Source organism: Netta rufina (assembly GCF_964035555.1).
Source record: "Netta rufina genome assembly, chromosome: 1".
Classification (NCBI taxonomy): Eukaryota; Metazoa; Chordata; class Aves; order Anseriformes; family Anatidae; genus Netta; species Netta rufina.
Window position 1 is genome coordinate 63287983 of NC_140123.1, and position 144179 is coordinate 63432161.

General features: G+C 43.3%; 2 protein-coding genes across 2 annotated transcripts; one reads left to right on the plus strand and one right to left on the minus strand.

The window, feature by feature from the left end:
* Positions 1–26886: 26886 nt before the first annotated feature.
* TMEM255B (transmembrane protein 255B) lies at positions 26887–90921 on the plus strand (the record flags this gene model as incomplete). Its single annotated transcript, XM_084293333.1, has 9 exons — positions 26887–26944; positions 33672–33814; positions 37826–37888; positions 52599–52688; positions 74059–74139; positions 77686–77771; positions 80865–81024; positions 85860–86003; positions 90754–90921. 9 exons carry the CDS (start codon positions 26887–26889, stop codon positions 90919–90921), a joined length of 993 nt encoding a protein of 330 aa, XP_084149459.1.
* A 3968-nt stretch (positions 90922–94889) lies between these two features.
* Positions 94890–130643, minus strand: GAS6 (growth arrest specific 6). The gene is made up of 15 exons (XM_084296811.1): positions 130443–130643; positions 130148–130314; positions 117245–117269; positions 116430–116492; positions 112138–112260; positions 110527–110646; positions 108373–108498; positions 107188–107309; positions 106402–106520; positions 105816–106005; positions 101755–101919; positions 100360–100528; positions 99274–99446; positions 98237–98465; positions 94890–95442 (listed from the first exon to the last, which is right to left on the minus strand). Exons 1-15 carry the CDS (start codon positions 130510–130512, stop codon positions 95291–95293), a joined length of 2013 nt encoding a protein of 670 aa, XP_084152937.1. The 5' UTR covers positions 130513–130643; the 3' UTR covers positions 94890–95290.
* Between the last annotated feature and the right edge of the window lie 13536 nt (positions 130644–144179).

Here is a 144179-nt window from a genome sequence, read left to right on the forward strand (position 1 = left end):
TTTTACTTTTTTTTTTTTTTTCTTCCCTTTTTTATTTTTTCAATTGACCTGTAAATAGTGGATGCAATTCTCCCATTACAACCCATAACACTCTGCTCAGAGATACGCGATTGCAGTGGGGTGAACTGGGCCAAAACTGACTGTTTCCCATAGTATTTGCCACATTTCAGAGCTGGGGAATTGAAGATAACACTTTCTATGCGATCTCTGATGATGCTGACTCCAATTCTGATTGCCCTTTAATTCAGCAGGGGCAGGACTTCCTCCCTTTTAAATCAGAGTATTGGCCTGCCTGGAGTAGTGCCCCAGACATTTGTCCAGCTTGTATTTCCCATAGAAATGGGAGGAGGATGAGCAAAAAGGTGCATTTAGTCATCACACCACAAGCTGACCGATATTTAGGACAAATGTTAAAATAAGACAAGGAGATTGGGCAGTGGCCTGAAAAAAAAAAAAAAAAAAAAAAAAGGAAATCAGGCACTTACGCAGAGGTTAAAAGGATTGTCAAGGCTCCTACGAAGCAGTTTTGGAAAGGATAACAAAGACGTGAAGGACCTGGAGGTAAAGCAGGCAGGAAAACATCAGGTCTTCAGCATGACCTCAGCCTTTCTGTGTGGAGCAGTAGCCATCCTGGTGAATCCTACAGAGGGGAGTCACTAGACGTGGAGTTAATTTTAGGAAGAAAAAGAAGGAGAAGTAAATTTTGACGCTGCTTGCAGAAAGGTGATGCTTCAGCAGTGCAACACTCAACGGTATTCAGGGAGGCAGAGCCTTGGGATGCCACAGGCAACCGTGAGCTGCACGGACACACAGTGACCTAAGTGGGTGACTTGGGTTAAAGCTCCTTATTTCAAAGCTGGAGTTAGAAAAGTTCATTGAAAATTGAAAATGAACATGTGCAAAGTTTTAACAGCAGCATCTACAGAATAGGTAAGGATAAGTAGGAAAATTATTACAGGTGGAAATCTGCTCTGACTGGAAGTGCCCAAAATGCAAATTACTTAAATAAATTAACCACATTAATACAACAGCGTAAATAAAATCAGAATCATTGAATTATATCCTTATTTTGTAATGAGCTAGACACCTCATTTAAACTTGTGCATAAATTAAATACATACTCACATTAAAAGCAAGAAATTACAAAGCATGTTTACATTAAAAAACAGAAGGAAAACAAAGGGTGAAAGCCAGATCGCAGTGGGTGGTCACAGAGAGAGGGCTTCTCTCTTCAGTATTTGAAATCATCAGTGGAAATGTCAGATAGCTGTTAGTGAAAATGAAGGATGCCAATATCTGGAGAGGGATGCAGCAGCAGATAAGAGCGGAGAAACTTGCATTTTATTGAAGAAATCGCTGGGAGTTTCTTAATGGAAAGCCTTGCTGGTGCAATCTCGCCTGATCTCTAAGCACAATTAAAGTAAGAAGTGAAGTGGCTAGAAAATAAATATAAAGTCCAGACATCCTCCAGGACACCATTTGTAAGCACGAGGAAGGCAAGGGGGTGACAGGGCCTGACTAAGTGAGATGACCAGCCTGGTGGGCAAAGGCAGAGCCAAGGACACCATCAACGTGATGGCAGCAGAGCTCCCGGTGCGGTGTCCCCACGGGATGGAGAGTGGCCGGGCAGAGATGGTGACAAGGGGAGGCTCAGCCAGGGTCACATCTTCTCGCTTGAGTAGGTTTAGAAATGTGCCAGGGGGAACCTGGGGACTTCCCAGCACTCTGCAGACTTAGAACTTGGGTGTCTCCACTGCAAGGCTGGAGGAAAAGTTTGGAGTGAAAAGATTTCTAGCAACAGATTTTCTTCCAAGGTTTTTTTTTTTTTTTTTCTGAGATATGACTGCTGGGTTTTACCTTAATTAATTGCAAAAATCACCAGATTGCAAAGGAGGCCACAGGAACCTCCCTCTTCTCATCTCCTGCCGTGCTTAGTGGATATAAAACTGGAGAAGGAAGGCTGTGAGCACAGGGCACTGATGCTTGTGGGTGGAGGTAAAAGCAACCCAGGGTAAGCAATTTACTGGAGATCAGGGTCAGAAAACATCAGTGCACACAGAGGTGAAGGCAGAGATCTCGTGATGTGCCACCCGTGTGGCACAGCCGAGCCATGGGCACGGCCAATGTGCAGCTGTGGCATTTTCATGGAAATTTTGTGCATGTGAATGGGAATGAGCACTGCCTGTCAAAAGGGCTATTCCAAAGGCTCTCTGAAGGGCTCACAGCCACTAATTTGGGAGGACCAAACACGCAGAGCTACCCATCAGTGTCCAGTCACTGCCCAGATACCCTCATCTTGCTGCCAGCTCTGCTCTGTTTGCTCTGCCAAAATCCTACAGCCTTTTGTCCTTTGGTTGCAGAGCCGTGGCCAGGGGGTGGGCATGCGCGCTCCATCCAGAGAGCAGCGAGGTGTTTAATGTACTCGGGGCTGCTTGCACGGGGACTGGTGTTTGCTTTCCCCAGCTGGTATTTAATGTCTGCATCTCCGACCTTGGGCTGGCCGCTGGGCTGAAGGACGGCCAAGCGGCAGGGGGAAGGTCGCACAAGAGTGTGGCACAGGACTGGGGGTGAGGCAACGGCCCCAATTCCCCCTCCTGGGTGGGCAGCAGCGCTTGCACTGGTTTTGGGGGTTGCTTCAGGCTCTTCTGCCCAGCCCAGGTGGTGCTGGGGATGCTGAGTGCATTTCTCTTCTCCTGCTTGACCTCAGTGTGAGCAAAGCAGAATCTGGTCTCAGGGAGGCCCAGACTTTCCAAAAGAGTAATGGAGAACATGCTCAGGAGAACAGTGCTGCTGTGATCAGTGATAGCTGAATCTGTATGTACAGAGAGGGTTTGTACAGTCATTAAGCTCGACTGATAAGCTTGAACCTCTCTTTCATGCCTTAAATGTTAGATCCAGCCTGAGATGCTATCCCTCTGGGATGTTCTCCTCAGCAGAAATGGATGATGGCACACCTCATACAGTAGTGGCTGAGCCTGCCGTATGCAGAGCTCACAGCAAGCCATGCCTGCTTGCACTGCTGTAGGTCTGCATGGCACCAAACGGGAGCTCAGTGTCAATGTTAGTAAAACATTAACGTCACTCAGTCCTGATAACAGCATGCCAAAAGGGAAATCTGTCGTGGTGCAGCAGGGCCTGGAGGAAGGCATCCGCTGGGCTCCCTTCCCTCTGCGTGTGGAGGGATGTTTTTTATCTCCAGGGCTGAATTTTATTTCAGAGTCTTTCTTCTCTCTTTTTCTTCTCTCTTTTCCACTGCATTGTGTGTCTCACTAACTACCCCTTCTATTTGCTTCTCTCTTGTGTTTTGCAGCTTGACAAGAGAAAACTTGTTGGCATTTTTAAGATTTCGGGAGAACAGTCGTTCTGCATTTGAGACTAAAGGCATCAAAGTTGCAGCCTGAGGAATTCAGGGGAAGAAACCAGCGAAAATATCTTTGAGCTGTGATGTTCCTACTGTTTCTAGCTTTGGGGCGAGTGATAAGAGCAAGGCAGTTTAGGGGCAAGTGCAATGCGGGTCTTACAATAGCAGCATGACCAAAGCTGTGGAAAAAAAAGGAAAAGAGAGAGGCAAAGCAGCCTCTCTTCAGGGCTAACCCACTGCTCACTGTGGTATTTCAGAAGGATCTTGGCTGGCCTCTGCTTTTCTGCTCTGCTCCTGTTTGTCCAAGGGCTGCTGACCTGACCCATCATTAGCCCAGCCAGCTCCCTCCACTCCCACTCCACCTCCTGCGAAACTGAAGGAAATTACGGCTGTGAAACCTTGCAAAAATAAATCCAGCAAACCCCGGTGATGTTCCTTTCAGACTGACAGTGAACGAGTGCCGATGCCTGGTGTTGTGGAGGCAACATATAACTAACTGCTCGTGGTGTTTTGTGAATGATGGAGGGTAATGAGGTCCTTGGAAACATGAAGCATCTCATGAAACATATCCAGCAGTCCTGGCCTCATCGATTTTTGCCAAAAGGATTTCTCTATCTGCACAATCACAGCCTGTGGCACTTTGCTCCCCTCAGGCCACTGCAGCGTCTCGCTGCATCCCAATTCACTCTGTGTGGCCCCCCCTCTGAGGGGCTGCTGCCGGGCTGGCAGCAGGAGGATGTTTTCGCGAAGGGAACACTGAATTTATTTTATTTTATTTATTTTATTTATTTTTTCTCCACACGAAGCCAGCGCCGGGTGCCCCACAGGGCCCAGTCGCGGCCTGCTCCGGGCCGGCTGCAGGGCCTCGGCCGCACGGGGGGCGGCAGCACCGCGCAGCACACGGAGTCCTCGGCGGCGAAAAGAGACACAAACGTTTATTTTTTCTGCTTGCACTTGTTGAAATAAACCATTTAGTTTATTATTTTTTTCTCTCTCTTCACATTTTATTATTATTATTATTATTATTATTTGTGAGGTGTGAAGCAGTCAAGTGGCCTTGGTGGCCGCCCAGGACGTCACAGCCTGCTTCTTCGTGTGGACACCTCTGTAAAAAAAAAACAAGTTTAAAAGCATGTGGGCTCCCTGTCTCACACATTTTGGGTAGCACTGAGTGATGCTTATTATTAACAGGGATTTTTCATTACTAGTGGTTCGTTACTAGACACGAACAGCTGGTAATCTTTCTCCTTTCACACGTGTATCATAGATCCCCCCATGGCCCGGTCCCTTCCCACCCCAGTCTCTCTGGCCACCACTGCGAGGTGCATGGTTCAAAGCTGGGCACATCTTCCTACATCCACAGGAGATTGGATTTTTGTTGTTGTTGTTGTTCGTTTGTTTTTAATGCTTCTGCTTTTTACCTTCTTGTGTGGTTAGGTCTGAGGAGCAGGTACAAAAAAAAGTTCCGGAGCTATAGGAAAATCATTTTATATTCTGATGGGCTACTGCAAAATAATCCAATTTGGTGCCTCACTTCAGGATTTTTCTATCAAATAGCTTTAAAACCTAAAGACATAAAGTTTCTCTCAACCCCAGGTGCATGTGTGTGCAGCAGGTCCGGAACAGAAACCCTTTGCCCTCTCCCATATGTCCCACTCTCCCACCCTCCCAAATCCTGCTCTCCAGCCCTATCCCCACCCCACTTTAACCATATTTTCTCTTCCTTACATTTCACCCTGCAGTAATGCCAGCCTCAGCTGCCCACAGGCTTCTCCCTCCAGCCAGAATCTGCTCGCCGTGTCCCAGAGCCTTGGTCTCCATGTCGGAGGGGACCTCCTGGCCCCATGTGCACCTCTTCCCACTTCAGCTTCATGCGGACATTGTGGACTGTTTGTCTGAAACAAGTCTCCTACTGGGAACGTCGCTTCCCCTCACTTCTGTCTTCTTCCTTCATCATTCCCTGCTTCAAAGACTGTAGAGATATTGCTCAGCGATGCTATTAATAATTTAATAACTCATCAATCTTGCTTCCGAAACCAAGTCTCCTCTGTTATTGCCATTTTCCTTTGAACTCCTCTCAGCTTGTCAGCATCTTGAGGGCAATCAGGCACCCAAAATTGAATGCTGTTCAAGATGTGGCATCAGCAACCACAAAACCACTAAAATCAATGAAAGTGCCCCCACTGACTTAAATTTGTTTCGGGATCCGGCCCAAAGAGAGGAACAGTGCCTGGTAATGTGATGTCTTAGCACAAGCCACTCAAAATGACTTAGGACATATTTTTTACAGCCCTATCAAATTGAAAATTCATGTGCACTCACTGTTCAGCAAGTTCCCCATACCGCTGCTGCTTCTCAGAGCCCTTCTTCCCACTGAATTTTAGCCATTCAAGTATTTGCCTCATGGCTTAGTACCTCGTACATTGCCACAATGAATTCTGTATTATTTTTTGCTATTTGGTAAATCTATCACTAACATGAGTAGCACATTGCCAGTGATGTTGTGAAGGTAATGAGGTACCTGTTCCTCACTAAATGCACAGTGTATTTTGAGGAGGAGATTCCTTGGATCAAGAATACTCTCCCAGTTTAAACTGATAAACTGATATAATAAATTGATTATGTAATCCTTTTTGTAGCCCCTTCTTCTGCACTGAAGTGGCATTAATGTATTTCCCTAGCTCCTTCCTTTTTGTGTTTTTAAACCAAGGTGGTGTATTCACCTTTCTTTGGGCCCCTGGGAAGGAGGCTGGTCCTCAGCAAGTTTATCAGGGATTTCTTTGGCTCATTGTGACCAAAAGTGATAATAATAAATAAATCAGTGGCTGATTCCTCTTTTGCTGCCGTTCTTTGTAATACTGTATTTGTTAACAGCATAAATCCCCAGAGGCCTTACTTCCCCTACTGGTGCCAATGTTATTATTATAATACTGGTGCCAATATATATTATTATAATTTATACAGAGAGAATGAAACATATAGGCGTGTATATATAGATATATCCATATATTATTTATATATTTACACAATTGTATGTACGTATATCTTTCTTTATATTAAAAAGGCTGGCTTTTTTTTTCTCCTCTATTTTTTTTTTCCTTTTCCTTTTCTTTTTTTTTTTTTTTTTTTTTTTCTTTTCATTTTTTCAGGCTAAAACAGGGAAATGAAACCAGGTAGAAAGACGTGGAATAACCTTCCAGTATAACCAGAGTGTCTGTTCGGTGGCTAATGAGCTCGCTTTAGCATACAGACATCCTTCTCTGCTGCCTGTCCCTCTGGGGCTGCTTGGCTGTCCCCCTGGCCTTGTTACAGCAGACTGACGCTCTTTTAATTGGCGTGGCTCCAGTCAGTCACTGCATAAAGAGATACTTGACTGTGTCAAACGAAGCCTTCTGAGCTATTGAAAAGCATGATGTGCTACGAGGGACCCCAAACTCAGGCCAGGTTGTTTCTGAAGACAGCTCTCACTGCCCCTTGCTGCTGGAGGAATGCTGGAGGGACTGTTTTGCTGCTCTTCACCCATACCCACAGCAGCACCAAGGCACAAGCACTCCCTGCAGCATCCCTGTGGGGCTGACCCAAGAGGATGAAGTGAAGGGGAAATGGCCCCCAGGGGTCCTCTGGGCTTAGCAGCACACAGTGGCATGGCTCTGGAAGGCACCATAGGTCTCCCTCTGCACATCTCCTGCAAAGTGCCTGCTGAGAGGCTAAGGCATTTTAAAATGGTGCCTAAATCAGTGAGGAAATGGCAAAAACAGCACAGTCAGAAAAACAGAGGCAGAAATATTCCTCTTGTTCCAGTAAATGCTGGTAACTGGGAAAAGATGAAGAGGATTTTCCTGATAGCATGACTGTAAGTGCTAAGGAGGGATCCTCAAGAAAAGACGAGGGGAGAGAAATCTGAGGACAAGAGCTGAGGACAAGCAGGTTTTTTCATCAAATGATCTGTGTGCCTCATTGTGGACCTATTAAACCATTGGTCTGAGCTACACTGTCTTCTGGTATGATCTTTTATTTAGCATTAAGAGGTACATGGCTGCAGAGGAAACCATTCTGCTTTGGGCTGCTTGTCTACAAGACAGAAAATGGTGATTTCTGAGACAATAAGCAGTTTTAATGGGGATACCATGAATAAAAACACTGGCTGAATCAACATTTCAAGGGAAGACAGGCAGAAAAAATAATTCGAAAACTGAGTGCTTCATCAAAACGGGCTAGGAGCATTTATGGCACTTTTATGTTTAGCTGACATCCTCCTGTGAGACGGGAACATCTCGGGATATTGCTGTGCTTCAGAATGTGAGCAGCACTGTGTCTTGGTATCGATGCGACTACCTGGGATCAGCAGCAGTAATCAATAATGAAGCTTCAGGTCCCGAGGGACCATTATGAAGTCCCGATGTTCAGAATTGATTACTGCTATCTGCGGAAGCTGTGGAGATGCTTGTGAATACCTGGCCTGGCTCTTGAAACGTATCCCAATTTTGTTTCTTAGTTCTCTCCTCTGTTAATAGACTTGTTCCTTCCTAGAAATACGAGTTAAGATCAGCAGACGTAGCGTGATCAATGGCAAAGATGGTTTTTGTCTGACTCACACAGCGCCACCAGAAAGTCGAATTGTATGCATGGACCATTGAGCAAAGACAGAAAGAAAGCAACAGATCTGACTGAGCCTTCGGGTTACCCCGATGACTTGAAGGACCCCGTGTGAGGCTCGTGGTACAGATCTCGATAAAAATGTTCACCCTGCTGGGTAGGGCTCTTCCTGCAGAGGGTCTTGAACAAAGGGAGCCAGGACAAGCCTGTGGCACGTCCCGCATCTCAGCTGCCAGTCACGTTTCAGTCAGTTTCTCATATCAAAGGAGCAACAAATCAAGACACCCTTTGAATAAGTAGAGTTTACGATGCTATTTTATGTTTTTATGTTATTCGTAAGAAATGTGCAGTAGGTTCAGCAAGTCCCTCCAGAGGCTGGTGTTGTGTGGTTTGGTATTTAGGAGTCTGTGCACTGCCAGATGATTTGGGCAGTATTCAAGAAGGATTCTCACCTCCCCATTAATCACTGAGAGATGCCTGAATAACGATAGTCCTCAGAGCACTGCTGCTATGGGAGGGAAATTATAACAGAAGACAAGACCTGGTTCATCACAGGGTCATGTAACATCTCACTGTGAGCAACAGCTCTCCTCCATACTCACACTGCAACAGAGATCCACTCACACAGGACCCCAAAATATTCCCTACAGGAGGGCCAGACCCTGGTGAGGTGTTTACAGATGGAGACTTGGAGGCAGAGGGCATTCACAAGACTTGCCAAAAACATATTTAGGACTTGACCGTGTCTGATAATTCTAGACAGGCTTTTCCCAGCCCTAAAATGTGTCCAGAAATAGATTTTATCTTGTATTTTTATTTTCTCTCTGAACAGATTTTCAACTGGCTGCAAAAACGAATCATAAATTTATCTATCAGGTTCAGAATGATGGTTTCAGTGCTCTCAGTGAAATCGTAAGAGCTTATTTATTTGCTCAGTGAGTGAGACTGAGCAAACAGTCCTAACATTTTTACAGCCTTTTTCTGTTTACACGGGTAGTTGTGCTTTATATTCCAGGACATACCCAGGATGAACAAAAATATCCTGCAGGTACAAGTCTGTGATGAAGACCTCAGGCTGTAACGTGGTAGTGAATCAGATGTTAAAGACGGGGTGATAACTTCTCACAACCTGTACTGGATGCTATTTCTGTATCAAGGAAAGTGAGTTGGAAAAATCATCCAGGTTACTGATTTCAACAGCACAAGGGGCTTTGTTCTGCTGCTCAAAATCACTTGCATATATGCAGATTGTGCCTTTTTTTTTTTTTTTTTTCCATTTGAGTTTAACAGTTCATATTTCTCCTCCTGCCCTTTGTACATCTCTTTGCAATCCACCACTGTGAGATTATTTCCAGCAAAGTTTGACTTCACACTGGAAATACAGCTTGGTAATAACATGTAATAGTGCTTATCTGCAAAAAGAATTAGCGGGATGATGCACGACAGAACCAGAGGGAAACAAGCACGGTAAGAGAGGATGTAATGACAAATATCTACAACAGGCAACAAGATACTTTCCAATTAGGAAGCCAGAGAATCGTCTGAGGAGTTCCTTTCAATTTAGAAAAGACATTAAGGCTTGTTCTGCCTGTAACCATATATACACAGAAATTCATAGAATTCAATCAATATTTCTCTTTGCTTCAATCACTAAAGCACAGAAAGATCTTAATATGGAATATGGACACTTTTTTTTTTTTTTTTTTTTTTTTTTTAAGCCTACGGTTACTCGTGCTTTCTCTCTTCTTTTCTATCTGCTTCCTTTACTCTGCCCTTTGCTTTTCCAGATGCTGTGAGGTACCTGTGCTTGGCCAGTGTCTTCTCACATCACCGCTGTTTGCCCCTCTCCAGCTTTGCCCACCTTGCTGAGAGCCTGCTGCTGGCTGTGGGATGCTTCTGGAAGGGCACCTGACCTTGTTTCTGGACATGGCAGCTGCCTTCAAGTCACACATTGTGCTGAAATTGCCAGTTTGGGGGTTTCTATCTTAGTCACATCAACTGCTTGAGGGGTTGTCATGGCCTTAATCCCTTCGAGAGTGAGGGGACAGAGGGTCACGACCACCATCTGTGCCAGTGGAGCTGACTCTTTTCAACAGCTCTGCATGCTTTCTGAGCCCAGGTGAACTTTTAGCACATGACAGGTCTCTGGCAAGGCAGCCTACAGACTACCGGCATGTTACGTGCACGGGGATTTGTCTTTCTTTTAAACCTGCTGCCTGCCAGGCTCGTTTGCTACCCCGTTTTCTAGCCTTTGATTAGAAGAGACAGCCATTGATGACTGGCTGAGACACTGCTGTTTTTTCAGACCCCCCTCATGCCACCCCACTCAGCTCTTCTTCAAATCTTTCAAATCTTTAGTGGTTCCTGTTGCAAAGGCCACCTGGTACCTTTGATCATCCTGACTGCTGATGCAGAGATGCATCCTGACACGTCCTGATGCATCTCTGTGTCTCTTCCAGTTCTTTCTGGATATGGGGAGGAGGGCACAGAATTCAACTTAAGAAACCTCTCCTCCCTGTAAAATCAATATATCTGTCCAACACAATCCTATGGGTGCCTGTCAGTCACTTACAGAGTGACTTACAAAGCAGGACGCGTCCAGGAGGGGCAGGCAGCTATACAATTCCATTAGAGCCCAATAAATAAATGATAGATTGTCTGGTAGGCTGATCGGGGCTATCAGATGTCCTTTCATAATAAGGAAGTCTAAAGCCTCGTTTTCTGCTGGGAGAAGCCTCCCCCTGCAAGCAGCACAGTACCTGGAGAGGTATTGCTGGCTGCTGCATTGCCTCTTGGGTGGGTTGTGGCAGAAAACTTGGCTTCTGCCTTCTGTGACTGCAGTCCGTCATAATTTCCTTTAGTGGACTCCACAGTTTCTCCAGGACATTGATGAGATATTGTGAGACAAATCAGCATACACGCTTTGAGGTTAGGAAACTAGCCAGTACGCCATCACTTCTATTTAATGTGACGATGGGACGTGGACTGTGTGGAGGAGAAACGCTGTCCTCCTCTCTATGAGGATATATACAGACTGTTAGAGAAGCAAATCCATGGCAAGAGGGAAAGAAAGCTGACTTACATTTTTCACTCTTTACTAGATATCCTTCTCCTTAAGTGGCTCTCTGTAAGCACTCAGCAATTGATTCTGGAAGGGCAGGGTGCCAGGGACACCTGAGCACTGTCTATTTGCAAAAGAACAAATCCGATCCCATCGATATAACGAAACTGAGCTGGCCCAGCACACCTCATATGTCTGTGAGTTTACTGGGAGGCTGAAAAGCAGGGAGGCAATTCACCCACATGCAGATGCATGCTTGATGTCAGTGCGAACAGCCCACCTGTAGTTTTGAAGCTGCCCCACGACGAGCAGAGTTGGCAGAGGCTGTATCCTGTGTTCCCCTCCCCTGTGTAAATTCCCTGGGTCCCCCCAATGTGGTTGGTCTCTCCTTGAAACCCCTCTGCAGCGAGGGCACCGACTTGCTCCTGCTCCCTTCATTACCTGGTTGCCTCTTTCCTGAGCTGGGTTATCTTTACAAGTCTATCCCTGTGCCAGGTGTGATTAATTTAAGGTGGGTTAAAATGTTATTAGAGGGGATTGGTAGGCAGCACAACTGCACAAATCTCAGCTTGGATAGAACAAGGATAAAAACCCCCTGGAGGGAAAGAAAGGAGGGAAATAACTTGTTTTCAGAGACCTCCATTCATTCATTGACTAAAACATGGGTTAAGCAGGGCTTTTCCAGGCAACATTCTTCCTCACAAACCAGTGGAAGAACATCCCTGCATTGCAGGCACAGTTACCACACGAGGCTGAACCTACAGACATGAGACATGAACCTACATGGACAGATGCATTATCTGCATATTGACTAGCAATAACCTGCGAAAGAAAAGGACCTTACAATTATTCATAACAAAGAGACTGTAGAAACAGGAGTTCGGTGTCTATTTTAGATTGTGAGAGAACGTCAGAAATCTCACTTTAAGGAGCCTCCATTTCAAAGGGGCCAACACTATCTGGATTTTGACAGGCAAGTCAGCTGCTTGGAGGATTTTCTTCTATAGCCGCACAGCAAACGCCTGTACTTAATTCCCTTCGTATCAACCAAGCTCGCTGGTCCTTGAACATTGCACGTATGTTTGGGTGTGCCCAGGTAGAAGTGGATGTCCTGTGTATTCCTACATCAGATATGTACTTTGCTAAGCACTAGCTCCTGTATCAGGACTCGTCAGGATGCATGGATTTGCTTTTTCAGTTTGGTCAATATGGCTCTGGGACCATAGCTCAAAACTTCAGCATTTCCCTACGTAACCGCTTTCAGCCTCTTGGCGACTGACTTTCAGAGATAGTTATCTCTGTTTTCACCTGGGAAAAAGGACACAAGATCTCAGATTCCTCCTGATACAGAATAAGAACTCATTTTTTTTTTCCCATGTGAGCAATTCTGGCTCTCTGGCTGTATTGCCTCTTCCTGCAGTGGCACTGCTTACGGTGTATAACACATTAAACCAGGTCTTTCTAAAGGAATGAGATATCACCCCCGATAGTCTTAGAAATCCTAACTGGCAACCTAAGCACCCAGGCATTATTTATAAATGAAAGCAAAGTAATTGATAGCAACAATACAGGCTCGGTGTTCAATTTCCCTTTCCGAAATTTCCAGTGGTGTTGCTGTATGCAGCACCACAGCTCAGAGCTGGCTGCTACAGGGTATGAACGTGTAACACAGCCAAAATTAATTTTATTTTTATTCAGTATTTGCCATATAACTGGGCAGGATACATGTGGTGCTTCAGGATATGGGGTCTCTTTGCTCTGCCGGAGATGTCCGGCTCCAGCCAAGCTCTGTTCTTTCTTGTTTCCCAACTTGCAGACCAGCCTTTTACATGCCAGGTGCTTGCCAGCTCTTCCCCTTTCATGACCTGTAATATGAATAGATGGATTTATCATCTCTTTCATTTAGTCCTTTCTTCTGCTCCAGCCCCCAGATGATGGCCTAATCATCTTCCTGGCAAGGAGGGCTGGCTGACTCCTCAGATGTTAAACAAGAAATGCATTTACTTCAGGGACTCCGAGGCAGTCCTGTCTGGCTGCTTGCATGGTTGGCGTGAGCATTTTTAGAAAGCAGAGTATGGTATCTTCATGGGATGCCCTGCTGAGCCATGTGAAGAGCATCCTCACATGCAGGCCATGCTGGTTCAAGGCCCTCATCCCTGGAGGCAGTGCTCGGGCCACCAGCACCTAGAGAAACTGCTCCTGTTTTTGGCCAGTGTCACATCTCAGCTAGCCAGGGCTTCAGGAGAGAGAGAAATGGCACTAGGAAAAGCAGAGCTGTCAAAATCCCCCAAGCTCTTGCGCCCAAAGCCGATAGGAAATAGCCTGGGGCCTTGAGGCAGGTCTGTCACGATTACAGAGAGGCGATGCAGAAGATGAAAAGCAGATGAGGGAAGGGATGGAGCATGATCAGAAGCCACGGTCAGTAATCAGATCGGATCACAATTAGGAGCGAGTGCTCTGCGATGCCCAGTGGAGGAGGGGAGGTAATCCGATTGCAGAAACCCCGCCGGAGCACCACAAGGCTGGGCCTGCCATTTATTCAGGCAGCAGGAGAGCACCACCAGATGCACATCATCATTATAGAAAAGAAGCGTCCATTTCTCTCTTGTGCACTGTGCAATTAATTAAAGAATTATCTTTGATTTGCAAAGTCACCACAAGGTTAGGGTCAGTTTATGTCTTGCTGAAAGCACGGTCGCTATCTGAGGAGCTAAAAAGCCGCTTCGTTTGCTGCCGACCTCCCTGCTATCCCTAAATCCTTCCTCTCGCTTTCTCCCTCCTCTGCCTCAGCCTTGCCTCAGCCTCTTGCTCCCGTAGGACCCTTCCCAGGGGCATCCCCCAAAATACTTGTAGGCAGCATGACTGCTTCAGACACATTTCCAGAGCAAGTCAGGAGAAAAGCATAACAAAACTCTCTTGAGGAGGCCGGACATGGCCACCCTCCGACCCCACTGGGGTGTTCGTGTCCCATTTCTTTTCTTTCCACTTGTGTTTCTCCTTTCTTTTAAGACTTAGACCCTCAAAAGCAGGTCCCAGCCCTTCTTTTATCCTCCCTCATATGGAAGCCAGGAGATGCTGGGTGCTGCATGAACAGCACATATACTGCAGACTCACCGTGATGATCTCCTAAAAGTGTCATTCATCAAAATGGAAAGGATAGAGGTCCCCACAAACAACTGCCATGCATAAATACACGAGGAGATAATATTAAGATTAAAGACCTGATGCCTTTTGTTTGGTAGGGAAATATTGGATGTTGTATAGCAGGAAATTTTATACACAGTAAAAAAACAGCAGCTCATAAATCAGCAAGTAGCTTCTCGTTTAAAAAAAAAAATCTAAGTAAGAAGTAAAAAATGGAACAAAGTGCTCTAGGAAGGGAATGCCTAGTGCTTATTTATGGTGCACTGTAGTTAAAAGGGCAAAAGGAATGGTAGGCATTTATGTCCAAAGCAGAACTGAACACCCACCTGCATGCATGGGAATTGTTTGCTGATAATTAAAAGTCTCTAAAAGCTGGGTAAGATTAAGGTTTTTGTCAACAGGTGGCCATAATCTTCCAGACTGATTAAGATGGTTTTGTTGAACTGTGTGGAAGTTCTCTAGATTTATGAGGATTCTGTAGTAATTAAAGTTATTAAATACTTGTGTACAGAAAGAACAACCTACATGCATCAAGAATTAGAATGATGTGCCTTTTTTATTTGACCACTTTCAAAAATTGCTTTCATTATAGCAGGAATGTTGGTCTCAGTTCTTGCTATATTTCCGTGGCTTATATTGCTTTATTATCATTTTTAAAATTTATTATCCTTTTTCCCAGTGGAATGGAAAGTGGCCTTGTGTTCATCATGGACGAACACCATGCACATGAGCCCGGCAGAAAGCTGATAGAGGTAACATTTACACACTAGTTCAACCCATGTTAATAGAGGTGTTTGTCCATAAGCTGATGATCATACAAGTTCTGCCCAAGTTGAATTCAAACCTTGGAAACAGCCCAGGGACTGTTATGCAGTGTGCATGGAGTTTGAGGAAGGATCACAAAGAGTGGTCTGTAGCAATGCCATTCTCCAAGATTTAGGTACATCCTAAATGGCTGCAGGCAAGATGCCTCTGTCAAGGGCCATGAAGGATGTGGATTAATGGTGTACCAACCATTAATGGTGTTGACAGTAGCCCGTGGCACTCAGCTATCTGCCTCTGAAAACATTAGTACAGGATTTGAAGGAAGAATTGCCAGGAATCTGTGAAGAGATTTAACATATAGCTGTGAAACAATGACTGGGAATGGAGCTTGTCCAAACTGAGGTCTTTAAGCATCACACTATTTCTTTTATGTTGATATTAAATAATTCTCATATTCATGTTGTAGATTATGAATGAATTCTGTTGGGGTTCCAGCTTAGCTGGCGTATTCAGGAAACTTGTGTTTAATTTTACTCTGCATACCCTGAATATTTTTTAATTTTTTTTTTCCCCAACTGTGTGAATTTGTGAATTTTCCAAAGACTGTGACTTCAGGCCTAGCTCGTTTGACTTTGCTAACCTCAACTGTGCCAGATTCTGACATCATGCATAAAAGCTTCCTACAGAAGTAAGAAGGGCCAGGCTCAATATCTTAAATTATGCTAAGTGTACTGTCAAGATGGAGAGCCCTTGGGTCTCATGCCATGTCCCTTGAGCATGCCAGGCTGGCATTATGCTCAGCAGGAATTTGGATGCAAAGGAAATGTAAAATCAAGGTCCATACAAGCAGACTTGGTTTAGGATATAAGTGCTCCCAAGCGACTAAAAAGTAACTTTGGAAATGTACATCAGTAATCTCTGCTCAGAAAGCCCTCCAGGGATTATAAAGTGGATCAGTAAACTTAGTTATTACTAAAGGATTTATGTGGAGAGAAAAATGCCTTTACTTGAAAGAACATGAATTAAAACTTAACAGCCAAATGAAAGCCCTTTTGAAAGTATTATTACAGGAGAAAGCAGTAACCACCTATAGCACTTGCAATGAGCCGCTGTGTATTAGTAGGTGTGATCACATCTACTGACTCATTTGGACCTCGGGGTAACTATTATTTAAAATGAAACACATACATAGCACGTGGAGAGCTGTTTAACTCAAATGCAGCAAGCAGCAGCCAGGTCCCCTGTCTCCTCTTTGTCCTGTGCAGCCCAGCAGATACAGGGAGCCATAAAACTTAGTCCCTCCCTAAAAGTCCCTCCGCAAAGCCAGAATTCACTTTTATGAATGCTGATGCAATTCAGATTTAATGCAAAGTTCCCATTTCAAGGTTTGTTGGTTTGATTTTACTAGAATAAGACCAAAAATAATTCAGACTCAGAAATATTTATTCTTTATAACTGAATGTCTAGGCTATGCTAATTATGTTACTTTTATTATAGGTTGTTCATAACCTTTGTGCAGGTGAAATTTTGTTTGCATAAATGTTCAAGAAACAGCTTACCTCTGTATAAACTCAAACATTGATGAGCAAGCATTGTAAGAGCTATGTCAAATTGTTATTCACGTTTATCTTAAAAGGCTTATCTTCCTAGGCAAGGTGCAGGGGCACGTGGGCAGGAGCAGGTATGTTTGTGCAAAGGGGGCTGAAGCCTTGGGTTCAGGAGCCATCAGCTCCCCACCATCATGGCAAGGGACTTCAGTGCCATCCTGGGAAGTCTTTTGTCTCCTTGTCCCTGTGTGGGCATAATACGAGGCTGAGGACATACAACAACACTGAGGCAGTAATCCGAGGGAAAATCCTTCGTTCCTTCATTCTGGGGCAATGATCCCATGCCACAAACATTGGAAACCATCGAAGAGAGGTGCCTGACCACACACCACAAAAATAGATCAGTGAGAATAGATCAAATGAATGGCTTATTTCTTGTATTAAATTACATCTTTAGGATTAACTATGGTAACACACATATGCATAGACCTTAAGATCAATTCACAGGGAAAGGGTCAATGTAAATTCAAAAATTTTCAAATAGCTACAGTAAAATATCCTACTGGTGCTGAGCCCCACTAAGGATGGGGATGTGTGATACAGCTCATGCCTTTATGAATCCAACAGCATGTTCTAATAGGGTGCATGAGCCTGTCTGTATAAATATTTAAATAGAAATAGATACTCCCATAGAGGGGAGTAATACCAGTGTGACAGCTTTAGCTATGTGCAATTGCATTTCATTCACCAGGTATTTTTTTAACATCTCACCTGCACCCTGTTCCACTGATCTGTATTCTTTGGGCTTAGTTTTTGTATTATAAAACCCTGATGCTTTCAGGCTGCTGCTGCCACGGAGGATGAGCAAGTGATGCACTCCTGCCAGCACCAGTTCTCAGGAACCATTCCCTTTCTGAAGATGGATCTTTCTCCTACGCTGTCTCTGCAGTGTTTTTCCTCCCGTCCTTATGCCCTTCATTATCCCTCCCAATGACACTAGAGGTGAGGAAACATCTTAATTCCTGAAACAGTCAGATTTAAGACCTGAAATCTCAACATGCAACAAGGCCAGCGCTGAAGGCTTTATGCAAGTGGAAATGGAGAATAAGAAGAGAACAGAACAGAATATTTCACGAAACAGGAAGGAGAAGAGACCAGCATCTTCTTCTCCATTTCCCCTCCTCAGGAAGTTGTAGGGAGCAGTGAGGTCAGCTCGTAGCCTCCTTTTCTCCAAATAGACAAACCAAGAGTCTCCAGGCTGCTCTTGGAAAGGGAAAGATACATAAATATTAGCCTAAATAAATATTCAATAGTGTTTTCTTGGAGGTTATTTATTAAAATATTAGGTTTCTTACAGCTTCATTTATCTCATCAACATAAACAGAAGTTTGATTTGTAGGTAACTGATCACAGAATTAGAACTTTAAGAACAAGGGCCAGGAATTCAGGAATATCTGTTGCATTTATGCTGCAACCAAGCAGATGCTGTGGCTAAGGGGAACAACCTGAAAAATGACGTCTTGATCAAAATCTGGGAAGGAAATCAGAACTGTAAGAGACCTTGTGTGCAAACCCATCACAGCTACTTAATAAGTTTAAGTTTGTTGAAACATGAGTGGACAAAGTTAATGCAATATCAGATATAAATGGTCTTTCTCAGTCTGTGAGGCAAAAGAAGTGCCTCATTTACCAAGGTATCTGTGTACCATGAACAGCCAGCTCACCTCCACATATAACCTATTTTGTCTCTTTAAAAGTCCATGAAATCAAGAATGATGCACATGTACCTCCCCAAGCGTGTCGGTGCTTACAGCCCATAGAAGCTGATAGATTTTTCTCTCTCAGTCTACTTTTAACCACTTTTGTTGCTGGCACTGAAAAAGTGCATGATGGGGAGGCTGATTTTCTGCTCTCAGACTGTTTTTCTTATCTGTTTTCAAGCATGCATAGGCAAAAAAATACATTAAAAAAAATAATTATTTTTTCCCCTCTATCTAATGCTGTACCTTGTTTGCTGAGGAGAAATAAAGCAGATAATTAAAAAGTGGCTGTCTTCTGAGGGTGCCCTCCCAGAGACTTTGAAAGTCCTCCTGAGCAGCTCTCTAGTCACTTGGTCACCTTTTGAGCTGCCTCACCGGACTGTCACCCTTCAGCTCCCCTGCACTGCTGCCAATATCGGCAGGGCTTTCTTCCAGGGCAGCAGGCAGTTCTGCATGAAAGAGAGTGAGTGAGACAGAAGGGCTTTGATTTTGTCCTCCTCCTGCCACTTAAATTCTGCGGGATGGGCAGGGTCCTTCAGGAACATCCTCTTCATCTCCACCCAGCCCCTTGCATCCAGCGTCCGAAGGGCTCTGTCTGTGGGAATCCACAGAAGGGGAAGATGCAGCTTTGTTAGGGGGAAAAAATCGATGTATGAGAGAAACGTCTATGACTGACAATTGAAGGAGACAAAAATGGGGGACAGAAGTAACCTAAAAGCAATGCGTGCTTCCTAGACCAAGTGTATTACTATCGTTAGCATCAGAAGAGGACACCTTCACAGAATCTCTTTCCCTCTGACAACTCAGATCAGGGGGACAGAGGAAGACGTACCTGTGTGAAGTGTTCCCCTTAACTCCTCTGCATATCATGAAATCATTTAGGTTGGAAAAGACCTCTAAGATATGAGATATGAGAGCCTTAAAGCTGTAAAAAAGAGACGGGGGGAATGAAAACACTTTTTAAATTTTCTAAATGTAGTTTTCTTCTGCACATTTTTTCCCTTTGTGAAATGTTTTGGGCTCTGCATCTTTTGTCCTCTGCCCGGATTGCTAAACCATAGTCCATCTCCTGGATGGTTAAACCTACCCGGCAGCGAGTCATGGTCCACCAGCTCCTTTTAACTCTCTGTTACTGATAATTTACTATTTTACAAAACAAAGTGACTGGAGAACTCTAAAATGCTGCTGAAAGTGTCTTGGCCCTGAAAGTAGAGAATGCATTTTAAAAGCCGTCACCTTTTTTTATTTCAACCCTCCATCTCTCCGTATCTCCACAGGCAGCCCATGTCATCACAAGCACCATTAATTCTGGTACTTTCAAATCAAGCAGAAGAAATAAACCAGGCTGTTGCCCTTCCTTTGTGTTGCCATCATGAACCGAGCTAGGAATTTGGAAGATGAAGTAACAGCATTTTAACGTTTAATTGAATACTTTCTTCCCCACAGAGGTATCAGCAGAGAATGGAGCATCATCTTTCCTTTTAAAATTAAAGGTGAAGCTTGTAAATTACAATTCTTACAGGGGTTCTTGGTGTGGAACTTGCCTCTTGGCTCTCCTCAGTAGCAGGTAAACTGTCAAACAGCCTGTCGAGGTAAGGAGGAGAACCTTGTAACTGAGACTTTAAATCTGAACTGAACAAAGCTGTTGAGCACACACTAGAGGAAACAGCTTTGCACGGGCAGAGAGAGGAGCAAGGAGTTCTTTTCCATCACTGGGACTGCTTTGTGCATTGTCCGTGACTTTAACAGTGTCTGCTCCAGCAGACAAGAAGGGCACCTTGACTAAATGTGGCACCAGATGATAGAGGAGAGGTGCAGGATGCTTCATTTACTTTTGGACTTAAAAAAAATAAAAATAAAAATCAATGGATAGTATAACTCACTGTGCTGCTAAAGGAATTTTTGAAGATGCTTTGAGACAGGCAAAATAATTAATCAAACTTTATGTTTACTACTTAGAAATGTAATTGAAATTATGCCTTTTAAAACAATACCAGTACCACATCTGCATTTCAGGTTGATTTATTCTTTCAACAATGGAATAGATAATTTTGAAATTTAAGCCACATTTTCCAGAGGAGTTCCTGTAACACGCATTCCAAAAACTGATGATCCATTTCTGATTGCACTGATAGAGATACAGCCATATGTATACACTTTTACCCATGCACAAATTCATGTAACAGTTCACAGCACAAATTAAGTGATTTCATTTTTTTGCTTGGTCCCTCTTCTGATGTGCTATCATTGCTGCATTGCAAGCACACTTCTACTAATCATCTTGCAGAGGTAGACATCCAATGGCTTTTGGTATCATGTAGCAAGTGTTTTTCTTTGTAAGGGCAACGTACCTTTCCTCAGGTTCATTCTCCTATGGCTCTAAACACACCTGACATTTAACTTGCCTTTTTTTTTTTTTTTTTTTTTTTTTTTTTCTAGCACTTTTCAGTTTGCTTCTCACCCCCATTGGGACATCCCACTTCTTCACGTGGCATACAGATGTCTGTGGAACCCCTTGTCAGAAAATGCCGTGAATCCTAAAAGCTGATAGAGTTAGCAAACTGACTGCATAAATTGATGGATGAAAACCCTATGGAAGGCAATTAACTCCCCTTATGACACACATGTACCTGTGTGTCATTCATTTATCTTGGATACCTCTAAAAATTGTTATATACAGCTGTACCTTTTTGAGTCCCTTTTTAGGCTGACAGCCTTTTAAATCTCCTGCTAGTGAAAACACAACACACCACAACAAAATACACCTTGGAAACTGGCTGGAGCCAGGAAGCAGGTTTTTTGAAGTGAATTCTTCAGCAATTTTCTTTTAATAGCCAATGACTGTTTACCTCATGGTTACTTATCCTGGACCTTTCTTCGCTTCCTGCATGATTTCCTTAGAATGCCCAGCTGAATTACAGCAATGTATTCATAGAGGGACCGTGCCAGTAACCGTGCCAATAAATACCATTTATAAATTATGAACAAAGGAATTTTTCTTACCTCATGGTCATAATCCCATATCAGTGGGTGAGCTGGCTTATTAAGAGCCCTGAATTTAGCCTCAGCGATGACTGCTTTACTGGTTTTCAATTAGGGGTTCAAATAATGGGAGGTGGGGACGAGCCCTAAACTTTTCAAGGAATACAAAAGCACTCTGACTATTAGGGTGAAGAATTAGGAGCATCAGGATCATTTAAGAAATAAACTCCTGCTGAGAGCAGAAAACATGGAAAAAGCTGGGTTTTGTGCTTTGAACTTTATTAAAAACAAATAAACAACCTTTCCTCAAAGACACTGCCACCACCAACAAAAGCCCACAATGGATTTCCAAAAGGGGCTACTGAGAAAATAACTCTCATGAGAGAAAGAAGCTGACGTAATAGGACTTAGTACCAAACCAGACCTTTCTACAGAGAAATAGTCTAAATTACAAGAGTACAGAAGAGATGAAAAAAGTAGCTGGAGTGTCATGCCCGCAAATAGTCCTGGAAGGTGGAAAGTGCTGAGGTGCTTCCACTGTATGATACCACTCAATTATCACTGATGGCCTTGATGGGATAGAGGGTGTATTAAATTTGTGGAGGACGTAAACCTGGGAGAAACTGTTGAGTATGTTGGAAAAAGTATACTGGTAGACAGGCTGTGGGTTCAAAGTGATCTTGAATATTGCCCAGCCTTCGGGCATCATCCTTTAAGAAAGGAATGGCCTCCAAAGCTTGTGATGACACAGAGACAAGGGGAAAGCAATGGGAAAGTTCGCTAGCCTAGAAAACCTGTGAGGAATAACCAGACAGGCTGTGTTTGCTTAAAATAAAGAGGAGACTTCAGGAACCCACAGGATACAAATTTCACGTGTCACCAACATCATCTCCAAAACATTCACCAGTATAAAGAAGATCTGTAGGATGGGAAACAAAAACCTTCAAAGCTACAGTGTGCCACAGGAAAGAAGTAAGAGAAATCAAGGTCATTGTGGAGGCCTTCAGGCCCTCTACTGACAGGGAACATTTTAGGTGAGAATGCAAACATTATCCTGACAATTATCTATGCTTCATGAGACACAGTCTCTGGAAAAACTCTTAACACTCTCTCCAGCCTGCCCTTGAAGCATGGGGACTTCTGGGCACAGATCTAGCAAATTATTTAATTTTGACATGTAAGCAAGTACATAAGCCAGACATCTAAGAAACAGAGATCTGAAAAAAAAATATTAATTAAGAAAATTCAGGTCCAAGTTACACACAAAATTAGGGAGAAAAAACAAAACACAACACCCACACACAAAAAAAAAAAAACCCACACGACAACAACAAAAAACCCTTTTGGCTTTAAAGACAACCAGAAGTATAAAAAAAAATGAAGTTCGACCAGACTTACAGTGCATTGAACTAATTAGCAATTATTAAATAACATCACAGAACACATCTGTTTAGCAGTCCTTGAACTGGAGTCTTGCAAGTACTGCAAGTACTGTCAGTGGTTCACAGATCCCTTCTTGGTTTCACTGAACTGGTGAGACTCCAAAGTTGCAATAAAAGTTAGTTTCTAAGTGTGTAAACTCCACTTCATCATATTTTTAATATGCTAATATGCTCCCATGTCCATAGTCCTCAGTAATCATAGAATCACAGAATGGCTTGGGTTGGCATGGACCTTAAAGCCCACCCAGTTCCAACCTCCTACCGTGGGCAGGGACACCTCCCACCAGCCCAGGCTGCCCAAAACCCCATCCAGCCTGGCCTTGAACACCTCCAGGGATGGGGCAGCCACAGCTTCTTGAGGACATCTGTTCGAGTGCCTCACCACTCTCATCGTGAAATATTTTTTATTTTTCTCCTGTGAAGTTTGGGTTGTTCAGCTTGGAGAAGAGAAGGCTGTAGAAAGACCTTATAGCGACCTTCCAATACCTAAAGGGGGCCTACAAGAAAGATAGGAAGAGACTCTTTGTCAGAGAGTGTAGTGATCGGTGTGTTGGTTTTACTCCGCTGGGCAGCTGAGCTCCACCACAGCTGTGCTCTCCCACTCCGCATCCTAAAAGGGAAAGAAGAAGAAAATACAATAAAAACGGCTCAAGGGTTGAGATAAGGACAGGGAGATAACTCAACAATTATCGTCACAGGCAAAACAGACTCAGCATACGGAGATTAATGAAATTTGTTACCTATTGCTAACAAGCTAGAGCAGTGAGAAACAAACAAACAAACAAACAAAAACAAACTTTAAAACACCTTCCTCCCACCTATTCTCTCCCACCTCCTTCCCCCATATGGCACAGGGGAACAGGGAATGGGGGCTGTGGTCAGTCCATGACATTTCATCTCCACTACTCCTTTATGGTCACTTTCTGCCCCTGCTCCACTGTGGAGTCCCTTTTGCCACATAGACCCAATACAATAGGACTAGGAGTAATAGTTTTAACTGAAAGAGGTTAGATTTAGATTAAACATTAGAAAGAAATTATTCACTATGAGGGTGGCGAGGCACCTGAACAGGTTGCCCAGAGAAGCTTCAGGTGCCCCATCCCTAGAATTGCTCAAGGCCAGGTTGGATGGGGCTTTGAGCAATTTGATTTAGTGGGAGGTGTTGCTGTCCCTATCAGGGGGGTGTGAACCAGATGATCTTTACAGGTTCCTTCGAACCCAAAGCATTTTATGATGCTCTTATTCTGTGACGATAAACACATATATACCTTAAACCCAGTACCAGAGATCTTCCCTTCAGATTGGTCCCTGAGGTGTACCCCAGGCAGCCTGCCTCTTTCACTATCCTGGCTCCCCTTTAGCAATCTCCACACCTGATGGGTGAACTGTACTTGTACTTGGCTGCTCCAAGTTAAGCCATTTTCTCTGAAGGACTCTACCAAATGCTTCACGTAATCCAGACAGATTTGCTTCACTGCTTTCCTTTTGCCTCAGGAATTATTTACTTTATCAAAGATTTTGTCAGTTTGACATAGTCTAGCTTTGATGAAAGACACTGGATTTGAACACATTTTTCACTTGCCTGTAAGACTTTTCCTAGTCAAATCAATGGGGCATGGAGTTGCTGTTCTCACCTCCTCTGCCTTCTTGTGGGAGAGGTTTCCTGCTCTCCAGTGATACAGCTTCATTTCCAGCTTACCTGATTCGCTTTGCTAAGGGCTTGAGAAGATAGCTACCAATTCTTGCAACTTTTGGGGTGCAATTTTCCTGGGCCTGCCACAGGAAACAACCTAAGTTATGCTTCTACTTCACTTCTGCTAATGTCATTTACATTATTCCTGCTTGCTTTGGGTTCTCTACCATTACCCTCATAGAGATAATTTTTTGATTGAAAACTGAGTCAATGTGTTCATCCAAGATTTGAAGCAGCCTCATTCTTCATCCTATCCTCAGCATCTAGTAGTCATACATCTCCCTTATTTGAATCACGGTTATTTATATAATTGAAGAATTCTTGGTTATCTGTTATATTTTTCTTTGCAACATCAGGCTCAGCTAGATTTATATCCATTCTTTCTCCCTGGTTCTGCAGTTCCTGCCCTGCAGGATGTAGCTCACCTGTTTTCTTTCCTATAGGTTCATTCACTACTTCAGTATCCTCTTTCAGGTAGTTACATATCCAGTACGTCTATAGCTGTTCTGAAGCTGTTCTACTTTTTTTTAAGGGGATGAGAGTGCTACATGTTATTTTTTACATTGGATTTAAAATAATTCCATGATTCTTCCACATTCAAATGCTTGAGTACTTAGGTCCAGGCAGTCTCACCAATCATTTTCCCATAGTTTCCTAATGTTTGCCCTCTGATATCCAGGACTTTAGGACCAGATCTATTTTTGACTCTCCTGAAATTTACAGTGAAACATATGAGTCATCAATCAAAGGTTATTTTCCATAATCAACTTATTTTTAAAACGTTTTATAAGATCATTTCTGTTTACTGAAAAGAAGTCGAAAACAACTTCCCATTGGGCTGTTGTGTCTGTTTGGTGGCTGCTGGTAGAAAAAGCTATTGCCCATCACACCCAAGAATACATTCTGCATTCAGATATATTTTTTCCAAACTATGGCTGGGGAATGGACATTTTCCACAGTCCTTCCTGTTAATGTTAATGGAAATCTCTGTCCAAAACCACCCCTGAAGCTGAGGGGCTATACTAGCTTTTGAGGCTTTGTTATCACTCTTCTGCATCTCACTTTCACTAGGAGAAATGTTTCATTTGTACCATCACCTCTTCTGTCTTCATGCCTTCATTAATTTCTGTTAATAATTAGTAATCAATACGTAGAACAAATAATACATTTATCCTCATTTTTCTCTTTTCTACACAGACTACAGCCTTCAAGCCCTCCAGGTTAGAGGACACAAAGAGAAAAATGTGGCTTTGACTCAGAGTGGACATAGTTTATGCTTGGCCTGAGCTCCTGGCTTACTTGACTTCATAGACTAGGAGCGGTATCTGAGAAAGTTGTCTCCTTTTATGTAAACATTTCCTGGGGAAATATGGGAAAGACTGAGAAAGTAGGGAGAAGTCCTGCAAAAGGAACAGCAGACAATGCAGTGGCTGGTGGCTGTTTCTTCTCGGCTGTTCCTAGACTCTTTCTGAAAGACCTCACACCTCCCTGCAGTCGGTAACACCAAGAGCAGCATCCAGCAGCTCCTGTGTAGCAGCAGGACAAGCAGCAGGATCAATTGCAGGAATGAAAAATAAGATGTAAGGAGAGAGATGGTGAGGCTGAGAAATTGATAAATACTCTTTAAGAAAAGGAACAGCCTTGCGATATGTCTTCACTATTGGCATTGCCTGTCTTAGCCTATGCCTACCTTAACCTATATCTCAAAGATTCCTACTTTTTTAAATTCATTTTATTAATATTTATGGTTGCTGTGATATTTTATTTCTGTTTGGTATTGATTTTTTTTTTTTTTAAAGGGAAGAGGAAAGCTGAAAGGAAAGCTTTATAACTCTAATCTCCACCAGGTGACAAATTGGTCCCCTGCCATAGGCCAAGAACAAATGAAGAAGTGAAGCCAAGCCTGAGACATGGTTAGAAGATGTAATGAATGAAGCTATTGACTACTGCACAAACAAAAATCTAGTACCTGCCCCTCCGTCCCCCCAAAACGCTCAAAGGCCAGCCTGAAAATGAACTGCTCAGAGTGTGCACAGGTAGTTTTGGGGGAAAAAGGTGGCAGAAAGACAAGAAGAGCTGCATCTATTAGGGATGCAGGCGGAGAGGAGGTGGACCTGCATTTGGAGCAGACCTGAAAAAGTTTGTTTGAGGTCCCAGCTTCTGGCTAGGACATTTTACAGAGCAGGGAGATGGGCTGAGGGAATTTAGGTTGGATGTTAGGAAGAACTTCCTTTATGAAAGGGTTGTGAGGCATTGGAACGGGCTGCCAAGGGAAGTGCTGAAGTCCCCATCCCTGGAGCTCTTGACAAGACCAGAGACCCCAAGAAGCTCCGGGGACATCCCTACGGGAAAGAAGCTCCGGGGAAGTCCCCCCCTCGGGTCCCCCCCTCGGCGAAGCGCCCGCTCGCCCCGCCTCGCCCCCCGCCGGGCTCCCCCCCGGGGCGGTCCCGGGGCCGGGGCCGGTGCCGGTGCCGGTGCCTCCCGCACCCCTCCGCGGGCAGCGGCGGAGCGGAGGCTCCGGTGCGGGGCTGGGGGATGGCTCCTCCGGGCGCCCCGGCCGTGCCGGGCCCGCTGGCCCTGCTGGACCCCACAGGTGAGGCGGCTGCGGGACCCCCGGGGGGGGCGGCGGGCAGCCCGGGAGCCTCCCGGAGCAGAGAAGGGACCGAGGGGTTTTAGGGTCTGTGAGGGGTGGGGGTGGGGGGGGGCGCAGCACAGCGTAGATTTTTTTTTTTTCTCTTCATAATGCAATCGTGAAAGAGCACAGCAGCGTTTCTCAAGGAATATATAAGGCGCTGATGGGTTCTTCCTCGCAAATTCGTCATCAAGGTAAGAGACAGACCCGGCGCGGAGCCGCCGTCTCGTGGCTCGCCGTGGATGCTGTTGCATGGGGTTTCATGAGTTCAGCACTCTGGACAAGTCAAGCATTTCATCAGGAAAGGGAAAAAGCGATTGGCAATAGCGGCTGCGGGTAGCCCCCCGAAGCATCTCAGCCCATCGCGTTTAGTTTTGGGAGGCAGCAGCGTAGGATTAGCTCGCTGGCACAAGCCGCTTTTGGAAACGCACAGTGCAAAGCATAGCCAGGGGAGAGACGGTGCTGAAATGAAGACTGCGGTAATTAAAAATGATTAATTTAGCTCCAAAGACCTTCCCTGAAATGTTTGCTTGACAGCATCAAAGTAGCACAGGCAGAATTGGCATTACTGCTTTGATACTGTGCTCCTCTGTCTGTGGTGACTTTCTGCTTAATTATCTGGTTACGTATGGTTAGTGCCACTCTGTCTGAAGCAGGCTATCACAGTTCTTTCATTAAGTAATGAAAATACACTTTCTTTCTTTTTTAATCCTGCTGCAAAACTTTCCTCCCTCATCTTTTCTTGTATTAGGATGCTCATACACATTTGGCTGGAGCATTATTTCAGATCGGTGTTTCCATTCGGATCACCTTAATGGGCTCAAAGAGGAAGGTATGAAATTGGGTGGCACTAATGTCCAGCAAATGTGATTGTGGTCCCAGCAAATTGCGACATCCTGCAGCGTTTCCTTCCTTGCCAAAAATCGTTCCACACATTTTTATAGGTTTTATGATGTCTGGAGCCGGATTTTTAAAAGGAGTTGTGAAGTTAGCAAAATATAGTTGCCTTAGTTTTAATTAAGCCTTTTTACAGTTAAATTCTGGACCATATGCAAGTTTTCCAGAGTTGAGAGATACCGTTTCACTCTATTTTTCTGTCCTTTGACCATTGCCCACATTCCATGCTATGGACACATTTCATTGTAAATTCATTTGTTCTCCTTTTAAACTCATCCTTTTCTTCATTCAGATCCAGAGCCTACTGTTTATCAAAGGATCTACCTCTTTGCATTCTCCCAGAAATCTGATCTATGCCCTCCCCACAAAATCATCCGTTTTCCACGGTCTTCCTGCAAATTGAATTTACCTCTCTGGCCATTGTGAGCAGGGTATTGTAAATACAATTTTATTTTCTGCACAATAAATTCTGATGAACGGAGAAGTTCTGCTGAGTCTTTTGCTGCTGTGTGGCCTGCGGAGCTTGATCTTCAGCAGGCACTTTTTCTTTTTGCTCTGGAGGAAGAGGTAATAATAACACGTTCACGCCCTCTGTTGACCCTGGCCACAAGCTAATGTTAATGTGGATATGATGAGAAGATTTCTTTCCACACGCTTGATTTTTGGTAAGCTGAATTGTAAATTTGAAGCTTTAATAAATTGGAATGAGGTTCAGACTAAGAGTATGTGCTCACACTGAATCATTGTTAAAGAAGTTAGAGGGGATGAATGTCAAAATTATTTTGAGAGTCACTTAATTATTAAAAACTTGGAAGGTCAGTAGCCTTCAGTAACTGTTTCCTGCACTACAGAAACATCAGCACTGGAGGAAAAATCAACCAAGAATTACTGATAGCAACACTTCCTCCACTCCTAAATGACTTTCCTTTTATATGGTTGGCCTTTGTTCCAACACCTGGCACAGAGATTGTTGGGGAAGAGGGCTGAATCAGACCCTCTGTCTGTGCTACGGACGGTGTTCCTGGGGAAACAGTCTGGCATTGCTTTTTGGCTGCACAGACCCATGGGTAGGTACAGTAAAAGCGGATCCAAAAAACTGCTTGGCAACTGCTACAAACAGCAGTAAACAAAGATTCGAAAAATCTCGGGAGCCAACATGACCGAAATAGCAGAAGGGTGGTAATAGTAGCAACCATTTGCAGCTGTAGCCCTTTTCGTCTGAAGATACCGTGCTGCTTTACGAAAATTACTTTGGCCTCACAATAAGCTTGTGACTTATATACATATAATTGTACACATTTTGATAAGGACAGCAACGATTTCTGTTGATGTGACTAAGGAAACCCCGACGGTCAGAGCAGAAACCAATTGAGAACCCAGTTTCTACCCATCTACCCTTAGCATGTGGCAGTCCTTGAAAACAGGGGCTTGCATGTGCCAATCTCTGCTCCAGAAGGGGCCTTCCTCTTCCCCAGTAAGTCACCTTTGCTAAGCGTGGAGTTTGTGGCTACCTGCAGGTAGTTATGAGGGCTCCCAAAGTGGGATATAAAATAGAAAGTATGATTGGATATTTGCATCCAGCGTGAGGTGCAGCTGGTAAAAGATCAAAGCACGTGAGCATTGAGGGGTATCACATACATAAATCGATAGTGCTTTCTAGGAGCTGTACATTTCAAAGTTAAAATGTAGTTCAGTCCAAAAAAATGACCTTATAAATAAGGGCATCCTTTTCTGTTTTATCTCAGTAAGTCCGTATCCGATTCACTCCAATTACAAATGAATGCATGCCTTTTCCTAAGACATTTTTGAGAAAACCCAATCTGGAGAATCAAACTCACATTTCTTTTTTGTGTATCATTGATAATCAAAACTTTGGAAGGCATCTTGGACGTATGCTTTATGTCCTTTCAATCTGATCGGCCTTTGCCAGTACAGGTGTTGCTGTGAAAATGCAGTAGCTTTGCTCCTCAGGCACTTCTCATAAAAGCCAACACTCAGTGCTTTCAAAAACACCTGCCTGAGGAGCATCTGTCCCATTGACTTACAGAAGGTTTGTATTACTACATTCCTTTAGTGTATGTCTGCATTACAGCTGTGGTTTTGTAGCGGTGTGGGTGTTTAAATGAGTTGTCTTGACCACTGTAAAATCAAAGAAGGATACAATAACTCAGGTGGGAAGCTACCTCAGGAGGCTGCTAGTCCAACCTCCTGCTGACAGCAGGGTCAGCTGTGAGGTCAGGCCAGGTTGCTCAGGGCCTGTGGTACTCCACTTGTCACCAGCTCCAGGTAGAACCCAATACATTAACCACTCCCTCTGAACCCAACCATCCAGCCAATTTTAAAAACATTTGCATGCCTACCCATCCAGGTCATGACATCCTAACTTGGTTTTGAGAATAGTGTAGGATGCAGTGTTAAAATCTGTGCCAAATGTGGTGTAGATGATATCCACTGCTCCACAAATACAGACATTTTGTCATAGGAGGCAGTTGGCTTGGTCAGGCATGATTACTTTTGGTAAATCCATGTTGACCGTTGCCAATCTTCTTTTGCTTACGTGCCCAGAAATGTCTTCCAAGAGGATCTGCTCTGTAATTTTTCATTCCAGTCTCCAGGAAGCCAAGTGAGACTGATTGGCCTGTAATTCTCTGCATCATTGTTTTGACTCTCTCTGGAGATAGACAGAGTGTTTGCCTTTCTTTACTTATTGGGGATTCCCTGATCTTCATGTTTTTTCAAAGGTGGTAGGGAGCAGCAAGGACATCAGCCAGTTCTGGTGGCATCCCCGGATGCAGTCAGTCAGGTGGACTTGAATGCACTGAGATTTCTCAAGGAATCCCTAATTCAATCCTTACCCACTGCTGGTCATTCTCCTCCTTGAATCATCTCTCAGAGGGGGACCTTGCTGGTGAGCATAGGCAAAGAAGGTGCTGAGTACCTCAGCTTGATATGTGTCTGCTGCCACTAGTTTATCTGCTCAGGGTTGGCCCACATTTGTTTTCTTTCAGTCTCTGTAAGGACATGGCAACTGGGAATAACAGAGTGGCTCACCACTTGAATAAAGGTTTGGGTTTCTAATAATATTTTATAGCTCTAGTTTTTCTAGGTTGGACTGTATGGATTAAAGCTGGCTCAGGTCTGTGCTGCTCTCTACTGCAGCACTTCATGTTGGTGACCCTGGTCCTGGCCACTTCTCCCATTTTTCCTTTGCCTTTCAAGCACTTGTTCACAGAAATGCTCTATTTATAGGACGGGGTTCATTCTCCTCCCTGTTGCATCAGTGTTGATAGGTCTGAGCTGTAAAGTGGAGTAATTCAGTTATTAGGGCTTAAAATAGCCCCTTACAAATCAGTTGTCAGGCTCAGTACTGCTAGGAGACAAGATGGGTGGGTGACCAAAGATGGGCACTTAAGGTGACCTAAACTGTGAAGCCAATATCTTGGAGAGCCAGTATCTTGGTAGCTTCTGGGGATACTGCACTAGTAAAACCACTGGGGATACTGCAAAGTATCCCCTTTGGCTGAGTGTTGATGTTTTCATGCCCTGTCACAAAGCAACCTGTACTTCATAGCCATCAAAGCACTGGGAAAGTGGAGAACGACTTAGGTTCTGTGAAGCACTGAGCAAACTTAAATTTCTGCTGTCTCTGAGACCTGAGGACACCTGGCGCTTGTTTTAGTATGACTATGCAATGGGGGCTCCTTTTGGCGAGACTTAAATTTCTGAGTGCAATTCTTACAAATGCAACCACAGGTAAATGAGTTTCTTGTGTTGAAACTACATGTGGGCCTTACACTTTTTTACTGTCAGGCCCTCCTTTCATTTCCATCCACTTGCATAGTTTTGAGCTGGCATATGGTCTGTGAGCAGCACTGGCTATAAACAGCACACAAAGGTACATAGGTACATTTTGAACATCCACTTTTCCATAGCAGCTTTTTCAGGTATCCAGTAGTTCTGAAAAGGCTGCATGGTTATGAAGCTTCACCATTTCTCCCAGCCTGATTTTCATGGCTGTGGAAGGTTGGGCTGGGATAAAGATTCCCAATAGTGAATTTAGGTCTCGCCCGCAGTCATGCTCCTTTTGATTTTGCACTGAAAAACATTTCTGCAATGTAAATGGAGTGGTCAACAGAAATTTCCCTGCTATGGGAGGCTTGGCTGGTTCATGCAGCAGCTGCTGCTACTAAAGCAGTAGCTGCCCTGGATCGTATGGCTCCATCATGTAAAATCAGTGCATGCTTGCACAAGGCTTCACGCAGACACAGCAACCTCCAGACATATTCAGAATAAAGATACTTCGTTGTTTACTTCTCCCTCTTCCTTTTTTCAACACCAGTGACTTTTCCTGTGTTCCGTAAAGGTTGTGAGCATAGCCAAGCATCAGTTTCCTAAATCTGTGGGGCCACACTAGATTTCATGTGTCTCTTAGTGTAAGCTGTAAGGTTATGGAGTAGGCTGGAAAAATGACTACAGCAGCAGTGTAACTATGAGATACAACAAGCAACTAGTTTGGGTATTGTCTGGGAATCTGAAATGAAGTAGCTTAATCCATATGCTGATTGAAGCATTCCACTTCTTTTTTATGTTATTTTTTTCCTGAGACCTGGGGTGTTAGTGGTGTTCTTCTGTTTGGTGTGCATTGTGCTGCATTCCCACGCATTTCCTAACACCTAGCTCCTGGAGCTGCATGCCTGAGAGCTGCATCTTTGAGGTGGAACAGAGAGCAGTTTGCTGTCTCAGTAATGTCAGAAAATCTTAAAAGCCTGAGCTGTAAGAACACGATCACTTCAAATATTTCCAAAAAATCCAATCTTTGTGGGAAAGGTAACTGACTTGTGGAGTTGTAAGTGTAAAGTCTGCTTTCCTCTTCTGAGCTGGCTGCAGTGAAATGGAACTGGCTTCATTTAACCCCATGCACTTGGTAAAGAGCTGATTGATAATGAAGAGCCTCTCTGTTTCCATGTCCTCTCTGACCCCGCATGGATTAATGGGGAATCACCAGAGGCAAGCAGCTGGGGTACAGACTGGAGGGGAGAGTGCAGAGAGCTATTGGAGAGTCCTGTGAATTATTTACAGGAAGACTTCATACATGCAGTGAAAGAGATGTACATAAGGGCAATAGATGATACTTATCTTCAGTAAAGTTGCTTGCTTCTCATACTAAAAGGCTGGATTCATTTTGTCTGTTAGCGCCAGTGGAAAGAAGCCAGCAAACATACAGATTTTGATTATGAATTCATTCAAATTATTTGACTTGGTTTGAGAGCATCTGTAATCTAGCCTGGCTTTTGAACTATCACCATTTAACTGAGTTACCTGCCTTGAAATGATATAGGTTGGTGTGGATATGTTCATACGAACAGCAGATTCATTTTCATGATAGCGTGTAGAGCTTATGCTCATCTCGTTTAAAATATAAGTTTATACGTTCTGTCCACATAGAGTTAAACTGGAACTTCACAAAGGTAAGCATTGTTCAAGGCCTGCAGGGTTTGACTTAGGGATGTGAGCAACAACTTAATTATAAATGTTACTGCAGATAAGGCATAATTATCATTGTCACTGACATTCAGTTCGGCTTGATAAAAACTCATCTTGTACATGTACCTGGTGCGTGTGCATTAAGCTGTGTAGAGCTCCAGCTAACTCCATACGTTTCTTCGGTCTGTCTGTTGCCTGCCAGCAGTTTTCCTTAGTGGGAGAACAACAGAAGAGGTCAACAAATGGTCCATTATTTGCTCTGTCATGTTTGCAATTAAAAACTCTTTCCCTCCTCCACTTTCTACAGGGCAGTTTGCAAAAAGGAAGAAGACCTCGCTTTGGTTCACAGTCGCCCTGCTGGTTGTGTCTACTTTCATCCTGACCATAGGGCTGGCAGCGACAACGAGAACAGAAAATGTTACTGTGGGAGGCTACTACCCAGGCATCATTGTGAGTAAAGAAGCCTACTTTAGGATATTGGGTACAACTAAATAAATTATTATCATCTGGATGCAGGATGATTGAAAAGAAAAACAATGAAAATTCAGTTGTTTTGAATTTCACAGGAGGGAGATGCTCATTTGTTTTGATCTGGTTCTAGAGTGTGATTAAATAGGGAGGTAAACTCAGGTTTTCTGACTTGCCCTGAGGGGGAGGTTTTAGGTGGCACAGGAGGGTCAAGTTTACACTGCACATCTGTATGCTGATCTCACGGTACTGTGGTGGAGCCTGTGCTTGACAAGTGAGTGGACAACAGGCATGGGATGGATTTAAATGGCCTTTCAGAGATTCACTGCTTTGATGGCTGAAAAAGTCACTTTGCTCTTGTGTCCATGTGCCAGGAATTCTGCTGGATCCAGTGCAGGGAAAATGCTGGTGATGGGCATATGGAAGCTTCTCCCTAGAGTCTGCCCAACTTCTACATCCTCTCATACAGTCTTGGTGTCTGTCCTGCTGTACAAGTTCCCCTTCCAAAATCCTTAGTCTTGTTTTTACCTTGGGAACATGTACCCCAGAACATGTACCTGCACTGGGCACAAGGCTTATATTGCATCTCTTTAACCCTCTAGTGCCTTGGTGGCTTCTGGGGAAGCGTAGCCCTTCCAGGCCTTGCATCCATGGCCCTTTCCAATCTCAGAAGTGATCAGTCATACCCCAAAAGAGTGGAAACCTCTGGAGGAAAAAGTTTTTTGAGATGAATGGGTTGAATTTTAGAAAGAGTAAGGGCAGCAAATAGTCTCTCTGCCTTATTTAGTGTCCCCAGGCCAAGGGTACAAGGTGAAGAAAGAAAAAAGGTAGGCAACTGCTTAGGTATGTGGCTCCACCAGTGCCAACATGTGCTGCAAGGTACCCTTAGTTCTTGTTCTCTGCAGAATGAAATGCCCAGAGGAGAGGGATCTGTATCTTCTAATACAGTGCATACATTTTGCATTGCCATTAATAATTGAACTATTCTTCCTAAGCAAGTCCTCTTACATCTTGGTGTCACGCTGAGAACAGGTCTTTCAGAAAGATAATTTTGGGATAATGATCTATAAGGAGCAGTGTTCTAAAAATAGAACAAAAAGTAGTTACAGGAATAAAACCTTAAAAGGATGGGTTTTCCTTTCATTAAGCTGAAATAGATAGATTAATCCTGATAAAAAGTCTTCTTTGGTAATTTTGAATTAAAGTATTTTAGAAGGCCACATTATCTGCATTCATTCCCTTGAAAGGAGTTTCATTTTTAAAGTAGATTCGGTATGATAAGTAATAAGCCCATGTGCACAAACCAGTTTATTTCAGCATTTAGGTTCTTTTAGGAAGAAAACAATGTCTATTCACTCAGAAAAAAATAATAAAATGTTTTTTGAAATATTAATCATTAGTAATCAGTTAGAATAACTAGACTATATCAGAACACTTTGAAAGCAAAACCTTTAGTAATAATTTTCCCTGTAAAAAGATTGTTGGAGCTAAATAGTTTTCATGAAATTCAGAATTCTTTTCATGCACACATAGTGTATTATTGAAGCAACAGAAAAACGATGGTTATTTATCAATGTAAATGTTTAGGAAGAGCTAAAGGTGCTGCACAAACCCTGTGTGATAACTTACCAAAAGCCTAGTTAGAGGAGCACAGCAGTGTTCCTGCCCTGCTGCTGGAGGTTGCTGGCTCATGAGTAGCACTGACAGACAGATGGACTAAGGGAAGGCCTTGCAAAGCTGAATAACCCTCCAAAGGTGCTCCTCTTCTCCACTGGCAGTAGAGGGAGCTTAGAAAGCTGTCATAGCACTGGTCTTGAACTTGTAGATAGCTAGAGCTCGGTAAGTGAATCTGACATTACATATTTAACTCTTGGGCTGGAAGAAATTTATCTTAAAGTTAATTACAATTAAAAATAAGTTATAGTTTGCACAGAATTTAACAATAAAATAATAACCTTGAGGATGGTTGATGTGACCTAAATCTCCATTGGTCTTAGGTAAGGGACTTTGGTCTTAAAACACATGTAGAATTAGACCCTTACCATGCAAACACCTACAAATGTGAATAGGACTGTTCACTTCCATTGACTTGCCTCTAGAAGCATTTGCAGATCAGGGCTTTAGGGTCAGATTCACAATAAAAGTTGGACATCTGCTTAGTTCCCATTGCTTTCAAGAAGAGTTAGGTGCCTTAATTTCTCTTTCTGTTTGGTGATTTGTCATTTGTTTTGGGAAAAGCTTTTTTTATAAATGCATCTTTTTAGCAGCAGGTATTAACGACATTTACACATCCGAAGTAATTTAACGTACAATATTGCTGTGTGTAGGTGAGTTAGTATAATGTTCCACTTCGGAAGGTGTCTGCATTTAGTAGATTACTGCTTGATCATCTGTTTGGGTTTAGGGCTCTCTTTGTGGAACAGGTTGCAAAGCTGGGTTGGAGCTTCAACCTTATTTCCTTATAAATACTGTTTATACTTAAGTATTTCATATCACTTCTCTGTGACTACTGCTTGTATTATTTTAATTAGCTATTTTTAAAATCTTTCAGCCAGGAGACCACAGAGTCCAGATATCCCAGTCATCATACAAGAAAAGCAGCACATATAACCCTAAACCAATCTCAGCAATGTCGTGGCTTACAACATGATCTCTATCTGGTTCTTTTTTTAAAAAAAATAATATATATATTTTTTTTTCCTGTATGTGGATAATAATGCTCTGCTCTCTGCCCTCATTTGTAAGCCTTAAATGGGACTGCATGGATTGCTCCTTTTAGGATGAAAAATTGGGGCTGGAACCAGCTGTCATTTTGATGTAGCTGTGTTAATTTACAAAGTTGCTGTCCCCTGAACAATGTGTCCTTGCTCACGGTTCCAAGTCTCTCCCCTACTCAGCAGTCAGCACAGACGTGCTTGTGCACTCTTTCTTTTTCAAAATCTCTTCAGTACTTTTGCCTTTCTTTCACATAAATCTTCCCAGAGCACTCAGTAGCTAATCCCCTTTCCCTACATTTGTCTTCTTGAGGGGGAATCACGGATTCCTGTTGTTACGTTGAGCGATTGAAGTGCTTACAGGAGATTTGCTTTCTGCCGCGAGTGGTTGTGCGTAACAGCAAGGAATTCATGGGCCTTGCTCAAGCCCTTGGCTGGGACACTTCGTCCGTAAAAACCTAACTGGGCTTGGAAAAGAGGCTTTGAACCAGATTTGGAGAGCTAGTGCCAGCCTTACTGAGTGCCTGCAGAGAAGCATACATCCAGTAAGGCAGGGAGGGAATGCAGTGGAAACAGACCTGCTGGTGACACTGACACTCCTACTGTGGCTCTTTCTGTGTCTGTGGCCAGCTAAGTCTTAGGTGTGTGGCACTGAGGAACAGCCTTTTCTCCAAGCCCACATCAGCCTGCTGAGAATGCTGGTGCCAGGAAGGCCTGATGAGGGCCTCTCCTCTGAAGTAAGGCTGAGGGAGCTGGGGATGTTCGACCTGAAGAAGAGAAAGCTTTGGGGTGACCTCATTGCAGCTTTTCAGTACTTAAAGGGAGCTTATAAAAAAGATGGAGAACAAATTATTGCTCAGGCAGACAATGAGAGGACAAGGGGGAATGGTTTTAAACTAAAAGAGGGGTGATTTAAGTTAGAGGTTAGGAGGAAATTCTTCCCCCAGAGGGTGGTGAGGCCCTGGCACAGGTTGCCCAGAGAAGCTGTGGCTGCCCCATCCCTGGAGGTGCTCAAGGCCAGGCTGGATGGGGCTTTGGGCAACCTGGGCTGGTGGGAGGTGTCCCTGCCCATAGCAGGGGATTGGAATTAAATGATCTTTAAGGTCCCTTCCAACCCAGGCTGTTCTATAATTCTGTGATAACATTCCCCCTTTCCCCTGCCACACCCCAATTACCCCATCTGTATGATGCACCTGCTCAGATATCACTGTGATGGTTTGGTATGTTGACCAAATAAGCTGACCTCATGTGTTTCTGTTGGTTTTGTTCTTTGCCTTAGCTTGGCTTTGGATCTTTCCTAGGGATTGTTGGCATCCACCTGGTAGAGAACAGAAGACAAATGGTAAGCAACTGCCCTTTTTGTATTATTTTTTTTTTGTACCTTAGTGTCTTAAGAACATGAAAAGCAGAGATTTCCAGCTGACTTAAAACTGCTGCATCTGCTCCAAAACATTTTTTATTATTTTTTTTTTTTTACCTTTTCTGAGAAGTTTCTGAGAAGTATGAAGTGGCCAGTGATTCTCTCTGTATGGGGCAAGGGATGATTTAAGGGGTTATCACTTCTGGATCACTTTTTTTTTTTTTCTTAAGCAAATTAATTCCCTGATAGTTTGGTGAGTTCAACTGACTCAGGGCAGGGTCAGATGAGTGCCAGAATTTGGCCAGGAGTGTGTAGCAGAGAAAAGGATGAGGAGAGAGGTAAAATACATGGGATGTGCCAGTCTGAGCAGCAGTGAGCCATGTTCTCAGCTCTACCATAACAGACGATCTCATCCTGCATGAGAAGTTTAAGTCTGCAACACTTTCCTGAAAATATACATGTTAAAAGAAAACAAACCTCAGAGCGCTTGCTATCAAGGCTAGATCAGACAGGATCTGATGATACTTTGTGGTTTGCTTTTAGATTTAGCTTGGCTTTGCAAACTGCTTGCTTTTATTTATGTGAGGAAGTCAAATAAAGTCCTTGGGTCCCTCTGGGCAAAGGAAAGTATATGGGACTTGTGCAGTCTTATACTTTCCTTGCTCTCAGCAAAAAATTGCAGTGTCTTGGTTGATCAAAAGCATGTCCAACGTGCACTGTACAGTAGACTGATTATAGCTAAGCATTATGAAATACAATTCGTTTCATAATGCAGAACCTTCACAGGTATAAATCAAAAGAGTGCCGTTGAGCTCAGAGGAGGAAATGATTGATTTACCTTGCATTTTGCTAACAATTTAGAAGTAGTCTGCTGTGATTTCCTGTTTTCTTCTTAGTAATTCCAGTCCTGATTTGATTATTTATAGTCAAACTTCTTTTGTAATAACTGTTGTTTGTTTGTTTTTGTTTTTGTTTTTGTTTTTTTTTTTCATTGTCTGAAAGTTTCAGTGGTGTATTTCAAGTATTCTCCTACTTTCAGCTTTTGTTTTTAGCTGTGTTTCCCAGAGTTGAGACTGATAAAGCCATGATGTTTGTCTGTGTCTTTTTCTCTTCCCTATTCCATTTTTTAAATGTGTTGACCAATCTCAGGCAAATTTGGCAGGAAGGTAGAGAAGTCAGGGATGTGCAGTGCCTTCAGGTTTCGTGGAAATTCATGTGTGGGTTCAGAAAAGAAGTGTAAATCCCCCATGGTGGTAAAGGCTGCAGTGTCAGCTCATCACCCTGAACAACTAAGGAGTCCAAATGGAACATGACCCATGAGATACAAAACTGCAGCAAGCCAGGCCTGATTAATATTGCTGGTAACAAAACAAATTATTTGTTTTTAAGAATTATTGTCCCTCATTTCTACACATAGGTATATGGTCTTAGTTTTTGTTTGCATTTACCAGACTGGAACAATGAAAACTAGTTTCTAACAGTTATGATCTGGCTGTTGAAAGATTATTGTGTTGGGGAACAGACCAAGAAGGTAACTAGAAAGTTTAATTATAAGTCTTGTCTTGAGCATCATCCACAGTGTGCTAAAAGCCTGGAACACTGTCTAAGGCTGAGCTGCTTGTTTTCAGACGCTTTGGAAATGAGTTGGAAAGGGTTTACATCATACCACAACTGAGGACAGTAATTATTCCCTGGAGTGTAACTGAGTGTATTCAATTGAAAAGGTTTAGGGCAGCTTAAACAAATTTGCAGTCACCAATAAGACTTCAAAGACTTAGATAAGCATAGAAATGTAACAGAGATATCATTTTCTGGTAACTAAAAATTCTGTTCATTGCATCATAACAAAAGTGTGTGGGGAAGAAAAGGAATTATTTACTCAGTTACTTCTATTTTAACTGGACTTCCTTTGAACAGTTACATCTATATAATTTGAGTTTAACCCAGTGTAGCTCTGGCAATTTTTTGGCCCTTGTAATGACTCAATGCTTCATTTTCAGTTTTTAAAATTGAAAATGAATGCAGGTTCAATTACACTAGAGAAAAATCCATGTTAATCGACCTTTTCTGCATAAATCTATTTCTCTCTTTGTCTTGAAGTTGTATTTATTTGTGACCTATCCTCTCTAAGTCTGGATTTATCCATGGTTTATGAAACACTAAGTGCAATATGAAGTATGTAATGGTTAGCAGAGCTAATCCAGCAAAAACCCAGCACTCAGTAAATGCAAACACAGGGTTTGAGAAGGAATGAAAGCACAGTTAGGCCAAATGGACAATAGTTTGTTCTTAAAACAGAACATTAATAACATTGCACTTCTTTGACCTTCTTCTTGGCATGCCAGGGTCCACAGTGGGAGTTCAATGTGCTGACCAAGGTATAACCCTTAATTCAAAGGAACTGCTGCTTGCAGAATCAAGCTCTGCCTCATTGACTAGCATGATTTCAGCTGAGCTCTCAGCATTCATGCTTGCCTCTGTTATGCAGAGCTTGGCACCAGCAGAACAAAATCTCCCTTTGACTGAGGATAAGGTGCTTTTGCACTGATTTGGGATGTTTATAACTAGCAAACAGCAGAAATGAAAGCATAATGTTTTGCTGTCCCTTTTTTCCTCCCTTTTACCCCGCAAAGCAGGTCACAGATCGAAGAAGAGCATAGCTGTAAGTCATTCCATTACACAGGCACACTTAGTCCAGCCGGATGTGTGGAAGATAATGTACTGCTCAAATCAAATGGATTTGCTTGCAAGACACAAAGTCTCCTCTCTTGTTTGCTTGCTTGCCATCTCCTCGTGTTACAGTACAACATATTTCCCATTAGAAAATGAGATGCTGAAATTACATACAGAGGTAGGGAAGGCTGGAGCGTGCTGGGTGTCTGTGGCTGTAGGGCTGAGCTGAGAGCTCTAGGCAGTGCTGAGCAGGGAGGTAGACACCTCTTTCAGCAGAGTCCCTGGTGTTTCCAAAAGGATGGTTTTAAGCACTGCAAAAGGTTTCTCCACAGATAAGTGTGGAGGTAGCATGAACTAGCACCAAAAGACTCATCACTCTTTAAATGTGCAGTGTTAGTAAGACACAATGCATATGGTTTTGGCTAACCCTGTGGAAAAAACAAGCACTGTCTCACACTTTCCACTCATACATATCTCCAACTCATCAAGCCATTCTTTCACAAGGCTGAAAATGAATGTGCTGAAACAGTAGTGCCTCCAAGAGTGACCAAGAGATACCAGGGCACCATGATAACTGTTGGGTTTTGGAACATCTGCAGTATTACGGTGCTGCCTGGAATGTATGTGAGGTAATATTTCATTACTACTTCAGATTGTTTTCTTGCCACCAGACTTTGTGTCTGTTGCAGAAGAAAAGCTTTTTCAAAGAGGTTATGTGTGTGGGCCAGTTTTCAGAAGTATATGAGCCAAACCTCTTTTGCTACTCAAAACCAATTATATTTTAAAAATAGATTTTGTCCATCAGAAAATCCCCCCTGGGAATTTTGTGTAAAGGTTGTGGTTAGCAATACGTATACAAAGAAAAGAAACTGACGCAGATACCTACTGTGCTCTGTTCAAACAAATTGTGCTTTTTTTTCCTTTTCATGACAATTGAACATCCTGACAGCAACTGGCTTTCGTACCGATTTTCATCAAAGATGCTAATTGCTGATAGATTCCATATCACACATTAAGCTAATTAAAGCAGCTTGTTTACCTTAAGAGAAATACAGTTACAATTCTGTAGACCTCCTGAGACTGTTTTTGTTGTTCCTGCACAAATAAATGGAAAAAAAGTCTTTACTGTAGTACCGGGGGACATGCAGATCATGTAAAGGTAGTCATCATTACGGAGGTATTATTTCTCACTGGAACTCAAGCTGCTGAGAAAGTCAATAGTACTTAACTTTTTAGTGATTACTTTTCTGTGTGCTTATATTTCACAGCATCCAGGGTAAAACAATTAATGTTGATGTAAAAATGATAACAGTGGAATAAATTAGCAATCATCCTTGTCTTGTTTAGCACCTTTAAAATGATTACAACTGAAAAGACCTATTACCATCTTTTCAGCTGTAAATGTGCACTAGATTTTGTGGTGTGATTTAGCTGCATGTTTTAGAAGCAGGCACAGAGACTTGTATACAGCTAAACAGTTCATGTTGACACTGAGGCTTGTGTGAGCTCAAGCATGTCTCTTCTTTACATAGCTGTGTTTCTTTCAAAATATAACAGCATCTTATTAGCTGATAAAAGTCAAGCAGTTTATTCTTTGAGAACTTCTTCTTGGTCTCTTATGTCTAGTTCCTAGACTGCTGCAATGAGGTACCATTTAGAGACATCTCTTTTTCCCCTTAGATTCTAGAAGGAGCCTTAAACAGTGATTTGGGCTGGACTATTGAGTTTTACATAGCTGAAGAGTGGTAAGAACAATCCAATATTAAGTGACGGTTATATTTGTCTTGTATAATGCTGAGGAGATCACAAAAGATATTGTACCATAACTCTGCCCAGTTTTAGAGTGGGGCAGCCTGTGTCTAGACTGTCCAGTCTCCTTTTAGACTATAAACATGGAGCCCTTCTGGATATTAGCTGCTTTATTTGGCAGGAAGCTGCTCTGTAACCCCTTTCTAATCCTTCTAGGGAAGGATTTTGCATGTGGTCTATCAACAGTGGGTCTGGGAAGTCTATGTCATTCCTTGTCATGAAAGAGAATATTCAGTAAAGTCATATGCAGAAGCAAAGCAAAAAGATGGAGGTGTTCTGAAGTTCAGTTATTTCAGCTGAAGAGAAAGAGGACAGGTGTGTGTCTGTGGGTATGAAAGCACCTTCCAAAACGAAGGCAAATGAAATTAAAAAATACAAAATTACATAGGCAATACAAATGTAAATAGTTAAAAAGTTGTTTATATTTTATTTCAGTTAGTATGTTGAGAGACTTTGTTTATTAGTATTAAGTATTTCATGAATGAAGGACCAAGTAAAATATTTTATGTTTTCTAATGCAGATCTTTGACCTTGTGTGTTAAAAGTGAGGATTTCCGCTACATAATAAATATGCAACAAGTATAGACATCAAAGTCATACTTTATGGCACCTCTTGTCTTCTGTAAGGTTTGAATGACTCAGTATTATCAATGACTCAGTATTATGACATGTTCATTCCAAATGTTGAATATGGGGTGGTATTTTCTGTTATTTCCCCCCCTGTTTTCAGTGTTTTGGCAGAATCAGAGAAAGGTTTAAGTTGGGAAGGGCCTTTGGTTCAACTAGTTGCTTAAAGCAGGGGCAAATTCGAAGTTAGATCAGGTTGTGCAGGGTTACATGTAGACTCTAAATGTCTGTAAGGATGTGGTTGACTGCTGCCTCATGCCATGGTGTCTTCAGTGAACCTGCTGAGGGTGCAGAGTCAGAGTCAGAGACTCAAATCACCAATTCCCTTTAAATCCTCCATCTTATTAAATGTAAGTCTTTGGGGACGTAATTCCTTTAAGATCTGTGCTTGGAAACATCACACAGAGTTAAGTGCACAACAGAACTTTTTTTTTTTTTTTCTGCCAGTTTGTTTTCTCATGGTGTTTATGTAATGAAAGCATTACTGTCACACAGCTGAGAACAAAAGTAAACTTTATGACCCATGAAATGTGTTTGTGGAACAATAGAGAAATAAATTATTCTCCATTGCAAGCAGGAGGCAGGGGATAAAAAGTGTTGGTAAGGAATCCTGAACAAATTCTCATGTGTGCACGGGTGAGAAGGTGAGGCAGGATGTGCCCAGAGAAGACAGGCAGTTTCTGATCCTGTTTGAAGAACGAGATCAAATTAAAGAGATGAGTATCCCAGTTGGCCAGATAAAATCTTCCAGACTCAGCAGGCAGAATTTCAGTACATGAAAGCTTGTAATTTGATTGTAATGCATTTTGGATAAAGAGCATACACATATCAGAAAACAGCGCAGTCACTGTAATGTGGAAGAGCGTTTGTAAAGACACTAACAGACTTCGGTGTTGAAAAAGTACCTGCTGCTGAACAGTGTCAGCTGTAAGTAGCCTTGGTCTATGTCAGTTCCACCATTTTTCACCAGGAAGCACAAACTTCTGTGACACACAACATGCTATTTATTTCTGTTTTATTGTTCTCATACTGCTCTGAACAGCTGCCTCTGGTTAAGTGATGAAATGAGCTTGCTCCACTTGCATCAATAAAAGAGCATCCATGAAAGGAAAAATGTGCTGGATTCCTATAATGTCAGCACTGCTGAGCAGTGAATCTAAATTTATGTTTCACTTTTGTGTCCATTCCACTTAATACTGCATTTATTTTTCTCTTCTTGTCTGTATATTTGATACCCCTAAATCTGCAACTGTCTTAACCCATTGTTAAATAAGCTCTTTTGCTGATGTTTGCAATGGGAGTTCTTACCACTTTGATGTTTCTGGTGGACTAAGGCTTGCTTAGGCTTGTTCCAAAACCATTAGCATTTCTCCAGCTGTGAAATTCAGCTATTTTTGATTATTTTTATTTTATTTTTTCCCTTCTGATTTATATGAGGACTTTTTATTTTTTCCCTTCTGTTTTATATGAGGACTCTGTTCTCATCAAATCCAAGGCATCCTCTTCTCCTTCCACATTACTCCTCTTGCTCCCCTGCAAGTCCCAGGCAAAATGACTGAGGCGAAGTAAAAAGAGAAGAGAAAGCACAGAAAGAAGTATTGACTGCAGGTTGATTTCGCAGCACAGGTACTTCCATATCTAGAGTCCCTCTACAGCCAGTGGAAAAAAGAGAGTTTCAGAAAGTAATTAATCCCATCCCGTAATAGGTGTAGAAGGTATCTGGAAGTGCCTAGCTCTCCATTGACTACAGAAGAACGGAGATGACCAGCTGAAATACTCAACTGTAGAGATGCAAAAAAAATACAAGACCATTGCCAAATGACAGCTCTTGAAACAAAGTAGTAATTTGCAGTTGTGCTTCTGTTTAGAAATGTTAGATTAGGAAGGCAAGGACTTGGAAAAGCAGAATAAGATGACTGGAGAGCACGGTCTCCTGTAAAAGCACACTACATCTAGAACTGCTCCAGGAAGCCTCAGCGCTCCTCTACCTAGCAGTAAGAAGCTGAAAGAGGGGGAAAGGATTTTGATCATATAATTGATGCCCATTCTGTTTGGGCTGAAAGAAAAACAGAACAGCTATTTAAACAAATCTCTTTAAAAACAGCTAGAGCATGGGAGGAGCAGAGCATTTGTATTGCACCTGCTGGAAGGAGAGAGGATCGGTCATTAGGGTTGCTGTATCAGACCGGGGAGAAAATACATCTGTTTGTATCAGTAACTGTGTGGTAAAGTTACTGGGATGTGAACAGGGGTCCTCAGATGCTATGGGGGCTTAAAATAGCACAGATAATAAAACCATCCCCATGCCAGGAGATTAAAAAAACTTTAGGTTGCCTTCTGTTTCTTGTCTTGGATAACATGAGACAAGTACAGCTCAGTCTTTTGTCTAACACCAGTTTAATAACATCTGCTGGCCTCCAGTAGCTGGTACTCTCCCAAGAATTAGAGTGTTTCAGCAGAGATGAGAGACAGCACAGCAGTAGTGGTGATAATTTTAATTGATTCAAGACAAGCATTTACTCATCAGTGAATGAATTATCTTGAATTTGATATGTTCTCTTTATTTACACATACATCAAATTCATTCTCTGGCTGCAGTGTAACAGTGGATCCAGTTTTAAAGTTTAAGAGCTTGTACTTGATACAGGTTGATTTCATTCAGTTGGTTGGTCATTCCAGTAAGTACTTGCTCATAAAAAAATTTGAAATAATTTTCTCGCTGTTTTAGATCTAGATTTGTAGCTGATAATAGATTAGGAGAGAAGGAAGAATATATTAATCAAGGAGCTCTTCTCAATAACTTTGGCTCATGTTTCATAGGAGCTAGTGATTGAATTCCCGTTGTTCTTTCCTTGCTTGAAGATGAAAATACGGGAAAAATCACCTTTATTTCATACAGCATCTTCCACAGAAACCAGATCTTCAAATGTTTTAAGCAGGTTAGAAGAAAAGACAAGATACGTTACAGAAAATTAATGGAAAGTGGATTGGTGTAAATCATGGATTAGTTCAAGTTCATTTCTAGACGGTGAAACCATCTGAGAGATAGAGACTAGGGAACTGAGTTAACATACAAGGTTTTTATTTGGACAGTGCAATGTTAATGCAAAATGCTTCCATTACACTTCTGTAGGTGACTGGAGTTGCAGAAGAGTTAAGTTGCTGTTCTCAAAAGCAGTGAGAGTGGCTCAGTGCTGCTGACTGACAGGGAGGGAGGAGGGAGAATGGGAGAGGTGCTGTGTGCGTGGTTGGCTGTGAAAGCCCGGTGAGGAAACTTAACAACAAGAGTATTAAGGGGCAGTTTTGAACTATGGGCTCTTACGTCCTGAAGAAGAATGGCAAGAGGGCTGCTTGGGAATGGTTGATACATTTATAATGATGTCATTTTATTCCTGTTCAACAGGGCAGTAGTGAAGATGTTGTAAAGGAGGGCTCCCTGATTTTGAAATAAAAACAAGAATTTAAGACTAATAGAGGTGGGGAGATGGTAATGAATGTGCTGATGGATGTAGAAGTAATAATAGGTGGGTGCTCCTGAAACAGGGTGCCCCCATGCTAGACTGTGAAAACCATTAAGAAAGCCAAAAGCAATGGGAGAAGAGGTTGAGGTGGGTTTGCCTGTGCATCTCTTAAGTAAAATATTTGTTTTGAAAACATGAAGTCCTTCAACTTCCAGCTGAAGGAAACTGAGGCAAAGCCAGCTGAACACCCAGTTAGTCAAAGTGTGCAGGGAAATTTGCTGGGAAGAAATCATTGTGTATGTGCAGAGGTATCCATAACAGAGCATCTGCAGCAGAGAATCCAGTGCTGATAGCAGAAAGAGAGGTAAAGGAGAGCAGTAATGCTGCCTGGTGATTCAGGTAAGTCTTTATTCTTTATAAAGATGTTCAGACAGTTATGTGGCATTATGCACTTAGGGAGATTGCTGTGTGGGCCAATTCCTCCCATCTCCATAACTGTCGCAGCAATTGTCACAGGTAAAGTCCCCAATAACTCAAGAAGTTTGCTTACCTGACCAGTAAGGAAATTGTCCCTTTCCTCCACATCTCTTTGTGTGCCTGGAGGAGCTGGAGTGAGCAGGCTCTGTTGCCTGTGCTCCTTTTTCCTCTGTGTTACTTACGTGTGCAACACAAGCCATCTTGGGCTGGAGGAGGGCTGGGACTGTTAAGTCACCCTGTTGCATGTTTCCTGACCGTGTGCACTTCTGTCGTCCCTTGTCATTGTGAGTTGTGAAATTAATGAATTATCTGCACAAGTCAAACAAAAAGACCACTGGAGGAGAAAAAGAGAAAGCAATATTCATTAACTGTGCCTACATATGATGTGAATTAACCGTGCCAATCTAAAGAATAACAAAAGATGTTATTCTGCCTTTTACCATTCTGTATGTGGGGCAAGAAAAAAAAAAAAAATCTGAATGGAGATGCTGCCTTTATTTTCAAAGTGGATTTTGATCTTATTTTTTTCTCCTTGGCATAATAATTGATACCTCTCATGCGGTTTCTGTATTCTTTACCAACATTTGTTTATCTAATTACTTCTGCCCTTTTATGCATTCAAGTTTGCTTAAATTCCTCATGAGACCTTTCCCCTCCCCACATTCCACCAACTGGCCTTTTCACATTGCTGTTCTTCCTAATTAACCCTGACACCGTGCTGGCAAACAGCAAACTTCTTCACAGGCAGGAAAACAAAAGTCTCCTTGACCACAAGCAGCACAACCAATCCAGCCCTTATCATTTATTCATTACAGCTAAAACCTACCTTTTACTTCAATAAACCCTAGGAGTGCAAATTACATGAAAGAGGTGAGAAAACCTAATAGCTGCTGCCAGCACTTCTCCTTTCTTCCCTTTTATCTTGGTTGCATGGTCCCACCAGCCCATTTGTGCTAGGTCTAGTGCTCGTCTCCCCTTTTAGCAACCTGGTTTTACTTATTTGGGGAAACAAACAAGTTTTCTGCCTCGTGAGTGAATTACACTAGCTGGCTGTGTATTCAGGCAAGCACCGGAGCTGGTTTGCAAGGATGGACCTCTTGGGGACAGGCAGCAGGAGACAGGGCTGGAAAGGCAGGATCCCAGAGGCAGGGGTCCCAGCCCTTCTCTTCATGAGCTGTACCAGCACTGGTGCTCTCAAAACAGACATTTAATGTTTTCTTTTTCTCCCCTCCTTCATCTGGATGTCAGTCTAGGAAGCAGTTCTTCGGCCATTGGTTGGGCAATCACAGAAGTCTGCATCATTAGGAATTCATGTCATTGTAATTAGTGCTATGACTGGGATTGGCATCAATGAATAGCGAATGGGAACCAGTCAAAACCTCCATGGAATTAAACTGTATTTTGGGGAATGTAATGTTAGGGACAGCCTACAACAAACTGCCTGGTCCATTTCTTTTCCAGATACGTTTGCTAGAATCTGCATGGGGATAAAAAGGGCTTTATAAACCTGTGGCATAACATTTACATAGGCTGTTGCAAAGCTTTCACTTCTCAGAGCAAAAGGCACTGGCTGACAGCGTTTCTCAGTTTACATTGATGAGGGTAATTGCAATTCTTCCTCTGTCTGGAAAGAGATCCCAGAGAGACTTGATGAAGAGCACAGTACTCAGAGACACTGAAGGCTGTGCAATGCAAAAAGCCATTTAGGATGAAAAAAGAGAGTCTGTTAGATATAATGTAACTTACATTTGATACCAAGGTGATTTAGAAAACAAAAATCCATAAATTACCTGAAGTTTCAGATCTACTTAGTCTAAATTCAGAGGATGAGGCACCTCAGAAAGCATCTGGTGCTGGAAGTGATGGTCATTATCTGAACAGTTGTGCCTTTTGACTGAAAGTGGGTAGGGGATAATCCAGAGCCATGAAGAAACCAGGCGTCTGCCAGGACTGTGACCTAGTGAGCCTCACAGAGATGCTTCACAGGGGTATCTAAAACAGCTGCTGAGGTACTAGCCTCTAGCTTGTGCTGGGGACTGGTGTGATTTTCTGTGTCTGCTAAACCAACGATGGCTGTGTGTCTTGCACAGGGTAGAGAAGCCTGGCCGCGTAGCAATATAACAGCAAGAGCAAAAGTGTTTCTTGAGTAACTGTTAAAAATGTCTTGTTATGAATAATTAATAGTTTTCCTGACAAAGCACACTGCTATTAAAAATGGAGATGTGATGATGTGATGGATCAGTATTTATTTTTTAAGAGTGCTATTTTATCTATCAGCAAAAATGATCTCCATATAAATGAACTGCACTGCTTTTATTCCTTGATGCAACTGGGCTCAGTAAACTCATAGCTCCAGCAATCATCCACCGCTCAGGAAAGTTATCTTTTGGATTTACAACAGCTCTTCATTTGGCTGTCTTGGCAGCAGTTTTTAGACGTAATTTTTTTTTGTTTGTTTGTTTATATGTTTCTCATATTCTCAAAAAGCAATGGAAGGCTTGAGGGAGAATACAAATCTAATTTTATTTTAAGGAATTATTTGTGTTGTAATTGTATTATTACTTCTTTTATCTTTCTGAAACAAAAGTAAGCCAATTTAAGTCAGAAGGCCTCCCAACATGACCGAGGAGAGCAAAGTCAACTCCATAGCTCCTGTCCATCCTGCAATTTACTGTGTACCTTTGTATGGGTCTCTTAGAGCTATATGGTGAAATTTAAAGGCCAGCATGCTCTTATTAGGTGATTTAAACTCTCCCCATGAGTGGAAAATGTTGGTTTAGGGATTGTAAATCATCAATAAATTGCTCATGTGTGAAATGAAAAGCCACCTTGAGGTCAACTTCCAGTAAATTGATCCTGAGCTCACGCAATTTGGAAACACCTGGCTAAGCCCACTAATTATGTGATTGACTGCTATGACTTGAAAAACAAGATAAGGGTATCAGACAATAATGACTTAATCTGGACTTTTAAACACTGCTGCTTTTTCAAATCAAGAGATCAGGTACTGTAACAAATGTACCTGCCACAGGGCAGCACAGCCCACTAGTCTGCATTGGTAATAACTCCCTGCAAGGAGCCCACAGCCTTATTGATCTTAAGAGTTTCATGCCAAGATTTTTAGATAGCCAGGTTCACAAGACATGACCTGTTATGCTGAAGAGACAAGGGACAGTGGGGGTTGAAGGGTGGTGCAACCCACAGTGGTTTCTCAGGGTTTCAGCTTTACTACTGCAGACGGGAGCTGGTTGCAGGGGATGTGCAGCAGGTTCCCAAGATCAGCCAGTACCATCAGCCTCAGCCACTTCTGCTTTCCCATCTCCTCCCCACACAGGGGATTCAGATCACTCATCAATCCCTGTGTCAGTGCTGGCCTACCTGTGATTACAAGTTGCAATCTGAGAGCCACAAGCTAGTGAGAGATTAAGAGTATATCAGAAAGCGTTTGAAAGATGTGATTCTAGTTTGGACTTCTGCTTTTAAGTTGTACTTTTTGCTGATTCACTAAAAGCTCATATTTCCAAATGTTCGATATTGCTTTGACCCGTATGTCCAATGCTATGGGCTTCAAAGGTTGTAATTTAGCCAACAAGGCTAAGTGCTGGGTCCTGCACTTGGGGCACAACAACCCCATGCAGTACTACAAAACTTCTTTACCGAAAGGGTTGTTAGGCATTGGAATGGGCTGCCCAGGGAAATGGTTGAGTCACCATCCCTGGAGGTCTTGAAAAGACATCTAGATGTAGAGCTCAGTGATATGGTTTAGTGGAGGACTGGTTAGTGTTAGGTCAGAGGTTGGACTCGGTGATCTTGGAGGTCTCTTCCAAACTAGATGATTCTGGGATTCTGTGACTTGCTTACAAAGCTATTGTTAACAGCTGAGCAGAACAGACAGTTATGATGTTACTTAAAAGACATATAAAAGTGGTGCTTAGGGATATGGCTTAATGGTAGACTTGGCAGTGCTATGTTAACAGTTGGACTTGATCTTAGAGGTCTTTTCCAACCTAAGTGATTATAGGATTTGATGGTTCTAATTTCTTACTTGCCCAATATGCATTTTCCTGAGCAAGTCATGAGTGCCCTGTCCCCTATTGACGTTGTTGACTTTATAATCTTCTTAGCATTACATTAGCAAAAGAGTCCATTTCTTTTTTTTTTTTTACATCATTTTGTGGTATCTTACATGTTTTAGGCATGTAAAAACAGTACATAGGCAATGCAGATATGGGTTTTGTATATGCAGAGGGGATATGTGGACTATATGGCTGTGATTTTGGTAATCTGTACCTGGGCACTTCTGGAATAAATGTTGTGAAGGAGCAGTTAATGACTGGTAAGTAACAAATTCTAAGCTGAAACCCTCAGTAAGTGTGCTCTTCTATCAATTATCTAAAAATTAAGGTCACTGTTCTGTAAATTTTCAAAGGAATTTTTTAATCTATTGCAATTATTAACTGTAACTTAATACTGTGGTAAATTAGACTTGAGCTATCATATAGGTTGCTTCTGAGGGTTCTTCTTGTGACTTTGCAACAACAATGCCAGGAATATGAGAAAGGAATATTATATTAAAAATATAGCCAGAGAGTGCATGTTAGGTTCCTCATACTTCCTACAGGTGTCAATGGTCCAAAGCCAAGGTGCAGAGTCCTCATAGTCACTAACCCATTAATCGGAGGGAGGAAGGAATGAAGTAATCCTTCTGATCAGATAGCACTGGGGAAATGAGTACCAGGTGAGAGTGCCCTGTCAGGCATTTCTTTTTCAGGACCCACCTCCTCTTACTTCACTCACAGCATTGTATCCTTCAAATATGCCCTCAAAAGGATCCAGTGCCATCAAAAGTGTGTGCTAACAGCACTCTGGTTAGTCTCTGAAGGCACACACGATGAAGCACTGGCAAGCCACAAACCTATTGACTGTTGGTAAGGGCGAGGCCAAGAGTTTTGCCTTCCAAAGTGCTGTTGATATAGAATTAATAATACTTATTGAGCAAAGCTGGATGGTAAGCTAACAGAGACAGTGTGGTGTTTGTGCTGTAGCTGTGACATGAGCTGAGCTCTGCTGGCCTTTGCATTACCCACCCTGCCACCGAGAGGCAGGCTGAGAGCCCCAGCCCTTCCAGGGGTACCACTTCTATGAGTCTCTGCTTTAAGCTACCTTTGCTGCAGCTCAAGGTGTCATAAATTATGTGGGATGAGAAGAGTTTTCTGAGAGTGCCCAGGCTAGGTATTAACTTATTACAGTGCCTTTATCAGTATGCGTGAGTTGCTACCAGTGTAGAGACTGATGTGAGCCAACAGGAACATGGCTTTTTGCCATGCTCCCTGTGGACACCACTTCTGTTTTATTAAATAAGTTGATTTAGAAGAAATCACCATTGAATTTAATAACTCTTACAACTGACCTAATTTTCTTAAGAAAGATTTAAGCTTTTCTAGTAGACTTGATTTTAAGTCAACTCAGTGACAAGAATTTCTGTTTTTTTTTTTAATGCTGTGTATCTGGCAGCCTGCCATGCTGATATGACACGCATTACAGCAAGAGAAAATGTCATTTAAAAATACTGGAAAAAATACTACGATTGTTTTACTTAAAGAATTATATTGAAAACATTACTCACTCTGCTTTTCTCTTCTCAGTTGGTAGCCTCCATTGTATTTATCAGCTTTGGCGTGGTGGCAGCATTCTGTTGTGCAATAGTTGATGGAGTGTTTGCAGCACGACACATAGTAAGTACAGCGATCTTCTGTCATCTTTCATGTTTGATTACTTATGTCATTTCTGGCAGGAAAGCATTTTCTTCTGTTTTATGTCTAGCAGCATATTATTTCTTGATGGTTCTCTTTGTTGGAGAAATGTCTTTTGGCAAAAGATCAACAGGAAAGCCCATCATGCGAGTGCCCAGAGATGGTGCCAACTGCTTATTCATCCCTCAGGGAGCTCCAAAGACTGATGTGATGTAAAATGATGTAATGACAGGTGTGCTAAAATGCATAAAGGGAAGACACTTTGATCACCACCAGCTTTTATTTCCTTTTGCACATAGGATTTGTGAGCATGGTCAGAATTTAGAATGCATCGAGCAGTGATGAGCACCAGAAGTCCCCTTGGGATCTGTAGCAGAGAAGTGGATTGCAACAGTACAAAGGGAACATTTTGTTGGAGCACAGGCAGCAGAGGAAGTGACAGGCTTTGGTTAGAAGTAGCATGAAGGGGTAACCACTGAGTTACGAACAACTCAGACTTCACCATCTGCCCGCCATCAAAGGATGGGTTATTTAATTAGAGCAATGAGTATTTCCAGTGTGTCTTTCTCCAAATCTATTGCCATCTTTGCCTCAGAAGGACATTTATAGACATTTGCAGTACTGCAGTAGCAGTGTTACTAGTAGTTCTTTACCATCTGTGAGTCTAGGAGTCTTTCTCCTGACCTTCTTGTGTAAGCGCTACACAAACTTAGAACAAATATATATATGTATATATATATTTCTGCTCACAGAGTTCAAATTAAAATATTAAGCAAAAAGGGTCAATCTAGGGACAAGACAGACTGGAATGTGGAGTCATTTGTACATGCCAGTTTACACATTAGACTTTTTTTTATTTTATTTTTTGCTCTTCTATCTTTTGCAATAGAACACCTAAAATCAGTCTTAAACCAACCTTTCAGTAGAGCTTTGATTTCAGAAAACCTCAGGAAATAATTAGCTGTATGTTTCAATAGGCACTAGGACTCAGATGCAGTATGCTACTTAGCACAGCAAGTATGGTACATGATCCCCTCACTGCCATAAAATACCATGGTCTTGATCATCTTTCTGCTTATGTTCATGAAGCAGTAGCATAACACCACTGGCATCAGTAGAACTATACATAATTTTCAAATGCATCAGAATATTTAAGCTCTGGATCACTTGGAGAATAAAGCTGTAAGCCAGTTTTTATTTTAATGTTACTGAAGAAGATTTTAAACAAAATGTGGGCTTGAAAACCCCATGTGCATTGCATAAGGGAGGAGACATCTATTGGTATAAACAAGTGGATTGTGCAATATGAGCTTGAATAAACACTGCAATCATGTTTTGTGCTAAACAGACACTGTCAGATGCTGACGTGGCCTGCTTTTACTCGGGTTTGCATTTTTGTTGCATTGGATGACACCTGGTATAACTTTGTCTCTGATTAGGATGGAAGTATAAACCCAGGGAACCTTTCCATGGGAGGTACTTAAAAGAGGAAGGGAGCAGATTCTTATTCAGATATCCTGCTGCCAAAAATTGAGTTGTTGTGGCCCAGGAAACCATTGCCATTTTTTTCAAATATCGTTTCCAACTCTTGATTTTCCAGGAATCATGCTTAGTTTTGTCCTGCTTTGGTGTGATCATTAGAAAGCATTCATAGTTTAGAAGAGGAAGAGAAATGTTAACAACTTGAGTTTTCTGAGAAAGATCTCTGAATCTCATGTTTCCCGAGGGGACAGGTTATTCTTTCAATGACCGTTGGCTCGTAATGCTATAGTTTACCTCAGACTCGTTAACATGATAAGATTAGCTACTATTCAGCACCACTTTGACGCTTTTAGTGGTTTTACTTGTATTTCTACCAAGTTTTATGGTGTGGTAGCTTCTTGATCTCCCTTGATTCCTTTGCAGGGCTTTCAGAAAATCAATGCCATTCTGAATATAAGCGTAATGTGATTTGTAGTCATCCTTGGGTACAGTATAGCACATGATCTACACTAAGAGCAGGGAGGAGGTTGTATTAACAGCTCTGCTCGCCATCAGCCCAGGAGCCGGGGTGGTGCAGGGAGCCCCGTGACCTCCCTGTGGTGTGCTGCCATCTTGCTGGCACCATGACCACTCTGCCCTTATCACTGTGGTGCAATTATACAGCCACAACCCCATTATGCTGAGGTTAGATGTGCCATCGCCTTCTGGGAGGTGAGCTCCTCTGTTGGAGGACAGGGTATGTGCTGAATCTCAAACACTGAGACAGACATCAGTCCTTTTGTCTTCCTAGGCATTTCGTGTGTCAGTTTTCACTTTTTTTGGCTTTCAGTTCCTTTCACATGTGTTACTTAGGCATTCCTTCCTATCTAAATCAAACAGCAATATTGTATTTGAATATTATTCTGTCATGACATGCCCTTGTTGTGGCATTATGGACTAAAAGAGATTCAGTTCATTGCAGCGAACTGCTGTCCAGGAAGAATATGGGCCAGAGAGTCATTGCAGGGGAACAACAAGGCACAAAGTCATCGCAGTGGTGCAACAAGAAGTCATCCTGCAGTCCTGGGGGCAGTTCTGTATCTGGTTAAGTCAGTGAGTGGGCATGGTTGGGTCGCCTCTGCGGAGTTGGAGACTGGAAGGGGCTGGTCGCTGCCCAGGCACTCCTTAGTGTGCTGGAGATGTACAATCCAGTGACATGGAGTGGTGCAGTCATGCCGTGACATGCTTCACATAAATCCATTTCCACCTGTTTATATTTGATCTGTATTTATATCGTGGTGCTGACACCAAGGCACCAGGTCCCTTTCCTCCTGGATGGGGGAGTGCTAGCTGAAGTGCTGGTCTTCAGATGTCCAACAAATACAACATCCTCCTTCACATCAATTTGGAATAAGAAATGTCTCCCCTTTTTCACTTTATTTTTAACTTCATTTGATCTAGGAGGGGTGCTAAGAAGACAAATCATGTTGTTACAGATTTTTCTCAGTGTGTGTCTGCTGTCAAATGGGAGACTATTACTGTTGCACATTTTCTCCTGCTCTTGTAACACCGTGGATGGAATAAGAATATACTTCCTCTGTTTTATTTTCTTCTCAAGAAGGCATAAAACTGACAAAAAATCTTCCTGGAAAGGAACGTATTTCAGAAAAGAAATATTTAAATTATTTAAGACTCATTTAAAACCACTTTGCTGAATAGAAAGCTCTGGAGCACAGCACTTATAAAATTAAAAACACTGAGAGAGAAAAGTAGCTTGATTTAAAATAGCAGTAGCTAATTTAAAAAATAATGCAGATGTAATTTATTGTGTGAAGTTAATCTCACCCTTGGTCCCTACAGCTGCGCTTTTCAAAAAAAAAAAAAAAAAGAAAAAGAAAAAAAAGGCCAGAATCAAATGAAACAAATCAAAGTTAGAATTAATGTGCACTGATGTTATTTCAGAAAAATATGGTGATCACAGTAACCCATTATCTGCATTAGTGTTTGCTTGAGGCATTTTGATATTTAGCAGATGAGTGACTTGGCTGTGCCACAGCTAATGGAGGTGACTCAGCAACCTCCTGTCACCACACAGGGACACCCCCTGTCCCACCTCACATGCACATTCCCTGCAGTATCTGCTGCCTTCCTGCCCATGACTGCAAGACTTGACCATTGCCACACAATCCTTAACTTTGCAGTTATCCTCCAGACAGGTCCTAAAGTAGCCATCAGCAAGAAATACAGTTATGAAGTGAGGAAATTGCCTGCAAGAGCTTCCTGAGGAGATCAGGAAGATGACAGGTAGCAAAACCATAATCAGACATTTTAAGCTGTGGAGACAAATGCTTTGTATCATCTTTTTACACACTAAGCTGGGAATCAAGGAATATCAATACTGACACATGGCCAGTCACATTTTCCTGAAGCATGAGATAAAAAGAGACTCCGATGTGCCTGAAAGCTCTAGGTGAAACCTGGGACTCAGACAGGGGAAATCCTCTCTTCTTGACTATTAAAATTGCTTTTTGATCTTGTTCAATTGAATTCACAGACCACATCAGGGCAGATGTATTTGAGGAGATTTACTTAAAAACAAAACAAAAAACAGCAGAAGTGAAGGATACCTTACATGAAGGATACCTTAGGATAGCACCAGTGAGAACACCAGAAAATGTACCAGTGGCATTGCAACTTAGGATAGTTGCCATTATCCTTCTTTACACACTTCTTTGGTTCTGTCTTCTGTGTAACAATTCTTCAGGTAGCTCAGTACAGCAACAAATATCCCCCGAAGCCTTTCTTTCTTTTCTCTGAACAAGCCTTCATACTGTCCTGCCACATCCCATCCTCCAGTCCCCTCATCATCTACTGATGCTCCGTTGGTCTGAGCTGCAACTGGTGCCTGTCTTTCTTATATGGGAGAGGGATTAAAACTGGACACCCTACTCAGATGTGGACCCATGACTTTCCATCAAAAAGGAGTAATTACTTCCTCCAGCCTGAAGGTGATGCTTTTGCTAGTGCAGCACACTACACGGCTGGCCATAACTGCTTGCAGGGTTGCCCTTGCCAGCGTTTGTTCAGCTTCTCCATAGGAACCTCAGACCTTGTTTTGCTGAGTTGCTACCTAGCCAGCCTGAGCTGTTGCCTGGAGTTATTCCAGCTCAGATGCAGGATTTTACATTGGCGGTATACAAAAACTGACAAAATATAGTGAGGGATTTTAGGTTCAGGTTCAGCTATTTTTAAAGGTTAGATTTCTCTTCTCAATTTATCACCAGCAGAAAGGAGTAAAGAGATTTGGATGCTATATTAATTGGAATCTCATTACCATTTTTGGCTTTCTTTTAATCATCAAATTGACTTATTTTTCTCTGTTTATAAAGCTTAAGTCTTTGAAAATGACCCTCGTGTACCTTGTCATTAATTACTGCTACATCCTCTTAGCTGAAGTTCTGTTTTAATGTGGTTTATAGTCAGGCATGAACGGCTTTAAAAGAAAGTGATTTTTAAAAGAGTGTGATTTTTAAGAGTCTGGTTTTATGTGGTGCAGTGAAGGAACAGCAAAAAACTACAGCTCAGAGCTGCTGCACATATGCACTGCCCTGTCCCTTTGTTATTGGAGCTGGGCTTCTCTGTTACAGAAAGCTGTAAGGTCCAGTAAAAACCTTGGCCAACAACTGTATTGTTAAATGTCTTAGTAGTGCTTCCAGGGTGTTCCTCTGCAATAGTCATTATTTCAGGGGCCTTCTAACATCAGCCTCTGTATTTCTTATCTGGGTGGGTTGGATGGACACATCTTTGAATGCTTGTTTAAATAGTGTAATGGATGGTGACTCTTCGAGTGGTTATAATCTGCTTACGGCTTTTGGTAGTGAATGTGACAAATTGGTAGCATAATCAGATGCACTTCAGCTCAGTTTTTATAGGACACCAACGACATAGTATAGTTTCATTACATTATTACCAGAAATTTGAGGAAACACTACAGTAAGGTGCCATATCAGGAGTGAAACCTGAAGTGGGCTGTCTGGAGGGAAATTATGTTGTAAGAGCCTGAAGAGAAGAACATCTTGCTATATTGTTATGTGATTTCAGAACTTTTCACATAGATAGACCCTAATCCATTAAAGAATTTTCTTAAGCCTTCATAAATAAGAAACTGGGAAAGTGATGGAAAGTGAAAAGTTAGGAAAACTGGACCAGAGAAAGGATAAAATAGAAAATCCTTATCCATAGAATTATTCTGCCCAAGATCAGTGGAGATTTGCTGATCTTCACTGAAAAACACAAACACAAATGAATGGTTTGATTTTGGAGGTCTGGGGAGTTTTTTTAATTCTTGCTTGACTTCTCTGGATCACAGTAGTGAAATGGTGGAGAAATGAGAGACCACCTGCAGTTTTTTGATGATGTAGGATAAGGAATTCTGTTAACAGTAGCTGTTCCAAAGGAGGCAAGGCCTCAATTTTAGCGACTCTAGGATAAAAAAGTATGTTGCAGTGGCTTTGAAATTGTATACTGTAAATACACACGATGAGTAATCTTGTCTAGCCGAAGCATTTTGATGTGACTGCAAGTATATAGAGAAGAGGCTGTTAGGTGCCTCAGGAATTACATCACTCATTTCAAGCAAAGGTTTAAATTCCAGTCTTGCCTAGAAACAGAGACAACACATTGGATTTTGATTTACAATAGCAGATTCTCACAAGCTGTTCTCAACACTTCAAATGTGCAAGAATTGGAACAGAAAAAGAGGTAGGCTCCAGTCCTGGGCTCCCTTCTTGCACTCTTTCTGACTTTATGTGCCAGCATTACTTTTATCATAGGTGTCATTCTCTTCCACTGAAGTTAACAAAACTCATGTAGATATTCGAGGGATACATGTATAAGTAAGGTTGAGGGTGCTGTGGAAAGGCTGAGTTGCTTGTCTGTCATGACATCTAAAATGTACATTAAACCATGCAGTGCTAAACTATCCCTTAGATTCCTCTCCCTTTCTGCAAAACCACTTCAGCTCCTCATTTTTTTCATTTTATTTTTGGCTGATCTGGCTTCTTCCTCTTGATAGGGGTGGTTTAAGGAATTAGTTAAAATGGAACATACCAAGATAACTAAGCCCTGGGCCTGCAGCTGAACCAGAGGAGGCTAAAATACATAGTTCTCATGTGGGATCTTTACCCAAATGATTTAAGCGTAGCTTAAATTAGTGCACTGCAGAAGCCTATCAGCTGAGTATAGATTTGGGGGTTTAGAAACTAAACCTGAGATATTTGTCTTACCCTTATGCATGTTAACTCAGATTGCTATTTAGTAAAACTGGCTTTATGTAAACTCACTTTATAGGAAGCTTAGACACCTGAGAGTGGAAAAACGGAGTCTTTCATCTGGGTGATGCTAACATGAGTTGACCTCTGGTGGGCAGGGCTCAAAATCTGCCATACTAAGTAATAGCAATATGGCAGGCCCCAGCTAATGAATAAATAACTGTGTTATAAAACTACAGGCCCAGCCAGCCCCAGCAAAATGTAGTGTTTGACTGATGTGGATTTCAGTTCCTTCAGCTCGCCCAAAGGATTTAGATCAGGGCTATTTTGCACCATAACTCCCAGTTCTGGCTGAAACACTGCAAGCAGAACCCTTTTTCCCCTGGGGGCACTGGCTGCCCTTCTGGAGCCAGGCAGCCTACATCCCTCTGCTTTGAATTGTTGGCAGTCACAGTGTGACAGTCCTGATGTCTACACACACCCCTGTGGGTCAGAACATGGGCTGCCTGGGACTGCTGAGCTCTAGCTGTGGGGTCTGGACATACACACATTGCTGCTGGCCAGTATGTTCTCTCTGCTTTCTGCACTACAGCCACATACCCATATCAGGGAGATGGGCATTGCTATTTTCTCACAGGAAGCATGCGTAAAATACTGTTACGTGGCATTTTATGGCTTTAGACTGAATCATCACAGCCATGGAGGACAATGGGTGGCAGTGAGACTAGATTGCCTGGCTGCAACATCAGCCTATTCAGTGTTTTATGGATTACCGAGTACTGTAGCTCAGGTTAGCTGTCTGAGGTCAAAAAAATTGTGAGATTTTAAGTAAGGTAGCTGTAAAAAAGATGCATCCACCTCTCCCTGCTTTCATGTTTCTGCCTCTCCTCCTGTACTAAAACTTAGGAGCCTGCCTGAAGAGAAGACTCACCATGTGTGTTTGTCCTGCTAGGTTGGCTCATTTGGATGGGCCCTCCATCCAGTTTGTCAGGCAGACCCACAGCAGTCAGTGGCAACCCAAGGTAAGGGTTGGAAGGCAAAGCTGAGAATGGAGGGAGGACAGGACCAGGTCTTCTGGCTGTAGTGTTCATTTGGTTCAGCTTAAATCCAGCGTACAACCAAGTTGGAAGTAATGAATCCAGTGGTGACTGAAAATCAAACACTGGGAGGTCTCTGCTCGGGACATTAGTTAGTCAAAGAAGTACAGTCTGAAATTACATAAAGATCTGATGATTTCTGCTTTTTTGAGTTCAATAAGCGTTGGACAGCACTCTCAGAAATATGGTTTGATTTTTGGGTGGTCCTGTGTGGAGCCAGGAGCTGGACTCAATGGTCCTTGTGGGTCCATTCCAACTCAGGCTATTCCATGAGTCTAAAGCAGAAGCCCAGGCAGGGATGCCTGCACAGCACCAAACTACTGGTTCCCTGCTGCTTCCCGACAGACAAGGCTGATGCTGCGTGTGTGCACTCAAGAATTGATGGCACCATCTGGTGGCTGTACGTACAACGGCCAAGAATTTCAGTCTTTTCCTCATCTTTGAAGTTTCTTGTGCAGATTGCAGAAACTCGGCTTGCAACACGCCTTACCTGCACGCCTACACCAATGCCTTGCAAGCTTCAAGCCAGGTTCTGCAGATCTCTTAAAAAGCTATCCAAAATGTTCTGAACGACTCTGTTGACCTTTCATTTAAAGAAAAACAACAACAACAACAAACAACAAACAAATAGCTGTATTTCATGTCTAATGAAGTTGTTACCTTGACAACTGGCGGTAGAAAGCTCAACTCAAAGAATAAGTAATTTCTTATCGCAATTAAGTTAGCTAGCTTCTCTGGAGAAGAACACTAAATGCATTTTACTTTCTCCATGCTGCTACATGAGGCAAAATTACAGCTAATTACTTTTAATTCCATTTCCATCCTGTATGACTCATTAATATAAGAGCATAGAATAGAATATACCATAGAGGTGTGTTGTTTTTTTTTAGTGGAGTGAGCTCTAATAATTTCTAACTGAAAACCAGCACTAGTTCAGTACAGATGTTTACATTGGTGGTCTACCAAGGTAAAAAATATTGTATTGATTAACTTCTTAAATACGAAGTGCTTAAGTTTGTATTCTGCACATTTTGAAGCCAATGGTCAACTACCCCACAGTATTTATTCACTTCAGTATCAGACCTTGCATCTGACATTGAGCTGGAAAGCACTGACTGTGTTCCTGTAGTACCAATTAATTATAAGGGGAAATTTATTCTTTCTTATGGACTTAAGTTAGAGATTGGAGCAAAGGAGGACTCTTGCAGCCACCTTGAGCCATTCTTCCAAGGCTTCTCTGTTGTACTGTAAGATGACCACATTGGTGTAACAGTTATGTTCATGCATCAAAATTCGATTGAATATGCCTTAAATCAAAGGACAAATACTCTTGTTTGAACATCACAATTCAGATGGTAGAGCTCCTCATGCTGGATAGGTCACCAACCTAATCTGAAGAGCCCTGGCCTGAGTTACAGATATCTACAGTTGTTTGTACCCTTCCAGCCATAGCAGAGCCTGGAATTCCTACATTGCTGTCTGCTCTGGCACATACTCAACAAGCAAAACCAGTTCCTTTCAGGTAAAGATCTCCCCCACAGCAACCACAGTTACACTGGTGCTCTTGTAGGTTAGTGTGTCAGAAGAACTTTCCTGGGAAAGAAGGCTTTTTGGGATGCCTTTTTTCTTAGCAAATATTTTCAGTCAACACACAATGATCAAAGCAAAGAAAAAGAACATCTAGCTCGAGGATGCAGCCACAGGAAAAGTGGAAAGCAGTAGGTCTAAGGAAGGTTTAGACTTCAATTTGGTAAAGAATCTAAATGCAAAGTCGTCTCCCAGGGTGGTGTTGTACTGCAAGAGGAAGCTGAGTTACCTATAAAGACAGGTATTTTGTGAGTTATTAGTAGCCATGTCTATGGAATAAATTGAAGCACTAAAACCCTGTCTAATGGCTTGCTGCCACTGCAGCTCTGTTTCAGACCACCCCCCCAAGCTCTCTTGAAAACAAATCTGCTCTAGAGGGGTAATGCTAAGCTGCATGGGAGTGAGCAGTGTGGATGGGGCTATTTGAACTCAGGACCAAAAAATCAGTCCCTGGATTTTGTTTGGCAATATTAGTATAGCCTGTGGGAGTATTGCTAGATTGCTGACTCCAGCTCTTGTGTTTCTCTGTGTGTCACAAAAGGCATTATCTTGGAAGGAGTTCAGATTGGTCTTGGCCTCTATATGGTATCTATATAATCAAAGGTTATCTGATAGCAGAGGGCTCTTTAGTCTCACACAAAAGCACAATTAAGTGCATGGAGCTGAAATCAGAGTTAAACAGATTGAAACCATGAAGTAGACACTGGTTGGATGGTAGTAAACTATGGAAACAGCTTTGTCAAGGGTATGTATGTTTCTTGATCAATGATGTCTTTAAATCCCAAGTTTCTTTTTACATGATCTCATGAAATTTTTCCAGAATTTATTAACTTGATGCAGACATCTTGGAGCAAAATTACTCTTTCAGAAGGTCATTCTAGAGCAAGGTCTTAAAAGAAGGGTCCTGTGGAGTATTTTTATGGTCAGGTAAAAACTCTTGTTGCCAGGACCTGCTCCTTGGTGAAAGATACTTCAGGGTTCACAGATTAAAAACAGCTGAAAGCACTGGTCAGAATTTCTGATTCAGGTTTTCTGGATTTCAAATCTGCAAAGGAAACATAATCTTTGACATGACTGTAACTGAAGTAGTATCTCTGCTAAAATCACCATTCCTCAGGTATCAGATAACACACAAGACAACCCAATGAGGAGTACGTTGGATGCATACAAGGGCTTGTCAGCCAAACTGTCATCCAGCGAATATTTTCTAGGCTAGAACACAAAGAGCTTACACTGTATAAGGGACAGGGGAAGGCTTCAGGGTATTTTTCTCAAGAATCTGCAGTCTGATGTTCCTCCATTTTTGGTCAGGTAAGTAACATGCATACAGCCTGAATACATTGATATTACAGAGGAGCTGGTAGGGTACTTTAATTTGGTTGCCAGATATTTTTCAGCAAGAAAAATAATTACAAGCCTTTCTTTGGAGAACTCCCTCTAGTTTGCAGAGCCTCTCATATTGGCAGGGATAAAGCCCTCTGGTTATACAGCTCTTTTTTCTTTTTTTCCCTGAAATTCCTTTCAAGTTTAGCTGAGTTGCAAATTCTTAAGAATCACATTTTCCTCCCTGCTGTGACTTGTTTTCCTGAGGGAGAACAGTTGGCACTGTGTCAACCACATACAAACGTCTGAACCATTAGCCAGCACATACATTGTGTTTGGATGCCAAAGAGCAATTCTCCTGTCAATGGGATGGAAAAAAAGAGAGATTCCTGGTCCCTTTCCTAGCAGCATCTCTCTAGATCTACAGTGTGGTCTCCTCCTTCTTTTCTGCAGCCCCAGGACAGGACCAGAGAGCAAGCTCCCTCAGGCCTCCCAGCTCTTCATCTTCTGCACCACAGAACAGGACAAAAGCCTTCACTATTGAGGAAAACAAGGACTAGTGCAGCTTCTTCTAGCCCACAGTGGACACAGACCTTGCTCATTGCCTCCCCTTCTTGAGATCTAACAGCCCACATTTAAACATTCTACACAAATAATTACACTGCAAAAACAGGGGGAAGTGAGCAGGATTTGATCCATGTTTAACATGACGCTCGTATTCTTGTTTCCATAGGTTATAGTCTTCTGCATCTGTAAAGTGCTCCTTGTCTCCTAGACATCCAAAATTCAATTCTGGGTGGAATTTGTTTAGTAAAGTAGAATCAACAGCTTGAATCAAGGGAGATTTACTCTCTACTTCCATCTTTAACCTTCCTTATAAAGCAGTAGCCATGCTGGAATTTATGCAAGGCATACAAAGCAGGTTAATTACAATTCAGTCCTACGAAAGGTGGTGCCTGGGGCAAAGGGTTTGCAGTCTGCTCTGAAAAGCATCATCTACTTCACTCTTATGGGCTGCCAGCAAAAGAGAATTCCCTTCATTGTTTCTTATTCTCAAAAAATGTTTCTAGACTATCAGCAGATGTTTCTATTCTAGGGAAAAAAAAAAAAATAATAATAATAAAAAAAAGTAAAGCTGCTAGAAAGATACATAGAGGGGATAGAGGGGAGAGGTAGTAACCACCTGCAGAGTTCAGACTGGAACAATAATACTTGGCATTTTTTTTCCAGTCGTTTGTCAAAAGAAGATCAGTGCTTTAGGTTGCTCTGTGCAAAAACTAGTGGAGTGAACAAAGTAAAATGTGCCATTTATTCACATTGATCTGAATTAGCAAAGCAAAGCACGTAGAAGTCCTTAAATTCTACTGGAGTAAAAATTTAGGGTATTTAAGTGTATGCTGCATATTGCCCTTGCAAAAGGTTTCAAAAGGCCAGAGGTTTTATTTGTTTCATTTTTAAGAAGAAACCATGATTAATATGAATAATCATATCATGTAGCAGGAATTGTTCTCTGTGGGTGGATGATTGTCGAGCTGTGTTGATAACCAGGTTTCCAGGTATTCTGTAGTTTTGCTCTGTCACACCAAGATTGTGAGTTATGAAAGTTCACACTTCTAATACATTTATTTAGTCTTATATGAGAAATTCAAGTTTAAAAAAATTTGCTTATCTATATGCGTATGATGCTTCAAAACTATCATAGCTCTAAAAAAATTTTACAGAACCTGCCTGTAATCTCCTTGTGTGTATGCCCCAGTGCAGTTCTCTCCATGCTCTCATTTACCACTATATCCAGTAGGGTTTTTTGCCTCGAGCACTGAGCACCATGTATTTGAACATCTCAGATCTTCTGAAGTGCATGCAAGCTTCAAAATGACAAGCCCATGGAGATAGGCTCATCGTGCCTGAACAATCAGGGTATGCATGAACCATTTCACACTAATTGTTTAGACCATCTTGATTTTGTAACTTCTGTCTTTCTATTCCTCCTGGGGCTTCTTGCATGGACTTTTTACTTTCTTAAATTTTGGGACCTGGTCCTGCAGTCCCATCCATTTGGGTGGACCCTTTCAGCCTGGCCCCTTGTGTGCTGTGATGAGTGCCAGCAGGGGGACTTCCCTTTATAGAGATGAGAGGGAGCTTTGATGGCAAATTGCTGGGCATAAACACCCATAGACACAAATTTGTTATTAGATTACTTAGATTATAATGGGGTTATTTAGGGGTCCCTATCAGTGGTGTGCCATGCCCTGAAAATTAAAAGCAACAGTGTTCCTATGCACCATTGATTAAGCCTCAAATATTTTATTTGAATATGTGTATATTCGGTATATACACTGCTCAAATAGTGCATTTAATACAGCCTCTTTTCCTTCTCTTTAAAGTAAAAAAAAAATAAAATAATAAAAAATCCAAAAAAGCATTATAAATGTAAAAAACGCTACGTTTCAGTCAGCAAGATATTCGGTATTTCAGATGTGTAAAGGTTAGTGTCTGGCAAAATGCCATTTCCCGCAGTAGTATACTTAAAGATTCAGATATTTGTTATATATACTAAAAGCTTTAAAGGAAAGGGAAGGAGATGAGTTGTATTTCACATATCTGAGTTACGTTACCAGAAGCAGAATAAACAGCCCTTGCTTTCTTGTGGAAAAGTTAATTACTTATATGACACAACATCATTTTAATCAAGGCAGAACAATCAGTTCACATTACAAACCCTATAATTGAGGTAATGTAATCAATGTAAGTAATCAGCTATAACAAGTAATTAAATATCTAACCCCATCAAGCAATAACTAAAATTACAGCTTTGAATAATATCAGCTAATTGCATCATTAGAAACTTGTGCGAAAGCCATTGGTAAATCTAAGTTTTTAACTGTGCAAAGGAGCTCTTGCAGGTATCATTGGAAGGTCTGCAGCCTCATCCTGAGGCACATTAGATACAACACGACTACAGAAAAGCAGCCGTATTCTAGTGTCAGGCTTGGATTTATCACAGATCTGACGTAGTAAGGTAGGAGTCATCTTCCTCCTTGGAGTCTTGTGTTGCCCCAGCTCTCCAGCACAGCCAGAGCAACTACCTGTGATGACACACGGGTTTGCACACACCTCTTTTCTGCCTGCCACCACTGACATGCACCAGCACCTGAGCTGCTGAACCTCCACAGTGATGTGCAGGGATGTCAGCTCTTGCTTCTCTTACTTGTATTGAAAATCATTAAAACAACACAGCAACAAAACAACAAAAACTATTTGGAGAGGATTTAACCCCTCCTAACAGAACTGTATCCATATGGAGCAGACCTGTCTGTGCACATCATGTAGCAGTGGATCAGCTCCAGCATCTGAAGGCTATTTATTCAACTGCAGCAGTACTGCCAGCCCAGAAACTTTCACAAATAAAAAACAGTGCAACTGAGGCTACCAGTACAAAGCATTTAAAGTGGAACAAAAATCACGGAGGAAAACCAAAGTGAGATAGATCCACGTATGTGTATTTTCAACCATGATGGTATATAGGTATTCTGAGTGCTTGCTGGTTTGAAAGAGCTGAATGTGAATATCTAGTGCTCCTCGGCATTAAGAGAAGAGAATTCTGTAGCATCTAGTCTTTCAAATTAAATAGAAACGCTAAAAAGAGCCCCTGGAAAGCACAGCATGAAATAAATCTAGTTTGTGAGAGTAAAGAAGTGTTTCAGCCATGCCAGCTGCTTTTCCTATTTTCAGCACTGGAGTTGGATTATTTCTGAATAGCAGACGAGACAGGCAAGGACCCTAGACTGGAGCTCAGCATTTCTGGAAGAAGCTTAGCTCCTAAGTTAAGTTCATGCAAGGCAGACAGAGAAGCACGAGACAGAGTAAGTGGTGAGTGCAGTCTGCAGTGAAGCTCACAGCATTGCCATCGTGGCATGGCATCACTCAAAGTATTTCAACAAATACTGACCTGACTGCATCCAAAGCATTGAACAAAACTGGGAATGTGTTATTTGCACTAGGAGATCACAAATGTCTTGTTACAGTAGTGGTACAGTCTGGACAGAAGGAAAACCTTTTGTTCCTGATGCTCCAGTCCATTGCAGCCCTTGGGCAGTAGCATAACCTCAGGGCTAGGCTGGTGCACGGAAGTCAGTCTGTGGGAGCCCAGAAATAGCTGGCGCTTTGTCTCTGTGCTCACCCTTCCAAATCCCAGCCAGTGTGCACTGTGTACTCCTTGACAGCCTGGGACTTCCTATGTTGTTAGTCAAGGTGATGCTCCCAAGAGGACAAAACAGAGAAGAAAAAACAGGAAGCAAGCATTGATATCACAGGGGAGGAGAACTGCTGAAATGCAGAAATGGCAAGATTGGGAGTCCCACTTGATGAAGTAAAATTACACTGACATTTGGATTCAAAAGCTGATGATGAGCTTGGTGGCAATGAAAACAAAAGCTGTTAATAACTCTAGGAGAGACTCACAATGCATAGTCAAAATATGAAACAGGTAGGAAATATAGAGTTCATTTGTTTCCCATAATTGGTTGTACTTTCCCAATTTACTTCCTTTCATTAAAAAAAAAAAAAAAAAAAAAAAAAAAAGTAAACAAAGGTACAAAATTTTCTTTACAGTTGCTGTCTTTCAGACATCTTTCCATAGTGCTCAAAGCTTTGTTTAATAGCATCTAGATTTCCTTTCAGGGTTCTTTTTTTTTTTTTTTTTTTTTTTTTTAAACCTGGGGGTTTGTACATGCTTACAGCCAATTTATTATGTGTTTTGATTTTTTTAGTGGATGTGAGAGAGATGGAGATGCTGTAGCTGGTTCAAGAACCAGCCCCCTTAGCATCCCCAGCACTGAAGGGGCACATTTTTTTTCAACCAGAAGAGAGGATACAGGTCTATAAGAAGCTAACTGGTTTAAAAAGGTTATTGTAATTAGTTTGTTTTCTATCAGCTGATGTGAATTTAATATTTGGAATTGGAGAGTCTGGTGGGGAGAGGGTTATTATTTCTGTCCTTCTCTTAAAATAGTGAAATTATGCAAGATAAGTTGTTTTCTGAACGCCTCTTCTGCTTCAGAAACTGAAAAACGAACTGCATATTTAGCTGCCAATTAGTAAAAGCTGAAAACAACAGTGAAAAAAAAACTTGTGTCTTATTTCAGGAGGTGTAATTGTATGTGTTGTGTGTGAGTTGCAAGGCTCAGGAGCACCTATAAGATGTTTTGTTTCTTGTGGATGATACCCTCTCGCTGTCGTAAGATGTTCCTTAATGTCCACCTTGTCACAGCCTGTATGGAAGCTAGTCATAATGTTTCAAAAATACGCAAAAAATATTTTATTAATGAATGAAAGCACAAAGATACTTACACTGATCATTCATGGGAATCCTTGGGATCTTCTAGCCATGGTCCTACTCAGAAGACACCCATCTCGTTGAGAATGTTGTTGAAAGACTAGGAAATAGTTCTACAGAGAGGCAGTGTGAGGCGGACAGATACTTATGCTCCATCTTGCTCTCCAGAAAAGCATAAGAGCTGGTTGCTAGTAACATCTGTTTGTTCATATTTACAAGTCTGCTTCCATAAAGCTTGCGGAGAGCCTGATCCTGAAGGGAGTGATAATCTCCAGAACACCCAGCTGCTGGCACAGGGCTGAGCTGGCACTGAAGAACTGCGTTTTGGTTTGTGCTTAGGATAAAACTTGAAAAATCTTGGCAGCTCCCTCTCCTGTTCGCTGCTAGCTGTGCTGTGGATAAAAAGGACCTGCAAAAAATATGTATTAGGAACAAATAGAAAATAAGAAACTTCAAGTTAATGAACCACTAAAAACCTCAGTCTGATTTCGGACTCATCAGTTTTCTTTATATTAGTCTTTCAAATGTGCCTGGGAGCATTTTGTGGTCCCCAGGCCAACTGGTGTGGTAAAGCCCACGTCCTTACTGTTAAAGTCTCTTAGAGTCACAAACAGCATGGCAGTGTCCAAATTGCTTATTGGGAATGGTTCTTGGCCCACACTGATGTCAAACCAGGCCCAGAAATTGTTTTGGAAGAGTGATAGCTTGCCTAGGCCAAAGTTATCGCAGGCCCAATTCTAGCAAGTTATTGGGCTACATGATCAAGTTTCAGGCCTGGGAACAGCCGCTGGCAATGATTAATCTACGCTTCTATCGATGTAGCCATGGAAGCTAAGACTAAATAAATACCGTAATTGGAAAAAACCAGCCCTCGCTATGTCATTATTTCGGTGGATTCTTAGCAAGATTATATTTTGTGTATGTAAAGTGTGGCATAAATTTCAGTCAGTCCAATTTATGCTATATCTCCCTTTTCAGAAAGCGGTTTTAAGCATAAGGGAGGTGGAATTTTCCTTATGTTATCCAAAATATGTGTGTTCTCCAAGGAAACAAAAACTGGAATAGAAAAATCTACTTTCCATACCTCACTCAAAACCCACACAACCTCTCCCCCCAAAGACATTCTATCAAGTTCCCCAAAGATGTTGTTCATAGAGTACTTTCCTTACACAAATAACGTATTGCAATGCTCTCACCATCAGATTATTTATTTATTTATTGTATGCTCTTAAAAGAAGGCTACCAACACAAACAAACCCCTCTATATTTGGACCTAATCTTCTCTTTCTTGGCATAAAGCCTTCTTTCTTATCTGTCTGTTTATCACTCCCAGGTTCTACTGTACATGCAAACAAATATAGAAATAAAAAACATGCAAAAATATCAGGGAGAGCTACAGTTTTCTCTGTCGGGTTCAAGACTGAGCAATTTTGATTTCCCTGAAATTACAGGGAATAACCGGGTGTCCAGATTTCTTTTGATAACTCTGAAAATAGCAGCAGTAGGCCTCGTAGGAGCCGTGACAGTCAAATTGCAGAGGCGTGTGGGTGTTCTTCAGTAGCCTGATTTTAATATAGCACTGAAGCCAAATCCTGTTTCTGCTGAATTCAGCAGCAAGCCTTCTTTTTATTTCAGTGCATCAAGTTTTCATAGAGTGCCACAAGTTCAAAATTACTTCCTAGCACAGTGTATTACATGACCATATTTTACCAGCAACTTCCTTAAACAGTTTTGAGTTAGAGCTGTGCAATGCTTCCCACTAACATTAATTTATTAATACATGATTAATAACATATTCCCCTTCTCTGCTTCTTTGAGTAACTCCTTTTAACTGGAAACGGGCAGGCTGGAAAGATCTGCAAGCTAAAACTCTGCTGGAGTACATAGAGCTCAATCACAAGTAGGCTGGCCAAAGAGGAAGAAATCTGTATTAATTTAGCTGCAAGTTTGGGTTTGTTCATTGATGTTTATACGAGTGGTAGTCACCTTTTCTGCTCTGTGTATGCATATTTAGGTCTTTTTTGTTATATGCTAATGACATTTATATATATATATATAGAACAGGCAAGTATGGTCAAACTTCCATCAGTTTAAGTTTAGAAAATGTAGTTTCATTTACATTTATTTATTTATATATAGTAATAAGTGAGGATATTGGAGAATATTGTTGCTGTATGCTTCAAAGCCACTGTGAAAAGCAGATATATCTATATATGCACTTATATATAGTATATGCACTTATATATAGTATAGCATAGAAAAGTAGCTCTGTCTCTACCAGCGTTGCTCTGAGCAGTAGAATCGAGTACTGGTGGCTATCTTATTTTCATACACTGCCTGTAATGAGCAATATAAAAGTACGAAGTATTTTATGAGCAGTCCATGTGAGCAGTCCCATCATGAATACTTTCATAGCTTTGAAACATGTCTCATTTGGCTCCGTTTTTAAAGAGGCCAATAAAATCCACTGGGTGCTAATGCTGTTGGATATTTTTTAAACACTTTTTAATGTCTGTGTGGTGTCTTATTCATGTAAGTGCTTTAGTAGTCAGACAAACTGTAGCACATCTGAGACATGGAAATCAAATTGAAGCTTTTAACAAGTCAGCCTTTTGGTATCCCCAGTGTGCCTGTATTTAAAAGCTACACGCTTTAGGCGTTGAGTTCTGTGGGTGTCTGAATAAAGTCAATGTTATCTAACCTTTGTTATTTTTACATGCTCATCATTCATTTATTTTGATTTGGGATCTCCAGGCTGACTTCACATACGGATGCATTTAGAAGAGCAGGATGGATGTAGGAAGCTGGCTATAGCAGCACAGCAGGCTTGCTTCTCACAGTCAGGTGGATGAAGGGATGTAGACGTCTGCCATGGCTGTGCATACAGATGTATTGACTGCATTCACAGTGGTAACTTCCATGTCACAGCTCTGATCCCTTTGCTGCACAGCGCTATGAAGCAATAATAGCTGGTGTGACTTAATCAATCGCCTCTCTCTCCTGGAGACAGTGCTGCTTCCAGCCACAAGCACACCCAGATAAAAACTGTGTTTGCCTTCTCCCTCAAAAATCAAACCAATAAAAGGACCAATTTCTTTTTTCAAGAGGAAGGAAGTGTAAAGTGTCAGAAAGCTGTCTGAAAACTGCTTCCTTGACTGCTGGTTCTCATCTCCCTCCCCTTTTGTTCTCAGTTTAAAGCTCTCCTCGCCAGTTGTCTAGACTGCAGGTAGAAATGTTGTTGCCCTGGTCAGTCACATAGATCCTGATTCTCCCAAGCAACCCTTGGTTGTTGAAGATGGTTCCATGGCCATAAACGTGAAATTCCTGTTGCCAACTCCAGATGCACAAGCAGTTGTTGACCCACTAGATCCATCCAGTCCTCCTCAAGCCATTCTCCTCATCAGCAGGACCACCTGGGCTCCCACGCTCTTGACCATTTTCCCCTTCCAGACTCTTCCAGGATAAAATCGAAGCTTGTTGTTGATGTGAATATGACAGACATGTTTTTCATGGATTTGCTTCTTTTGGTAGAAAAAGACATTTCTACTGCTCACTTTTCTCTCATTTCATCCTGATTTCATCCCCATTCAATAGGTGAATCAGTGCTGGAGGATGGATGGTTCTCTATGAAAAAAAATAAATAATAAAATAATAATAATTAAGGAAAAAAAAAAAAAAAAGACAGCACAGCCTTTGGCTGATCCCATGCTTGCTGTGCTGACTGAGAAACTGCATCCTGTCAGACCTCCCAACCAGATCTGTCCCTCGAAGTCATGGCTGAAGCCTAATGCTTTCCCAGGCCTGTAGAAAAATGCTGTCCTAGTTCAAGACATGGCATGCTGTTTGTGTGATACTTACTTTTTCTCTAGAGAAAAAAAGAGTTACTAATGCATTTTTTTCTTATACTTGTGTGATACAAATAAATATTTTGGATGCAGGAAGCTAACCTTTCCCTAACCCTTCATAGTTGGTGTCCAAACTTTCTTAGGTTTGCCAGAAAAATCAGAAAGGCAAACAAGTTGATGGATGACCTTTATTCATTGACTTGCCTGAATTCCTGCCTAGCTCTGCTTTTTTACTGGTTATGTATTTTGGGTCAACAGATTTGTACAGTTCACACTTCATTATCTAACAAACATCGAATACTGAGAAGTGATCTTAAGTAGTGTAGCTCTTTCTGCAGTTCCTGGGTTAGTCCTGGATGGGTCAAAAAGTTTTAAAGCCCATGCTGATGCAGTGAAAGTTAATCGACACAGCTTTCTGCTAAAATCTGAAGTATTCCTTTGCTTGAAAATTAGTGTAGAAAGAAGAAATGGCAGATAGTGAATTTCCATCTTCTCTCTTGGCATTGATCTGACTGACTATTGGCAGTGGCATTTGAGTGCCTTGAAGGCATAGATCATGACCGAGGACTATATAAGTGACAAAAACTTGAAAAAGATTTCTTCAACAACATAAGTTACTCCCACACTTTGCTTTGGGAGATACAGCTTATCACAGAGAACTCTTCAACCATGAAATGCTCCCTAGACAAATATGGTGAGGTCCTGAAATTGGCTGAGGCGTGCACCCTCTAGCCTTACAGGGGCCATTCCCCAAGTTCAGAAACACATATCTTCCATCTAGACAAGGATATTTCATTGAGTCCTTCCTTTATATCAGTTTTTGGAAACTGTCCCAACCCAAAATATAAATTGTGAGCAATGAATGCATCTTTTGCAATAATCATAAATGGAGAAGGAGGCAAAAGCAAATTTATTGCAAATTACTTCTCTGAATGCCTTCATTTCTTCACTATTCCTTGTTTTGAAGTGTATGTAGTAAGCAGAATGCTCAAAGTGTTAGGTGCTTTACCCTGTTGTCACTGTGGACGTTGTTGAAATCTTTTAAAAGAAAGTCCCATCAAAGTAATTCTTTGTGCTGGGTAAGAAACTGTACCAGGAAAAAGATTGACTGGACAGTTCTCACAGAGCAATGCTATCCAACATTGGGGAAGGAAGTATTTAATTAGAGGGGTGACGTCCTCTCAAAAAGGGTGACTGGGATAGAGAAAATTAAGTGATACTCACATAGCTTAGTGGCAGAGTGAGGAAGGAAAATGTAACCCTGAGGAGATCCTTTCTGGAAAGAAGCCAGCGCTGGAGTGTGCAAGCTGCTTACCCGGCTGTCCACTTTGGCTCCAGCTCCGCAGGGCTGTAAACATCTGGCAAGGGGACACGGGACATGACGCCTTCAAACTTCCCCCAGACCGAGTACTTTGGCTGTTTTTCTCTCTACAGGAACCCAGACCTTTGTATAACAGAAGGTGCCAGTTTTATTCGAGCGGAGTAGGATTCCTGTATGATGCCTACCAGACAGAGGTAAGCAAAGTCACCTCATCGCATGTTCATTTCTGTAGTATATTGAGGGGCTGGGGAGGAGGGAGGCAGCTATTTGAGAGTGTCTCTGTGCATGTCAGTCATGGGTTGATGGAAACCCAACTGTTTTTTCCTCCCACAAGAGATTCCCTGTCTGTCCAAGCCTTCGATGATTGCAAATCATTACAACCACTGAGGTTTAGAGTCATCATCAATGTCTGCATCCAGCACACTACACTGGGACTGGAACAATTCCTAGTCCATCCATACTGTTTAATAGCTGTCTGGAATGTATTTATCACACCGGCATCGTTCTCTAAGGAGGGTTTTGTAGACTTCAAGTGGTATAGGAAATATCTAGAAGAGTCCATCTGCATTGCCCAGAAGGCTTCAAATATTCTCTGTATTTATCCAGCACAGGCCAAGAATGTCAGTGGTTTGTGTGCAGTTTTTTATTATCGCAAGGACATTAACATGGTAGGAAAAGTGCCCATACCCAAACAGCTGGCCTCCTGAGAAGTCCAGATTTAGTTTCTTCTCCTATTTTTCATTTGGCTATTATGGTAAATTGGTGGGAGTGAAAAGGAAATCAGGCAGAACGGGATGGAAAACAAACACTCGTATAACTTGCAAGAAGCCAGATGTCCTTCATCACCATTCCTCCCGTTGCTGTGAAAAAGCATGTGGGGAATGTTACTGTTAATAATTCTAGACAGGTTAGCAAGGTCTATCGCCAGGCTAATACTGCTTAAATCTCACTGCTAGGGCACCCTGTTGTTGGTTCCAGAAAATGCGTGACAAAAATGTTTCAGCGACCTCCTCCTTGCTTAAAGTCCTACCCAAACCAAGCCAGGGTCAGTGACAACACGCTTTCCTGTACGTTTTACTCTGTCTCTAGTGTTCATGTGCATTCAGACGGAGACATGGCCCAAGGAATGCTTCTAATTCCTCTAATTAAAATGCATAGCTGGGGTCACAGCGAGCACATCTCCCTGCAGGTGACCCCAGCCTTGGGCTTCTGGCCAGGCAGCTTCCCCCGGCTCTGCAGATATAGGCAATGTCTCAAGATTGGGCACCCTGAACTCCCGTCTCTATTCTGGGCAAAAATTCCCCTACAAACCTATCTTTTTAAAGTGTAGCTAGCTTGTAATAACATTCCTGTCTGCTTGTCCACTGATCTAGAGTCAGCATGTGCTAATTCAGAGTTAATGATCCATGGCATTTGAACTTGGCTTTCGCTTTCCTGAAGTTAGCCAGCTGGTGAGCAGGGGACGTGCTCTGCAGTCCAGGCGATCACCTAAGCAGGAAGGCAGATTGTTTACTGAGTGTGAGTTTCCTTTTGATCATCATCACTCATGGAGTCTTGTTTTCAGTTCTTTCCTTTGCTGATAACAGAAGCAATTTGATTTTATTGCAATTACTATGAGATGAGAACATCTCTTCAATTGTGCTGAGGGGATAGACAAGGCACAAACAGCCAGAACCTGAAAAAGCGAAATGTGTGGTCACTGAAATGAAAAAAATAGGTCTTGACATGCAGGATACCCACAAATGGCCTGTTTCTACCATCCTTGCTCACACCACACAGCAATTTGTTTATTTTGGTTTATCCACTGATCTCCTAAAAAGGAGTGTCTTGCTCTTTGCATGTTTTAAAAATGCTGTGATAAAAATAGACAACTACAGTAACTCCCTTGGCCAAAAATTCAGTATGTCTTGTAGCCTAGAAGCAGCTGAAAACATGCCTAAGATCTTGCTGAGCTTCCTCTGTGTGGGTCCTAGGCCATTTTGACCCAATACAGAGGGTCAAAACCAAGGCCTTATGTTCCACTCAGTGCAAAAGGACTAGAACATCCCAACAAAATATCTTTGGCAGCAGGTACATTGGCATGGTCTGCTCCAGGATCGGTCTTCAAAATGCTTTAAGAAATAGCCACGTGATATTTCAGTCACTTCTGAGCTGGATGTTGATTAGTCTGACATAATCGTTGACATTGGTGTCCTCTTCTCCTGCAGTAAACTGCAGCTTGGGCTGAGGAAGGCTACAGCTGATTATGCCTTCAGGTCAGCAAAGTCCTTGTGTGAAATTCCAGTACGTTCAAACACAAGAGGAGGAGGTTAATGAAATTAGGTCATGCCTCAGGTTGAGATACTCTTGTGACAAGTGGGACATAGGCTGTGAACTCCAGTTCTGGATTGCAACTCAGATTGGAACCATCCTTTTGTAACCTAATTTCAGTTTAGGGTTAGAACAGCTGATTTGTATTAGAGACTAACTAACCATATGTATAGCCTTGTCCTGGGCAGCAAAGCAACCCTGAGGCATTACTTTAACTTCTTTTTAGCTTTATCACCCTCTCACTTCCACTGCCTAAACAAGTCATGCTGAGGACAACAACTGTAGCAAGTCTGAGACCAGCAGCAAGATGAAATTTCTCAGGTGCTGTGTGTAAGACTTTTTTTTTCTGCCTGGAACAAACACGTGAGGAGTATAGGCACATAGCCAGTGGCTGTTTTCACACTAAAAAGGATGCACAGATCCAAAAGTTGGGAGCTGAGAAATGTGGTGTAACATCTTTGGGTACTGTCTCACAGAGGAATGCATTCATGGCACAGCAGGAGTGAGAATGACTGGCTGACAGATGCTTTTCAAAGGCAGGCATGTATTCTTAAACAAGCTACTTCTACTCTTTCGTTGTGAGGAATTTTCTGTTCAATAATGTGCTTTATATGCATTTTTTAAGCAAAATACCTCTCAGTTGTTACAGCACGTTCTTTCTATCAAAATAAAAACTATAGCAAGAATGTGTTTGCTGTCCTGCTAGCTTTTAAAATGTGACAGTTCTCCAGGATTTCAAACTCAGTAAACTAAAAATCTCAGAAAACAAAACAAAACCAACATTGCATATAAAATATTTCAGTTGGTGCCACATAGAAGTGCTATATCCTAACCACACCTAAGGATTCATTAAAATGATTTCTTGTCTGTGTGGAGAGTGGCTTGTGTGTATCTACCCTTATTGTTCCAACATCTAGTCCCTGTAACTCCTGCTCACACAAATAAATCTTTTGAAGTTTTATATCCAAGAGCCTCTGTAAATGGTAATTACTTGCTGGAGTGCTTGGATCTTTTCTGAGTGGTTTTGTTTGTGGGTTTGGAGATTGTTGCTGTTGTTATTCTTACTTCCTTCTTCAGGAGGATGGTACTAAAAGGAAAGAGCTCCCATTTACCAGAAGCTGCTCAGAAAATTGTCATTTTTGCCCAGTTCCCCACTATAATGGTGCGGGGTTCTTATCCGCTGCAGTGGCTTGCCATAGTGTATCCCTCAAGACCCGTGGTGCCAGTGTCACAGCTGTAGGGATCTGCTGTGGACTCTGGGTCTTCAAAATAGCATGGAGCAGTGAAACTGAAAACTCCAGCAGCCCTGGCACACTGTCCAGCCAACACAACAGCCCATAAAACCTGGTGCTGCTTCTTGGGGTCAGTAGGATGACTTGAATGCTGTGCTGAAATGCTGAGACTAAAAGTCAGTCTCTTCTCTTTGGCAGGTGACGTGTTATACCTTAAACAGCAAGTGCCAGCTGAAAGTAAAGAGCAACACGTGCTATTGCTGTGACCTGTACAACTGTGAGAAGTAAGTACCTGTGTGCAGTCAGCAGCCTCTGAAAAGTCCTTGGTTGGTTGTCCCTCCTCCTAAGTGATGGGGAGTTTTGCCCTTGGGCCTGGAGAAGCAGCATAGAGGGCTTGTGTGCTGTGTGATCCAGCTCCTCTCTCACTGAAGTTCTGGTGCTGGGGGAGAAGAGCTCAGGGGCTACATGTTAGCACTGTCATTATTTCAGTACCTTTTTCTTAAAGTATATCACTAAGCTTTTTGGTGTGTTATCAAAGTCAACCACTCAGGCATAGCCCTGTCAAGATTTACCGGTGATCTTGCAATGCAGTTTTCTCATTAGATTTAAATAATAATTTTTATTTTCTACCAAACTCTACCAAAGACAAAATAAATAGGAACATAGGTGTACTTACAGAGAGATCATGTGGCAGACAAACGCAGAGCTCTTTTGTTAGCAATAGCCTCTAGATGCATGGGTTTTCACTACGTTGCCAGTGTAGATACAGAAGGCCTTGTGAGTGTTTCCTGAAGCTGTCCATTTGACTTCATCATTACTAAAGCATGAGAAGCCAGGAGATAAGAAGTGAGGAAATGTCTGGGTATGCTTACAAAGATCAGCAGAAGGTTAGCATGGGGTTGCCATGCAGTGATTTATCAGGAGTACAAGGGCGGTTAGGAAAACTACATCACAGCCAAGCCCGCAGGTTTGTAATGTGGAAGATGGATGAAATGAACTCACACAGCTGACTGGCCACCTGGCACACAGAGATTTCAACTGCAAACAGCATCACGTCTTGCCATAAATAAGAGGCTGGAGAGAATTTCCCAGGGTTGAGCTTCTGCCTGACTCACTCCCTGTGGGCTCAGTATCATCTATCATGCACCCTCATGCAACCTTTGTAACCCTCTAGTTGACTCACAGTCCCTCTTCTTCCTTTTCCTCTGTGTCTTTCCCATCTTTCTTCCTTCCTATGTCTCCTGAAGTTTGTTTGTTGTTTTTTTTTTCTTCCTCCTTTTCTCATGCCACCAGTCCTGAAAAACCTCAGTCCTGTGTAAACTTTGGCTAGCATGCTACAGGACACGAACGTTTTTGGTGTGTGAGAATGAGGCTGGCACTATGAAGTAAAACACAAGGTTTCCACTTGAAAGAGTAGTTTTTGCCCATATCCTAACTAAATTAGAGAAGTAAATTTAAATTCAGGACTAGAGGGAAGTCTTCTGTGAATATTGCTCAGGCACACAGACACGAGGTGAGTGCAGCTCTGTGGAATGAATTAAAACAGCCCAACCCAACACAGAAAAGAACAGGAGTCTTAAAGGGGTGAAAGCATTCAGAGTTATCAAATAAACTGACTGAAACTCTTTTGCTTGAAGCGTAAGGTAGCAATGAGGAGAGAACAGGAATCCCTAGCAAGGTGGGGATTGGGCTCTTCTCCCAAGCACCAAGTGACAAGATGGGGGGAAATGGCCTCAAGTTGCACCAGGGGAGGTTTAGGTTGGATATTAGGAGAAATTTCTTTACCAAAAGAGTTGTGCAACACTGGAGCAGGCTGCCCAGGGAAGAGGTTGAGTCACCATCTCTGCAGGCCTTCAAGAAACGTTCAGATATAGAATTTAGTAGGATGGTTTAGTGGTGGGCTTCAGTCCTAGTTTAAAAGTTGGACTAGATGACCTTGGAGGTCTTTTCCAACCTGAATGGTTCTATGATTGCATGAACCCTCCTCCTCCATCTCCTCAGTGCCAATTTTCTAATACATTGGGTTTGTTGGAAACATCAGAGAGTCATCATTGCTGTGGCAGTGTTTAATGATATAATTAAAGGTGTGTTCTGCCAGTGTAAGCAATCCTCAGTGGACAGCAAGACCTTATGGGACAGGCAGGGACAAATCCAGAGTAGAGCAGCAGTCTCACTGCTTTACAGACTCAGCAATTCCAGTTCCTAGGACAGACAAAGAGAAGCTGGAGGATGTCACGGTCACAGTAAGTGACTTGGTGTCAGCCATACAACAGGCCAGTACACAGGCAGGGTCGCAAGTCAGACACCCTCAGCCTGATGGCAGCTGGAGCTGTGGCTTTATTTAGTGAAGTGATGTCTGGGCTCGTATCGGAGGGCCCAAGTGAACTTTACAACAGCAAATCCACAGTGCCAGAACCATGCCCCACAACAAATGATTTGACATTTCCAGAGATTCCCAAGCTTGGCTTGGTCCTACCCAGAAGTGTTGTGGGTTTCTCCATGCTGCTACCTCTGCAGAGCTTTCCCTAACCACCCTTCCCACACCTGCCCCACGTGCTGGGGAGGAGGGAACAGAAAAATATTCCACAAACCGCTTGCTTCTGCTTTCCGCCATAATCTGATGGCACTTTCCTAACAGTGCAAAACCAGACCTGGCATTTAACAAATCTTTCCAGCTCTTTTCCAGCTGCTCTGGGAGCTCATTAGTGGGCCAGCGCTAAGACAGGTGCTGGGAAGAACTGCAGGAAACTTCTTAAATTTTGGAGTAGAATATTTCTCACTGTCAGCGAGGTAATGAGGATTGATTTCACAACATGCCTGATTTACAGTAACCATTGCAGTGTAGAAATATACAGAAATAAAATTTTCTGGATAGTACAACCCGTAGTTTAAAGGCACATCTTTATACTGCAGTAAGTTGCATCTGTTAATTTGGAACTGCAGACACCATAACCAAATGGCCAGCTGGCTAAACCTCCCTTCCTGTGGTTGATTAATGCTTAAGCAACTTGTCTTTCCCGCTGTTGGAGATGCCAGAAGATTTCCAGGTGAAGTGGGAAAGAAAGTCATGTTAAATGTTTTGGTTGGTAGCTACGTGGCCAGGGCAGCACCCATATACAAGGACTGCCTCTGTGTTCAGAGACCCTTTGTAAAAAAGGAGTCCCAGCCAAACCAGGGTTGGTATTAGTAGGTCTACATGTCTAATGTGAGCTGAGCAGAGCTTTCTCCAGTTCATCCGAGCAGTGTTCACACCCATAGGTGGGAGTATGGATTACGTCCTTTGCCAGAGAGAAAACTAAGCAGGAGGGACTCCAATCCTCTGGTGCTCTTTATTTAATGCAACGCGCAGCCGTGACCTCGTCTGCATTCCCTTTCAGCTCAGAGCAGTCCTCCAGCTACTACGAATTTCTCGGTGTGAGCAGCTGCCAGGACGTGGTTCACCTCTACAGGCTGCTGTGGTCCTCCACGGTCCTCAACATCATCGGGTTGTTCCTGGGCATTATCACGGCAGCCATTCTCGGGGCCTTTAAAGACATGGTAAGGCTCGCGGTCTTCTGCCTTCTGTAGTGACTTCCGTGCTTGTTGACGTTATCAGGCGAGTTAGAAAGCCAAGGAAGCGTGAGTGTACAAAGGAGGCACTTTAAACATGTTTCCTGTGTGGTCTGGGAGTCTGGAGTCGCATATTTAGGCTAAGCAGTTGCCAGCTGCTCACAGCTAAGTAGGTCAGGCCTGGTCAATACATGAGTGGAGGGGAAAAAAACAGGCGTCTGCATGAACAGATGCTGGCCCTTCGCTTACTGACATCTTTTTTCTTCTAATTCAGCACTGGACATGGGGGCCAGCACAGGCTTAAAGCACGCTAGTCTGTAGGAGACGTAAAGCGCAGGTCCCAGGTGTGCCTATTTGTGCAGCTCTTTTTCCAAGAATGGGGATTAACTCTGAAGGAGCTGTCAAGTTTTTATTTGAACAGTTGTATTCGGTCATGTTAATCCTCTGCTGCTGCACTAAGGAGCGCCGCTCTCTGACTGCTCCCTGTGCCACACTGATAAACGCTGTGGCAGTCAGAAGAGTTTGTGCCAGGAGGGGTAGAGAGCCAAGAGGCTCCCAATTTACTAACACTCAGAAGAGTAGATGGTATTTATTCCCCCAGAGAGCTTCTAAACTAAAACAGGCAGAGGTGAGGGGATGGGGCTGAAACGCAGGAGCAGAGGGGAGGCGTAATAGCAACAAATGTCCTCTTAGTTCCACAGTATTTCAGGTAACTGTTCAGAGGGGGGAGAATTAAATAGAAAGAAAGGTGAAAGGAAAGAAGAGAGGGATGGAGCAGGGAAGAGAAAGTAGGAGAGCTGAGGGTGATGTGCACTGGGGGAGAGACTAAAGGCTCCGAGCTGGCAGCCAAGGACCCGGTCAGTCTGGAGGACATCCAGGGCTTGCTCTGACCACCCAGCATCTTTGCAGCACTCCTCCACACAGAGCAGTCTCCTCTTCACGGCCTTTACCTGAAATTCACCTTTGTTAAGTTGCAAACATTTGCTTTGTAGCAGGGGGAGCTCAAACCCAAGCAGATCTCCGTGCTGTGAGGATGTCCTGGGAGAACTGGAGTCTCTGTGACCTGGTGGGGTCTCGGTGACCTGGTGCATTCCCCGTGCTGGGAAGCAGAGTCCCAGGTCAAGCTCTGGGTCCTCCAACCAAGTGGCAAAAAGCCATGCAAGCAATTTGCAGCAGCTTCCCCCTGGACTTGCCTGGCGTGAGTCTGCTGAGGCTCCAACCTAAAACCTGATCTGAATAAGCTGTTTAATAAGACCTCTGCAGCAGTATTGGGGAAAAAACAAAAAACAAAAACAACTCACTAGCCTAAGGGGAAGGATGAATTTGTGTCAATTAGCTTAGCAGAGGAACCATGCTATGTTTGTGACAGTGTTACTAAAAGCGATCCAAAATTAAATGACCATTTCTTGCTCCTTTGCTTTTTCAGGGTCCTTTTGAGGTATGTACCATGACTGTTTTGTTGATCTGCTGCTTGCTTTCATTACTAACAGAGTAATTCTTGGGAAAAGTGTGGGGGAGAGGAGGGGAGGGCAAGAAAACATCAAACAGAAGGGAGAGACAAGGGGGCATGGGACTGAAATAAGAAAAAGCTTTGAAATGTGTGGGAGAACAATTTTCACTTTCTTTCAGGATGTCACCTTCCCACAGATATGCTCACTGGCATTTTCCAGGGGGAGCTTTAAAGCCCATTGAAATGCCTCAGGGCATTGCTCTGAGGTTGACTTCCAGAAAACACAAGGCCGGCTGACTAGTCAAACAAAAAAACCAGCATGTTTATCTCTGGGAATGCTGGCAGCCAAAACATGCTGCAAGGAAGAGAGTTTGCAAAACAGCGCAGTTGCTTCTAAATCCATCATGTTTCCTGGACAGAAAAAAAAAAAAATGTTGTTTTGGTTGTTGTGTGTTTCTTCCTTGTGACAAATTCAGTGCAGACCTTGGCATGCTTGCCGTGGCTTTGCTGTGTGTCAGAGAGTAGTGCTGGCTTAGTGGGAAACCCTTCATCCTTCCCTGACCCCAGGGTATCAGCTCGTGGTGGCCCCTGGGTCACCTGTGGGGCTGTCCCCTGTGATCTGCTGGGGGACCTGCAGTGTTTGTGATGGTACCTTCCTCTCCAGATCTGCCATGAGCCTGGATATAATCTTAAATTCACCTTTAACAAAAAGCAGGTTAAGACGTAATGGAAATCGGAGTGTCCAAAACGGTGAAATGCCCTGATCATTTCTTATGTGAGAGGTAAAGTGCATGAAAAAAATCACTTGCTAGTACAAAGGGTTAATCTCAAATCTCTCTTCCCTGCCCTGGTATTCAGCTGATGACTTGGAGATGTTTTCCTGACACACCTTGCCAAGGAATCTGCCTGCCCTGAGTTTAGGGTTGCAGTAATCAGAGTGACCTCTGGTCCTGGAGGAGTATGCTGGCTTTTAATTATTATTATTATTATTTTATTAAATTAGTTTCCTCCTCAGAGTCCTCAGGGGAATGTGGACAGATGAAATATCATTCCTATCTCTCCTTTCCTCTTCCCTCACCCTGCTCAAAAGTAAAGAAAACTAAATAACCCCCTAATCACCGAGCTACTTTCCACTTGTTCGTATCTTAGCACTCCTGCAACTAAGGTTGCAATTTGCTGTTAAATTCATTGTGTGGAGCTGCTCCCCGGCTGGAGATGCCTACACTGACAGTGCTTCCAGGCCAGCTGACAGCTTAGCTCTTTGACTTGGGTGCATGTTTTGGTTTAAAACATCTCCACCTACCCTTGTGTTTTAGATGACTAATTAAATGTAGTACCACTACTAGAATACCTGATGCAGGACCAGAGGGAATGGCCTCAGGTTGCACCAGGAGAGGTTCAGGTTGGCAATGAGGAGCCATTTCTGCTCAGAAAGAGCAGTCAGGCACTGGGACGGGTTGCCCAGGGAGGTGGTGGAGTCACCGTCCCTGGGGGTGTGCAAGGAGAGGTTGGGCCTGGTGCTTGGGGACATGGTTTGGTGGTGACATTGGTGGTAGGGGGGTGGTTGGACCAGGTGATCTTGGAGGGCTTTTCCAACCCTAATGGCTCTGTGGTTCTATGAATACCTGCAAGTCATTACTGGCTCCAGGCTGAGACCAGATAATCTGATAACAAGATGCTCAATGAGTGGGTTTGGAGTGTTTGACTCCCTAAATCTGCCTACTAGGACTGTTGTGATGTTTGTCCTTAGCAATGGGAGAGTGTTCCTGTTATTGGTGGAGAGAACGTGAAAGGATTTAGAGGCACTCTTGGAAGGACAGAGACACCTTAGAGGTCCCAGAGCAGAAAGTTGGTAGCAGATTCAGACGAGAAATCTGTATTTCGTGTTGTGCAAAACAAGTGTTTCTTGCCTTATGTCCATAGCCAGAGGGATACGGCTGCTCTAGAGCCTCCCTCCTCCAAGGATGGACATGTGCTGGTTGCTGGTCCTGCCCCAGCCCGTGTGAGCCATGTTGCTGGCCTGAAGCTTTTGGATCTGAGGCAATCTCATGAGCTCCTTCTTGCTACTGCTGTCTGAAAGGCAGTTTCTCTCTTTCTTCCCACCATACTCACCCTGCAGGGCAGATAGAAGGGAAGTGTTTTGAGATAGTACCTCAAAACGGAGAGATTTTCCTTCTCACATGAACTAGGCCTTCTGCTTTAACCTCGTGTGGTACATCAGTGACCTAGATGACATTTTCCATGTAAAAACACAACGAATGCACCCCTGCCTCAATCACGACGTGTGCGCTATCTCTGAAGGATGCAGTGGTTCATGTCTCTCACAGATAAGTCTGAGAGGAAATGCCAAAAAAATCCTGGCAGCTGCTTTCAGTATGTGTCTTGCAACCACCAACTTTTATTATTTCAATAAAAAGAGAATTCCATGCTCTCATGTGAAGGAATCTGCTAATAAAAACCAACAGAGCAGAGAGAAACCACTGAATTTGTCTCAGTTTGCAAAGCAGAGGGTCACGAAAATCTTTCACAGAGCTCTGCTGTCCTTCACAAATGGTTATGTAGCACGGAGTTTTAGGAACACAAGTCCCCCGTCACGTTCAACCTTCTGTTTTGTTTGTGCTTTTGTTGTTGTTGTTGTTTTGTTGTTTGTTTTTTCCTAATTTTATTGGTTGGTTTAAAATGAGCTATTACTTCCTCCTGCAAATTTTATCTCACATCGTGATCAAGGGACATGCCACTAGAGCCATGAGATATGGTCAAGGAGTCGATTCAACTCTGATACAGATGACAATCCTAATTTTGTGCAGTAGAAATGAGATACACGTGTAGGGAGTGGTATTGGAAAGCCAGCAGAAAACTCCATTTCACAAGTGAGAAGAAGCTGTGAAAGACAAACAAGTGGTGTGGACAGATCTGTGTAGGAAAGTGGTGAGAAAAGACACGAAGGCATCAGGTAGTTGCTATTGGGAAGAGTCTGCAGCAAAGGGTGAAGGAAGGGTTGCTGGAGTGGGTAAGACGAGGCGGTCAAAGCTGTATGCTGTGCTTTTCAGGGTGTCTCTGGTCTGGAGCCCTGCCAGAGCTTCTGTAACTGGTGCTAGGGAAGCACCAGTAGTCTTTTTTTTTTTTTTTTTTTTTTCTTTCCGAGGGACGAAGATTAAAATAGCAGTGTAATTCTGGCCAGAAAATTCACTCCAGATACACCCTCTACTCATTATGTCTGTCACTTATTTTTATTTATTTATTTATTTTGTAGTACTGGCGTTATACGGGAAAATAGGAAGTTGTTAGCTGTTAGTCACTTCTGTTGGGACTGGTTCCTGCCCCAGACCCCTCTGCGCTGTGCTGATAAATTGTTGTTTTCTGTGCTCAACAGGTACCTATGTCCCAAATTGCTTTCAGTGCTGCACCTCCTCCTCAGATCCTGTACAATCCTGCCCAGCAGATCCTGACGTATGCTGGGTTTTGTCCTTCTGCTGCCACTATTTCTACATATCCGTCCTACCCGTTGCCTCTTCAGGTACAGTACAAAATGGTGCCATTTGCTCCATCAGAAAACCTTGAGCTGCTTCTCGGTACAAACTCTGCAGTGGTAGGTCTTGGCTCCTGCGGGGTCTGCAACCAGGTCAGGAAGTTGGATCCCAATGCACAGGCTTGCTTCTGGGATGATTTAGCCTGGGTCTTGTTCTTAGGTTTGTCCCCAGATCTCCAATTTTCTCTGGTTGTCCTTTGGTCTCTATCTGTTGGTCAGAAATCCCAGTGTGGGATAAGGGCTGTGTTGTGGCAGTCACAAAGGTGAAAGCAGCCCCTGTGTTGGGCTAGATGAAACAGGAGCAGAGGCACATGGGGGAGCCAAAGGAATATCAGTTACACAGGACTTATCAGAAAGGTTTACATGCCTTAGTCCATGCTACTCATAATATAGGAACTAGTAGATGAGGACTCAACAGATGGAAAGGAGACAAGAAAGGTGAGGAAATAAGAGGTCTGTAAAACTGAGTGATATGGAAAGGACTGTGGCTGGATATTAGTGGTAACTACTCATCACACAGTTTTGGTTGTACTGGTAGAGCTTTTTGGTGGCAAGACAAGCCAGATGGAGGAAGTGTTTTGACACACCAAGGAAGATGCAAATGCCATGGGATGTTGTAGAAGAGTATAAATGAGGGGTTAGGGGCATAGTCCCTCAGCTGCTGTTAAACACAGGGAGTCCAGCCCAGAGCTGGCCTGGAAAAAGCAGTGAGTGATGCTGAGTATGGTGCTTGATTTTTATTTATTTTTTTGCCAAAGTAGCCTGGTGACAAGACAATTCTTGACTTTCCTTTGCCTGAAGGGTCCTTCACCTGCTCCTATGCCACTTGGCTATCAAATAGCGTCAGTGGAGAAGGCACCATTCCCACCATCAGTCCCACTGCCAGGGACCCTCTGTGGAGCACAGGCAAGACTAATTCCCTCCACAGAGGGTCCCTGACAGCATGTCCCATGAGCTATGTGCCTTGTGTCCTGACAGCACTGTTGTGGAAGGTAAATGCTCACGCATACTCTTCAATCCACAGTGGCTCCCTACTTAACATGGGTATTACTCAAATTTTCTCTTTTAGGACACTTGTCTCTCCCCCTGCACAACATCTAGGTGTCTGTTCTCAGAGTACACGTGCTCTGCAGGCCCACTGTGGTTGCTGTAACTCTCCCTTGTCCCTCTCTCACAGAGCTGGGAGGCCAGCAGTGCTCCTGGCCTTGGGCCTGGCACGACAGGCACCAGTCACCATCATGGCTGGGCTCAGACCGTACAGCACAGAGCGGACAAAGCGAGATGAAGAACATTAGGGATGAGGTGGTAAATAGCCGTACTGAGACACTAGAGAGATTGCTGGCATTTTTTAGGTTTTTAAATCACAATAAAGCTGGTTTGTTCAGTCCAATGCCTTGTTATGCTTTGGCAGTCTACTGTCAGACCGATGGGTACTGCATGTTTTGCAATTCTTAATAGAAAACACTGCATGTTTAGCACGAGCTGGCTGTGGACCAGCTCCCCACAGCCTCCCAGGCCACATCTCCTCAGGGCCAATGACCACCCACACCAGTGAGTTGTTAGCATCCTCCTGGCATGGGTTTGGCCCAGACCATCTAATAGTCTCCCATCAACACCTAGGAAGGGGTCAGGAGCCAGCAGGAGCCTTGGACCATTCCTGGTAAGTGGTATGCATACAGAGAGACACACTGGTTTGGTTCAGCTGTATGGATGTGATGTGTGCTGTGCCAGTTGGCTTCACAGCCACAGAACAGTCCTTGGCACATTTTAATAAATAAGATAATGGGGCCAGGCACTTTTGGAGACCACTGATTGAGAGGGAAAAAAAAAAAAAAAGAGTACACACGGAGATCTTTTTTTTGTTTGCTTTTAGCTGAAAAGCTGTGCTGTTCTGCAGAGTTCAGTTAGCACGTAGCCAAGAATAGAGAAGGGGATAAACACAGACGAAAGAAAGCAATGAGGCTGAAAAGATGCATGTAAGTAGTCTTGAGGATCAATTATAATTGTTCAGTCCTGTGTCCACTGAGAAACAGAAATATTTACCCCCAAATTCTTAGCTGCATTCCAAAACAAACACTTTTTTCCCCTACATTCCCTACATTTCTACTTTTTCTAAGAAGGGTGTTCATTTATCTTCTCTCCCCTTCATAACACCCAGGGGCAGACATCACCAGCTGTCCTCAAGCCAGGAGAGGTTAGCAAGAAGCACTGGGCTCCAAAAGGGGAAGCACTTAATCCTTTTCTTGGAAAAGAAAAAGAAAAAATAAGAGAGAAAAACAAAAAAAGTCAAGCAGCTTTACAGCATGTATGAGCTAATTATGTTGTAGTTTAGAGAGAATTAATTTCTGCATCAGCATTCAGCATAATTGAATAGTTATGAGTTAAAAATTGTAATAAACTTACTCAAAGTTACAAAAGGGTGAATGTGAGAAGCCGGCCTGATTTGCAACAGCCAGATGCTCAAATGACATGCACATCCATTGAGAGCTGTGGGCTGAACCCATAGGGCTGGAGGCCTTCATAATCCATCCAAGTGCTCCAAGCAGCTGGTGGCCTGGTGTCTAGCTGCTGAATTCAGGCCTTCACAAGCCCTCCTCAGCTGGTTCTGGTCCTTAAGGCAACTACAGGCTTTATGGCTGGGATTCAGCTGGCTAAACACAGGCTGTTGACATGTAGGGATCTAGTGATGTGAGATAATGAGATCAAGTAGCCACCTGGCCCTTGATGCTGCTCTATGAGGGTCCAGGTCCTGTAGTTGCTGTACTATGTCTGTGTGGATATCTGGCATGCCCCATGACATCCCCAAAGGGCTAGACACTCGTGTGGGCAGCTGAATTAAGCTCTAGATGTCTACAGTGTAGAAGACTCCACCCAGGCAGGTCTACCCTTCAGAGTCCACAGAGAGCGCAAGGCACTTCTCACATGTGGATTATCACAGGTGAAAGATGTATGAAGTGAGTGCTATGAATGCACCCTAGAGGCCTTTCCACCCACCAGAGGTGGGAATCAGTTTCTATGCTGTGCACTATGTGTTTGAGGTGGCGCTGAGCATGCTGTGCTGCTGGCCAGCCCCAGCAGGAGCTCACCCCTGTGTCCTGTCCACATGTGAAGCCCAGCTGGAGGCCAGCATCTCACCCTCAGGCCTCATTCCTTTTCCAGTGACCTTGCTAACCATACAGCGAGGTGGGCCCCATGACACACCTCTCTTTTCAGCATTCCCTTTGGCTCCCTGCTTTGTTGGGGTCCCCAGCTGGGGTCACACATGTGGAGGCTCAGCTCAGCTAAGACTAAGATTTGTTCTCAGTCTTCTGCTGAATTCAGTATCTCATTGAATACCTGCTTGCTGAGGCAAACAAAGTCTTAAAAAAATAATCACACCTTGAGCTGGTGCCAAACCAGTTTAGTTTACCTCACAGTTTGCCCACAAGCAGAAATCAGCCAAATACACAAACAGGGGTGACACCAGGAATGCATTTTGACGAAGTTGTAACCAGCATTTCATTTGTTTACCATGGCATGTGGTAACAAAATCACTTATCCCTTACTGGTACAGGTCTGTCACAGCCGGTCTGGGTAGGAGGCCTGCCAACCGGTCAGGTAAATGATGAGCTGTGCAGGGGCAGCTGGGGTTGTGAAAACCAAACTAAAACAAACAAAAAAAAGAGCAATAAAACCCAATAACTCCATTTGGAGCTGATCTAGCCAGCAGGTCTATAGGTATACTTGCACTGCCTCCTGCATAGTTACGGTGCACAAACAACCTTCCTGTCACAAAGTCCCCTTTCGTCAAAGTCCCCCCCGTGGCATGGGGACTGGCAACCCTGGGCAGCTCTGAGATGCCACCAGCCAAGTATCAGCCCTGGTACTGGCCTTCTAAATGATGACTACTATTTTTTTTTTTTATCATGGTAAGTACCCAAGACAGCGTTGTTTGCTTGCCTGGATTTTAGATTTCCCTTGAAATAGATCCATGTTTACTATTTTTTCTTTTAAATTCCAGGCATTTTAGGCCTGAACTTGAAGGGAGCTGAGCCCAACTCTTCTGATGGAGCCCATGGACTGGCATGTGAGGGGAGGAGTGAAATCCTGACCCTCTTGAAAACAATGGCAAAACTTGGTTTAGAGTAGTGGAGGATTTTATCCAGAACAATAGTCCCTAGAGGCATCCTGTTGTTTTAATAAATCCTAGTTGTTACTCAACATGGGCTGCTTATTTTTCATGCCTCTTTCAGCCAAGGCCTCCTTGTAACTGGGACAGCCGAGGTGAAAGACCTACAAGGAGGTCTTTTAAAGAATGCCTACCTGTAAATTTTCTCTTATAAGGAGTCTGCATTTGGCACAGCAATAAGAAAAAAACCTACATTTATGCAAGTATTACAACTTTGAGATTTTAGAGTGATGCCTAGGAATTTGCAGCTATATGTAATTTAATCAGGCAGTTGGGTGCCATGCCTTACCCAGGAAACCAAAGCACCTGCAGAAATTCCTGTTCTGTTGTCCAGCTGTATGCACAATGTCTATTAAAAATGACTTGGATTACAGGTGGAATCTGTCTTCTTTCACTGTACAGTGTAATAGCTGTCCTTTAACAGGTTCTCTAATACTGAAGTGAGTGTTGTGCTGCGATGCATGAGAAATGTAACCGTGGGACATAATACTTACATGGTAAACACTTAAATCAGAGCCACAAACGGGATCATAATCATTTATTGAAGCGTTTTTCTTTGTCTGTATACAGCCTGCCAGCAATTTTCCAGGAACATCATCTACTGACATTTCTTTATCAGAAGAAACTCAGCCTCCATCTCAGTCCAGCTCCAACTACGGCCTTCCCCCCAATGCTCCACCCCTCTATGCACCGACTTACTTTTTGCCTGGAGAAAAGCCTCCACCGTACGCACCGTAGGACAAAGAATGTCTTTTAGGCAGCTGGTAGGCTTCTTTGTTTTTAAGAAACCTTTGGAAACCCTGTGCCCCGCAGGCACTAGACTTACCAAGGAACCCACCACAGAGTGTGTCACGGCCACTCTGCTTTTAGCCACATCCCCCCAAGCAGAGCAGAAACCTGGCGATGTCAGGGCAGGCACATCACCAGCAGTGTGACAGGTAACCACCTAGTTTGCCTACCTGCAGTCAAATGCAGTATTGCTTTCTGCCTACCCTGAGTTTTTTCCTTCTCCATATGCTGCAGAGTGATTTTTCTTCAAGAGGAGAAGTGAAGAAAACGCTCTGGATACGTGTTCTGCTTTCATAGACCAGTATAGAGGGGTTTTAGTCTGTGCTGTCTGAGTGGGTAGTCTGGAGCTCTCTGAGTAAATCACTTTGGGTAGGAAGAGCCTCGGTGTTTGTTTGCTTGTAGTATTTATTTAAGAACCCTTTTTTTTGGTGAAAGAGTTGTACCAATAAAAAAAATGTGTGGCAATTATTTTGCAATAAAATTGACTGTGTATATTTATACTGTACCTAAGGCTGTTATATATAAAAAAAAAAAGAAAAAAAAAAAAAGAAAGAAGGAAAACTACCCTATGGAATAATTCCCTCAAGTTTCAAATAGAAAGGTTAATTTTATTGGATTTTTTTTTTAAATTTGCACCTCATGGCAGTCTAGTCTGCATAGTAAAATGTCATGTCAGCGCGCTAAAGGTGCAATTTCCAGACAGATGTTTAATCTGCACTTTAGTGTTGGAATTAATTCCTTTCTAGTCAAAAGAGGATCACAACCAAAAGCGCTCTCTGTGAACCCCAGTTATTTAAGTTTAACAAGGTCTGGTCCACTAATTCTGCAACCACTGAAAGAGAGCTGGTGAAGGGTCGGAATTCCTTCATAATTTTCCCCATTGTACAGAACTGGAAATACTTTGACAAGGCTAAGCAGCAACACTTGTAACAGTGCCTTTGACACGAAAAAAGTTGTGTGCGCCCTCTCCCCTTTCTGTACATCATATTGGTTGAGATCCCTCTTAGAGCATGGCTTTCATATTTAGTGGCTACACAGGCATGGAAACCCATCAGATTATGGCACCACGCCACTGCGTTTTGCTCCTGGAAGAGGGATGGTGCTGCTGCTTGCTCTGTAGATCTTGCAGTCTAGACAGCAACGAAGCTATAGATATTTTCTGAAAGGCCAAAGAGCAAAGCAAGGAAAGGAAGGTATTTCTCATTAGCTTTTTAAGCAGCTGCTTCATATTATGGAAATATAAAGAAACACTATATAAACAAAACCAGCCTACTTGACAGTTTCCTTTGAAAGGAAGTGACACCATCAGACCAGCTGAAAATAGACCAAAGAATGATCATCCTTTTACATAATACTTTCCACCTTTCAAGAATTTCTATTGATTCATGTGCTGTACCTCTACGTATAAAAAAAAAAGATTCAGAACTAATACAAATAAAGTCAGACATTAATTTATATGGACCATAAAAAACATACTGTATGTATTCCATCTTTTTTTTCTGATATGCAAAGTTTTAGGCCAGTGATGTTAACGTTGGTGACAAGGCGCCTTCCTTGTATTGTTGACGAGGTCAGTGATATGAACTGGGTTAAGAGAAACAAAGTCAGAGGGGAGGCTGCTGTTTACTTCAACTCATGAATTCAACACATCCAAAATTCGTAGTTGTTGTGCAAATGCATGCTGTGAAGAGCATGATCACCCTAATCATGCACTGAGTGGAACTGCAAATGGACTTATTTTGAGTTACTATGCATACTCCCTGGGGAACCACCTGGGTTCACTTTTGGGCACTTTTGAAGTCAAAAAAAAACACACCCCAGACTTGGTCCCTTTGAGCTGAGCACCTAGACTGCAAACAGAACAAAAATGAAATCAGTGTTTCTCTTGGGTTGAAGCACGGTGACTGAGGAGGAATGAAGGAATGCTTATCATTTCATTTCTTCATCTCAACAATATATAGAAGTAGCTGCTTCTTCCTCCAGTGTTAGGGTATTAAAGGCAATCAAGCTTGACAGAAAAGCACCCCCTCACACTCCTTGCCTCCCTTTCTGTAATTCTCCAGACTTGCAAACCCTGGCTTTTTCTTCTAAACCACATTTTGGTTGGAGTTTGTTGTAGTCCACGCAAAATATCTTCTCCTACATGCACAGATACGCACAATCCTAGCGATATTTTTAGCTCCGAATTAGACTGTTATTAAAAAAAAAAAGAATTATAGTCTTTTTCACATAATACTAAGCCTGCAACTGCAGGCTGCCACAATGTACCACAAGATTCGTGTTTCCAGGATCTGGCTTCATAAACAGTACCACTTACATTAACACAAAGGTCAGACATATTTGTGATTCATTTATGCCACATGTTATTTTTTTGGGATCCACCACAGAAGCTATACCAAAAAACAAATGCTAGACATAAGACTGCTTTGCTAACATGCTTCCTTTGAAAAGAACAAAGTAAAATGGGGTTTGTTCCATCTACTTGGTTTAAAAAATAGTAGGTGCCATCCAAGTTTGTACTGTTTTCATTAGAGCTCCTCCAAGTTAAAAGAACGGGAGACGTATTTTGGTAAAGTACTAAAATAACCAGGAAAAGCAAACAGAAAACAAACCACCACAGTGAGGAAGTGCTGTTCACCACAATACCTTCAGGATTCCCTGCTCTCACTGGAATAATAAGCTGATGTTTCTTCGGTTCTCCATCAAATCTCAAGTTGATCCAGCATCACTGACTATAACAGAAAGCACTCCTGCACATAACTTGGTATCCCTTGCTCAATATCAAAAAGTGAACCCATAGAAATACTTCTGGGTTTTCCTATCCACGCACAGTCCACCAGTGAGTCTGTCCCCGTTACCACTGTCTCGTTAGCAATTATCCTTCCAAACTGGCATCTGGTCGTTCCTGAGTGTAAAAACCTTTGTCAGCTGGATACAGTTGGGATAGTCTTGCCCTGCCTCCATTCATTCCTCTGGGACAGTTACATCTCCACACCTCGGTCACTTACCTTGTCACGTGTGCTTTACTAGGTTAATCCATCAGCTCCGTATTTGACTAGGCAAAACATGGCATAGAATGACTGGGAACAATTTATTAAAAAACCCTTGTAGAATTAGACCTGTTCCATATTAACCCCGTGAAGCACAGGGTGACCTTAGCCACTTAATGTTCAGATACCCACCACGGCATACCTCTCGTTGTCATTTCTTTAACCCACTGGAAGGCAAGGAGCAAATAAGCAAGATTCAGTTGCCTCAAAGCAGGCTAGGCAAAGCCTGCCCCAGCAGCACCAGGATAGTTTAGAAGTTAAATGCACTTTATGGCTCTACAACCTCTCCCAAGTAAACCCACAAGCATATTCTCACTGCACTGCAATTCAGCCTGGCTAACTCTCAGAATCACAAGCCTCTGTGCTCCCGTTAGGCTCACGGTGAATGAGCCAACCTCAAAATTAAGCAGCAAAAAAATGTCATCACCACTTAATATTCCCAATTCTCAACACCTCATCATTTGCTTCAGTGGTTATTGACACAAAAGCCATATGGCTTTCAGCTTATGAGTCTTTTCTTCTAATTGTTTCCTGCTGACCCAGTTTTTTCTTTTTTTTTTTTTTTCCATTCTCTGTTGACCAAGAGTTTTTCTAAAGGTCACAACTGAGTCTTCCATCTGTGGTACCAGCAAGAAAAACTGTAGCAATAATAATAGCAGCAACCGTGCGCTTTCCAGCCCAAGGATATGTAATACTGACACAAACACATAACCCCCACCTCCAAACAAATTGAAACAAACAAAAAAACCACTAGTGTAATCTCCATATCAGGCACAGCCTGAGTCATCATCTCCAAATAGTAGAGTACAGAATAATGCGAGTACAGGTAAATTAAAAACTTGTATGTAAATATTTTATTCTCTCATACTTTGCAAATCAGAAAGCAGTGTTGGTAATAAAAATAATACAGAATTATTATTTTTCTTCCAGTCCACACTCATATATTACCAGGTTTTCCACATTCCAGATAAAACTGTCTCTTACAGTTTAGACATGACATTCATTTAGGCATATTCTGTACTTTTGGCTTATTTAATATTAGTCTTCTGAACTATTTACAAATATATTACAACCTTTAAACCTCAAAGCAAAGGAGTATTTCAATAATCAATCTGACATAAGGATCAGTAGCTCCTACATAACTTCAGTGTTTAAGAGAAACTATACACGCAGTGCGGTAGGTCTGAATAATTTATATCTTAAAAAAAAAAAAAAAAAGAAAAGCATTGAAAGTTCCCTAGTATAAAACTTTCGCCTTGCAGTGGTACCTACGGACCCGCCTCAGCTGGAGGACACGAGTGTGACGTGATGTCGCTGTGCTTGTACAGTGCCTCGTCCAAGTCCAGTGCCTTGCTGTTCAGCTTCACAGTCATGCAGCCGTGGTAGAACGCCGTGACCGGAGTCGAGGTGACGGGAACATCTGTGCCAAAGGGGAGACAAGCATCTTTGGGGGCCCGTTTTGCACGAAAAGCTGTCCCACCTATGCTCTGATGAGCATCAGTGAACATGACAGGAAGGCTCACTACTCCTAACTTCTGCTGTATCACTTACACGCTGACCATAAAGAAACGAACAAAAATTAACATGACCCGTGTCCTCTACCCTTCCCCGAAGGTTATTAGCTTGCTTACAACCCAAATCTGACCCAGCTGTGCTGGTTGTGCAATGGCAAGCAAGGAATGTCTCAGAGATGAGGCAGCCTCCCACTGAGGCAGGTAGCAAAGCAACCCCCTTATCTCTACACCGAAGCGAGGACGAGGTGAACAATAGGTTGCCCTGTTGGTCTGAGATTACACGCCATTTAAAGGGTTCTGCCTGGCCAAATTCAACACTGATGTAATCAAACACAGCTCACACTGTGGCGGACTCCAGGACTGAGCGAGAGAAAGAGTGTTTGTGTGGGGTTTGTAAGCCACAAATAGATACTATAAATTTTTCAGCTTTCTGGCTGGAAAACACCATCGCTCGGTGCTTGCTTAAACAAATGATTTCAGCTATTTTCTGTGCCTCCCTGTTTACCAAATTTTATCTCTGGAGTCTGCTTAAGATAACTGGACTCTTACAAAGAAGTGGGTCTCTGTGTTATAGTACCTCACACGAATTCAAACTAAATTTTGACTCAGAAGAAGTTGACAGCGTTGGCCTCATGGCTTGAGCACTCATCTAAGGAATCACGCTGACTGCTGTTACATGTGCCACATGGCTTAAGGAAGGACAGCATGGGCTGGATGAGATGCACTTATAAGATACTGTCAAAAATAAATATAAAAAGGATTTTTTTGTGTATCTTATAATTGCAAATCAGGTCAAATAAATAATTTTCTGTTACGACTGGACATAGATCTGTCTGTTTGGGGCCATGTAAAGACTGAGAAGGTTTGTTTAAAGGCTCCTTTACCAGGTTGGTATACACATTGCCTGGAAAAATGACTATGCATCATATAAATTACATAATTCAGGATTTATCCAAACTGAAAATACCATAAAAAGGTACTAAATGCCTTTAAGTTCCCTCTTGTCTCTTAAACTCTAACTAATAGTTCCACACCTGCAATCTTATCTGTACTTAGTATGGGACATAATGCATATTCTGACCCAGGATTCTCTATTTATTTATTGCAAATGGAATAAAGAGATTAAATGTGATTGGTTCTTTTCCACAGGGTAGAGAAGCAGGGGAAAAAAAAAAACAAAAAACAAAATAACGTTATTCAGATCTGAATGAGCCAAACTCGCTTCGATCTGACCATTTGATACAGTTATTTAACCCAGAGTTATGAATCCAACCAAAGTGCTGAAATGTTTATTCGTCTGGCAAGGAACAACGCTCCTCAGCGCAAGCGTTGGGTTCCACTCGATGGTAAAAGCAGAGCAGAGGCAGCAAAAGTCCTGCTGATGAGTACAACAGATCAAAGGGTGAAAGCAGCTAAATCTACAGAAGCCAGCTGGGGCTGAGAGCAGTAGTTAGGATACTTCCCACCTAGCCCTAGGTAATTAAAAACTGCCTTTCTCCCAGCACAGTTAGTCTGAGCTAACCACAGACAACCCAGGACATGGTGGCAACAGTTGTGCCATGTGCCCTAGTGCACACAGCACCTCAGCCACTCTGTTCCAGCTTGACTGCTTCAAAACCTATTGAGAGGCCAACGCTGCTCCCTCTCCCTCGCTTGGGCGAGTAAGGGCAAGATTTTGCTGAGCTGCTGGCAACAAAGTAGGATGGACTGCGCTGTGTCACAAACACAACTGTTTCCTTAATTGCATTCCTCAGCAGTAGGGACTGATAAACCAGTTCAGCCAGAACAAGAGACAAACCCCCAAAGTTTAGCCAAAATTCATGAGTCAGATGAAAGCTTGATCTTGCAGGCTCACAAGAGAGGAGCAAACTGATCTCGTTCAAGAAGCTGAAAAGCCACCAAAGCTATAAACTGTGGTAGGCCTCTGGTTGTGCTCTAACTACCTTCAGCTGGGAGGAAATAAATTAATTGTGGACTGCTGTGTTCAGCTCAAAGAGAGCATCAGCCAGGGAGAATCAGCACACTGGGCTTTCCAAATTTCAGTCAAAACAATGTGAGTCAGGAGTCTGACGGGAGTGAGACAGAAAAATCAGATTTTGGAGACAAAAGGGCAGAAAACCTGTGCGTATATATTTGGCAGGTTGGGAAGCTCGGTGCTGTGTGCTATGGCATGAAAAGTTTAGCCCTCGCAACAGGTTCTTGGACCAATTCTGAAACTTCCTATCAAAGATGCTGGGATATACAAACTCCACAGAGGAGAACAGATGAACACTGAGATCTCTTCACAAGGAGTGCTTAAGTAGCAACATGAAGCTTGCGCGTTCTAACGTAATGAATGTTTATGTGTGTAAAAACTGCAGGATCCTGTGGTACAGGTCCTATGGATCTTACCATGTGTAAGGTATTACAGCTACCCTTCAGAAAAATCAATCCTATTGCTGACTAAACATAAGCTCCTCCTTTTTTTTGCCTCCACCTGTCCTCAGAAGGACACAATCATTGAAGAAAAAACAAAACAAAACAAAAAAACATCAAGCACACCCTCACTTCTGTTGGGATCATGCACGCCTGCATCACAGACAAAGCTTGCTCAAGCACAGAGAGTGAGGCTCCTAGGTTTAATGAATAGGGACAGCTTTCCTGACTGCCAGCTCAGGGAGGTGGGATTCTGTATTTCATGCTATCAAACTGGATGCTCACCTGGCAATCCTCCCACATATGTCTTCACCGTTGATTGCAAAGAGCTTTCCAAGATGGACAGGCTGTCCTCTAACTCTGAAGCACTTAATTCACTCTCTCCTGCCATCCCATCTACCCTCAGGGATAGCTGGTCCTTCTTGAGGAGGATGTCCACAGAGTGTTCCTTCTTATCGCAGAGATTTATTGCCAGTCTGGACACAACTGTGTGCTCCAAGGCCAAGATGACGAACTAGACAGCAGGGGAAAGACAAAAAAATGAGGCAGTGAGCTGAAATATACCTCTCCACACTTCTCCAGGGCCAGGACGACAACATTGTGGCCTTGTTTATGAAGGTTTTGCAGAGCCATGAGAAAATTAGCATTATTATTATTATTATTGCTGATCTTATTCTGATGTCAATTGCACTGAAAGAACTATGAATGAGAGGAACTAACTGTTTCTTGTAACCATTTTCTCCTAGGAGGGAATTCTTAGTGGGTTTTAGTGGATGTAAATACACCGTAGCTGCTGTATTGTACATGAAAAGTTGGCTGATGTGAATAATTAGTGAAATTATTCCTTTTTTATACTCTTGTAATGCCAGAATTTAGCCCTTCATTCTGAATGTAATTAGATCAGCATCTTCAGCCCTCCATCATCACTGACCTTTCACAGCATCTGGAGTGACACCTAAACCTGTCTCTTGTCTGCCTTGGGATTATTACTGAACAACTCCAGAGAATGGAAACTCTCAGCTTATGAGATTGAACAGCTTCTAAAACCAGCAAAATTTAACAAAATCTTCTGGCATTCAAGAGACCAGTTCAATCTTTTGCCTAGGCCACATTTGCAAAGAGCTCACGAGTAGTATCTAACACTTACCCCTCAGGGGCAGAACTTCAGTGTTGGCCAAGCAGCCCAGTCTCAGACCACGTTCTGAACTGCTGGGCCCAAATAAGCAGGCAGGCAAAGAACCTGACAGCTCTTTCTTGATAATGACTCTCAGGTCCCAGGAAAATAGCAAGGAGCTTTCTCTAGAAAAATGCTTAATCTATACCTGCTGTTTCAGTTTCTTTGTGGAGTGATAGTCAATCAGAGACAGTGATAATGGGACAGATGCTTCTTCCGTAACCAGAGCAAAGAGCACACCGGTGTCTGTTGCTGGCTGAATTGCAGCATTTAGTTCTATTTTCCAACTTGTCTTGGTTTCATTTCCAGAAGAAGGTTGCACTATAAGAAAAAAAAAAAAAGTGTAGCAAGACAAACATAAGAATATCAGGTTAAATGGTAGAATGTGCAATTTCTGGCTGGAGAAGAGGATAGATGGATGAGCATATGGAGAGACTGCCACATTCCTTTTACTCAAAAAAATGCTGAAGCACCTGAACATATAATCAGAGAAGAAAATGGCATTGGTTCCCTCTTTTTACCTTCTGCAGTGTTGCCTTTCAGAAGTCAAAAGACAAGATTAAGCTTTTTATCACAAAGAGAGATGCAAATTCTCATGGCTGTCAACCTATCACATTCAAAGAACTGCTGCAACACAGGGCAGCCATTTTTTACATGGTTCTTGACTGTCAAAAGATCATGGAAAATCTGACATACACTTCTATAAAAGCCTGTATTAAACTGAAAAAGCATATAAGTATACTACATCGATCACCGATTAATCACTTCCTGATCATCACCCTATCACAAGCATGGGATGTTGCATCTCATCTGTTGAACTTGGAATTAAACGTGCTGGCATCTTGCTTACTGATGTGTGTAATTCATGTAATTCACTATGGCTTGCAGCTCTCCTTGTTTAGGAGAAGACAGTGGCCAGGGCTGGAACCAGCTATGATTTTGACAGATGAACAGGGAGGCCCCTAAGGCTGAGGATGAGCTGGAGCCAGCCCAGGTGTGAAATGCATTGGTGGAACCACACAGAGAGAACCTATTCTGTGCTGGCCAGGTCCCTGCTGGCTCTAGTCTCCCTTTGCTAGGAGCCACAAGTTCAGCTGATACCTCCTCATCCACAGCTGCCAGTCGCTTCTGCACCAATCAACACTGAGTTGGGCATGCGTGCAAGTTTCAAACTGTTCATTAACCAATTACAGTTAATGGCAGGACAACAGAAATAAAAATATGAAGTACTTACTGTAAGTAAGATTAAATACAGCAAAACCTCGCCCAGGATAGAAAGACCCTCGCCCTGCTACAGAAAAGCACTGCATCCTTTCATTCATCCTTATGGTCTCTTGGATAGTGCTGTCCTCCCCGTTCAGCCAGTTCCATGCTCGCATGCAGCCATCCAGCCGAGGGTTTATCTGGGAAGACAAAGCAGTATCTCACACCTTAAACTGCAAGAATGAGTGATTTCAGGTGCAGGGGATATTATAATATCAAACATGGAAAAGAAAATCTTTTGTGTCTTTGCGAATAGCCTTTGTGACACACAGCATGTCAGACCTGGTTCATGGTAGGTGGTGGTGTGTTCTGGTTTAAGTGAGGGGTGCCTGAGCCGTGAGATGGGCACCCTGCTCTGTGCACACCTCGTTTGTTCCAGCTTCCCGTGCTGTTATCCTGCACCAGCATTAAAATGTGAGGCAGCATGTAAGGAGAAGGCTCCTTGCAAAAGCACCTAAATCAGAACCATTATCCCAAATTAACTGAAGCAGACAGAATTAGGTGTCTGAGCCAGGATAAAAACCTCAGGAGTTTTTGGCCCTTAATCGTATATGGAGACCACACCCCTAGCTTAGCATTTCAGACAAGCATTGGCCCTGAATGACTTCCTGAGAGGAACAGAAGCCCTCCTCAGCTGCTGCACTCCCAGTCACAGAGCCACAAACTCATCACCTCGTTTAAAAGTAAGGGGATGCCAGTTTTGGTTTCAAGGTGCCAACTCCGTGTGTGGCAGGCTTTCAAAATAGCCTGAGCAGCAGCTATTTCAGAAACACAACAACCATCCAATCCCATCCAAAGGATGCTTTAACTTTCATCTATGTGCTTTATCTGCTTGAATTAGGAAGAAGTGAAGAAAAACAGGCTCCTGTTTTCCCTTGGGTCTTACAAAACTGAAAGAGTAAAAGCCAGGAGCACAAAGCTGTGATACAATACCACGAAGCTCAAACCCCAGTCACAATGAAAAAACTGCCCTCCATGTTGATCCAAGTCCTACTGGGGACAATGTTACCCTCACTCAGCAGCGTGACACACCAGGGCCACTCAAGATCTCCAAGCCAGCATGATCACCATTAGTTCCTAGGGCCCTGCCACATGCTCCAGCTTTGCTGTGTCCTAATTCTGCAGGCCAAGGGTGGGATACATCTCACCCAACCTCATCAATCAAAAAATCAGGACTCTCACCTTTGCTACTGGCTTAGGCTCCCTCTATAGTCAGTGGAGAGAAATCTGTATCCAGGAGGTGATAATGCCACCTGTGTCAGGGCAGGCTGAACTGCTCTCAGGAGGGACCTACATCACCCCAAGAAAAGATGAAATCAAGCCCTTCAGGCATGCAAAACAAGGTAAGTGCTGATGCTGTACTTACTGGCAGAACAAGGTCCTTTGTTTTGAAAGGAATGCCTCCTACTGTCAGATTCAGCTGATACAGTCCTTTGTCCAGAGTAAACAGATCACCTGAGACAGCTATTTTCATAACTGCATCCCTGTTGACCTTTATAACCAAGCTTCTCTCGAGTTCTTCAACAGAGATCTGAAAAAGTAAAAATGTAAACAGACAATTTCAGTACAAAAAGACACGCAGCCTCAACTATAGGACAGACACTGTAGTAAAATCCCTACGATGCAGAAATATTTTCTGTCCCCAAGCCTCTTTGTTTACCTTTTAAACTACATTCCACCTCGATATTCAAGTCTTTAGAAAGCAACCTGGAGTTGCCCTAGTGGCAAAGACAGCCCAGCTACTTCAAAACAGAAACACGAATGCATGAATGAATGAATGAACTACGTGATGTTTGCAGCTCGCTCTAAGCAAAATTTAAATGCAGTAACAAGTTATTAATGAGAAACTTCCTATTGCGCCAGCCTGCGAAAGGCAAAGCCGGAAGGACAGATAAGAGGATGTCTTTTGTTGGCTCAGCAGAGGATAACACTGAAGCCTTCCAGCCACAACAAGTCCAGTCTTTGAGTACTGACCCCTGAAAAAAGAACAACAGAAGATGTTGTTACGTTTGAGAGGGTAATAAAGATGTCCAACAGGCACTAATTTTTCTCTCAGAAAAATTTCTCTCAGGTCCCTGCCACTTTTACCTCCATGTCTCCTAGGAACTACTGCTAGGAAGATTCTATCCCCACTAAAATATAAAAAAAAATAGTTGTATTTTTTAATAAAATCACTGTATTTGGTGGTGTCACATGGGAACAACGATCCACGCCGAGGTGCCCCGCTGGAAAGCAAGAGGCCGGGCTGCACAAACACCACGAAGCAGCCAACTGGACTCGGCTGCTGTGGGACCTGGCTTCTGCTGCCAGGCAGGGCTGAGCAGGTTTATACCTGGACACTCCCTTTGGATTAGAGTCTGTGGTGATGAAGATAAAGGAAATTTGAGAGTTGAAAAGATCATGCACAGAATATCAACCTTCTTCCTTCTCCCATGGATTCCAGTGCAGCCTGGTTTATGCTTTTAAAACATTGGTTACATCTGACATGTTGCTCCATGCTGAATCCTCTCTGACATGAATTTACTTGCCCTAAGCCTGCTCGTTTGAAGTGGCAGCTACACCACTGCTCTGTGCCCAACGGAGACACACAACCCACTCTCAGACGAGCTTTTTGGGGAGATGGCAGGCTGCAAAGTCCACCCAGAGGGCTGGGAACATTGGCTGTGGCTGCTGGGCTGCTAAACTCAAAGAGAAGGGATTAACACCCCTTAACAAATGCCAGTTGAGGAAACTGCGTTCTGCCTACCTCAGGATGCCCTCTGGCACTTTCAGCTGTGGCTCCTCACACCCCAAGCTCACTGGCTGGTGCCCCACCAGCACCCAGAGCCCAAACGGGCAACGGGACCGGGCTGCAGGCAGCCATGGGGTGAAAGCCAACTTACCAATCTTCTTGTGATTGCTTAACTTGGACATTTGACAGTGCACGTAGGTTATTATTGGTGCTAAACATACCATCTTCATGCTAGCGCTAAATTAAACATTGAAAAAAAGACAAAATGATAATTTTTGGAGGGGGAAACGCAAAACAAACAGGAAAGCGAGTGCATTCTCCGCTCTCCTCAGCTCATACGTGACACTTCATTCAGCTGGATTACATTTACAACGCTGTGTTAAAAGCTTTTCCTGAGGCTTGCCTGTTTTTGCTTTCCCTGCTGGGAATGATCACCTAAAAATAGATCAGGCAAGATCAACATCAGAATACACCCAGGTAGAAACGCTGGCCTGAAGGTTTGAAAATGCCTTCACATTTTCATAAAATGATGCAACTTTTGTTCAAGAGACTAAAAACTTGTGCTTTTTATTGTAATTTCATTTTAAATAGTCTTTTTTTTTCCCTATCTCCTGGAAGTTAAATTCTAAAATGACTATTTTCTCCCAACACCTGCAAAGTCACCATCAGTATCCAGGTCTAACAAGAACTAAGGGCTTGATCCTGTGCACATGGACACCCAGAGTAAAGCTCCCAAATGGCATCTGAGTCTGGACTGTGACCTCTGAAGGTCTGGGTTGTGTTTCACAGAAGGTGAGGGTGAAAAGTACACAGAAGTCCACACTTGAGGTTCAAAGTTGTATGGCTCAGACTTACTGATTAAATGGTATTTAGAGACAGGGCTGGCACTGGATGTTAAGCAGAAGAGGACAAACTACCTGCAAGGTGGAGGTAAGGGATAAGACAGCAGAGAAAGGAGCACCCAGCAGCACCCCAGCAATGCAAGCAGCATCCCAAGCCTCTGAGGGGAGTCAACCATGGAGCAAGGAGCCTGAAGGCTCCTTTAGCTCCTTCTGCCTTCAAGTTGCTTCAGCAACTCAGCCAGGCAACTTCTTAGGTCTGACGGTACGTGGGGATACGAGCCCTGGAACCGATGGCTGGCAGGAGACCAGCGATTGTACTCACCGCCTAAAAATGATAATTGCTTTTATCATGCTGCCTGCTCTCCCTGCAGGAAGCAAGCACACTGCTTACCCTGTAACTCCCAAGCGCTCGAGCATTTTTGTATTATTGCTTGAAGAAAGAAAACACGTTTCTGGTATCTCTCCCACAACCAGTACGGGAAAGTTTGTAATTACTTCATAATGAGGTCCAGCACTTAACAAGTTTACACTCCTGTGTTAAACGGTTCGGCTTGGTAATAACAGCTTTTCGTGACTCATCTTCTACTACCACCCTCCCTGTGCAGGCAATTACAATCACCATATTTCAAATTAGCAGGACAAATCTTTAATTTAGTAAGAATTGCCTCGAGGCTATTCCTACCTGCCAAGATACAGCATGTCACACATTTTATCTGCAGCTTTGCTGAATCTCTACAGCTCTCCATTTGGAGCCTAAAATTGTTTCAGTGACAGCAAAGGAACTGAATTAAACATCACCTCATCTGCTGAAAGTATTACCAAATGTCAGCAGCTGACAATGTATGCACTCAGGAACTTCTTTATTTATTCATTAGAAACAAATTTTTTCCTACTGTGCTTTTTTTTTTTTTTTCTTTAATGTATAATTCTGATTTTTAATGCTAAAAAACTTTAAACAGAAAATGACTCACAGTTACCAGCATCTGCATTTGTCTCCTGTGGAAGTTAACCAAGAGATTCCCACCCACTGCCCAACAGACACATTAACTTAAAGGCCACAGATCTAATTAAATAAGACAAGAAGGGAGGGAGGGGGAAAGCACAAGTGAGAAGATGCACATACAATGCTGATCTGTTGTAGATCATACTAGAAGATGCTTTTTATGATCCTGTCACAAAAGGTAACACCCCAGAAATGCCAGAGACATTTGAGAGAGTGCCAAGAACACAAATCCTTACAAGCTCCAAGACGCAGTGCGCCTTCTCATGAGACTGCTGGGATTATGTTGTTAGCAAGCAGAGATCGACACAGTTTCTAATAGACCCCAAAATCTTTACAAGGGAAATTGAGTGTTTTATTTATAATCAGATTTGAAGAATATAACATAGCGTAATAGATTTGTCGAGGTTCAGAGCTGAGCTCTGCCACTAAACAAATAAACAAACAAAACAAATACACACCCCATGCACAAAACAAGCCACCCTTGGAGACTTCCTTAAAAGATCTTTCGCTTGCCAACGCTACCCAGAGGACATCTTTTTAATCTTGCTAACATAAAGTCAGCTCAGCACCGCTGCATCTTGGAGGTGCTGTGTCTGTTTATGGTAGCATCATGCAAAGTGATGGTGTCTAGTTTTGCTGGACATAAAGTGTAATTCAGCTTCTCAGGAAAAACATCCTGTTCTCACCTCAGCATGGATAACGTCCCGGTGTGCATGCAGATGCTCTGACTATTGAATGCATAGGTTGGGAAAGCATCTCAAAAATGTGAAGACACACGAAGACCTATGCTTAATAGGGTTCAGCAGGAACAAGAAAAGCAAGGCAAGCTCTGGGAAGTGGCCCACACTCACCGTCTGCCACATGCCATGGTTGATAAGTGGTCCGCTGCTGGTCACGCGGCCAATGCCGTTGTATTTCAGCTGCAGCTCTAACCGTCCCTTGCGCAAAGCCAAGACTACCCATGTGCTGTCTTGATGGCCTCCAGCAAAGAAAAGGATACCTTCAGGATCAAAGGTTCTAAAGTCGAACTCAGCCACAAGTCTGACCGCACAGGTGTCAAGAAATAAATTAGTTATGCAGAGTTCAAAAACCACAGAGTACTTTCCATACAGACAGCATCAACTCTAGTAGCTCTACAGCTCTGTTAGAACACACTGGCTTTTAATGCACCCTCAAAAAGCTTAAGCTATGAAGATGGGCCTCAAAATGGCATCAACAGTAAAAATGACATTACTGTGCTTCAGTAATTATCTTAGGAGCTCTGTGGTCAAGACTGCCTTTCCCAGTTACTGGTTTGGATAATGTTTCCCGTAAAGCACTCCATAACCCAAACAAATAAACATGATCACAGCAATACTCGTTATTTTAATGGCTTAACTCCCTTGCATGCATCAAAGCTGGCCAGCACATTTGACTGTCCTTCGAAATTGTCCTCACCTTGTCGGTTGTTTCCTTTTAAAGCGCAGTCTGATGACAGGAGTCCCACTGAACATCCTCCCCAGGTACAAGGACTTAACGCTTTTTGCAACAGCAAAAGGCACACATGGTATTATGTTCTATAACCAAAACACATTTTTCGAATGCTTACTCTCCTCACACAACTGAATGAGAATCTAGCAATATGCTTCCTTGTCTTTCCTCAAACATGTAATTGCTATACATATAGGGCTAGGGCACCTTAGTGGTCATACTCTGAAAATAGTGCTGCTTTGGTCCTGAGAACATTTCCTTTTTCCTTCCCTCCTCCCTCCTATTCACCTTGGCAGAATGCTTTCCTGCTGCAAAAGGAGATGACGCCCACAAGACACAGCATAAGGTTTTCTACTGCAGCTTAGTGCCTGCAACACAAGATATCCTAAGAATTTCCTCATGGTTGGCTTATGCAGAAGCAGCCTTTGCCACTGAAGCCCATCCACCTCAAAAGCCTGGACCATGGAGTGTAAAGTGCAAGTGCTGCTCTTAACTCACTCTTTTTGGAATGGGGACAGGAGGAGCCTGAGAAGAGAGACTTTGGATAAAAATACTCCCATAACAGGCCAACAAGACCCTTCTATCTTTCCAGGAGAGCTACTGTCCCCAGCGCACGTGGCCTTGGCCCTCTGACTCCTTCCTGCTGGTCTCAGCTCAAATGGCTTTGGTCCAGAGCTTTGTCTGTTATTCTCAGATGCAGTGTAAACTAAAGGTCTGTTCTGCAGTTACAGCAACGAAGGAAGACTGACGTACCTCACACGTGTTCATGTCCTGGGAAAGTTTTACTCCCCCTCTGCCATCACAGTGACAGGTGTAACTCCCTGGTGAGTTGACACAGGTCTGTTCACAGAGCTGTTGTTCACATTCATTTATATCTACACAAAACCAGCAAAGAAAGGAGAAAACAGCCGTTGGGTTTGTTTGAACATTAATTGTCTGTGGAAAAAAGGAGTTATTAGTGATATTTTGTGGCATTGTTCACTTGAGTGTGCTGAAGTGTTCCATGGCCAGTGCCTACCCTGTACCACATCTTTACAGGAGAGAAGAGTTGCATTAGCATCTGCGCAAACCTATTTTCACACACAGATTCCTGCTGCCCAAACACGCTCAGCAAGTGAGCAGGAGGGCTGGATGCAGAACTCAGCTCCTTGGAGCCCTGGGCTTTACCTTCCAGGTGAGATTTCTTCCCTGAAGGCCCCTTCTGCTACTCCTGTGCTGCCTGGCTCCTGCTCCCGTAGCTCAGGTTAGCAGGGGCTGCTTGCCTCATTGCTACTCACCAGATGGATCCTCAACAGACAAGTGAAAACTGATTTTTTCACTCAGTATTTTCTTAATCCTTCAGCACGTTTTTTTATCTGCTTCACCAACAAATGCAGGGAAACAAAGTGTGACGGCCCCCAGAGATCATTTCAGGCACAGATAAACACGTAGGGCCCAGTAGGGCTGGTGAGGGTGTGATTCTAGTCAGTGCATTAACTTAGACAAACGACAAGGCATAATGCTAGTTTTGGAATGCTTTCAAAACGTACTCAGTTGAGAAAGCTTGCAGGCAGTGCAGCCAGCAGAGCTGTACATGGTTCCAACGCATATTAAGCTCCTCGTTCTGAGTAATACCACAAGACAGGTTTTGACAGAACAACAGCTACTGCCCTGTAACTCTTCTTGTCCTACAACGACAGACAGCAATATGTACAGATGCTCCCACCAGGTCTTGTACTTCACATAAATCCAAGAAATCTCAGTGCTCTAGGTCATACAGTCGATTAAAGTCATCAAAAAACACTGCAAACTCAGTGTGTTGCTCACAACTACTGAAAGGCACTAAGTAAGATTAGAAAAATGGTTTTTACTGAAGCCTAAAGTTAAATTTCTGATCGTTTTTTTAATAGCTTTAGACCACATAATACATGTTAATATGCTGTTATTTCATGAGCTTACCATCACAAGTCTTTCTCAGCTCATTGTACTTGTAGCCTGAATCACAAAGACACTCATATGAGCTTATCAGATTTTTACAGCGAGCCTCTCCACAGATGTCTGCCGATGCTGCACACTCATCTATGTCTGCAAAACAAGCAATTAAACAACACTACTTCAGATGAGTATAATCACTTCAATGTTTGCACCCCAGAGTGGGCTGAGAGTCAAATGATCCCTCTACGATTTTTGTAAATGAAAAAAGAGTATTTTTAGGAATCTACCTCTACTGTGCAGCTAGCTAGAAGGGATGACTGCAGGCTTTCAAGACCAGCTGTTATTTCTTTCCCTAAGCCATCGACCACTATTGGAAAAAAACAACGCAAAGCAAGCCTAGAGGAAAACCATAAAACAAAACAAAGCAACCCCATGATAAAACAAAAAAACCCACTCAGTTCAGGGGCCTGAAACTGTGGGATAACAAGCAGCCACCAGGAAATTAGGAAAAGCAGTATGTTTTTGAATAAAACACAGAAGCTGCACTCAGTCTGTGGAAAAGCCAAGATCTCTGTTCTGCCTCAGACAAGCAAACAACCCTGTTTTTTCACACATTCACAAAACTGAGACCCAAATCTGCTGATCTGCAGTGGTAAAGGGGAATTGAGGCAGTCCAGTTTGTCACAGAGAACAAGTCTTGTTTAACAGGTGTTGTGGAGTTTCACTACAAAGGCAGGCAAGGGACTGGAACTGGAGGCCCATAAAACAAAAAAATGTTTTCCTAACATGTTAACTAATCCCCAGAAAAATCTTGGTGGTGTCAAAACATTTACAGTATGTTGAGAGTTTCATATTTACTTTTGCTTTCTATTGCATGTGAAGACTACAGTTACACTTGGTGATTTTCCCACGTATGAGAGAAGTAACCTATCTCGTACGCTGTGTAGCCTTGTCTACAAATCAACTGGCAAACATAATGTTTTAGTGTGCACACCTAATGATAGGAAAAAACTGCAGAAAACTAACAAAATGTACAAAAGCATTAAAATGCAAATTAAAATGCACATAGGTGTCATTAGTCGTATCGGATATTAACACCAGCAACCTGATGGCCACACATCAGATACAAACCTTGTATGCTATGTTCACAGTGTTCTTATAAACAGCACTACACAAACACACATACATAAAATAACTACTATAATTGCAAGCCCACTTGCTGCCCACCTGTTCACGCCAGCTGGCACGAGGGGGAAATTCAAAGGTGATTTTGGCTCATCGGAGTGGCTGTGCGCATCAGAAGTGGATACCATGTGATCTGTACGATCATCACTTTAAGCAGTGGAAGTGGCACAGAAGTAAAATCCTGCTTTTTTTTTTTTTCTGATAGCATTAACAGGTTGTTCAGGTCAGGCATACAAATTGCTGAGAACTGTGTTGTCATAGCCGTTAGAGTTATATACAAAGACTCGCATGTTTTTCACGAGATAAAAAGAAAAAGAACATTAATAGCTACCTGTGATCATTAATGGGTCTGTGTCTCAGCACGCAGTTTCTCAACACTTTTAAATGTCAGCTGCTTAAGTTCTGGCTATGTAAATTCATTCCACCATTTCAGGCAGTTATCTCAGATCCTTATTCTCCATTCCTGGATGCTATGTAAAATAATTGCCTGCCTTCATTAGCGCCTTTCTGCAGCTATTAATATTTAGTGGAAGGGAATTTATCTGTCTTTCTCTACCCCAATTCATTACCTGCAGCTGCACGTATTCAGATACAGAAAAACAAAACAAGAAATGCATAAAATAAGAACAAATATCTCGTGTACTACAACACCATGAGACTGGAAAGATGCGTAATGCTGCATCTGGGCAGACTTTCTTCCTCTCAGTGTTGGGATACGAGGACAGATCAGCTACACCAATTTAGCACAACCCCAGCCACAAACCCTGGTGAATCAGACCAGTGTTGAGACACAAGAGCAGGATGGTGGGACCACTGAGGAACCCAGGCACGTAGTGCTGGCGTGAGCACCCAGTACCATCCCAGCCCCAGAAGCTTCCCAGCTGGGGCTGGGAGGTTAGGAGAGGCCTGCTCAGCACAGCACAGCTCTCCAACATACAGACCCAAGTCTCCAAGCACCATCTGAAGCACGCTGAGAGGGCCAGGGAACCTTACCTTCACATGTTCTGCTGTCTTTAAGGGCATAACCACTGTAGCACGAGCAACGGTAGCTGCCAAGCTTGTTGAGACAGATCTGGTTACAGCCCCCGTGCTGCACTTTGCATTCATCGATATCTGCAGCAAAAGAAAGTATGGCAGTCAGCTTTTCACCTCTGCATCTGACCTGGGGAGTGAGAGTAGGGTAAGAGCTGGGAAGGAGACAGAGCATACAAGAAACACTGTCACATCTGCAACGTGACGATTACAAAATGTACAGAGATTTCATTCAAACATTTCAAGTGCATCAGCTCAAGTTTGTTTGATAATAACAGAAAAGGCAGAGAACAAACTGTAACTGAGTACCTCCCTCTCAGTTTGGAGAATGCACAGAGTGTCTTTAGCCACTGTGGAGGTGAAGAAGAAGTTTGTTTGCAGAAGCAAACTACCTGTAACTAACATATATTTTATTATAACTAACCTTTAAGAAGATTCAATTACCAGTAACTATGGGGTGAAAGCCTTTAATACGAAAAAAATATCCTCACTACTACTGAGAATGAAAGAACACACAAAATTCCAAGTTGTGCTCCACTGAAGCAAAAGCCTGTTAAACTGAGAGCATGGATTTCACCCTCCATGTGCCCTACCTGCTCGTGGTGTCCTGCTTGTATATGGAACTCCAGAGTCAGCTGATTGGTAGGACAGAAAATTTCATGGCACTTTGCAAGAAAAAGAGGGGATATGCTTCAGACTGACTGACTGCTGAGCTCTCAAGCCTGTTTGCACACTGATGGATCAGTATACAAACTTACCAGCATACAAACTGCCTCAACTGCTTAAATAAGCTGCTTGTGTGTGATCATGTAACTTCTCCACAATATTCACACCAGAAATACAGTGTGTGGATCTCTTGCTCTCTTGGTGGCCACAAGTCTGGACTGTCAGAATGTGATTCCTGGCAGCTACTCAATTTTGGCAGGCACAAAAGCAGTGGCCCTGACAAGAAAACTTGCAGGCAGAAAAAAAAAAAAAAAACACAGAAAGAAGATAACAAGAGGAGGGAAGGAATGTCCTGCACAAATATTCTGCCTGAATACTCTCTTTGGAGTTGATGGGAATACACAGTGGGACGCAAGTGGACTTGGAATAAGATCCCACTACCGAGGAGTCTTTAACAGACTAATTTCACCAGTTTGTGCATCAGCAGCATAAGACTCCAACTGTGTGCTGAAAGTCTGTTCCCGTTGGAGGGGAATGGGAATATGGGCCAGCCCCTCAGGCTCTGCAATTTGTCATCTGTTACACTGGGGTAAACAGCACCAATTGAGGTGCCAATACAGCTTGATTTCCGCTTCCCCCTTTGGAGGGGTGGGACAGAAAGATGGGGCATAACCTCTCTGATTTCTTTGTCAAGACCATGCTGAAATCCATTAAAGTAATCTGGAAAATGTATGCAGGCTTAGTTATATGATTCCCAGAAGCACAAAAATATGAGTTGTGTATAATGCAAGTTCAGTACCATGACTTTTGAGCTGGGCAGCACAGCATCAGTGATCATTTGAAAATACAGCAAAACCCAATATATCACTGATACGGATCTAAAAGATTAAAAAAAATGTATATTACCTTTGTCACATATTTCTCCTTGCCAGCCACGTTTGCATTCACAGTAGAAGTCCCCCTTGAGATCTTCACATTTGACAGTTCCCTCTTTGTAACAAGGATCGGGAGAACACTGGTTTGGCAAATCTGATTTACAGAAGGAATAAAAACAAATAAAACAAACAGAACAATGCGTAGAGGTCACTAATGAAAAGGCGTTTTGACCTTATTAAAAACCAAGACCCTTAAACACTAATGGAAAATCACTATCAGAAATACACCTGGGAAACCTGGAAGCTAATGCTTATTGCTGACACGCCAAATGAGCTATGCCAGGAGCATGCAGTGGAATTCATTTCATTGCGAAGGGTAGTGAGCTTCTACCCCCGTACCTGAAGGGCACATCCTGAAAAAACAATTTGAAGTAGCTCTTTTAAAATCAAGTTAATTCTACTCTTCCTACTTCTGGAGAAAATAGAAAGCAGGCAGCAACTAAGCACTCAAGGAAGGATGGATTCTCTTTTTGTTTATTTTTGGTAATTTAACTGCGGATCTCACCGAGGCTGATAGATTTGTTGTTAGGAAAGGTTTGTATCTGAGCTATCCAAATTAGGCTTTTCTATTACACTGAATGAGAACAAAAAAGAGACAGCAATGTGTTAACAGTATAAGAATTGCTAAACACTAATTCAATAGCTAAGTGAAGGAAGGAGCAGAGGATTCCCTCTCACACTGCAGCAGTTCCAAGTCACTTGCTCTCTGCGCACACCAGCACATGGGATGCATTGGATAAGAAAGTCCTAAGACATGAACATGTGACGTCCAGGCTTTTCTTCCGATGAAAAGATGTGGATGTTTCTCGTGCCTTGACCATCTCTGCCAGAGTGGGGCTGGCACAGCTACAAAGCAATGCTTCCACCAGTCCTTTTGGTGTGAGAGACATTGGAGTTGTCACAGCTGCTGCAGCAGCAGCCTTTAGAAGAAGAATTACTGTCATTAGCAAAGCCTCCTACAATCCTACAGTCTTGGCAACACATCCTTACAACTCAGCAGAAACCCAGTTCAGCCCAGACAAAAGGAAGACTTTACAAAAAGCGGAGCCAACAGGTGAATTCAGAGCACCTAATCAACAGCAGCCCTCTGCATAGGGCCAAGAACTCTGTCTACTTCTCAGCCAAAATATATCTGCTTAAATGACAGATCATTGCACTGTCTGCCATAGATTTCAGTCACAGGGCCCTCTGGAGGCCACCAGGCCCCAGCCCTGCCCCAGCAGGGCCACCCAGCGCAGGCTGCCCAGGCCCATCTCCAGGCGGCTTTGGAAGGCCTCCAAGGAGGAGACCCCACAGCCTCTCTGGGCAGCCTGTGCCAGGGATCCTCACCCGCACAGCACAGAGCTCCTGGGGCCCAGGGGGAGCCTCCTGGGGGCCAGGTTGTGTCCATTGTGACTTTTGGACTTGTGGGTTGTGTTTTGGACAGCTGTTAAGACTGGTGCTATGTTGGACAGAAAGATAAGACAAGAGAATATACACTAGGATTGGATGACATTTGTGTTATAATTGTCAGGAAAAAAATAGTCAGATTCTTACTATGGGCTGCACTGCACACGTGTCTCATTAATACAACCCCAAAGGACGGCCTTCTCTGCACTGCATGAACATACACTGTTTCTAAGCCTTGCACTCTGACTGAATTACCTGAAGGCTGAAGTTAGCAGCACATTAGTGCAAGGAGGAGAGAACCAGAGGGCTGATCTGGGATGGAATATGACCAAAATCCTGCCAAAGAAACACGTATTCTCAGCATTTCATCTAGTGCCTGAGAAAACTCTTCAGGAAAAGCATGCATACGCAAGTCGAAGAGCCCCACAGAAATAATCATCCACTCACCACAACCAAAGCATAATTACTTTTCTTCCTCACCGCTCTAGCTGTGCAGAGCTGGGGCAAAGCCACAGCCAAGGCAGACTTCAGGCCACACAGAAGACACCACAGCCACGTGGGCTGCCTGCAACAGCACCTTAGAGAATAGCCCCAGGTACACCACTGCCCAGCTGACACACCACTGGGAGCGTATAGCTCACAAATTAAGACAGAGAATAGAAACATAGGTTCCATTTTTTTAAGTCCACATGGAAACAAGACTTTACCTAAGTACACGGACTGCTGCTTCCAGTTCCTTATTCTGTATTCTGAACTTGTATTTTGCTATTCAGAAATGGTGCAAATTAGAACTTCATTCGGAAAATGCGAGGTCGTGAAAACTATGACACTCGCTGTTAAAAAGCAGACACTCACAACATAACAAAAATCTTATTGTATTTTTAAGGTCAGATGTAAACTCATTTCCAAAAAATACCGTAGCCTTTTCCAAACTCTTGCAGAACCAAATCCCTAACTCCTAGCCGACCCACAACACCTCTTTTAGAAAAAGCCCCAGTTCTGCAGACCAAAATATAGGTATCTATGTGTAAAGCAAGTATCTAGGTGTGTAGCAAGTGTCTAAATTGTGACTGCAGTCGGTGGAGATCTCGTTGGTACAATAAACAGTCCATAAAGTGATTCAGCTCTCCCTAGAGCAGACACAGCTTGGTCAGTGACATCACCCTAGGGCTGTGACTACAGATGAACTCCCCACTGACTACAACGGGACCCACGTCTCATGTAGGGAACATGCTGGGAACACCTGCATCTACCTGTCCGAATCTGCAGCTGAACCCTACCTGCAGCCCCGACCTACAGATCTTTCGAGACAGAGAATCCTCAAATCCCCCACGAAGCTGCCTGATCACTACCACAGTTAAAATCTGCACCTTATTTCCAGCATAAACTAGTCTACTATCACCCTCCAGCCCTTGGGTTGTGCAATGCCTTTGTAATGCCAGATGAAAAGAGCCTTCTACTACCTTGTTTTGAGAATAGAAGATGAATGTTAAGAAACACAACGCTTAAATGTGTCTCACAGGCACAACCCCGAGGAGCTACATAGCCTTTTGGCAGCATCTGTGAAAAATAAGAGACATGCTGGAATCAGCTAAGCACAAAGTCTGTAATTCTTCCAAGCGCGTCTCAGGCTCCTTCTCCTGTGAGTTAACAATGGCTAGCCAAAACTCAGCCACTTAAAAATATTTTAGTATTTTAATGGGGGAAAATATTATCATTTTATTGCCAAACCGCTGCATTTCCAACAGACTGCATCCCTAAAAACAATTATTCAGCTCTCATTTTTTTCAGTGCACAGAAAACATCATTGCCCTTTAGACTTTCTGAAACACTGATCAGCTGGTCAGAGTAAGTGTTCCCAGTTGATACCACCATTTTCAGCAGCAGCTCCTGCCTTTATACCATCCACGCACAGGAGCAAAAGGAAGCATCCAGCCTCACCTCCCACTTTGAGCTAGCTTGCACGCCACGCTGGTACTTCAGGACCAAGAGTTCCCAGTTCAGAGGACTCTAACATCTGTCTAAACGTCTTGACTAAATCCTGATCCTGCTTTGGCAGAGCCTGGTAGAGCTGCTATGAACATGAGACTGATCAAACTCGATCACAGTAAAAGACTGAACCACAGGGGTGAGCATGAAAATAAATACACATACACATGGTTTTCTCCCCATCTTAGCTGATCCGCTCCCAGAGAGTATTTAGAATCTTTAGCAACAGAATATTTATGTGGTTTGTATCTTTAGCACTGCTGAGCTCCAAGAGGGAACTGGAAAGGTCTTAGAAGAGTTACTGAAATTCCAGTCTCCGGTGTCAGTGATGAACAAATACCTCTCTCCCTTCTACACAGATATCAGATGGACTTCTGGATTGATCTGGATTTTTAAATGTTGTAACACTTAAACCACAATCACACAATGAGTGAAAATGATCTCCTTACTTAAAGTTGTCAAAAGCTTGACACAAACTTGGGCTTGACTGTAAGCTTTATTTAAGATTACTTAACAGGGGTGAGCCAAAGGTAGCATTCAAGAAAAAAGAAGATGAAAGGCCAAGCACACGGTACAACCTCATGGTAAATCCATGTCACTCTTGCTTCTCAGTTTATTCAGACCTTGAGAAACTGGTGGGAAAGAAATGTCTTGCATCAGGAAACACCAAACAACTGAATGATGAGTGAGAGAAGGCAATAGCAGAAAAGCAGAAAAGCCTTGGTTTATTGCTTACATAGAACAGTCAGTATGGAGTGTCAGGCATAGAGAATAGGAAGAACAGTACTAAAACACTATCCAAAATGTCCGTAACTGAGCTGGTTCCACAACTTCAGGTATAATGAGAGAACATTTAACTACAACATACGAAACAAAAGTGCTTACTGTGAACGCACGTAAGGAAATCTGGACTTCTTGTATACGGCGACCCATATTTTTGAATACAATCTGAAGAACAGAAAATGAAATTGTCGTTATTATAATGGCCACATGGCAGCTGTTCAAAGCATGCAAAACGATAGCTAGCCTGCTGATGTTTCATTAAACAAGGCTTTGGAAGGTGAATGCAAAATCTATGCAACGTTATAATCTCCGAAACGCCTTAAACTTCTTAAGTTCATAAAAATACTTTAGCTCTGATGTACAGTAGAATTATAATCATTCTGCCAGAGCTATGATGATTCTAAAAGCATATTAGTAGCTACTCGGATTTGACCTGTTAAATCTCTTTTGTATCTAAAAAGCACATGTAAAATTGTTGGCATTAGTGATTACAAGAGCTACGTATTAAACACAGATAGAAAGCAGTACGGTGGCATGACTATGATACAGCCAGTAGAGAAAGCCAGGGGATCGATCAGCAAAGGCACTTTTTAAAATAAGGAGATCAGTTAATAGCTAAGTTAACTAAAAAGGAGAGAAGATAAAAAACTAAATTATTTACTAATGCTGCAAGCTACAGACAATAAATTCAATACCAACATTTTAACATGCAGAATCTCTGGATGCAAACCTATACGTAAGTGAAAAACAGCCCTCAAAACCACATCAGGAATGTGGAGTCTGTCTTAAAAGTTGGATGCTTATTGCAGGCCCACATCCACCACTTTCCTCAGCAGAAGCTTCAGCTGCGACACGCTCCAGTGTTAGGCACCACATACCAATGCTGCCACAAAGTAAAAGTAAAAGCTGCAACTCACCCAAGTATTTCGGGTAAAAGTATTCCTGTAGGAGGAAAAAAAAAAGCAAAGATTTATTGAATAATATTTGTTTCCATTGTCATTCTACTAATATTTAGCAGCTGCTGTTAGTTCGGTGGTCTTGTGTGGCAGTTGTTTAACAAGATCCAAACACAAACATCCTTGTTTCTTTTATTCAGAGCCAGAAGAAACACAGTGTTACAGACACGGTTTGTCCCATAGGGAAGGCGAGAGGCATCAGCTCCAGCCTCTGACCTGTCACTAGCACGAAGCCACTTACCCACTGTCCCAGAGGCAAAGGTGCTCACCGTGAGGTGCAGGGAGGAAAAGATCTAGGGACAAAAACCAGAGGGAAGGTGCAGAATGATTTAGTCACCCCCTGCCTCTTCAGGAGTCCCTCTGCTGCTGCACAGCACGGGCAGCTCCATGACACCATAACCAGTAAAAGAAAAGGGTACGCCTTGCTTTTACAACAACAAGCACCCTACAACTCAAACAGCACCCACTGCCATGGTCCCCACTACCCAGGAGATCCTCATGGAGAGGAGGAGGGAGTGAGGAGCAGTTGCAAGCAGGGGGAAGGCAGAGATCGAAGTACCATGAAAGTGCCACAGGATTGCTTCCACCAGCACAGGGCCAGAGCAGGAAAATGCAGCTGTGAAGGGTGGGAGGCTGGCCTGAGCTGATCATTAAACCACATTCCTAGAAAATATGAAAACTCCTCACCTTGAGAAAGGTTACTTTCCAATTTCACTTCAGACTGGATTTCGTGATGGGTAAGGCACTGGTTCAAGGGCTGTTCAAGTTGTAATTGAGGCATGCAGTGAGGGAAAACTCATGGGTTGCACCAGTGCTTAACTTTTTTGGTTAAATTAAGCCATTTCTCAGCTAATTACAAAACTGTATACATACTGTCATTCTCTTTCACACAAGACAGCAATTTCCACAAAAGAAGATTAGAAACTATTTTTTCTCCTCTTACTACTGATGTTTGGATAAGCTCTTGCACATATACAGACGCGTACACGCCACAGCGACAGGCACACACTGCGGCTCCATTTGACCTGGACAGCCTAATGAAATCAATCGGCTGACAAGGTCATCTAAACCAAAAGTTTTGCATTACTGTCATCCTCCAGAAAAATCAATCACTTCTGGCAAATACGCTGCAGTTACTGAAATGCACCATGCAAATATTCAGCTGAAATCATGAAAACCTCTACGAAGAAGCAGCAGCCCAAGCTTAACTTAATTTCCAATTCCAACAAGAGGGTAATAGGCTTAGCATCCTTTGAGGCTGAACTTTGCAGTATCTCTTTGGGTTAACAAACTGAGTGAGGAGCTCAGAACTCACTACATTCCCAATATTTTTTTAATTATTTCAACCTTTTTTCACTATTTCTCCTTTATTCAGTATACAGACTGTATTCTTATAGGAAAGACCAAGGTAGCTACCTATTTTCGTCGTGCAAATAACCTTCCAAAGGCAAACTCACAGGACATTGATTCGATGATAGCTTGTGGTGTCAGCAAAAAGAGAACCCCCAGAGCCTCCGCCATTGCTCCCCATCTGCTCAGTGAAACCCCACGCCACTGGGCCACCACGAGCTGCATTTCATGAGGCAGGTAGCAGAGGGAAGCAACTTCAGTGGGAGGTTACTAACAGAAACGTAGCCTCTCTTTCCCCATCTTCCTCATTTCCTTATAATTACACAAAGCTACTTTTTGACCACTAACACTTCTCCAGATCTGCAGGACCTAATACTATATAGATAATCCTCGTTCCTGTGCGATTAACTTTTCACTTTTCTCCCCAATCAATTTTCATTACAACCGGCTTCTGGAAATACCATGACAATGTTATTTCCATTCAGCCAAAAAGACTGATCGGAAGTGAAGGATGAATGATCTTCCACCTTGGGGAAAAGACCTTGCTTAAACTCTAGGTAGCAGCCTCTTTAAAACAAGCAAACAACACTGATCAGAAGATTGCCTGGTTAAAAATTCAGCTTGTGCCTAACTTGCACAGAAAGATGGCCAGGTTTGAATTATTTCCAGTGTAAGCACTCGATTCTGCAACGCCTTTTCAGACTTCTGTGCTGTATTAAGTCTTAATGACCCACAGATGTCGGGGAAGATGAGATCCCTCAGCCCTGCACAGATCAGGTCCCTAGTAAAAGTCATCTTTCCTCCACCAGAAGTCTTCGTTGCTACTTTCAGGATCCAAGAAAAACGCCAGGGAAAATGCTCTGAGGCTTGCTAACAAGAAGGTTCCCTGTAGCTACTTGGCCAATTTGTCAGCTCCTCACCTTATATTTCAGGCTCACCAAGCATCTTGCCATCCAGAAAGCCACTCAGGAGTCGCAGGATCAAAATGCAGGAGGGAATTGTAAGACGGGGAGAGAAATGTTTGCCTTTCCATCCAGTGCTGATCTCACCAAGCTCTCCAAGCAGTAACACCTCGGTGCAGACAAGAGGAAGGCAAAGGTGCTCAGGCCAGCGCCTCACAGGAGCACCAACCTCTGTAAGACCTTCAAGGGCCTGGCCTCTGTAGACCTGCAGCGTGCAGGCCCACTTTCAGTGAGGGTTACAGGTGACAAGACATCTGCCACCAGCAGCACAGCTCAGCTGAGGCCTCAGGTGGAGAGGGAGAAACAGCAGAGACCGGGAATTGCCTCACATCTGCAAGGCCCCGGCCTCACAGCCAAGTTGAAAACACGGCACGGGGCCCGGCCCTCCAGACAGGTCCATGCCTGCTGACTGCAGCTCAGTGCAAGAGACCTTTTCTTTCCTGTCCAGGAGGCAGAGCTGTGAGATTTAACAGAGATTTAAGCACTACAGCCCCCACCCTTGCCACACAAACCCAAGTGCATGCTATGGAAGTACAGACACACCTTTTGATGCGTTAAACACAACGCTTGGGCTCCAGCATTCAACAGTGGTGCAAGACCTAGGCGTGCACACTTTTGTTTTGGGGTAGAGTGACACCAAATATTTTTTCAGGGGGCTAAGAAGTTCCTCTCCCACCCACCTCCACAGCTAGCCTTATAACGCAGTCGCTACGACCCTTAGTGTGGGTATCTAAAATGGGAAGAGAGCTTAAGTCTATAACTTCTGCAAGGAGAACAACAAAGCAAAGCAAGCCACCGCCGACAAAGCACAAAGCTCCAGGTTGTTCAGTGTGTTTTTCTTTAATTTAATTTAATTTTATGTCATGTTGTGTTACTTCAAGTGTTAATTTCAAGAGCAGTAACCTGAAGGTACGGATCTGTCCCAGGGCTGTGGAGCTGACGGGGCAGAAGTATCAACGTCAGCCTGCCAAAGGAAACCTACCCTAAGCTCATGACCTCTTTTCAGCTCGATGGCCAAACCTTTTCTTAGTGCTAAAATCCAGAAGTCAGTGAAATTACACAGGATATGCTGCGTTTTCAGAGAAGATGGAAGAACGTGAAATCAAGCAGCCCTTCCATGAGTCACGGTGTATAAATAGCCCTTCCGAAACCATAACAATGACCCCGTCTACACCAGCAAAATGTTCTCACTATTGCTTACAGCAATTGGCAAGGCCGGGAACCTCAGCCAGAAGGGCCTGCCAACTGCTTCTGTTTGCTTTGTTTGAGCACCAGGTCAGGTAATCCCGATCGGGGCTGAACCTAATCAGTGCCTTGTCTGAGCTGCCGCAGCAGCAGATAACCATCTACACGAGGACCTCATCGACTCGCATTAGCAATGGTAATTTCTGAAAAAGCATTTGCTTAGTGCAGACAGGCTGCTCAGTCTCTGGCAACTCCCAAGTTGCTGATATTATGAAAAGCAGAGCAAATAAAAGCCGCAGCAAATTCAGGCCTCCTTCAGACACTGCAGAGAAGCATGGAAAGGCACAAGTCCAACTCATTTTGCCTTCGCGGCTCTGCTTCTCGACGAAAATTTGCCTCCAGAAATAAAATGCCGAGAAACAAAGCCTGTGTCAGAACACATGGCTTTGCCTACCAGCACAAAATCTGTCTTCAGCACAACTGCTGCTTTTGTAGAGCATTTGCTGAGTAACTCGTAGCTGACGTGCGTGTCGTGCTGCCTCTCAGGCTGCAGTGACAGCTCCCACACCATGCCCTTTTCTCATTTCCATATAGTGACTCTCCCTTTTTCTCCTTTCAGTACTGGATGTTTGACGTGGGCATGGCACAACCTCTTTATTTATAAATACACTTCATCTTTCCGCGCTGCGGGCCTGCAAAGAGATGGCCAAACATAATTGTCTGTAAGTTATTGTTTAACTTGGGTGTGCAGTTATACCAACCACTGCTCGACTGCTGTAACTTGGGAATGCAAATCTCATTAATGCTCAAGAGCGCCCTGCATTGTTTTTTAAACCGGGCTCTTGCTGCATGGCAAATCTCATGCTGAATGATTAGGCCTACCTCCCAAACAATGTGATTAACCAGTCCTACAATTCACAATTTTAACTCTATAGAAACCCTAGGTATAGAAATTAAGCTCCAGTCAATGCCATGTGGCTTGCACAAGCTTTGCCTCTCCATGTAAGGAGCTCAACCAGGTCAGTTTGCCTCCTGTTTTGCTTTGGAGCAATGTGCTTTCTCCACGCAAAGAATAAAGAGAGCTTCTCCCCACAATCCAGCAAGCAAGGCCCTAGAGAACCAAGTAGGTCATGCTACAACCCAACAGCAGCCTCAAAGTCTCATCTCCCATGACCACGGCTAAATTGGTTAGGGCAGCTTTGAGATTTTGTGTCCATTTTCACATTGCCCAGCTATTCTGATGCACGAAGCCTGTGAGTGCCCCTTCCCCTGAGTTGCTGATCTTTCCAAACAAGACCATCAGCAGTAGTACCTGTTTCATAGAGATGAGGCTCCCCTGTGCAATCTTGAAGACTGGAAACCAAAATGATCTGTTACCTCACCCTCTGAGAGGCAGGACTGCTTTTCCCACCTCAGCAAAAGATGTTGCGCCGCGGTGAGGAAAAACCCAGCAATGATTAGAATGCACAATCACAGGAAAAAAAAGTAATGAAAGGAAAGAAAAGAAGGGGAAAAAAATGTTCATGTGTGTCCAGCCAAGCAAAACACAGATACTTGACATTTGTAGGGCATGCAGGGAGATTATTTCTATATGCAGCCTGAGGCAGGGCTTGATTGGACAATAACAACGTGAAATCAATGCAACCAGTGCTGAGGACCTAATATTCCAAGAAAAATCACTGGAAGAGTGTTTCCAATGACTGGGTTGCATGCTTTAAAATTATTCTGAATGCTCTCCAATCACAAATGCCTTGAGGTTTTCTCCATTGCTTCAAGATTTAAAGGCTACTTTCCCTCCGGGTGTATTGATGTGCAATTTGGAAAGAGGATCCCAATTTGAGAACAGATCTTCACTCAGCGTTGCTTGTTCAAATCCTCATTGCAATAGTTATAATCCTTTTAAATGTGGTTCAACTCATGCTTGCTTATAAACTTTAGGCAAATTACACAAAACTGAATCCAAAAAAACCCTACCATACTCCTTGACACTATGTGACACTCCGTGACACTCTCCATGACACCAAATAGTGTCATTACTCTGCAATTATTTGCTGTATTTAAAATAAAACAGATTATGCGTCCCATCCAATGTGATTTAAATGTTTGTGATCTCTCTTACAGCTTCTGTAACGTTTCATCCACTGAAGTGAGAAAATACTGCATTTTTCACCCCCTTCCTGTAATCTAGAGGCATTGTAAATTGTTTCTTAGGATTTTGCATAAATGCAGCTGTTGCAACTCACAACAACAACATTCAGCCACTTTCAGGCACGGCCAGATTTTGCCTTAGTGTGGACAGGCGAGCAGGAATGGGGAAGTGACATCTGAGACAACATTAGGCCCTTGTGACAGAATCCGATCTTACACTTCCCTGTTCATTATTTTAATAACTAAGTAACTTTTGCATTTCTGTTCCTGTCCCACACATTTTCTTGGAACTGACCTCGGACTCATTGTTCCAGTGGTCAGCCAAATGTGGTAGCTCTCCGGATGCATGTGATTTGGTACAGTGCAACCAGGATGCATTCTCCTTCTGCCTCTTAATGTGTGCACCCCAATGTCCTGACTGGTAGCGTAACATGATGCAGAATGAAGGCAACACCAACACTTGCCCCTCTTCCTGGGTTTCCACCTCACTTTCCAACTTTACCTTTCCTGTGGGTCGCAGTGCTGTTGCTCAAAGGAGCAGGAAGAAAACCCCAAACAGTAAATAAGGGAACTTCCCAACAGGCATTCTGCATGTGTAAAGAGCCTCTAGAACAGCAAGTTAAAACTGTGTGAGTGGAGGAGAAGGGAAGAGGAAGAATCCCTTCCCACTCCTTCCACAGGTTCTGTTTTCAAATTGCCACTGTTTTGGTGACTTAGCACTTGCTGAATTACTTCATCGTGGACTGAACTATGAGAAAACAAATGTTGCTGCTGCTGCTTTTGTAGCTGTCCTGCCCTGACACTTTCCCCTCTTCATACCCCAGCTCTTTGTCCCGCAGCCTCCAGAGCAGCCGTGCAGCGCGCACCGCCCTTGCCATGTCCCTTCTCAGTTTCTTCTGAACCTCTGATGCTGGCTCCGTTCTTGTTCTTCGTGCCTATTGGAAAGTAATTGCTCGTAATTCATTAAGTTCATTTAGAGTTTGGAGCGCACATGAACCGCAACTGCCAGTTTGTACAGTTTCAATGTTTCCCTTACCTGATTCTCAAGCAGCTGTACTAACACAGTCTATTAATTCCTGGTAGGCTGTTCCTCATTTTTTAATTTAAAAAGCAAACAAAGCAAGCCCGTAACCACAAAACTGTTGTCTTTATTTAATTGGCTTTCTTCCTTTCTCACACACTTTTTAAAACCTATTGTATTCTGCTAAAAAACTCCTGACTTACCCAAACCTTATCTGCTTTTTCCATTGCCCTGCTCCTTGCCCCAAACCTGCACAATCCCCCTGCTTCAATTTACCATTCTTAACATCTTTTTCCATGCTAGCTTCAAGCAGCCCCTTGGTGTAGTATCAGCCACGATTGTTTTCTCCTGCCGCCCCCCTCCTGCTCCATGGGCAGTGCAGCGTGGAGTACTTCCACGATGGGCTGCTTCAGTATTTCCAGGCCTATTCTGCGCTCCTGGGCTCAATTCACACGAGTGGAAACAGATAAAGATCAAGTGGGCACAAGTCCAGCAGAGCTGACGGACCTTTGTCTGCTTCCACCAGCTGCAAACTTCGCTCTCCCTTCTCAATAACCTTTGATAACGCAGCCTTTAGCTAACGACTGCCTCCTAAGGCAGGCGGGAGTACTTTTGTCACCCTCCTGCTACCAAACTCCACTACCTCAACCAAACCCTGTGTCCTCACCACCACAAACACGGATGCATCTTGCTCCACTGTCCCAGTCTGTCTCCCAGACCAGTCAGGCCCACTAACACTTGGTATAAATCCCTTCCATCCTTTGTTCCCTGTATAAAAAGCTATAGGGAGAAGGAAGAGAGGGAAGGGAGAACCTGGTGCATCCCCAGATCTCATCCCAGCTATGCTATGCCTCCATGGCATAAAGCTGGACACTCAAACTTTTCTACTTCTCTCCTTCAAGTCATTCCTGGACAAAAGTCTAAACGTCCTCACATTTTCTTTCTCCAAATCTATTGAGCAGGTAGCAGTGTGCCTAGGAATCCATTCTTCCATACACTGAATCGAAACAGGTTAAATCCTCAAGCCCAGAGCTCTCTGGTAACTCTTTCCCTCTCTCAGATGAATTCTGCAAGAAGAAGAAGAGACATAAAAATCTATACCAGTTATAAATCCAGCTCTTCCTCCACACTGCCAAAACGCCACAACAAATCGATACACTTTGGCAAGAATTTTTGCTGCAAATAAACCCAGATTTTTGCCTGGATATAGAACGAAATATTCTGTGCAGGGATGATGACATCTCTATTTAGAGATGATATCAGGGTTATTCATGTCTAGACAGCACAACATTCACTAAATTACTCAAAGAAATTTTACACTGCTTAACTTCCCCACTTCACTCTCCTCCTACATGCCTTCATGCTTTTGTTATTAGTATTTACAAATGTGCATCTATCTTGGTGTTCTGAGAAATAAGACCTAAATGTTGCTTGCCATGCATTCTTCCCACAAGATCAGAGTGAAGTCTGGACTACCCTCGTCGATGTGTGCAGCCCATCTGTGCTACCATGACCACGCCACGTCACGGAATAAGTAAAGAAATAAAAAAGGACCCATAGCATTGTGAAAAACAACCCAACTGACTGTTATACCCTACACATTGCTTCATCTGCATCTCAGATTCCTGATAAACCCAGCCCAGAAGAAAGATTGCTGGCACTGCTGGATGTTTTGTCAGGATCAGCAACTTTCAAGCCATGGCTGTGAAACGCCCCAAGTAGCCTGGTCGGGTCTCCCTGCTGACCCTGCTGAGGGTGGGGGACTGGACAAGAGACCTCCTGCATCCCTCTCAGCCCAAGTTTTCCTGCAGTTCTGTGCCAGTGCTCCTGCACCTGATTTTAACATCAGATTGGATGTGAGTCCCTCAGAAAGCAACAGAAGTTTTCATGCAATCAGACACTCGTTTTGCACATGTCTGAAAAGCAACCGGCTTTCCGTGATGCCCTGTTGTGGGGCAAATCCTCAAACAGCACACACAGGTGGCCAGGCTGACCTGCATCCTCATTTCGTGGTGGGCCTGACTGCTTTCAAAGTGTTCACCGTGGCAATTTCAATGGCAGACTGCAGCCAGACCAGCAGCTCGTCAACACTAACAGCAGCAAACACGACAAGCAGCGGCAAACAGATGCTGTGCTGATAAGCCGCGGTCCGAAATGATGAGGCTGCACTCAAACATCTTCGCTAGGCTGAGCCTTTCAAAACAGAGAAAATCCTTGCACAAGGTCCCTCTTTTGCTGTATTTACTCTGTAGTGAAATAAATCCAGTGTTTTCCAAGAACACCAGCAGCCACGTTCCCTTCTGCCCTTTGTTTTACGTGCTCGGATAGCCGCATTTTTAGAACAGGTCAACCAAATTCCAGAGCACTTTATCAGTCAGTTAACAAGCTGCAATACCTTGACTGCATACCAAGGTCAAATATTTCTGCAGCACTGCTTTTTATAAGGCCTCATCAACATTTGAGAAGAGATAACATCCTTATCTCCACATCCAAGATATTTTGTAACATCACCCATCCATCACACCTCAAATATCTTTTTAATAGGCTGCATTTAGGAACATAATAGGCTCATACCTCCCATGAAGATGCTTTCCACCCTTATTTTTTCCCAACATGGTGTCTTTTCATTTTCCTGCTTGGTATCCCTAGCCTGAAAGACATTAAAACACAGGGGCCTTCCCAGAAGCCTGCAGTAATACCTAAGGACTTTATAATCAGCTCCATGAACAAGATAGGCTGCAAGACTCATTAGCCAAGGCTCACACTTGTTTTTACCATGTATAGTCATACAACTAGCACAGACTGAGTTTTGTTCAGCCTCCTAAAAAAAAAAAATAACCCACAATCTAAAAATGTTTCAATTGATCTTCCTTCCTCCAGTCTGGGTGAGCTGATATTTATATTTTCCGTAACATAAAAGACAAAAGCAGCGTTGGCCTGCAAATGAATGGCCATTTGGCCCCACCTAACTCGCTATTATTAGCGGCTGATGTAAGTAATTGCACATGTGGCCACACTCGCATGCAGGTTTCAGAAAATGCCCTTCTTCTGCTCACCGCTTGCAGATGTCCCTTCGAAAAGGTGATCACTGGATTAATGAAAACCTGACACAGAAGAAGAGGGCTCTGGTACAGGCACATGTCATTTTGTTCCTACATGCTGGCCTGCCCACTAGATAGGTGCCTTGCCATACCACGCTGTTCTTGGCAAGGTGTCACCGTTGGCTGGATCAAGCCCTTGTTTTACCTGGGATGCATCACGCAAGCTGTCCTGCAGCTTTGCTTCATCTTACCTCAACTTCTGGAGCTGCCTGATTGAACTGGTTAATGTAGTTTCACATCACAACCTGAAGTCTTAGGTCTTTGCAGTGGGTTAACTCTGGTAGGCAGCCGCTCGCTGTCACAGGACGGGGGAGGAGGAAAAGAAGAGCAAAAGCAAGAAAACTTGGGGGTCAAGATAAAAACTGCTTAGTAAGCGAAAGAGAAGTGGGAGAAGAGAGAAAGAAAACAAAGCAGAACAAGTGACCCACCACCTCCAGGTAGATTGATGCCCAGCCAGATGCTGAGCAAAAGAGGGCCAGCCTCCCTGACCCCGATTCCTCTCCCATCGTAGTGCTGATCATGGTGCTACATGGCATGGAACAGCTCTTTGGGCAGTCTGGGTCACCTGCCTGGCTGTGCCCTCTCCCAGCCTCTTGCACACCCCCAGCCTGTTCACAGAAGGGCTGAGAGCCTTGCAGAGAAGGCCTTGGTGCTGTTCTAGCCTTGTTCACCAACAGCTGAAACACCGGGGTGTTATCAGCATTGTTCTGGTCACAGACCGACAACACGGCACCACACGGGCTTCTGTGAAGAAAATGAACTCCATCCCAGCCAGACCCAGTGCAGTCTTGAAATTAGGCCTCAAAATTCCCTTCACACAACTGTAGGAGAAGTAAGAGCAGCGTGGCTTGTAAGACCCATACATTTTGTTAGACTGTATGATGGGCAACCAGGGATGAGAGACAAAGCTGCTGTGCTCGCGCCTTCAGGCCAAATGGAGAAGCATTCCCAGAGCACAGCAAACAAAAAAAAAATGGCTACATTCATGCTCATCTGGAGCTTTACAGCCTAAAAATCAGGAGATGGGCAGACCTGACAGTGAGATGAGCAATGTGTGGATGTGTTCCCCATGGCTGGCCCACCACAAGGTTGTCCACAGGGCTCAGTGCAAGACGAGAAGTGCTGCAGCTCTCTCTTTCTGATGCCACCTCAGCAGCCAGCCTCTGCGACCACACTAAGCCAGCAGAGACAAAAATTTCAGCCCTCCTACACACAAGAAATCAGCAGCTGTCAACCGTAATCTGTGCATTTTCCCCAGTCAATAAAAAGTCCTCGCTTAACCAACGTGGTCCAGCTGCAACCTGACCACATGCTGAAGCGTGACTGCAGATACCGTAACTCCTCGAACTGCTAGGCCTTGGTTTTTCAGCAGTTTTCATCACCCCCCAGTCAACTCCCTCTCGGCTCTCTTCCTTCTTCTTTCAGTCACCAGGACTGGGTGTAAATGCAGCAGCAGGGAGATGGCAACGTGTTAACTCCCCGGTGTTTAAGGGAGACCTCCGTTACCTCCAATGCATGGCAAGATGTGAAAAGATGAAGTCAGTGAGGAAAATCCTCTGTCCGTCGACGCCACAGACACTGCCAGAAGAGTAGTCATCTGTGCCTTACAAAGCCCTGAAGGCTTCCAGTGTTTGTAACAATAACAGTATCTCGTGCACATGGCCTCTGCCACTACTTACTAGAAAGCTGCTAATGAACAGGGCCATCAGCCCCCCAGGCAGGAGGTGCTACAGCTGTTTCCCAGGCAAATTCAAGCAACGTGACAGCAAGGAGCTGCCTGTAGCAAGCTCTACAGATGTACTGCCTGTAGCAAGCTCTTGGGAGCTCTGTGTCTCCGAAGAGAAGGTGGGGGTTGTACTGCTACAAAATACAGTACTTTGGTGTAACAGTGCATGTAAAATAAGCAAGGGGGCACAGATGCTTGAAGCTCATCCAGCTTCGGTGGTATTTCTTCAGAGGTTTCCAGAACTAGAGACTTAGCAGCAGTAACGAAGGGAATGCACAAAAAATTAAATCTTTTGCAATGACAGGAAGTTTTGTTTGTCCCACAGAACGTGCTCCGATGGCATGTCTGGATCTTAGAGAATTTCTGTTAGACACAGAACCCAAATGATTTAATTCTTTTCATTAGAGAACTGTATGTTTGTTTGTTTTTTCTAATATGTAAAATACCAAGTATAGCTAAAAACTCCTGACACATTTATACAGCCTGCCACCCTCTACACTGATCTGTCGGTGTCACCCACCTCTGGCAGCTTCCTTGGTCGGAAGCCAGTCAGCCAAGCTGGTGACCTCACATCACCTTTTTTTCCCGAACGCCACAAAATCCCATCTGGGAGGCGTTTCGTCCCGTGCAGTGGATATTTACACTGTCAGCTCCGTGCCATAAGGACGGCCAGGAAGAAAAGCTCGCTGCCGTCCACAGCGCCTTGTGAGATGGATGTGCCGGCTGGGAGCTGCCTCATGAAGCACACATGTCAAGACTTGCCCGAAACGTAACACATCTGCTCCGCAGTCCCTCCCTCGCCTCCGGTGCGTGTGCCCTGTGTACAAACACTTGCACACGCGCTGCCTCCATCCTGTCATCTCCCGGAGGTGCCGCACCATTAGCGGGAAGGCTCTGCACAGCGTTGGGCTTTTCCATCTGAGCCCTGTGGAAAACCGTGCTAAATCCCTGCAGGGTCACCTCTGCAAGGAGAATCTGAGACTGGAGGCAGGGAGGAGAGGGCGTGAAGGGTAGCTGGGTGTGCAGCTGAGCTTCGTCAAGCATCCCGGCGGCATCCATAGGGCAAAGAGGCTGGCTCTTGGTGCAGGTGGAGCTGCGGGTCCTGGGGTGCACAGCAGCACCGCATCCCCGTACGCGGGCTCCCCTGCTATCGTGGTGACAGCTCCTGAACCCACTGCTCCCTAAAACTGCTGAGCATGACCCGAGGGGCTGCCGAACCCCTTCTGCGACACCTCTGCTCGGGCACACCGCTTGGTGAGGGCATCGCACCCACCTGGGGAGGCAAGCAGGGCGGCGAGGCGCCCCGGGCTGGGGGGCTGCAGAGCCTGCTCCCTACCAGGGGTCAGTTGTGGGGTCTCCTCCCCAGCTTACCGTCTCGGGGTCGTTCTCGAAGACCTCCCGGGCCTCCTCCTTGCTGCAGCGCTCCTCCACGCACTCCCTCTCCAGGTGCCCTTGCTTGGCCTCCTCAAACACCTGGTAGGCTCGCCGCTGCCTCTGCCGCAGGAACTGGGCAGCCTCGGGGGCTCGCAGCAGCACGGCTGAGGACGAGGACGAGGAGGAGGAAGAAGAAGAAAGGAGGCAGCAGTCAGCAGCCTTGCGGGAGAGGGAAGGGGCTGTCCCCGTGTCCCCGTGTGTGTCCCCAAGAAGCCGCCCGGGGGGTACTCACTCTGCGAGGAGTCCGCCGCCAGCAGCACCAGCAGCAGGGCGGCACCCAGGGGCGCCGCGGGCTGCGCCATGGCGGCGGCCGGGGCCGGGGCCGAAGCCGGGGCCGTGGCCGGGGCCGGGGCCGGTGTCGGAGCGGAGCGGCTCGGGGCGGGCGCTGCTGTGGGATCGCGGAGCCTGCCGAGCCCAGCAGGGAGCCGCTCGCCCATCCTACACAACCGCTCCCCCAGCCGCCGAGCCGCGGGACACCCCCGTCCCCTCCCTCCATCCCTCCCTCCCTCCCTCCTCCTCTCCCCTCCCCTCCGCAAAGGTGGAAGGCAGCGCCAGAGCCGGCTGGGCTCTGCTTGAATTAATAAACGTGTCCACCTCTCCACACACAAGCCTTCCCGGTGTGTTTTCTTCACGGTTAAACATGAGGTTTACAGTAGGGTTTTAGGGTGGGTGAGTGAGGTGAGGGGTGTGGAGGCGCTGCGCCACTGCGCCACACGCCGCGCTGACAGACCGCCACCACAGCTCCCTGTCATGGGGGCTTGGGGGGTCCCAGCGCCTGGGGACCCCCAGAGCCGCAGTGGGGATGGTTTTAGGCTAAAAAATTATGTATAGATTAGATATAAGGAAGAAATTCTAGAGGGTGTTAAGTCCCTGGCACAGGCTGCCCAGAGAAGCTGTGGCTGCCCCATCCCTGGAGGGGCTCAAGGCCAGGCTGGATGGGGCTGTGGGCAGCCTGCTCTGGTGGGAGGTGTCCCTGCCCATGGCAGGGGGGTGGAATTAAATAATTTTTAAGGTCCCTTCCAACCCAAACCATTCTGTGATTTTATGATTCTATGATTCCATGAAGTTTTCCAACGTAACTTTATTAGTTTGGTATATCCAGTAGACACTTTGTGTCCCCACAATAATTTACGGCATATAGAGTATAACTAACATAAACGATATGTTTGTATTACATCTGGTTGAAGTAAATTAAATGGAAACACAAGCGGCAGCCTGCTAGCTCAAAGGAAGCATCCCTAGGCTGGTGTCCTCTGCCCGGCAATGGCCAAATGCTGACATATGAGATACAAAATATAAACCAGCACCGAGTGCTCTTTTCTTTCTGTTTTCGGCATCTGAAGGGCAGCGGAGGAGCTCCCTTGGGTAAAAATTGTGGTCGCTGTCATGCTGACAAATGTGCTCCTCCATCAATTTGTCAAACAGCTTTTCGATCCATTTGTACTTCTGGCCTCTAGGAGTGGCAGCAAGGTCCCAAGTGTGCACGAAACCTGGACAGGAGATAATTCTAATAATTCTGTAGGATACCTTGAATTTCTGTCTTCTAAGAGTGAGTTATCATGCCCCTTTTGTCTTCACTGTCCACGTCCAGCCTGAAATGAAGGGGCTGTGCCTCTTCATTTCACTCACACGGCAGGAACTCTCCACCCTTTTTAGTGTGTGTATATTTTCTGCCAGGTTACTGTGCTGAATCATCTCAGGGAAAAGGCAAAGAAGTGAATGATGAAGAGTGCCACTGCAGCAGTAAGTACATAGGTTGCTGTGGGACTGCAGCCTGTGCTTCTCATACTGACTCAGCATTCCCCATCTTTGTTTTCATCTTTCTTCTTCTCTTTTCCACTTATATTTCTCTTTGGATGAAGTGGACAAAACTACATGCAAGATGCGGAACTACATTCAAGATAAGGGTTTACTATATTTAAGCAATGGCACTGTGCTGCTTTTGCCTCTCTCTTTTTTTTTTTTTCCTTACTATTTCAATGGGTTCCTTTTTACCTCCAGACCTGTTATTTTCAAGAAGCTTTGAACAAAAGGCCTGAGTGGAGATGCTGCTTTGCCATGGGTACACACAGTGAGGTTTGCCTTCCGTGGGTGCATCACTTTGCATGTACCTATATTACTTTTCATTTATTTTTTTATCACCCTGCCACTTTAAAAGTGCTATCAAGCGATACTGCCAAGCTAATCTAACAGCAACTTACTTCCAAAACAGGTCATCCCACTCTTCCTTCCCTCTACACTTCTCCCCAGTCCCTGGATGCACAGTTCTCTGCCCACCCTTTTTAAGGTTTTGTCACCGATGTGACATCTAAACAAACCAATTCAGCTCACTAACCCAGCAGAAAAGTCTTCCTTTTTCTAAGAGTCTTTCACAACTCTTGATTGCCAGTTTAAGCTCAACTGTTCAGAGGAATTTTGTGTGATCCGCAAACCATCATCATGGTGTTGAACTTCTCCATAAAGTTTCTGAATATGTTAAGCAGCAGAGATTTTTGTGGGTTCTGGAAACTGCTTTATATTGTGTAATCTAGTGGTGACTTTCGTTTCTTTTGGTCACTTTTTCATCCCTTTATTCATAAGAACACACTTTGAGATCCTATGGTGAAAGACCAGGTCAAAAGCTTTTTGCAAATTCAGGTATATCATATTATCAGAATCATCCTTCTCCACATAAAGGAGTCGCTCCTTGAACCTCTAATGGAATTGAAAAACATGATTTCCTCCTTGACGTGTAATGCTGATTCTTCTCCAACATGTCACTGAGGCTATCAATCCTACTCTTTATTATAGCTTCCAGTAAGTTGCTTGGCGCAGACCTCAGAAACTGACTTGGACGTGCCCTGAGGTCCTTCTAACAGTCACAGTTTCCACCTTCCATTCTTCTGGCACTGTGGGATTTCAGGCAGATTTAAGCAGTGAGTTACACAAAGCAAAGCTTCATTTTCTTCAGGATTCGCAGGTTAATACCAGCTGATCTCAGCTACTGCCGCGAGGTCTCAGGGAATGTAAAAGTCTGGATAGAAAAATACTAGAGAAAATACTAACAGAACATTACAGGAACTGCTTGTACTCTCAGCACATTATCATTTTCGACCCCCTTTTGTCTTCCAAGTAGTGTTATCTTGGCACAGACATTTCCAGATGTAAATCCAAGCTTGTAGGGTTAGATTCTATTGATTACTGGCACTACTAATAAGAAATATGCTCCAAATATCACAGACTTAATATATCACTTGAGAAAAGTGATAAAAGATACCGCAAGAAGGTGTTAGAGAGAAGTCATTGCTATGGAGTGTAGTAAAATTTGTTATAAACAAGAAAAGCTCCTGCAACTTCTTCCTTCCTTCCTTCCTGGGAAGCTCTGAACTGCCATCTCCTCCGTGTCTGCCTTGGTTCCAGCTCAATGGGATTTCCTTTCGTTAGAGGTCAGATTTGTGACTGAAAATGGCTTTAGGCACCAGCAAACCCACATGCTAACCTAGGCAGTGGCACTCCCTCTACTGCAAGCGAGGAGCTGTGCAAACTCTGAGGCACCACCATCCTGCGCTGACCATCCCTCCGACTAAATGGCACCAAGCAAAAGCAGCGAACCTCCTGCCCCAAGCTGAAGAAGAGGTTGCAGATAAGGAGGGGAAGCTGCCAGAGGTCCTTGCATAACCCAGTCTGCTTTTCACTTCTTTGAAAAGAATAGCTTTGCCTTCCCCCGTTTGGGGAAAATGGCTCTTGGAGCCGTGGGATGCAGACATTAGACTGGGGAGTTAACTGCTGTGCTGAGGAAGCCCCGCTCCTTTACCACACTCCTGCCTTTGCACATGCATTACCCAGTTAAGGACAGCCCTAGAGGATCCTGAGACAACTGCTGATGCAGAAGAGCTGGGCTTTTAGCACAGCCCTTGGTTTCCTTTTTAAAAATGGAGCTTGAAACATGTCAGCTGCACTTAATGTCTGGGTGGGAAATGAATGAAAGCAAACCAAAAGTGTGAAGTGTTCGTACTGTCCAGAACAGAAAGTTGAAAGAGTTAAAAAAAAAATAGGACGCAAGCCTTCTAAAAAGATTTCAAGGCTCTCAGGATAACAACGGGTGGTCGTGCAGCTCCACTGAAGGGTTGTACTAATGTGTGTGTGAAACCTTATTCAAAGATACAGTTTGGTGTAGAATGAGGACAGGGGTGAAAAGAGATCTGCCAGAACGATGAGAAACTTGAACTGAAAGCTATTAGAAGAACCCATGGTTTCATTCAGGCTTTCTCAGATCCCTGGATGAATATGAAAAATTGCTCCCCTCTCCCCTCTTCCAAATACAAATCCTTGCTGGCACCGCACAGCCAAGTATGTTTGTCTAGATTAAGCCAATGTTTTTGAGGGAGGATGTGAAATTTCACGAAGAGATCTCTAATAATGCCAATGGCATAAATACCTCTTAAACAGCATGTTCGAGTTAAACATTTCCTAATAAAAAACAAACACAGAAAAAGTCCCTTTATACCATTTAACTCTTCTGAGCAAACAGAGTGTGTTAATTTTCAAAACACACTTAATTTTGGTGGAGGAAGAAATGGATGAGAAGACTAAGCAAACGGAGGCTCAAGAGAAAGGAAAGCACTTTGATAAAGAAGGGGAGCTGGATGCACGGAGGAAGATGCGGGAGAAAGGTTAGTTATCTTTCATAATTTACTCAAACTGAACTTCATAACAGACTCTCTAGATAGTATCTCCACACTGAAACGTTGCACCAACACAGAAGGAGATGTTTTCTCTCTTCCCTGGCATCACCGTCCCTGGGGGTGTTCAAGGAGAGGTTGGACGTGGTGCTTGGGGACATGGGTTAGTGGGTGACAGTGGTGGTCGGGGTTGGTTGGACCAGGTGATCTTGGAGCTTTTTTCCAGCCTTAATTATTCTGATTCTCATCCCTGTGGATAGGTTAATTGCATGCTGGGTTAACAGCTTGGGGCAACCCTGTGTAGACATATGGAGCCCATTTCTGACTTAGGGTGAAGACAAGAGTCCAACAAGCCAGAATCCCAAAGCAGGCTCTCTGAACATGAAGGAAGGTGTGAGTGACATCAGGCATTTCATCAGCAGTGCGAGTGGATGTGATTTGTCTTAGGCCAGCTCTATATTAGGGTATTATGGCCCTCAGGGGGGTTTCTTCATGGTTTCTGTTCTTACACATTCCACTTGAGCTTGTTTTCTAGGGGATTTTAATTGATTGAATAAAGCCCGAAATAAATATAAATAAATTCAGTGGTGACATAAGGAGTCAAAGAACATTGCAGACAAATATTGAGAACAAATATAAGCCTGCACAGTGTGTTATGCCCTACAAAATGCCAGCGGGGATAAGAGGAGCTGGTGAATGGACGTGTGGAGAGATAATGTGAGCGTGAGCTGTCCCTGGGGCAGCAGGGAGTGTGCTGATATTTCCACTACTGCCTTCAATGGGCTTCTTATCAGAAGGGCGCGATGTATTCTTTATCGTGCTCATTAACGCAGAGCAATGAGGATGCAACTTAAAAATCACTTGGTGGAAAAAAGTTGGCTTCTTGGAAGTCACTGGCTAACCTCCCAGCTGTAACACGATGCAAAAGGGATGGTGAGCGAGGAAGCCGCGGTTGGTTTTCACGAGATGTGGCTCTGGCAAATGCTCGGAGCTCTCTAACGTTGTTTACCAGGGTAACAGTTCATCACTGGCAAAGTAAGGAAAAACAGTTCAACCTTTTGCCACGATTAACATTTCTCCTGTGGATGGGTTTTATTTTAAGCAGGTTGAAGAGCTGGTAAGTCATCAGTGCACCTCTGTGCTTTGTTTCTGCCGCTCACCTTTTTCCTATTAGCAGCAGGAAATACCTATCCCCTTGCTGAAGCCACGTGTGTCCCTTCTTGATTTGTCCCTAATGAAAAGGCAAACAAAAGGGGTAACATAAATGAAATTCCATAAATGCAGAGTCTTCACCAGAAGTAAGTTGCTACTTGCCATATTACGTACCCACACACCCCTGCCGTCCTGTTCGTATGGGTTCAGTAGCTAACAATATATTTATTAAATATGATGAGGAAGTCATTTTGCCCTCTGGACTAAGTCTTTATTATTTTGTGTTCAAAGGACACAAATATTTGTGGCAGAGTTGCAGCAGGTTCACGTTGCAAAATACAGCAGGGCTTTCTGTAACCTTTTATCGATTAGCTACTTGTTCCAACAGGGTTTGTCGGCGTGATGCTGCAACCTCTGGCATGAGTGGAGGATGGGGAAAAAAGGTAGTGGTGGAGGGGAAGGGACCAGAGCAGGACAAGCCACAGATGTGACCGAGAAACTGGAGAGTCGTTTTCTGAAAGTATATGCAAAGATATGTATTAGAATAAATGTATGAATAAATAAATAAATGCTTGAAAATAATTACAAATAAATAAATTTGAATATAGGATAGAGTATCCAATGTTCTAACTTCTATTTCTTTTAATAGCAACAAAATGAAGATTTCTACAGGCTACGTAAAGCAGTTCTGAGCTTAATTCTAAAATAGGTGATGCTTTGTTTTGTTTTGTTTTGTTTTGTTTTGTTTCTGGAAGGGAAGCTCTAGCTGTCCAGATTGGGAGGAAGTCAGAAGTGAATCAGGCCTTCTAACAGCAACATGGAAGTGGAAGCTGGGCCAGAGTTACCGCGCTGCGAGCCTGCCATCAATGGGGAAAGTGTTTTCCAGATGTCATGTTGCTGGTCAGCCTGACTGCTGTGAAACTCCCATCTCCCAAAACTGGATGAAAGGGGAACACTTGAAAATAATAACAATAATAATAATAAAGCACACTAAAAAGAAGGTCTGAGGTATACAGAAGGGCTTACACATCCCGGGAACAAAAGGTGGTATTGATGTGGGCTTTGGTGTGGGAGGCAGGCTGACAAAGAGCTTCTCATGGAGCTTGTGTGAACTGTGTCTGAGGGTGCTGGCAACAGAAAGGAAAGATGATCCTTTTTTTGCTTAAGTTCAAAATGTCATTGTTCAGTAACATGTTATTTAAAACAGAAAATTACAGAGGAAGAGACCTAGGTGAAGTGTTGCTTCGCTTCTCAGTTATAGATTGCTCCAAAAGATATGGTAATGTGAGAGTACACTGCAAATGAAAGCTCGTTTTGAGCCTGTGTTCTGCTGCTGTTGTCATATACCAAAACTTTCTAGCACTGGCACTTGAAATAAGCATGAAATATACATCGAGAAAGTGTGGTATTTCATTCCTGTGCAAGCTGGTCTTCATTTAAACATATTGAGCCAGTCCTGCCTATAACAAAGCTTTGTGTTTTAGGAAGAGGGTGATATGGTGAAGAGAGAAAACAGCAGGCATATGCAAAAAAAAAATGGAAAAAAATCCATACCTCCACCCATAACTATGCACAAATATGCATGTATACGTATGTCCATATCCTCAAACACATTGCCATGTCCCAGCATCCAGCAAACATGAATCACTTAAGCTTCTTACAATACTGCTCAGAGACAGGAAAGCATTATTCCTGTTTACAGACCAGAAAGCCAAAGCCTGGAGGTGAGGAAGTTCAGACGTAAAACCCAGGAAGAGCTGGATTTGGCTTTATTTTCTTAAGTCCAAGGTTTACAATGCCATCTTTTCTTTCCGGTGTTTGACTTCATCTCCAAATTTCTGTGGCAAAGAGAGAAGAGTAATAGGTAGAATAGCATACAAACAAAAAGAGAGAATTATTCTTTTCTTTCCAGAGTTCCTTTTCCTTATGTTAGGCTGTATCAACCCAGTTTAAGTCAAAAAACGGAGCTCTGATTGTTCAAAAACCAGTGTGTTTTTGATAGCACTGACTCCAGCTGGGTCTGCAAGGGAAGGGGACAGTGACGCTGCAGCGCGTGGGCAGGGCACCCAGCAGGGAACAGGGAACCTGCTGTGTCAGCTTTTGCTCAGCATGCTATCCACTCACCGTGCAATACGAACACTCTCCCTGCACACTGTGTATGGGACCAGGTACTGGATAGACTTTGCTGCGGATTCTGTCCTCGATTTCCTGATACATGGCTTGTATGGACTCTCCCCTAGTGAAACGCAGCCACCCAGTTAGCCAGTGGGTTCCCTTTGTCTGTCATCGCTTTGCTTTCAGCTGTGGTTTGGCACCCGCTGCACCGCAAAAAGGCATGACTTGCACGAAATTATAGCTGGCTTCCACGTTGTTTAACCAGAAATTCAGATTCTAAGTCCCAGAAATTACACCCTGGTTATAGCTAAGAAAAGAAATTTTCGAGTATCTCATTAAGGAGCCCGTGCTAAACAGAAATCTGCTGACTGAGTCAGTCTGTTACAAGTGAAAACACCCCAATATCTGAAAAAAAAATAATCCTTCAGTCATTATCTGGTTAAAAAATTAGCTTTATTTTTTCCTAATAAAGTTTTCCAGTTAAAAGTTATTATCATTAGGCGTGTATTTTTTTAACATTGTGCCCCAGAAATATTTTTATTGCATTTTTTTTTTTTTAGAGAGGGAGGAAGAGGATGGCAAGACGGCTGGGAAAAGAAGCCAAGAAATAAATCCAGCCTATTTAAGGCTTCCAGTTTGTACATAAAGCATAAGGATGATCCGTGTGGTGTGGTGAGTGGATGTCCTCCCTCTAGGCGTGCTCCCTTCTTCCTCCCCTGTGTTGAACCCAAAGTGTTTATCGCGATGGCGTTGTGCATCTTCTGATTGTGGCAGATAAGCAGATTGCAAAGGCTCTTTTTTTTTTTTTTTTTTTTTTTTTTCTGGAAAGGCACAAAAGTAACGTGAATGACACTCACTGTGGTTTTTTGATATGTGCAGCTTGATGCTTACCAGCCCAATTGGGCATGAGGGGGAGAAATGACGGGATTGTTCTCCTTGTCTTAGATAGACTTTAACCAGAAAAACTGTGAAACTCTCTGTGTTACTGCCAAAGGTAACCAGGGCCTTCACATTTCCAGAAGTAAAATGGGTTCTCCAGCCAAATTAAAGAAAATGGACAAGTGCCAAAGCAAACATTTTTGTCCAGCTTTGCTTATCTGATGTTACCAGCAAGTAGTGATGCTTTATCGTAGCGAGTTATTTCCTCCGTTAAACATAGAAGCAGGAGCAAGTATGGATAAACAATGCGTGCAACCAAACCCCAAACATTTAACTATTTTTGCTTACCGTGGTGGAGAGCAGGGGCGGGGGAAGAGATAAAATTAAGCCTTCCTCAGAAAGCCCAACTAATGCTTTCTGTGCTGGAATTTCCTAAAGCAGAGACGAAAGCACAAGGCACAGAGCGAGTGGCTGCCTGGCAGCCAAAAGCTTTCACAGAAGCCAGTTATCCCTCCATCCCTGAATCCTGACGATGGATAGTTGAAGTACCTAGATAATTCTGGTGCACTCCAGGCCAGGAGCTTTCTGAGCAAAACAGCACCTCCAGAAATACTTGGAAGAGAAGGGTGCAGTAACCAAACATGCGAGCAGTGCAATGACCACTGTAAATAACCTTGAAAGCAGAAGGGCCACCATCATCCAGTCTTCAGCAGAACGGTTTTGTTTTGGGTCAGTTTGTTAGGAGCATAAAATGTTATAGCTGCAAAGGTAGTATACAAACAGCCAAAGGGATTTTGCAAGACGAAGGGCTGAAATAGCTCTGGGTGGCCAAAACAGAGATTTTGTGCTGTAACGCCCCATTATACCCGCGAGGAGCAAAACCAAGTACCCTTAACAGGTGAGGACGGTGCATTATGTGGGATTACGAAATAAAAGCTTGGGCTGAATGTCCAGACCGGGGCCTGGGCTGTGAAATGTTGGCGTGCTGGAGTAACAGAGGCTCAGCTGCCTTCAGGACTGTCTCTGGTAAGGTCATGGTAGGATCCTGCCACCCATTTTTCTGCCCAGAGACTGAGCTGTGACCCGGGTTGTCACTTCATCACAGATTATCCCTGTGCCTAGGGGCCTTGTTTGCACATAAAAGTGTGCTTTGGCATGTGAAGTCCCAGCACGTTGGGTAGGGTGACACACAGCCCCTTCCAGTAGCATGTACTGATTCATAAGCTATCACATTCATTGGCATTGCAGGAAAAAGTGTGTTTGCTAATCCTTACCCACATCAAATGTGCTGATGGCAATACAATGTTCTGCAGAAGGTCCCAAAGGACCTCAGGGCTGAACAGAGGGTGGTACAGTCACCTCATTCACTGCCGGAAGTCCCTGGACATCACCCCAAATTACCTGTGGATCCTCAAGTCCAATTCAGTTGGAAATGAGAAATAGCAAAAGAAGCACTTGCAGATATCCATGTGTGTGGAAAATGAAAGGCAACATACAGGAGACTGTATCTTGGTAACCTACAGATAAGCCTAAAGGAACACTACGCTATATATAACTATATAACCGTATACTCTATACCATATACTATATACTATACTATATGTAACTACATATGTATAAACATTTATGTTTTTTCCAGCATACAGATAGGAGTCACAGTTTAAATTCATGATGTTGAAAGTCACGAGGCATTGATGCTGAATGAGATCAATCACCGGTGAGTCTCTGGTAGGAAGCAGTGCTTTGCATTTCATTACATTGTCCCACAGAGGTATTAAGTTATATTTTATTGGGCTTTCTGAACTAGGCCTGGTCCAGAAAAGCACACGCAAGTGTGTATTACTTTAGGCATGCCAAAAGTCCTTTGTGAATTTAGGCAAGCTGCTTATGTTCTTTCATGGTGTGGAGCCATCAGTCTGGATTCCCAGATCCAGATCCTATAAAAGAACATAGGACTTGGAAATGTCTTTCTGTCATTAAACCTCTTGGTTGACTCCTGGATATTTTCTTGTAAACAACCCTCAAAACCTAAAACTAAAAAAGAAACTAACAAAAGAAAAAAATGGTGACTCTAAATGCAATCTAATGAGCTTAGAGTCTAAACCAAATGTTCTTTTGTCAAGAATGGAAAGTATGGTGAAATCTGCAGAAAGGGCCTATGTTATTATGAGTCTTAAACTCATTCAGAAACGAACTCAGCAATATAATGCCAGACTGGATGGGGCTTTGGGCAGCCTGGTCTGGTGGGAGGTGTCTCTGCCCATGGCAGGGAGGCGGAATTAGCCAATCTTTAAGGTCCCTTCCAACCCAAACTATTTTGTCAAGCTGTGACTCTATGAATATAAAAGCTTAGTCTAAGCAATCTCTACTTCTCTTTCAGGGGATTTCTTTAGTTAACATACAGAATTCAGGTTGGAATAAGCTCTTGCAGTGTAAAAGGCCCCAAGTCTCACAGAAATTTGTTAATGTGCAGTAGGCTGTGACGGGACTCATCTCAGTAGGACAAGGTAGGATAAGCAGTATGTGGATATCCAGCTGCATAACCTTTTTCCTAGTGTGCTTGTAGGCATTATCCATGTCACATCTAAAACTGAGCCTTACGAACACCAGCAGTTCTGGGAGCAGAAGTGAAATAAAATTAAACCAAACAAACCAGGAGACAGATTGCATTGCACAGAAGCTGCTCGCTGTTTCAGTGGGGACATAGCGATTGAGCCCACACTGCAACAGCTCATCCCAGCTCACCAGGCTCCACCTGCTAGTTATGGTATCCAGAAAGACGCCGTGGAAAGAGCAGCAGTGGCAGTGGCATCTGTGGTGGATCATTGAGCACAAGCAAGTCTGCTGACTCCTGCAGTTCAGAGCTGACGTGGAGGCAGGAGGTGGATATGGAAAATACACCTCTTCAGACATCTTTTGGCTTTGACTCAGTCATCTTTAGTAAGTTGTTTCATGGATACAGTTATAACAGCAGCAGGCCAGCACTGCTGTGCCCAGCATCACATCTGCTCTCGCCCATTGGCATGATGCTGACAGGGGTGAGAGCAGTAGGAAACCTAAATGCTTTTGTTTCTTCATCTGTGTGAAATCTACCACTGGAATCAAAGGGTTTGCAGTGAGGAAAATAAAAAAAAATAATAATAAAAATAATAAAAAAGCCCAAGGGACGCTGACCAGTTTGAAAGACTTCAGCTTTGTTTACATCCACTCCTTTTTCCTTTTTCCTCATTATCTGGGACTTGGAGAGCAGTGTGGCACAGGCACATCTGAAAGCGGAAAGGCTGGGACACGCATGGAAACGTACATGCTGGATCAGATTCCAGCATCGAGTCAAGATATTCTTACAACCAGCAGTAATAGTGTGCTCGGGGCTGCTGGTATTTGTAGGCTCAAGACCTGTGTGGCATATCTTGACTCAGAAGACCTTATGGCTCCCTGCAACTGCAGATGGGACCAACAGAAGTTTTCAGCAAACCCTGTTTATGTTTACACATTCCTGTCTGGTTGAAAATTGCTTCTTTTGTTTTTGTGGGTCCTTTCTGTTTTGTCTTTGTGACTGCAGAGTATTTGGAAAACAAAACAAAGTAACCTGAAATGTCAGCTGTATCGAGAGAAGACAACAGTGACTGCCTAGGATTACTCTAAGCACTCTCTTTCCTACAAACAAAGAATGATAAATTTATATCTTTTTTATGGAGGGGAAATCCTCAAGTCCTCCAGGGAACTCTCTACTGTTTAGGCAATTTTTGTTGTTGAGGGAAACGGTAAATTTTGGGGCATTGCTAAAATGTATTCGTGTCTTCATAGTCTCCTGAACATCTGTATGCAATGACTGATTTCCCAGCTTCTCCTTCCATCACAGACACAAAAACCTTTCCTACAAGGCTTTACATTGGTATGGAAGTTGCCTGTCAGTGTCATGGTCGTATAGTAAGATTTTGAAGCCATTTTATCTTTCAGACAGCATATAGCAAGTATCTCTTTTCAGTTTCCATCTATGACAGAGATCAGGGACCTCTGAGTAGTCACGAAGTTCAGATCTACCTTTTCATTTTGAACAGGTAATTTTTCTTTTGACTTCTTGTTTTGAAAGTTGACTTGCTATCCAAAAAAAATGAAGTGACGGAAACATGTACTTCTCCCATTATAAAAAAAAATAATAAAATGTTCTCCAGTAATAAAGAACATCTAAGAGAGATAAATGTGTTTCTACTAAAGCTACGATGATTAGTTACATCAGCAAAATTGAGGTAATTTCTTCATTGTTGGGTTTTCTGTCTGACAGCCTTTCCACTGTTATGCCATCAAAGCCAATAGAAATAGTCAGGCTCAGAACACACAAATCAAGGTCTGTCTGACATTATCACAATGCAAGCAAAGATCTGAAAATGAAATATATTTCAACCCTTTGTTGAAAAAAAAATGTACCTTAACACAAAGCTTTCAGCTTCTGCCTTCTTGACAAGGAACATTATTTTCATCCTTACTTAATTCTCTTTTGAAACTGGTTTTACTGTGCTGTCTCCCCTCTTCCTCTTATCCATCTGCAATATGCAAAATGTACTTCCCTTTCCCCTTCTGCCTCTATTTTACTTTCTTTTCTCTCACAGTGTGTGACTCAGAAGAAAATGGGGAGTGTATCAGCTGTTCTACAGAAGAGACATGTACAGGCCAGCATATTCTGCTATTTTTCATAACAGCTTGACAATATTGAATCATTGCATCTTACAAGCCACTGAGAGTTGCAAACTTAACTGTGACACTTCACATTCCCCTTACTGAATTATTTTTTCAAACTGTGATGTTCATTTATCAAGATCTTTTTGAATTCCAATCCTGTTCACCAAAGTGCTTGCTCTCCTTCCCTGGTCTACAAAATTGGAAGTGGTAAGTACTAAGCATACTCTTCAACGCATTATTCAAGTTATTCTTGAAAGTATTGAATAGTAAAAGACTCCAGCCCTTGGAAACGTCCATTTCACACATCCTTCTATTCTGATCATGAATTACCGATAACATTCTGAATACAGTTCCCCAGCCACTTTTTTACTTCCCTTGATTATTTTTGAGCAACCTGGTCTAGTGGAAGGTGTCCCTGCCCATGGCAGGAGTTTTGGAATTAGGTGATCTTTAAGGTCCCTTCCAATCCAAACTATTCGGTG

Bases quoted from the DNA above. Each gene is read 5' to 3' on its own strand.
- GAS6 (XM_084296811.1), bottom strand. From the start codon at position 130,512: ATGGCGCAGCCCGCGGCGCCCCTGGGTGCCGCCCTGCTGCTGGTGCTG. The intron at 110,647-112,137 runs GTAATATACATT...CTTTTGCTGCAG, and splicing joins AGGAGAAATATGTGACAAAG to ATATCGATGAATGCAAAGTG. The intron at 100,529-101,754 runs GTAAGTACAGCA...TTGTCTTCCCAG, and splicing joins CAAAGGACCTTGTTCTGCCA to ATAAACCCTCGGCTGGATGG.